Source organism: Meles meles, chromosome 18 (assembly GCF_922984935.1).
Source record: "Meles meles chromosome 18, mMelMel3.1 paternal haplotype, whole genome shotgun sequence".
In the NCBI taxonomy this organism is placed as follows: domain Eukaryota; kingdom Metazoa; phylum Chordata; class Mammalia; order Carnivora; family Mustelidae; genus Meles; species Meles meles.
Genome location: NC_060083.1, coordinates 59,589,294 through 59,715,708, shown reverse-complemented (window position 1 = coordinate 59,715,708; position 126,415 = coordinate 59,589,294). Strand labels below are relative to the sequence as shown.

Here is a 126,415-nt window from a genome sequence, read left to right as displayed (position 1 = left end):
CTGGAAGGAGAGCTGGGGGGCACCGGAATTGGGAGGTGCTCGAGGAAGGTTGAGCCCCCCTGGGTGGCAGAGTCTGCTGGGGGCTGCAGACATGAAAGCATCGGGCACGTTTCGGCTACTGGAAGTTGAGTGTCAGCAGAACAATGATGTCACGGGAAGGCATCGGGAGGGGAGGAAGGGAGCATATTAGATGATGAAGCCAGAAAGACAAGGGAGGCCAGGGACTGAAGGGCTGGCTAAGCCGTTCAATTGTCCTCCTCTGGACAATCCTCTCCAAATGTTCCTGATGACCTACCCTCCTCCTTAAATGACTGATTTTCAGTGTGCATTGTGAAATAGTGTGTGCATCCGCTTAGACATTATATACCATACAACGGGGCAAACGTAGTCCTGCACCATGAACACACATAAGACTTGTAAAGGATGAGATGAGAGTGAGCAGACATAAGATTTCTCCCGCTTGTTTTCCCAGTGGAAACCTCCGGGGCCGGTGCTTGGAAGGGCACCACACTGGCGTTGGGCGTCCTACCAGAGGGCTTCAGGGAGGTGGCCATGTGCAGAGGGCTCTGTCCTGGCCCAGGCAGCCTGGGGAGCAGAGATGGTTCTGAGCATCCATCCTCTTCCAACCCTTTCCAAAACCCGCAGAAGAAGGCACTAGATTCTCCTTCCCTCAAATGAGACGGAGGCAGCGTCAAGGGAGCCCCTGCCCAGGATTCCCCAGAGGTACATGAACCCTGAGCATCAGGGAGGGCCAGAGCTGGGGCTCCACCAGGGCTCTCTACTTGGAAATATGATTTTAACGTACCTAAACAAGCGCTCAAGAGGAGAGCCAACCTCTTCTAGTACTTGGAGTGGGACGCAAAGTCTTGAGAAGGGCGGGGTCACCAGGGAGTGTTAGGGAGAACTGGGCCCTGGCCTCCTGTTGGGGTTGGGAGTCAGAGGTGGGACCTGGCTCGGATCAGCTTATTTGCAGGGTGGGGACGCGCTGGCTCCGTGGCCCAGACGCCCCTTCGGGTCCTGTGGCGCTCCCACCTCCCAGAGCAGGACCACGGGGATGAGAATTCGTCTCCTCCATCCGCGGAATCAGCGCCTAGACGCAGCTTTGGCACCTAAGCTGTCTCCAGGGCCTGGGCCTCCCCAAGATTTCTTGACACCTTCCCCACAGTACCTCCCTGCCGGCCCGGCTACCTCTCCTGTGGACTTTCCTCCACCAGGGCTGGGATTTCGGGGTGGCGCCTGTTTTTTGCCTGCCTGGGTCATTAATAAGCCACCCAGGGGCCTTTCTTCCGACGCCCTGGGCACATACCGCGGCGGGGATGGGGGGGTGGTGCTGGCGGGAAGGAAAGGGGGCGCAGGCCTCGGCGCTGAAGTTCGACAGCTGTCCCCCATCCCGGCAGCAGGGGATTCCAACACGCAATTGGAGCAGGGAGGCGACCCCAGTCTCAAACCCTCCGGAGCCTGGGGTCCGGGGCTCCGGGAGTGGCGCCGCGGCCCCCAGTGGCTGGCTTGGGAGAAGCCGGGAGGGAACGTGAGCTCAGCTGGGACCCCCGCGCCGCCGGAGGGTCTGCGTCCGCCCCCTCGGGCGACGGCCACGCCACAAACGCCTGGGAGTGTTTGACTTTGAGTCCGTTCCCCGCCGCGTGAAGGGAGCACACACGCACACAGCCCGACACCGCCCGCGGCGTGAGCCGGGACACGGTGCCCCCCGACCCGCGCCCGCCCGGGCGCACTCCTGTACGGCCCGCGCAGCCCAGCGCCGCGTGACCGCCCCCTCCCCCGGAGGCTCCCCTGCAGTCCCACCGCCCCAGTCCACCTACGCCCCCGCCCCGCCCGGCGGTCAAGGTCCGCGGTGGCTTGGCGGGCGCGAGCCGCGTCTCCCCCACCCCGCCCAGCCTTCACCTTGCCGGAATTGGCTCACCGACGCGCGGTTTGGGGTTTGGAGCGGCTTTATTTTTTTTCACATTTTTCCAGCAGACCACATCCCCGCCCCCCGCTCGCGGTCCCCCGCCCCCCGCACATATACCCTGCACACACACTCACTCACACACACACACACACACACACACACCCGGCGAGCAGAGACAGACACGCTCCCTCCCTCCGGCGCGCTCTACCCCTCGCTCGCCAGCCCGCCCGCCCGCCGCGCACGCAGCCGGCCCCGGCTCCCCGCGCCCGGCGCCCCGCGCCCCGCTGCCTCCGAGCGAAGCCGGGCTGGGCTTGGAGCTGCTCATGGAGAAAGTGCCGGGCGAGATGGAGATTGAGCGCAGGGAGCGGAGCGAGGAGCTGTCCGAGGCGGAGAGGAAGGCGGTGCAGGCTACGTGGGCCCGGCTCTATGCCAACTGCGAGGACGTGGGGGTGGCCATCCTGGTGAGGTAGGTGTCACTCCGGCCCGGCCGAGCCGGGGGAGGGAGGGCGGCAGCGGCTCCGGGCAGGGGCGGGTTCGGCCCGGGTCCGAGCTCCGGCGCCACCTCTCTAGCTGAAATTGGGGCCGGGCCTGCCCCGGTGCAGGCAGTGTGGGGCGCCTTGGGATGGGCGAAGCGGTGTCTGAGCAGCCGGTCCTGGCTCTGGGCGGGGGGCTAGGAACTAAAGAGCCAGACGCAGAAGGAGGGCACCCTGGACCCCCTCCTCTCCCGGGCCTCAGAACTCCTGGCTCGACCAGGCATGCCTGCCTCACCAGCCTCCCCAACCACCCAGCCCAGCTGTGCCCGCACACATTTCAATTTGTGTGCTTCAACTGGGGACTCCCCATTTTAGAGGCGGGAAAACTGAGGCTCCACCAAGAAGGGGGAGCAAGAGGAGCAGACCCCCATCCAGCCCAGCCCCTTTCTGTGTTCAATGCCTCTCGGGAGGACGAAGCAAAGGGCCAGAGAATAGAGGTCAGAAGGAGCAGGCCACTAGGGTCCGGCTTTCCCAGCTGGCCCCTTCCTGCCCCTGGGGAGTGGACGGGCAGGGAGCTCCCAGGTGAGGCACCGGTGAGTGGAGAAACGAAGGTCCCTAGGGTACAACGCCTGCTGAGCCGAGGAGGGAAAGGCAGAAGGGGCAGGAGTCAGGGTTCCACCCTGGAATCACCCCTTAAAGAGGAAAGGCCGTGTGTCTTGGGCTCAGGGGTTCCTCAGGTACCACAACCCCCCAAAGTAACTTATTTGCACACCAAACGCTCGTGGACACATACCTTTGCTCTAGAGTTAATGTCCCCAACCCCCACAAGCTAGAAACTGACTACAGCACATAATGACGCTCTCTTCCCACACATGCGGGTCCCTGGGGCCCCAGACCCACACACTCACCCTCAACCCGCTGTCAGCCACAGAGGGAAGCAGCCAGATTGCGGACAGAGTAGGGCAGCCCTATTCTTTGGAGATGGGGTGAGCCCTTGCTTGTGGAAGGGAGAGGTGAAATGCATGCCTGTCTCCCAGTCCTGGCCCCTGGCTCTGGCTTCTCTGTCTCCCCGATTCTCTCTCCCTTCTGCCTCCCTCCAAACCGAGGACCAGCCCAGCTCCGTATCCATATCCCCTGATTCCAACTTGGAAACAGATTTTGGAGGAAAAAGAGCAAGAAGTACTCTTGAGGAGGAGGAGGACTCCTGGGCAGCCCCGAGACCCAGAAACATGGGGGGGGGGGGCGGGGGGTGCCAATGGTGGGGAGGTTAAGAGAGAGTTTTAGATCCCGAAGCCATCAGACATTCTGAGACACAGACCTGCAGTGGGACCACCCACACGAGCTCACGGTAGTGGAGTCCCAGATGCGCTGGCCTGCAGCCCCGGAGGGCGGCTCTCAGCCCTGTGTGTCAGCACACACGAGACCACCAGGCCTCAGGATGTACCCCCAGGGCGCAACCATGGGTCACCAAGAGGAAAGGAGGTGATGTCCTTAGGGCCTTGGAGATCTGCTGTCCCAACACCAACACCCTGCCATTTGCCAGGGAGGACGTGGAGGGGATGTGTCCAAGATCCAGCTCCTGGGGTACCGTCCAGCCTCCCCGGGAATGGGGGGTACAGAGGAAGGAACAGAACAGACGGCCAGGGCTGTTTCTGGGGTCTGACATCTCAACAAGATCTTTCTCTGTGCCCCTGCAGTTCCCCATCCCTGACTCTCAGGGAGGCTGGGCTGGGGCGGGTGGCAGGGGCCATTTCCCCATGTGCTCGGTGCTCAGTGAGAGGGCCACAGTTAACCCGAGAAGGCCTGAGATAGCGATTAGGTCTGGCCTGCCGGTCAGCCCAGGCCACACTCCACCTGACCACCTCTGGGTTGACAGGTGTTGACAGAAACTGGCTCAGCTCCTCCCTGCCAGATGCAAACCCCACCAGCCTACCCCTCCTGGGTCTCTTCCTGCTCCCTGTCCCCCGAGCCGCCAGGTTGTTGCGGGGGGCGGGGGGCTAAAAAGGGGCAAAGGAAAAGATCGATAAGCTTCTCGGGTGTCCCAAAGGACCCTCCCCAGGTCCTGCCCTCCTCAGTCCTGTCACACCCCCCTCCCCAACTTCACACACACCCACAAGCACAGACCCCAGTGAGAGCCCAAAACACTAGTCCCCTGGCCCATTGCTCTTCGGGTCCTCCCTCCCACGGGGCTAAGACCAGCTGCACCCCCCGCCCCAGCTCTACCCCAGGAGGGTGGCCAGGCAGCAGGCGATGGTGGAGAAGCCGTCTTCCAGTCTGAACCAGACCCCACACGTGCGCTCCAACCGAGAGGGAACACCCCTGCTCCGGGAAGCCTCTCTCCTCTGGGTTGTAACTCTGCCGCCGCCCCCCCTCACACTCAGACGAGCCTATTTCAGGCTCTGCTGGAAGCCCAGATGCCTCTGGGAGTGGAGAAACCCCCCAAGGCTGGCTGCTGAGGCTTCTCCCCGGCAGGCAGCACAGGCCTGGACCGGGAGGGTGGAGAGTGTCCCTGGAGGGGCCAGAGACAGAGGTCCAGGATGAAGGAGCAGAGCACAGGGCGCCTGGACTCCCCCCGGCATAGCCGTGGGGCTCCCTGGGACTGTCACTCCTCAGGACCATCACCTGGCCACGGCGTGTTGGGGCCGGACACTCCCTGGGTCCCCGGCCCCCCATCTCCCCGTCCCTACGAGGCAGGATGGGGCAAGTAGAGTCTCTCCTTCCCGACCCCGCTTCGCTGGGCAACCTTGGCCATCAATTCCTAAAACAGAACATGGGGATAAAACCAGTGCCGGCCTCAGGAGGCTCTTGCAGGATTAATGAGACAATCTAGTAAGGCTCAGTAAGTCTCCTCATCCGTAGAACAGAGACGATGCCTGCTTGGTTGTGCCAATTAAACGAAGGAGCCGGTGGAGATGTTTCCCACACGGCGACGCACCGGACGAACAGCGATCATTATTTTTACGGCAATGTGAAATGCCCAAAGCCCAAGATACTCATCTGAGTCCAGATTGGGTTTTTCACATTTGTCCTTCATACAGTGCCTCTCCAGAAAAATCCAATGTATTTTCAGACTCATTGCCTCATTTGTCTTCACCATCGTATCTGTGAACTATCGAGAGGGAGGAACTGCTCTCACACTTGAGCAGACAGGGGGTTGTGAAGTGGTTTGCCCAAGGTCGCCCTTGGTCTCCACATGGACCATGTCTCGGTCACTCCCTCCCTGCCAGCTGCAGCTGTTGCCCGGAGGGGTGGCCCCGGCCAGATGCTCTTTCTACAGCTGTTCCAGCTCTCTGGCCGAAGGGCTGATTTGGTGCATTATCAGCTTTCTCTGATCACAAAGGGGGACACTTCCGAGCTGTGACACCACCTGACAAAACAGGTTGTGTCCTGAGACATTCCGGACACGTCCTGGAGTTCGGATCCAGTCTCTCTGCGTGTACCAACCCCAACAGCCAGCTCTGTCTGGGAGAGGGAATGCAAAGGTCATCCTCGGCACCGTCGTCCTGCAGACCACAGGGCCCTGGGGCGGAGATACTGGGTTAGAGCATGTGTGAGGACCACGCCCTGCCCTTGGGTGGCAGGACCCAGTCCACCAAGGCAGAAAGGGAAGCAGCGGTAAAAGGTGGCAGGGGAACCCCTCATGGCCTGAAGGGGAAAGCAGTCTCCTGGGGAGGCAAGTTCAACCTGAGAGAGTGAGGAAGACATCCCACCCACGGTGTGGAAAGAAAGGCTGGCCGGCCCAAGGGGTGTTTTACCAGCAGTGAATGGACTGGACTGGAAGAAGGTGGCTGAGTTGGGACAGTTTGTAGGATGCCTGGAATCCCAGGTTAAGGATGTTTACTTTGGCCAGTAGGCAATAGGGAGCCACCGAATGTTTTTGAGCATGAGAGTGACATAATGAAAGTAATATCTGGGGGGAAATTAGACAATCTCAGGTAAGCTGGAGAGGGGAAGGAGAGCTAAAAAGACCTGGGGTCTGCCCCGGGATGGGCACAGACTTCTTGGAGAAGCAAGATGTGGAGATGTGAAGTAATAGGAGGGTAAGACCAGTCTGTAGTTCCAATTAAGTCAGCCAGTCAATACGTGCCCTACGGGCTGAGGAGGGGAGCATGACACGAGGAGGGAACAGAGAGCTGGCAGGAGGACTGAGTTGCATTTCTTCCCTCTTGCGCTGGGTGACCTGAGCTAGGTCATTTGGGCTTTACTTTGTTTGCAAAGAGAGCTCTAACCTGACCGTGATGAAGGCTGGCATTTGCTGAGCACCCCGTGTTCCCACTGTGCGGAGGACCCCACCCCCCGTGTCTCAGTTCATCCCCACAGCAGGCTGGGAACAACGATGCCCATTGCATGGAGGAGGACACTGAGCCTCAGAGAAGGAAAGTCCCTTGCCCAAGGTGACAAAGGCCTGAGATTCCAGAGCTAGAGCTCTTACCCTCTCTGCTGGGACTACAGCAGGCCTTCAAGGGTGTGTAGGATTTGGAAATGAGGCCAGAGCGAGAAAGGCAGAGGCCTGGGAGACACAGCTGACAGTCTACAAGCCGGAAATGGGCAGGACCTGGGCCGGGGGGCGGCTGCCTGTAAGGCAGCTCGGCCAGAGAGAGGGTCTGCGTGTGAGGGACAGCTACCCACGGTGGTGAAAACAGCTAAGGGGTCCTGCCCCTCCTACCCCGCAACCCCATCATCCTGGCCATCTCGGGGTGGGGCCGTGGCCGCCCCTGCTTCAGCAAGCCCTCCCCACCAGGTTCTTTGTGAACTTCCCGTCGGCCAAGCAATACTTCAGCCAGTTCAAGCACATGACCGAGCCCCTGGAGATGGAGCGGAGCCCCCAGCTGCGGAAACACGCCTGCCGGGTCATGGGGGCCCTCAACACTGTGGTGGAAAACCTACACGACCCCGAGAAGGTATCGTCTGTGCTCGCCCTTGTGGGCAAAGCCCACGCCCTCAAGCACAAGGTGGAGCCCGTGTACTTCAAGGTACGTGGCTGGGTGGGCGTGGTCAGTCCACCACCCACCCCTCTCCCTGGGACAACAGCGATGACCACCAGACAGCCCAGCCTCCTCCCCCAGCGTGGCGGTGACGGGGAGGGGCGCGGGATCTGGTCTCCGTGGTGCCTGGTCCCCCAAGCCGCCGGGCTGTCATGTCATCAATGATCCCCTTGGCCAGACTCTGGGTGGAGGGGTGCTGGCATCCTGGGGCTTCCGGGGATGACACAGGGCACCCAGGCGTTTACTTTTCCCTCCTCTCTTTGCTCCCAGATCCTCTCTGGGGTGATTCTGGAGGTGATCGCCGAGGAATTTGCCAATGACTTCCCAGCAGAGACGCAGAGAGCCTGGGCCAAGCTGCGTGGCCTCATCTACAGTCATGTGACCGCTGCCTACAAGGAAGTGGGCTGGGTACAGCAGGTCCCCAACGCCACCACGTGAGGAGGGGTGAGGGTGGGCTGGGTGGCTTCCCTGCCGTGTCTCCCCCCGTCCCCTCATCTCCCATCTCTCCTGGGGCACAGGAACATTTCCGGGAGCCTGGGTCCGGGGTCTGACACGTTGACAAGCAGGCACGATGGGCAAGGGCCAGGCCCCTCCTACGGGCCGCAGTGAGCCCTGAACAAATTTTCCTTCTCTAGGACAAGAGAGCACTCAGAGCCCTCAAGGCCGAGGCCACCCAGGGCAGAGAGGCTCTAAAAGGTTTCCTGCCGGGAAGGCTAGCTCATCGGGCCCGGAGGCCGGCCAGGCTAAGTCCGGCCATTTCCTCCCTGGGTACCAATCACAGGGGGCCGTTCCTCATCTCGTGCTGGCCAGTGCTCCGTCCTGCCTCTGCCTCAGTAGGGCCGGAGCCAGGAGAGTCACGAGGATGTGTGCACACGGACACACGTGCCCGGGCCCACGAGGGGCCTGTGTGGGTACCACGACCACACACACCATCAGCAGGGTCTACTTCTCAGCTGACCCTGGAGGCCAGGTTCCCGGGGTTGGGGTGAGGGCCGGGGAGATGGGCTCGAGGAGGGTGGCCGGCCTCAGGGACTCCAGCTGACTCTGAGCACGAGGGGAGGGCGGGCCCCCAGACATGGTGGCTGGGAACACTCCGGCCTGCCTGGGCCCCCAAGGGGCAGGCGGCTCTGGGAGCTCAATGGAGGGGCGGAGGCAGAGCTGGAGTAGGAAGGAGGGAGAGGAGCGTAGGCGGGAATGGGAAGCAGGGGTCAGCCAGCGGCTCAGGACACGCGTTGTAGAGAAACATTCCCAGCAGTTTCCCATGGAAAAGGCGCGTCTCCTCCCTGGGCTCCAAGCTGGCCCACGGAGCCTGCCGGAGCCTGCCGGGGCCTCCTGCTCCCAAGGCCTCGGGGCCCAGCTCTGGAGGAGGTCCCCCGAGGGCGACCTTGCGAGGCCCGGCCTCCAGGCCTTCCTGCTGCTGACCACACCGGCTCCAGCTTGCTCCGGCTCCCTTCCCCCACCGCGGCACCACCCCAGGAGAGCAGAAACCTCGGGAACTTCTGGCTGCAGCCAGGCAGGGACTCCAGATGTACACAGCTGGGTCCTGGCCGGCCCCAGATGCCCGGGTGGACGGGAAGCAGGCCGAAGATCTTTACCAGCCGGAGAAGGTGCTGGCAGAGCCCGGAGGGCTGGCGGAAGCAGACAGAGGGGCCAGGGAGGGTCAGTGGGGGGAAGGGGCTTGCCCTCCCGCGCCTCTCCCCAGGCCGGCTCAGCTCTGGCTGCCAGAGATGAGTTTGTTTACAGCCAGGAGACAAGACTTCCTGCTTCTAGAGAAAAGGGCTTTTTTACAGGGGCCTAGAGGGACTGGAGAGGGAGAAGGAGAGAGAGCTGGCCAGCACGAGTCCCAGTGAATCAGAAACACATGGACAGCGTTTCCCGACACGAAGCCCTGTCCCCTCCCCTGTCTTGCCCCAGCTGGACCCCTGGGACTTCCATCTCACCAAATCCCAAACATTAAGCAACCACCAGAACCTCAGTCTGCCCATTTCTGCTCCTCGTGGAGTGAGTGGAGGGCTACAGCGGGGCCTGGCTGAACCCTGCATCCATCCGGGCCTGGGCACCTCGAATTTGGGTTCCCCCCACCTGCCCCCAGCCATGAAGTCCTGGGGATTGTCCCCTCGTCCCTTTACACACTCAATCCCCACTCTGGTCTCCTGAGGGCGCGGGTGTGGGCCCCAAGAAGGTGTGTCTCCCTGGGCCCAGGGCCTACAGACCCAAACTCCTGCCAAGGTCCAAATAGGTTCAGATGGTGGGAGGGAGTTTCAGAACAGAGTTCTAGAAGGCCTCCATCCAGCTTCTCTTATCAGGGAAGCAGTCGCAGGCCAGATGTGACTGTTTATTGAACTGCTGAACTGCGCTGCTTAAGGGTTTATGTGCATTTTTCTTGTGGGTTGGGGAGTGGGGAGGCTGGGGGGCACGGTGGTGAGTGCAAAGAGGCTGGTGTGCAGAGAATGCCTGTGGGTCACAAGAAGGGCACACAGACAAACCAGCCAGAGAGGCGACGGGTCTCAGAATTAGTAGAAAAAGAGCTGACCTTTGAAGGGTTCTTTGCCGTGTGTGAAAGGCAAACTCCGTTGCCCACGGGAAACTCTGTTCCCATAGAGGCAGGTAAAACAGACGTTATTCACAGGTTGAAGAGAAAAACCTAGGGTTCAGGTGGGCCCCTTGATTTGTCTGAGGTCACGCAGCGAGTTCCTGGCCAGAGGGGGCCGGAACTTGGGTCTGGTGGGCTGCTTTGGGCTGCAGCTGGCTGTGTCTCCGGGCAGGTCGCGTCCCGCCTTGCCATCATCCCCTGACCCCCACGCTCCCCGGCCCCACTCCGTGCCCCTTGTAACCTCTTAACTCCATCTCCTATCTCGTCCACAGCCCGCCGGCCACGCTGCCCTCTTCGGGGCCGTAGGACCCCCTCTCTCCTCCCCCCTCCCAGACAGCACCTTGAGCAGAAGGCCGAGTTCTGAAGACCCTCCTTGACCCTCCATTTCTGGGTGCCAAGGAAGCTGGAGGAAACCCTGACTCGTCTTCCCAGAAAGAGGCAGCCTCTGCTGTGGCCACAGTCACCACCGGAGCGGCCGGCAGGTGGCGCTGGCTGCCTGTCTGCCGACCCCAGCTCAGGGGCCTGTGGGGGTGGGGACGCTTCCTCCTTCAAGAGCGGGGCCCACTCTGCTTAGCTTTTGTACTCTCTGGCAGAGACCTAGCTGGGCAGCTGGCAGGAGTCCGGGGCAGGTGCGAGTCTCTCCAGGAGTAAGCCAGCCCCATTTCTCTCTGCCCAACCAGCATGCAGGCCCCCCATCACCTATCTAGAGCATCACGCACACTCATCAACCTTACAGATATATTCTATATACGATCTATATATATAAAAATATATATATATACATACATATCTATACTGTGTATCTACGGGGCCCAGAGGCACACGGGAAGCCTTGGTTGTGCCCATCTGCGTGTGGGGCAGGGAGGGGTCCTGGTCATGCTTCTGGGCAGAGGACAGAATGTTCTGGCTGAGATGGGGCTCCCACCTCAGCACAGAGAGAATCTACGGCTGTGGCCAGGGTGGCGGGGGGCCCAAGGGTCTGGGTGGGCAGGGCAGGTGGGGAGGGTGGACCCAGCTTGCCCGCAGAGTCCAGCCCATTCTCTGAGCAGCTCTGCACATTCCTGCTTTCCACTTCCAGGTAAAAAGGATCTGGCCTTTCCCACCTCTCCCCGCCAAAAGGATGAGACTCCCTGACTTGCTGCAGCCTGGGCAAGGGCAGACAGAGGGGCCAGCCGTGTGGGACAGGAGGACCGCACTGGGGGAGGGGCCCTGGTACAGAAACCCTGAATGCCAGCCCCATCTGCCTTTGCTGCTAGGAGCCCAGCGGGAGTGGGGCTCCACGCGGCTGTCAGCGATGACAGGCCAGATGCCTCCCTCCCATCCTGGAGCTCTGTGGGCCGAAGGCCCAGGGCCTTCCGTCCCTGACCCCGGGCTGCTGGCTAGCGGTCGGGTCCTGTCCACCCATCTGGGTCAGAGTCGCTGGGGACCCCGCCCCCCATGTGTGCCCCTTGGTCACGTGTGCCATCCTCAAGGATGTCTGGCTACTGTGGCTTCTGTGCCTGTGACCCCTCCTGTCCCATCCTCGTGCAGCCATGCGTGTAACTGCCTGTCCTTTCGTAGTCTCTGATGTTTGTAGCCAGACCCGCCGTGTCATTAAACAGACTCGCTCTTCCCGCGCCTGTGCCACTCGCTCTGTCTCTCCCTGCCAGCTGCCACTCGCCTCTGCCTCCCCCCTTAGCTCAGGGCCCAGGCCTTCTTGAGAACCACCCAAGGGCCCCTCACCTGTGCCTCAGCCACGGCCGGCGGTGGCTCCTTGGAGCTGGGGCTTACAAGTGGAGCAGACGCCTGACCTGGGAAGCCCGGGCTGGAGACCAGAAGCAGGGCTGTGGAGGGCCCCGGGAAGGGCCTTTGTGCCGTTTAAAGTCGAGGGGCTTTCAGTCTTTTGTCCTGGAAATCTCATCCCTGGGGAGCATAGGATGAGTCCGGGAGGAATCCGGGAGAGGTGTTCAGGAAAATGGGAGAGAGTCAAGGATTGCCCACCAGCCCCCTACCCCCCTCTGCTAGACATGAGCACTGGCCATCCCACTCGGGGAGGAGGGTGGGGAGTTCCCGGAAGTGTCTGGCAGAGGATGTTTGAGAAAGGAAGTCTGTTTGCGTATACCACCTAAAACTTCTAGCACCTTCCCTGAGCTCTCAGCTCCCAGACCCCCTTCCCAAGCCCTGGATCTCACACCCCACGGCCTCAGGCCAGCCTGCCCCACCCCCACGCACGATGGAGGCAACAGCCAGAGCAACAGCTCCCTAAGGAGGGACCAGAAGGTCTCTAGCCCCCGGGTGGGTTGCAGGAGAAGCAGGAAGCAGCCTCTGCGCTTGGGAGGGCTCCCGGCTGCCTAGGAAGATTCAGCTGACGCGCAGGACGAGTCTTGTCTCTCAGACCATGAACTCCTCGAATGCAGCGCACACCTTCGTCTCCGGGGCCTGGCACAGCCGAGGTGCTGGAAAAGAAATCCAAAGAATGAATGAACACCGCTCATAGAAAGCAAGACCAGCGCATGGGGCCAAGAGGGAGCCGTGTGAACGAGGCATGAGTGCAGAGCGGAGAGGACAGGCAAGGCCTTTCCAGGGAGGCGGTGCTGCGGGACAGAGAGCTGGACTCTGGAGACAGACTGCCTCCTAATGCTGTGTGACTTTGGGCAAGTTACTTAGCCTTTCTGAGCTGCATAGTCACCTCTAATTTAAAATAGGAGTAAGACATAATTAAAATAAAATAAAATAGGAGTGAACCAGGCAGGTACCTGGAGGAGGAGGAGGAGTTTGGAAGCCAGCCACAGTACCGGGGACATGGGCATGCTCTGGACAGGTGACTTGACCATCAGGCCGTCGGAAGCAGCAAGTGGAGGGAGGGGAGAGGGTGGGCGGCCAAGACCAGTCTTGAGGAGCAGAGATGGGAAGAGGAAGGCAGTGAATGAAGGAGGAAGATCGCAGGAAGCAGGGCAAAGGACAGGGACATGGAGGCGGGCAGGGAGGGGGTGGGAGCTCCCATCCTGGGCCTGATGGCCCCTGGTGAGCACAGGCTGAGCGGGAGCCAGAAGGCTGTGAGAGGAAAGGGGGCATCCGTGGGCAGGGTGGGGAGAGCCTCTGGGAAGAGAGACACCCCCCCCCTTCACTTCAGTGGACTCAAGTAGGGAAGGAGCCTCTTGACTGGCAAAACTGGAATCATTCTGGAACATGGCCCTTGAGAGTTTATCTCTGCTCCCCACCCCCTAGGCAAAGGACATGGGTCATTAGCGACTCCCCCCAGACCTGGGCTAGAGATGCTGCTGGGTAGGGGTGGGGTGGGGGAGGGACAAGCCCACGCCTCCACTGCTGGGCAGGGCCCAGGTGTCCCCAGGGGGCTGGCTCCAGGGTCGGGGAGCAAGGGGTGGGCTTTTGTGCTCTACACTCAGGAATAGCCTTGTCGCCAAAGAGCTAACCAACTGGGCCAGCTCCCCCTGGCTTGCTCAGGCTGTGAGTGATGGGGTGTCTGGAAAGTGGGGGGTACCCAGGCTGCCGCTCCTTCTCGGCCGCGCAGCCCCACAGCGCCCCCTGCTGGCCACTGGCCCGGGCCCTCCCCGGGGAGGCCCTGGACCGTGCTTTGAGCCTCCTTCCTTTCCCCCTTCCCTTACCCTGTGGGTCCACCTTCCTCCCTCGCTTGAAAGGACGTATCCTGAGGCAAAAAGGAAAGATGTGAGCCCCCATACCTACTTCTGAAGGTGTCCTCCCATAATCTGAACCACGTGGAAAAAGTTAATAAAATCTCTATTTAAAAAACAGACGGTAGATAAAACACCATGGTGTTTTATCCATTCCGTGGGTGGCCAGTAGGTTGGGTCTACTCTGTCAACGCTTACAGACTCACTCAGTTCTGGTGGCTCTGGGTGTCCCTCAATTTGTGGCCACACGGCCTTCTGTGTGTCAGCCTAAACCCAAGACGATCTCGTCTCGAGATCTTTAACAAAGGCCCTTTCTTCAGTAATGCAGGTGGGTGAGAATTTGGGGGCCTCCACTTAGCCAGCTACGTCCATAAGAGGAGGAAAGAGCAAGGGAGCAAGCAGGGACCCCCCCCTCCCCCCGCTCCTCCTCCTTTAAGCCAGACACTTGCAGGGCCCTGCTGGTCTGGCCAGGCCCTGCTCCAAGAATTGTCCAGATGGCCCTCTGGGGTCCAGAAGGCCCTATACAAGGAGCAGCTGATAATGGGGGAGGTTAATGAAGTCGAGGCGGGACCTGGGATCTGAGACTGTGGGGGGAAGCGGGAAGGCCCCCCAGAGCTTCAGAGAGAGAGCGTGTCCTCACACCTAATATTTGGTTTCTCATTCCTGACCCGACATCTGGGCCGATGGTGGGGGCCCAGGTGTTCCGAGCTCGGGAGGGGCGGGGGGATCCAGACTATGCACTCACTTCTACATCCCCTTGGGTCGTGGACCCTGAGGGAGCAAAGCTCCTCCCAAGACCTTTTGGGGGGCGCCTGGGGGGCTCAGTCGGTGAAGTGTCTGCCTTCAGCTGAGGTCATGTTCCCGGGGTCTTGGGACAGAGCCCCGAGTCGGCAGGGTCCCTGCTCGGTGGGGAGCCTGCTTCTCACTCTCCTTCTGCTCCTGACTCATACTCTCTCTCCCGCTCTCCCCCAAATAAATAAACAAAATCTTAAGAGAAAAGGAAAAAGAAAAGAAGAGAAAAGGGAAAGACCAGCTTTTGTGTTTCTCAGGGCGGGGGGGGGGGGGGGGGGGGCACTGATGAAGTTCTAGAACAGAGGTGAGGTCAGTGGGGCGCGGTCCAGAGCCGATGACCAAGAAAGAATTCTTGAGCCGTCTTTGGTGCAAAATGGTGGTTTTCTAAAGCACGGGGACAGGACCCGTGGGCAGGAAGAGCTGCTGCCCCGGGGATGTGAGGGGTGGTCTATTGTATACTTGTAAGTTGGGAAGGGGGTTAGGGATGGCGTAAGTCTCTAAGGAATTTTGGAAGAAGGTTGCTAAGACCTTGAGAGGTAGCTGTTGTCTGGGGAAAAGGTTATTCATTAATAAAACCTTTCCTGAGACCCTTCAGATGTCTATCCGTTGGCCATCTGCTTGGGAACGATTGTCGACACTATCTTGGAGGTTTAGAGATAAAGTTTCCAAAGAAATTGTTAAAGTAGACTTACAGGATCCTGGCTGGGGGTAAGGGGTGGGTCAGGCTCGGATTGTCCTTTGCCCTGAGCAAAGCTTTAAGGTGGGGGTAGTTGAGTCCCTAGAGGACAGTCACTCTGCCTGTTTTAAGGGCTTGTCAGTAGGTAAGGAAATTTAATAATTTTTCTCCTGCCTCTGTGTCCCACATCAGCACCACGTCAGACTGGCATCAAGAGACCCGCGCTGGTCCAGATCCACACCGCCTTACTCTGCGACCCAGGGCTAACCCCGGTTACAGGGGCCCAAGACGGGGGGTCAGGTTACCGCTGGGGCCCATGGGCTCTTGAATGGTTCCTTTTTCTGCTTAGCCCAGAATCTCCCCACCCTGGGAGCTACTTCCAGGGGCCCCGAGGAACTGAAAGCCTTGAGGTGACCACCCCCGCACAATGCTGCCAAGGTCAGGGCCGCAAGCCACAGTCGGGGCACGGGGAGGGCAAGGACCAGGCTCCAGGAGGAAGAAGAACACAGACCAAGGATTTCCCTTTTTTTCTTTTTCAATTTTATAAGTATACATTTATATATTCCTATTTTTTTAAAAAGATTTTTTATGTATTTGTCAGAGAGAGAGAAAACACAAGCACAGGCAAGGGGGACGCAGGCAGAGGGAGGCAGAGGGAGGCGGAGGGAGGCAGAGGGAGGCGGACTCCCGGAGGAGCAGAGAGCCCGAAGCAGGGCTCGAGCGCAGGACCTGAGCCAAGGCAGATGCTTGACCAACTGAGCCACTCAGGCTTCCCAACATTTATATATTCTTGTCGTTAAAGATTCCTGAAATACCTACCTGTGAATTTAAAGTAAAATATGACAGGGGCGCCTGGGTGGCTCAGTGGGTTAAAGCCTCTGCCTTCGGCTCAGGTCATGATCTCAGGGTCCTGGGATAGAGCCCCGCATCGGGCTCTCTGCTCAGCAGGGAGCCTGCTTCCTCCTCTCTCTCTGCCTGCCTCTCTGCCTACTTGTGATCTCTCTCTCTCTGTCAAATAAATAAATAAAATATTTTAAAAAAAAAAATAAATAAAATAAAGTAAAATATGTCAGGGGCACCTGGGCGGCTCAAGAGTCAGTTGAGTCAGTTGAAAAGCTGCCTCTTGATCTCATCTCAGGTCTTGATCTCAGGGTTGTGAGCACAAGCCCCACACTGGGCTCCATGGTGGGCAAGAAGCCTACTTTAAAAAGGAGGAAGGAAGGAAGGAAGGAAGGAAGGAAGGAATGAACGAACGAACAGAGAGAGAGGGGAGGAAGGAAGGAAGGAAGAGAGGAAGGGAGGGTAGAAGGGAGGGAGGAGGGAGAGAAGAAGGGAGGGAGGGAAGGAGGAAAAAAGAAAGAAAGAAATGGGGGCGCCTGGGTGGCTCAGTGGGTTAAAGCCTCTGCCTTCGGCTCGGGTCATGATCCCAGGATCCTGGGATCGAGCCCCGCGTCGGGCTCTCTGCTCAGCGGGGAGCCTGCTTCCTCCTCTCTCTCTCTGCCTGCCTCTCTGCCTACTTGTGATTTCTGTCTGTCAAATAAATAAATAAAATCTTTAAAAAGAAAAAAAAGAAAGAAAGAAATGACAGTCTTTCTCTAGGGTCTCTCTAGAATATACTCTGCCCCAAGAATGCATGCCCCACTCCCCAGCTGCAAGGCCATGAACAAATGACTTGAATTTACTGGGTCTCAGTTACTCATCTGTACAATGGGCTGTTGGGAGGATGAAATGAATTCAGACATTTACAGCAAGCATTCGGACCATGCCTGGTGTTCATGGGCCATCTTGAACAACACATGCAAAGGGAGCCACAGGGAATGATGGCGGACACATAGGAAGCATATCTCCTCAGCTCACGTACTCACTCCATTGTCCCATTGGTTCGTTTACGAAACACAAGTTCAAAGATAAAAGTATTAGACAAATAGACAACAGAGCATAAGTCTAGTACAGAGCTCTTCTCGGGCACCTGGCTGGCTCCATTGGTAGAACACGCGACTCTTGGTCTCAGGGTTGTAAGTTCGAGTCCCATGCTGGGTGTAGAGATGGCTTAAAAATAAAAAATAAAATAAACAAAATAAAAAGAGCCCTTCTGAGCACGGGGCTCTGTGCGACTGTCCAGGTCACATGCCCATGAAGCTGGCCCTGCCTCTGGACAAGTCACTGGGGAACTGAACCTACCAACGAGCTTGGAAGTGGATCGTCCCCTAGCCAGGCTTGAGATGCCCACAGGCTCAGCTAACACTTCCATGATAGCCTCGCAAGATACCCAGAGCCCAAGAACCCAGCTAAGCCGCACATGGATCCCCGAGCCTCAGAAACTATGAGGTCATAGTGTGCGTTGTTTTAAGTGCCTAAGTTTGGGGAAACTTTCTAGATATTGATCCTTCGTCAGTTACAACCGTCGGGACTGCTTTCTCCCATTTGCTTGGTTTCTCACTTTGTGGAGGGCATCTGTGCGGGTCAGAAGTCTACAGCTTCTATGCCATCAGATCTGTCCATCTTTTTGTTTACGGCTTCTGGGTGGAGCTTCTAGGCTGCGGTGTCGTCCTGGGGAACCCTCAGCTACTCAAGGTTAGCTGTAACTCATCAGACAGCTAGTTAGCGGGTATGCTGGTGTATTTGCCACCAAAGCCGGTGCCCCCCCCACCTCCCACCCCTGCCCCCCACGGTCGTCCCAGGGTGACTGCAGCCTCCATGGTGAGGGAGGGAAGATGCAGCAGTGATCGGGGGTCTGTAGGATGATCCCAGCCAGGATCTGGGAGGTAATGCGGGCTCCGGAATAATATTCAAAGTCCGGTCCCAAAGGCCGGTCAGAATGACCAAGTCTGGGATGAGACTAGGATGCCCCAGAGGAGGACTGATAAAGGTTGGAGAACAGCACGTGCAAGGAGCAGACTGGTGGGAGAGAGGCAGAGAGTTCAAGGTCACCCTGGGGGAGGAGAGAGCACCAGGAAGAGGAGCTGAAAAGCATCTCAGGGCCCAAGAGTCGGACCGCATCAGCCTCTGGCCACTGGATGCCCCAGCCTTTCACCTGGGTGGCAGGCAGCTCTTAGGGTACCTGGGGTCTTGTAGCTCATGAGCACCCAAATAGAGAGAGGTCCCTGGTGCCCCTTCCTGGGCATGACCTTCTGAAAGGAGGGCAGGATGGCAAAGACAAGTTATATAGGCTTTTGCAGCTTACTAACGCCGATAAGCCCTTTACGGGAGAGCCTGTGACTTTAATGCCTGTCGTATTTAGGTGGGCTGCCAGGTGTTCTGCTGAGAAAGCAGGTAGAGGGGGCAAAGATGAATCACAGCTTCCCTGGGGTTCTCTAGACCACGTGGGGGTGGTGCAGTACCCCATATTACCACTAGGTGGAGACTCTGCACCACCAATGCTAGCGTTCACGGTCCACGGAGATACCGGCTCCCTTCTCTGAAAAAGCCCTCAACTTCAGCTGGCCCAAGCTCTCTTCCTCCACTTTGCGCCGCTAGAGTCCCTGAGTAGGGAGGTAAACCCAGAACATAAATGGAGAGGACCTCTGAGGTCCTGGGTCAGCCAAATTCTGGACAGAAGGGATGCCTTTCTGACCCCTCTTCTCTGCTCAGGTCCCCCAGCCTCTTTCCCCAACCCTTTGACCTGGACCTTTGCAGTAGCTTCTTCACCCACCTTGCTAACTTTGCCAAACGTGTCTGTCCTAAGCACAGCCAGAATGGCCCTTCTGGAATGCGGGTGTGGTCCATGATGCTGGAAAGAACATGGGTCTAGGGTAGAGTACCCCTGCTCTGCTCCCCACCAGCTGTGTGGCCTTGGGCACAGCCCTAAACCTCTCTGAACCTTGACAAGAAAGTGAGCTTCATTCCACAGAGCTTCCTTATGTGTTCTACATTTCTTTGAATCTCAGCTAATAAAGAGATTCCTAATATTTTTACTCTCTTGGACAAACACAGGGACATCCTTCAAAGGTATATTATCAGAACTTTCAAAAAAGTTTTATTTATTTATGAGAAAGAGAGAGAATGAGCACAAACAGGGGCAGCGGCAGGCAGAGGAAGAAGCAGACTCCCTGCTGAGCAGGGACCCCCCCCCCCCCATGTGGGACTCGATCCCACGACCCTCGGATCATGAACCTGAGTTGAAGACAGACCCTCAACCGACTGAGCCACCCAGGCATCCCTTAGAACCTTCCTGAGTTCGCTAACTTATGACTTCAGGAACCTCTTGCCCTTTCTTCTGGGGGTCACGATGTCTCACCTTCTTGATCTGAATGTTGGCGGAGGTCTCGGGATTGCTCAGACATGAAAGAAAGCCGATCACGCTCGTGTGTTGGGGGGGGCTGGCGGTGGCTGCTCCCTCCCCCAGTCTTCCTGCAAAGCAGTGCTTACAAAGGACAAAGGGTTCTCATTTTAAAACTCCGAGGGTGTGCTCTTTATTCCACAAAGCCTGTTTCCTCATCTATAAAGCTTGGCTTGCCTACCCTGCAGGACTCCCGTCAAGATGAAAAACGTAACCATGTCTATGAAAGCACTTTTCAAAGAGTGAAATATTAGGTGCAATTTTCCAGTTTAAAAACTCCCCGCTGCTTACAGCAAAATAAAAACGCCTCTCCAACCCTAGCAGAATCTCCCTTACACACATCCTGCCTCCCCATCTTTGTCGCCCATCGGCCTCTCCAGCACATCCTGGGATGCAGCCAGACCAGGGGCCAGAAGCTTCCTGAGCATAACCAGGGATCCCGCACTCCTGGGTCTTTGTTTTTCTTCTTCCCACCAGCAATTCCTTTCTTCACCCCTCCCTGTCGAGACCCTCCTGATACCTTTAGGCTAATTTTATTTAAAGGTTTTATTTATTTATGAGAGAGAGAGAGCACGAGGGGGGTGCCCAGGGAGAAGCAGACTCCCCACTGGGCAGGGAGCCCAACGCAGATGTGGGGCTCGATCCCAACACCCAGAGATCATGAACTAAGCCGAAGGCAAACACTTCACTGACTTGAGCCACCCAGGCTCCCCCCTTAGGCTAATTCTGGAAAAAGTTTAGACCGTGTTTTCTGAACGTGATAAAAGTAATACACGCACATGGTGTATTGAAAAGCATGTGTCTGTCCTGCTCGTCTCCACTACCTCCCACGCAGGGTCACCCCACACATGGGACTCCCGGACTGTGTTTGTGGGTCTACCAGCAAATCCACCGGTATGTTCTCTAAACACAGGCAAACGGAGTTATGTCAAACATGCGCCGGGCTGCCGGCTGCTTTCCACTTCATGTATCCTGGATGTTCTTCTCATCAGCACACAGAGTTGCCTAACTGCTTTTAACGGCTGTGTAACACGACTGCAAACTATACCCCTGGTCTGTTGGACGCCCTTCTGCCCTCCGGCTGCACGGGTGTCTGGGGTTGAAGCCAAGGCCACGGTCAGCATCCCGGCGCCTACGTCGCTGGGCGCTGGGCGGTGTGCTCTGTTTCCAGGGGACGAATCCCTGACATCAATCACCACCATGAGCCCCTCTCCTCCTGCGGGCTCCTACAGTTTTCCTGGGCGTTCCAGGACTGCCCCCTTGGCTCCGGTATCTGGAGCATTTGCCAGAGTCTTAAGTCAGATTGTGACTCGCCTCCCACTGCAACTGCTCTTCATCTCCTGCCTCAGTCTTATCATCCCTAACACGGAGAGGGTCATAGCGGTACCGCTTCTGAGTTGTCCCAAGAGTTGGGATAACGCATTACAGCCCTCCGATCAGGCCGTCCTCAGCCTTCCTCTAGCCCCTGTGACCTTCCGCCTTCGCACTGAGCCCCGGCGCTTCCCACACAGGCCCGGATCTCGTTCCTCTCTGTCTCCACGGCCCCCAGGGATGTGGCGGGTACACAGTAATGGGTCCTTGCATGTGCCACTGGGAAGCAACCCTCCAGCATTGGGCCCTTCTGCTTCTTTTTTTTTTTTTTTTTTACTTTTTTTTTTTAAAGATTTTATTGATTTATTTGATAGACTGAGATCACAAGTAGGCAGACAGGCAGGCAGAGAGAGAGAGGAGGAAGAGGAAGCAGACTCCCTGCAGAGCAGAGAGCCCGATGTGGGACTCCATCCCAGGACCCTGAGATCATGACCCGAGCTGAAGGCAGAGGCTTAACCCACTGAGCCACCCAGGCGCCCTGGCCCTTCTGCTTCTTAACCTCCCATCCCCATCCCACTCAGGAGCTCCGTTAAGGGGTCAGGGCCTTGGCTGTCCCCTGAGACCAACAGTACGGCCTGATTTTGGTCCCACGGGTCCAGCCCCTCCCCACCAGCAGAGTCTCGGTTCAAACTCTGCTCCTTCAGGCAAACGTGGAAGGGGGAGATAAGAGCCTCCAGGGCTGAGAAAAGGGCATGCTGACCTTGGAGTTCCTCCCAGCTCCCCTGGCCACAGTTTTGTCTAGGCCGAAGGGGGAGTCTAGGGCCAAGTCGTCTTGCTGCTGAGGAGGAAGAAAGTCCACCTGGGTAGCCAGACTCGGGTCAAGGGGCCAGGAGGGCAGAAGGACAGAGTGGCCCAGTGCCAGCAGGGGCCGGCTAGCACACCACACCCAGCTCCCACCCAGCCCACGCCCAGGCCCACGCCCACCCTGGAGGGAATTGGGTGGGTCCTACCAATGCCTTTAGGAGTAGGGAGGTTCCCCAATTTTGGTCCTGGCCACAGGGCTGTTAAAGGTGGGACCCCAGGGGGCCGCTGAGCTAGGGAGAGGCGGGGACCCAGGAAGATCAGGAATCAGAGGCCAGCTTCTCTGGACTGAGAGGGAGCAGGAATTGGTTCAGAATTGATGAGAAATGGGGTCCTAGTGTGACAACAGGAACAGTAGAAACCATAGCAGCTGCCAGAAGCTGCCAGCACAGGCCAGGTGCCCCGCCCCCGCCCCGGGGCTTCTTACACGACCCCAATTTACAGAGGAGGAAGCGGAGGCTTGGGGAGGTGGCAGGATTTGTCCAAGGCCATGAAGAGAGCAGGTGGCAGGGTCGGGATCTGAGCTTAGGTCCTCTGGCTGTGGGCATCCCCCTTATAATAATAACAACCCCATGAGTTAACACTTGATGGTGCAACCTTTCGCAGGTTCTGTTCTCTGCATCCCCACTGCCAACCACATGAGAAAGCCAGGCAGGCTTTGCAACTTTGCAAATTAAGAACGGGCTCGAAGGGGCTAGGGCCTGGGCCGAGGCCACCCTGCCTCGAGGCTGCGCACCCCCTCCCCAGGGGGCGTGAATCTCCAGATCCTGAGGGCTTTCCCCTCCCACTGCAGGTGTCCCTGTGAGCCAAGGTTTTGCGTCATCAGGAAGGTTGTGTGTCGCCGGGCCAGAGACAACGTCGAGTTTTCACTGGGTGGCCCTAAAGGAGAGTGCTGGGACTCCTCCAGAGAACCCGGGCACCCACGCAGGCACCCAGCGCGGGCTTCCCCCAGGGACCCGCTCTGCGGTCCCAGGTGGCGGGCGGATGGGGGCGGGGGAAGTTGAGCGAGCAAGCCCGGGCCTAGGAGGGCACCTCCGCCCCCAGGACGAAGAGGACTGAGATGAGAGGCTTCCCCGAGGCGGGAGACTCAGCAGGACTTGGAGTCATTGAGATGCTCCAAATACGTTTCAACGAAAGGGTGAAGGGCACCAGGAACAGGCCCACTTGGCCTTAGAATGAGGGAGCTGGCGGGAGCGGATGGGAGGTGGTCAGCAATGGAGTGACTTCTCGGGGGCGTGGGGGTGACGTGATGGCAGTGCAGACCTAGATCATCCGCTTTGTCGGGGAAGGAGAGGACGGCGCCCGGAAGAGACCGGCTCCGGCGGAAGAGACCGGCTCGGGTTCTGCCCAGGCGGGGACGCCCCCCACCCCTCGAGGGGGCGGAGCACCCAGCGACCCTCGAAATTCCGGGGCTCCGCGGCGGCCGGCTGCAGCGTCCCGCACCGACCTGAGCTCCGGCCACGCCTCCCGGCCGCCAGTCCCCGCCCCGGCCCCGCCCACCCGGCCCGGCTCCGCCCCCACCGCCCGCGCGCAGGTAGGGAAGAGGCGGAGCGCCGGGGCCCCGCCCCCAGGAGCCACCGCCCAGCCGCTGACCCGCGCCGCTCGGAGCTGCGTCCAGGGGACGTGGGGCCGCAGGGAGGTGAGCGCGGGGCGAAGGGCGGAGCCGGCGCGCGGCGGCCGGGCGGCAGGCGCCGTAGGGGTCCGCGGGGTCCGGCCCGAACCTCGCCTGGGGCGACGGTGCGCGGCCGGCGAGGGTGCCCGCCCTGCCGGAGAGCTCGGGCCCCACGTGGGCCGCGCTGGAGGCCAGAGGTCGGGGCTGGACTCGGACGGAGGTGCTGGACCGGGTCTGCCGGTCCCCGGGGCTCGGCTGGGACAAGACGCCGAAGGGGGTCCCTTGGCTACGGGTCACCAGAGTGGGGAGGGCACGACGACTGGGCCGAAGTTTAAGGCCGCGGAAGGAAGGGGACAGGACCGCGCGGTCCCGCCTTCCTCCCAGAAGCGCCTGGAACTCCGATCCTTCCCTCCCCTTTAAACTCCGAAGCAGAGTCTGTGCTCTCAGCCTCGCGGGGGTGGAAACAGGTGCAGGGGAGCGGAGTCACAGCGAGGCTAGATCGAAGCTCAGAAATTGGACCCAGAAGTCCTGACTGCTGGACTGAGGGCCTTGGGGAAGGTTGGCCCCCTCTGATAGTCCTCCAGGGCCTTGGGTTAGGTTAGGGTTGGAAAGGGTTACGGCTGCTAGAGGCACCCTCCCATCCCAGGGCAGAGGGGAAACCGAGGTCTCAGCCCCTGCCTAACCCGAGAAGGCTGAAGGGTTGGAGCTCCTGAGAGGGTGTCAGAGCTGGGAAGGGCCGCCAAAGACACCACAGGTGCGCTGGCGCCTGGTTCCCAAGTGGCTAGATTTAGGACCCCGTGTGGGTGACATTGGCTGGTAAAAAGATGTGTTCCTGTCCACTCTGTAGGTAGGGCGGAGGGAAGAGTGGGGAGTGAAGCTTGTTCTAGAGCAGTGAGGTGTCAAGCCGGGGACTGATTATTGGTGCCGGAAGATACCCGACAGTGGAGACATTGCGGTTATCACAGCTCAGGAGAAGGAGGGGAATGCTGTTGTTACTGGCGTCTAGTGCGTCCGGGCCAGAGATTCTGCTAGAACATCTTAACTGCGCACTGGACAATTCCCCCCCGCAAAGAATCACTCTGCTCAAAATGTCAGTGCGGTGCTAAGGTTCAGAGACCCTGGTGCCACACCTGTTTCATCAGGTTACTTCTCACAGACTTCCCCTGCTTGCCTCAGTTTCCCCAGGGGCTAGGGGAGGAACAAAATAAACTTGAATGAGATAGATGTGAGGGCAGTTATTGCCCTAGCAATAGGCTCCCTTCGGTGCCATAAACCTTCCTCTTCCCTGCTCAAACCACAGTCTCTGCGCAAAGCAGGTCTGGGTGCTATGGGACAGGAGGTGAGTCCCAGGGGCTGGGAACAGGGCCTTCTCAGAGCTCAGTCCTGGAGTGCCTCACCCCTAAGGCAGCCTTCCATGCAAGGTGAGCCAGGGCAGCCCTCGAGCTCAAATATCCCCCTGGGGGAGGGAACAGAGGGGGAGGAGAGGAAGGGGGGGGCTCTCTGTTCTCATAGATTGTTCCCAAAGCTGGATTGCTAAGACAGGCATGGACTCCTGGCGCCATGTGACGGGCTGGAATTTTCCCTTCTAAACTGACCCCTAACTCTTCCAGTAGGTACACCAGGAAAATAACATCCAAGGACTAACAGGCTTCTAATTCCCTGTGGCTCCCCCGGTCTGCTTCCCTCCTACAACAAAAAAAGGGCCCCTGTGGCTGTGGGAACCCTGAGTTAGAGAAGAGGCCCTACGGTGGGCCCCCCTGCTGGCAGAGCGAGGCACACCCGTTCCTGGTGTTAGCCAAGCGCCAGGCCAGGGGGACCCCAGTAGGGACGACTCTGGTTTGAGTTGGGCTCAGGAACACTGGCCCAGGTCTTGGAGGATGGGGTGGGGGGGCTGTTCTAGAGGGGTGGGATGGAGTGAAGCAGCTGTCTGTCCCCAGGAGCCCAGGCCACCCGCTGCCCTCCCTTCCTGTTTTCTGACAGTGTCCGTTGCCCCCTTCCTGTTCACTTCTGGACCCTGGCCTCCAGGCCCGGGAGCTCCGGCGGGACAAAAGGAGCAGGTGGCAGTTTCTGGTTGGTTTGTTTTTGTTTTTGTTTCTGTTTGCTTTTAACTTTAAAGGGCTGGAGGGACACTCCCATCTTTTTGTTGAACCAGAAACTGTAACAGTGGCCTCTGCTTTTAATGTGTCCCTCGCGGCACAAGGCAGCACTTGGGACTAGTGCAGAGCTGTTAAGGAATCCAGTGGCAGAGCCTGACCCTGAACCTGGGCCGTGGCTCAGCCCCCAACCCTGTGCCTATCTGCTGCTAAGCCGCCGGCTGACTCCTGTCTGGTTCAATCCTGTGCGAGCTACAGCTGTACGTGGTGTAAGACACACGCGGGAGGCCCAGGAGGGGACATCCGTTCCTCTCGGGGGAGGAATTAGTCACATCCCAAATACATCATCCTGGAGGCTGCCGGGGCCTCCGTCTGGCTGTTCCTCCGTGGTGGTGCTTTTCCTGGTGGCCAGAGCTCTTACAGTGTTCCCCTCGACTTGCCAGAAACCGTGCTAGATGGGAGAGCAGATAAGAGCAGGAAGCTGTCGAGGGGGTGTGTCCGTGCGTGCACGGACCTGTTCGGGTGTCCAGGTGACTTGAACGAGGGCACTTGGCTGGCTCAGGAGGGCCTGCGACTTGATCTTGGGGTCATAACTTTGAGCCCCGTATTGGGTATACAGATTACTTAAATAAATAAGAATTTTTTTTAAAAAATCCTGAAACAAAAACAGGTGACTTGAATGGGCCACCTGGTACTTCTCTTTGGTTCAGAATGAGTGGTGGCAGGATCGGCGCGTCCCCAGCCCCCCGCACCCCCCCAGGGGGAAGCATCTGGGGAGAGGAACTCTGGGCTGCCTCCCCCTCTCCACACGTCCCCTCGGGTCTGTACCACCCACTTTGGAACAGTCTTCAGTGTTGTCCCGGCTGCCTGTGGGGATTTCCAGAGTGAGCTCACAGCTTTGCTCCGCATTTCCTACCCAGCTGGACCTGGCTGAGGGAGCACTGGCGGGATCATCCGCGCCCGCTGCGGGTGCAGGCTAACCTCTGCGCCGTGGAGAGGTTGGGGTGGTGCCCGGGCGAGGCCAGCTCGCAGGATAGGGGCTGGGAGGGTTTTGCCCCATCCCTGGGGCAAAACAAGGGCTTTCCCCTACAGCCCATAAAGTTCCTGTTGCTTCCCTATGGGAGTCAGATCTGAGTGTAAAGAAAAATTCAGCCTGTCGTCTTCAGGGAGGTACCAGAGCCCAGCGCTCACATTCCGTCATTGCGTAAACTTATCCAGCGACCCAGACACAAGTCATTTGTTTGTAGTTTGAAAGCTGCCAGAGGCCTGTTTGGGGCGGGGTGCCAGTGGTTGGAGCTAAGTGGGCAGTGCCAGTCAGGGATGCTGGCCGGGAGGCTGGGAGGACGGTAGGAGGGTGATTCCCAGCGTGGGGAGCCAAGGAGCGAGGCCCAGGAGCTGGCCGGCATGGTGGCCCATGAGGCAGTGGTCAGTAGAAGGGAGGGCCGCTTGGGGTCCGTGCCTCAGTCTCCGCAGCTGTACTCTGGGGCAGCGGTAGCCCACCGGGACGGCTTGCTGTGAGGATTCCAGGGGTGACCCATGGCAAGTCTTGGGCCCGGGGTCTGAGGTGGGAGCCGCGAGGATAAGGGCATCGTGCCTGCTGTCAGGGGTGTGTCTCTGTGCCTTTGGCACAGGCTCGTGGCGATGACGGGCCTTGCCCCGTGGGCTGTCGGGAGGGCTGGCTGAGAGCCTGTGGAAGAGCGGCGGTGCGGCCCGGTCTGGGGTGGGGACCCCCGCTGCACCGAGGCCGAGGGGACTGAGGGTGGGCTTGGACGTGGGAGGGGAGCCTCAGGCCAGGGCGTGCTGGCTCCTCCAGCAGGGGCTTCTCCCTGTCTGCCTGCACCTGCGTCAGGATGAGGGGTGAGGGGCTCGTGGGGGCGGTGGCCCTCAGCCTCCGCGCCCTCTGGCTGGGCTTGGGGGGCCAGGAACAAGGTAAGCCGTTCAGAGCCTTTGCTTTTCTCGGCTGCCTCCTCCCCCGCGGGGCCCCGGGCACCGAGCCGGGAGCACCGTCAGGTGGTCATATGCCCCTGACGTCCAGCGAGAAGCGGCTCTTCCCTCTCCAGGGGGCCCTCCCCAGGTCAGGCCTCCAGGGCAGCCTGCAGGAGGCCTGTGGGATGGGCCAGGAGCAGGACTTGACACGGAAATATGGCCCGAGTCTTGGCTCTCACCTTGTCAGCCACTGGTGATCCTGACAGAGGGACAGACAGCGTGAGAGAAGGTTTGAGAAGGCCGTTTGATAAGCCCAGCGCTGCCTAAGCTCCGGGTGACGTCATTTCTGCCTGGGGCACTGGGAGGAGCTCCGGAGTGTCCCAGGCCCACACCTGAACTCACCCCCAGCCCCTCGCTCACCACCCCAGGCCCCTATTTTGGCCACTTTGCCTCACCAGTTCCAGGGTGGCAAGACCTTCCCCCCACCCTCGCCCCGCCCAACAATGGGACCTGGGACAGGGGATGTGTCTGAGCCTCAATTTCCCCACCTGTCACATAGAGGTCTGTTACCTCCGGGGCTCTCGGCTCAGCTAGAGAGACGAAGTGGGCAGCGGTGAGCCAGGAATAAAAGCAGCCACCAATTAGTGGCCCTTGATTGTGTGCCAGGCCCCATCCGTTCATCATCTGATGTCATCTCTGCTGCATCGGCGGGTTTGGAGGGACCTTAGCCCATTTCACAGCAGAGGAAACCGAGGCTCCAAAGTGGTAACTTGCCCGAGATCTCCTGGCAGGTAAGTGGCCATGCCAGGGTTTGAGTCCTGTCTTTGTCCCGCCCGGCCCCACAGCCCTCCTCATTCCGCAGCCAGAGAATCCGTGCTGCTCCAGAGTGAGGCAGGGGGCTGCGGTGAGGCGGGGTTTACAAAGCCTTACACCCCCAGCCTTAATGGCCTGCCTGGGCCCACGTCCAAGTGCCCTGAAGCTCGGTCGTCACAGGGGCTGGGGCCAACCTCTTTTGGGGAAGCCGCAAGCTCCGGGGCAGGGTTCTGGGAAGTCAGGTTTATTAGCTCCTTAATGACTGTTTACAAGCTGAAAATTGTTTGCCTGGCATGCTCCCTCCCAGCTGTGGGGCCAGCCTGGGCCTCCAGAAGTGAGGGGCACCCAGAGCCGCAGCCTGAGTGGATCAAGATGAGGGGACCCAGGACAGCCCAGGGCCTGACTTCTGGCTCAATGACCCTGGGCCGGGTGCTGACCTCTCTGTAAGCTATGGTAAGTCAGCCTTTGTCCCTCTGCGGCGCCCGCACCCAAGGTGAGCCCCAGCTAATGGGGACAGAGCTGCCCAGATTTCAGACTCCTGGGGGGCTGCTTAGCATCTTTTAGCATAAACAGACTGGGGTCAGAGATGTTAAGTGGCTTGTCTAAGACTACCCAGCATTGAGGGTTGGACCTGAGACCCGTTTGCCTCAGCTAGACAGTGTTTGCACTGTCTAGAGCCAGGCCACAAGGAGCTGGGTGGAAATTAGGTGGACCCCACCCTTGCAAGCCCAAGACAGAGCCCTGGTCTGTGTACTGAGTGTGCTCATGTCTGGAAACAGCCTGTCACCTCTAGGTGTCGGGGAGCTTCTAGCAAGAGTGAAGCGGGCCTCCCCTGCTCCCCAACCCACGTTGCACCCCATCCTTCCCCTAACCTCGGAGCAGCGTCTAGGCCTCTGCCTGTGCCAAGGACCAGTGAAAACCCGGTTCCCAGGGGCACCCGGCTGGCTCAGTGGGTGGAGCTTGCGGCTCTGAATCTCAGGGTTGTGAGTTCTAGCCCCACGCTGGGTGCGGAGATGACCAAAAAAATAAACTTCAAAACAAAACAAAAAAACAATTTCTAGTACCTCGAGATCCTGAGAGAGGCAAATCCTCTTCGATGTTTGGAGCAAAGCCAGCTGGCATCAAGCTCAGGCTGACATGGTGTCCCTCTCCAGGAGCCATCCTGTGCCCTGGTATCAGACCCAGAAAGGACCAGGGCCTTCTGGACACCCCCCCCCCCGACTCCTCCCCTTCACGGCGATGCTCCGGGAGCAGCAGGACTAGAACAGGTCACCTTCCCAGAGGAGGCTGGGCTGTTGGGCAGGGCCCCCCGGGACCAGCCCCTGTGCTCCCTTCCCTCTGTTGTCCCCAGGCTGCAGTTGGCCCCCAGGCTCTGGGAGCTGCTGTGGGAGGGCACCTGCGTCCCTGCTCAGCCTCCATCCCCTTGTGTGCTGCGACAGGCAGCTTGTGGAGTCCAGAAAGTTCCAGAGGGCTCTCTGGGAGGCCACTTAGGAGGGCAGGGTCCAGCACTGTGTCCAGCTGGGGACACCTGGTGGCATTTAGTGCTGCCTGCCCCTGCATCCCAGCTCAGCTGGCTTCCCGTACGCAGGGCCCCCTGCAGAGGTTGGGACATTCACGTCTCTGCCCTCCTCACTGGCGCGTGGTCCCGAGAAAGCCTGGTGGGTGGGACAAAGGGGTGTTGGGGTGCGCCCCACTCTAAGAACTTGGCACCCCCTCCAACGTCCATGTATTCCTGCTCTGGGCCTAGAGCCCAGCACCCACTTCCCGTGTCTGTGGTTGGCTGTGCCACCCAAGCCACGGTAACTGGGTCACAGGGAGTCCAGAACCTGGGGTGTGATGGGGCAAAGCCAGTGGGTCACCAAGCCCTTGAACCTGCTGCCCCTCCCCCCTTCTTTATCTTCCGAACTGAGTTTGAGCAAAGGCTTTTTTTTTTTTTTTAAGATTTTTTAAAAAATTTATTTGACAGACAGAGATCACAAGTGGGCAGAGAGGCAGGCAGAGAGAGAGGAAGGGAAGCAGGCTTCCCGCTGAACAGAGAGCATGACCTTGAGATCATGACCTGAGCCGAAGGCAGAGGCTTTAACTCGCTGAGCCACTCAGGCGCCCCTGAGCAAAGGCTTTTTTTTTTTTTTTTTTTTTAAATTTTATTTTACTTATTTGACAGTGAGAGAGAGAGATCACAAGTAGGCAGAGAGGCAGGCAGAGAGAGAGGAGGAAGCAGGCTCCCTGCAGAGCAGAGAGCCCGATGCGGGGCTCGATCCCAGGAACCTGAGATCATGACCTGAGCCGAAGGCAGTGGCTTAATCCACTGAGCCACCCAGGCGCCCCTGAGCAAAGGCTTTTAAGGTGTGTGTGGGGAGGGTAGAGACATCGGGGCTCCCCCTGTGGGAGGGGCGCAAACCCGCAGGTGCTTTCAGTTCTCCTCTGCACCGGGCCACACAGCCTCCCAGCCCCGCAGTGCAGTCGATTCCGTGGACTTGCACCTCTGGGGAAGCGGGTGCTCGCTGGGAGGGAAGGAGAGGGACGGGGCAACCCGCTGGCTTCTCTAACTGACCAGCAAGTGACTTAGAGTTTGTAGCCTCTGACAGGGACCCTGTGTCCGCTTCCCTTTCCGCCTCTGCATTCTCTCTTCCTAAGTCCTGTCCCCAGACCCTCAGCGTCCGCTGGGCACTTCCCTGCCCTTTGCTCCAGCCCGCTCTTGGCAGCGCAGGGAGGTGTGGGGTGAGTCACGGGTCATCGGGACGCCTTTTGGGAGACAGGGTTAGATGACAGCCTTTACATAAGCTGTCCTTTCCGGGTCTCAAGGGGAGCTGGAGCCACGTCCCCTGAGGTCAGCAGAACTCAGGGTTTGGCTGGGGGTTGCACAGTGGGCGAGGGCCAGCTTCCTCTCCTCTCTGCAGCTTTCTAAAAACGCCCTGGTTCCCAGAAGGCTGTGGGGAGGGACCAGCCAGTTTCAGTTTCTGTGGCAGGGAAGCAGGGGAGAGAGGCCACTTCCTTGCTCCTGGCTGTCAACCCTGTCATTCTGTGATTCATCAGGGGACAGGCAGGTTCCCAGCAGCCCGGGGCCGTCTTCCTTCCCTCCGCACTGCCACTCACCCACAGCTCCAAGCCCGGGCCGGGGGCCAGTTTCCTTCCTTGGTTCAGGGGACCTGGGTGCCCCCCACCCCCACCCCCACCCCAGGAGGTCCCCTTAACTTCCTGATTGAGCCTAGTAGCTAGTAGTGGTCTGCCTCTTCGCTGGAGGGGATGCTTGTTACCCCTTGTCCAAGGGCCCCTTTCTTCCCTTTGTCCCCAGTTCGGGCCACACAGGCCAGGCCTCGGTGTCGGTAGCCTCCTGTTTGCGTCCGAAGCTGCAGCTGCTGACTCCCCATCCTGGTTCTGGAGGGCCTCAGAGCCTGGGATTGCTCGGACCCCTTGCCATTAGCCAGCTGGTGTGCCTGGGTGGCCGGCAGGTGGGGAGGGAGAGAAGGGACCAGAGTCAGAGCTGGCGAGGGGACAGTGGGGCCCCACGGGCTCGAGGAGAGGGGATGCTCACCCAGCACCCTGCCTGAGCCCGCCCAGGAAGAGCCCTGTGGGGAGACCGCTCCGGCCGAGGCCTTGCTCACTGTGGCTGTGTCTGCCGGGACACGGCTTAGCCAGCAATGCCCAGCCCCACCCTTTGTGGGGAAACCAGATTCTCCAGATGCATCAGTGAGCGCTTTCTGAGTCTGCATTTCTGTCCTGTGCGCCTGATCTGGGCTGCTCTTAGCCGGGTTCCAGCACTGGTTGTAGGAGGTCGGGGGCGGGGGGTACAAAAGTACCAACCCGTGGGCACCTCCAGATGATTCGAACTCTGCACTTGGCTTTTTCTTTGAATCTGCCCCACCCGCACCCTATGATGGACCTACCCGAAGTCACCGCCCTCTACCCAGGCCCTGCTGTTCTGGGCTGGGGTGGAAGGCCCCATTGAGGCCAGCACCCAGCATTGGCCTTGCTGGGTGGGGCAGGCTCCCAGACCTTCCGCACAAGCCCCCCACCCCTCCCTAGCCCACAGGCTGGGTGCTGCGGCAGCCCTGGGGTCTTAGAGCTGCGGATGTGACTGGGCCAGGAGGAAGCCCTGTCCCAGGATGTCACAATTTCCTCTGCAGTGAGCAAGCATTTCTGGGGCGTGGGAGATATGTGTCGGGCGGGGTGCTCCCAAAGCTCCGGCACTTTTTCCATCTGGGTTCGTCCGTGCCCAAGACTTGGGTTCTGTGGCCCCCCGTACTGCCAGCCCTACCCTCTGCCCCCCGCCACCCCAAGGAAGGCACTGGGCTTCTGGTACACCTGCCCACCATTTTTCCACAAGTTGGGGGAAGTCTCAGGAGTAGGCCCTCCCGTCCGTGGTGGAGAGGGGCTGTAGGAAAGCGGGGTTCGTACTAAGCTGTGGGCTTGGTGGGTGTCAGAGCTGGGCCGCCACCTCGTCCGAGTCTCTTGCCTTTTTTCTTTTTTAAAAGAGTTTATTTATTTATTTGACAGACAGAGATCACAAGTAGGGGGAGAGGAGGAGGAAGCAGGCTCCCTGCTAAGAAGAGAGCCCAATGGAAGGCTCGATCCCAGGACCCTGGGATCATGACCTGAGCCGAAGGCAGCGGCTTGAACCCACTGAGCCACCCAGGCGCCCCCGAGTCCCTTGCTTAACAGAGAAGGAAACTGAGGCCAAGGAGTAAAGCTGGCTCGAGGCCAGGACTCGGCACTGCCCTTGAAGACGGTGAAAATGGCTCTCTTAGATTCCCCATTCTTCCCCAGGGAGGTGTGCCCCCAGAACTGCCGCTGCTCTCCGGGCACAGCCACTTCTCCCTATGGCCTCCAGAAGTGTCCTGGGGCCAGTGCGGTCTCCCCAGCGTCAGGACATTGCCACAGATGCCCGCAGTGCAGCGGAGGCCCGGCCGGAGGCCCCAACCAGGCTGCTATGGCTTTGGGATGGGAGGGCAGGCCGGGGAGTCCGGGCTGTGCTGGGAGACGGGAACGGGAGGTCCAGTGGGGGCTCATCCTGGGACTGCATCTGCCGTCCTCAGCCCACAGTGGTCCCCGAGCCCTAGCAGGGCAGAGAGTCCCTCCTGGAGACTTCCAGAGTGGGCCACTCCCTTCCTGGGCTGAGTGTAGGACGGGGAAGGGATGGTTTTAGTCTGGGGTCCATGTGGACTGCCAGTCTGCAACGGTGCATATGCCCCCCCCCCCATCCCGTTAGCCATTAGTGGAAGCCAGCTTCCGGATTTGGTGCTTCTGGGGGAGGGGGACACCTGCACACAGCCGGGTGTCTGCAGTCTGCTAGCGGAGGCAGGTGGGAAAGTGGTTGATTCTGCCTGGTGGGGACAGGGCGGACTTCCTGGAGGAGGTGACATTACAAGGGGGGGGGGCGGAGCCTGCTGTGCCAGGTGCAGGGCCTCAGGTGAGGAAGTAGGGGCCAGGGACCTGCAGGGCATGTGTGTCTGCTGGGGGTGGAGACAGGTTCTGAAGGGCACTGGATGCTTACTCTGGGACAGTGTGATCAGCATGGAGTTCCAGAGGGAGCCTGCGTGCTTGATGACCTCACCCAAGCTCCCACTCAGCAGCTCGTCCTAACCTTTCTCCCAGCCTTCCTCCACTGTCTGCCTCCTTCCTTCCTTGGGGCAGAACAGCGCCTGCCTGGTGCCCTCTTGCTGCCCCCTGATCCCAAAGGAGACCGAACCAGAGAACTTTCCATGCAGTGGCCCCAGGGGAGGCTGTTGTCCTGGAGCTGCCCCCAGAGTAGAGGTAAAGTAGCATCCGAGGAGCCAGCTGGCCTGGCACTGAGGCCCATCTGCCCGTCATCTGTCAGGGGCCTTCTCGCCCGCTGCCAGCCTGCCCTGAGGTGTGGAGTCAGGACTGCCAGCACTTTGGGATAGAAGTGAGGATGCCCAGTCTATTGGGCAAACCCTGAAGCAGAAAGCATCCTGAGCCCCCAGCTCTGCCTCACATCCCCCCTCGGGCGCCCCCGCACACCCAGAGTTCCTCTGTCTTATAGCTGGAACGCTTTGCCGCCCCGTGAAATCGGAGGGAGGGCACAGACTGGTGCCAGCCGGTTTGCCCCACGTACCCCTCTGGGTAACCCCAGGCCGCTGAGGAACAGAGTTTGCAAAGTGCTGTTGAGTAAAACTAAGTTTCCTTCCCGACTGGACTGGACTGGGTCACCCTGATAGGGATCTGTCCAGCCCCCAGTGTGCCCTAAGCTTTGGTGGCGGTGGAGGGGGGGGGGGGGGGGGGGGGGGGGCTTCTGTTTCCCGAAGAGACCCAGCTGTTCCCCTTCCTGGCTGTGTGAGCATGGGCAAGTTACTTAACCCCTCTGAGCCTCCCTCTATGCCCATCCACGAAATGGGAACAATGGGAGATGTCCACCTTCAAAGGTTTTTTGAGGACAAAGTGGGATAATGGATGTGAGGGGCCAAGCCTGGCGCTCCTGAGGACTGACCTGCCCACCCCCAGCAGCCTGCGAGGTTCTGCTAAGGGAGGGTCTGCCGCAAAGCTCCTCTGCGAGCTCCCTGCTGAGCTGAGAGCCCGACGCGGGGCTCGATCCTAGGACCCCGGGATTATGAACTGAGCCGAAGGCAGAGGCTTTAACCCGCTGAGCCACCCAGGCGCCCCCAAAGAAAGACTTGTAACTCATTTGAACGCGCCTTCAACATCCATCTTACTCCATTCGAAAGGAAGTCTTAATCAGAAGAAGCCAACACGTTTCTCATGACGTTACATTGACGCACACAAAAAATAGGGACTGCCCTGATTTGGGATTCCCAGCCCAGAGTGGAGGTCCTTACTGCAGGAGAACAGATGTCTTAATCCCTCACCCATGAGGCCTGTGGGATTATCCCCATTTCATAGGTGCAGAGACTGAGGTCAAGAAGATTGAAAGATGCATTGTTCCAGCACGCCTGCTTGAACCTGCCCTTCCCTCTCTATAGGCTGTGTGCACCAAGTGAGCGGCCCTGTTTGGCCTGGAAGCCTCTTATCTTGGCATCTGTCCACCTTTACTCGGAGCTGAAGCTGGACGGACACCAGAGCATCTGCATGGAGTGAGGGAAGGACTAGAACATGCTCTGAAGACCCCTGCAACAAGACCCGGGAAGCACTGAGCTCAGTCCAAACCCCGAAGGTAGGACGCCGGGTAGCCACGCGGGCTGGACCCAAGGCACCCGCCGCTTTGCTTGCTTTTTTATTTTTCAGCCAATACGTACGGATACTACCTGTGGGCCAGTACTCTGCTGGATGGGGTGGTACCGCAGGGAATATGGCAGAGAGAGGAAGGTGACCAGGGTAAAGTCATGGAGAGGCTTGAAGCAGGAGCGGGAGAGCTGCTTTGGGCAGTCAGGAAGGGCTCCTTGGAGGCGGTGGCACCCAAGCTGGAACCAGAATGATAGGAAGGAGCCACCTGCTCTATTGTGTGATGATCTGATATGAGGATAGAAAGATGAACACAGGCAGAGGCCGAATGTTCATGGAGTACCTGCCTGAGACTTTTTCAACACCGTCATTGAGCTATAATTCACATTTAGTCCATTTAATCCACATAAACTACATCCATTTAAAGTGTATAATTCAGGGATGCCTGGGTGACTCAGTCGTTAAGCATCTGCCTTCAGCTCAGTCATGATTCCAGGATCCTGGGATCGAGCCCCGCATGGGGCTGCCTGCTCAGCAGGAAGCCTGCTTCTCCCTCTCCCACTCCCCCTGCTTCTGTTCCCTCTCTCGCTATCTCTCTCTCTCTGTCAAATAAATAAATTAAATCTTAAAAAAAAAGAAAGTGTACGATTCAATGGTTTCTGGTATATTCACAGGTCTGTGCCACCTTCCATCGCTTGAGAATGAGACCCACCCTTTAGCTGCTGTCCCCCTACCCCTGGCCTGTCCAGACTTTCATATGAATGGACTCCCAGAGCATGTGGTCTTTGTCCGGCTTCTCTCACTTCACATAACATCCTTAGGTTCAGCCGTGCTGGACCCCGTGTCGGTGTTGCTCTCCTGTTTCTGGCTGACTCAAAATCCCATTATGTGCATGGAACACCCTTTGTTTCTCTGTTGGTCTGTCGTTGGGCCTCTGGGCTGTTTGCACCTTTTGGCTCTGATGACCATGCTGCTGTGAACATTCTAGAACAAGTTTCTGTGTGCATACACTGCCCAGGTGTGCGTCATGCATTCTCTCATTTGATGCTCAGGGCGCCTCTCCTGGGGGAGGTCTTTTCCTCCTTACAAAGTGAGGATGCGGGTGACTCATGGTCGAGATCAGGTCAAGGCCAGACCACCCAGTGAGTGGCAGTATGCTTTTTTTCTTTTTTTTTTTTTTTTAAGATTTTATTTATTTGGCAGAGAGGGAGAGAGGGAGCACAAGCAGGGGGAGCAGGAGGCAGAGGGAGAGGGAGAGGCAGGCTCTTCGCTGAGCAGGGAGCCGGATGCGGGACCCACACCCAGGACCCTGGGATCATGACTCAAGCCAAAGGCAGATGCTCAACCAACAGCCACTGAGAGGTCCCATGCTTTTGACCGTGACCCCTCGGCGCCTCCTAGCAGAACTCAGCAGGTGCTAGACAGGGAGGGGCTCAGAGTGGCGGGTTCAAGGGCGAGGAGGACGCAGAGCCACTCGGGGCCCAGAAACCCCAGTGAGAAGCGTGGACTTGAGGTGAGAACGGGAAATCCTGGGACGGTGTTGAGCAGAGAGAGACGTGGTGTGATTGGTGGTTTTAAAAGGTGATGTCCGTTGCTGCATGGAGGATGGTCATGAGGCTGGGGACGCGAGGGGCAGCAGGTGGAGGGGTCAGGAGGCTGCTGTGACTCTGCCGTGGAGAGAAGATGCTGGCTCTGGGGGGCTGCGTAGAGATGGAGGGGACTGACGGACTCAGGCCACACGTGGTTGCTGCGTCACCTTTCGGTCACACGTCGGTCCCACGAGCCCTTACCTAGAGGGCTCCCATGTGACTCTCCCCGGGTCTCCGCACACCCGGGGTCAGCACTGTGTCGGCAGGTGGATGTGGAGTCCCTGGTCTTGTGCTGGGAGAAGGGAAACAAGGTCAGCTCCAGCAGCTTCGGGAAGTGGGGAGAGGAGAAAGCGAAGGGTTTCAGCCAGAGAAAGAGCAAAGTGAATGAGGAAGGGAGGAGGAAAGCACGGGCAGAGCGGCGATTCTGGTGGAATCGGAGGGGAGGTGGGAGTGGGGGCCACGAGCGAGTATGGACAAGCCCCAGATCTAGGCGGGGGCAGGGAAGAGGGGTAAACTGCCCCCTCCTCTTGGCAGGGCCATTTCCCAGGATCCACTGAAATTCAGGCTGAACTTACTCTCCAACCCAGCAGTTCCACTTCTAGAAGTTCGTTTTGGGGCAGCACTGGGACAGGTGCACGGTCTAGGCAAGGGCTTTGGTTAACACTGGACAGGAGTCCCAAATGCCAAACACACACCAAACAGCCATCAGTCTGGTTAAATCTTGGTGCATTCCACTCAGCGAAGTCTTTTCAGCAGTCAAGAAAGGTAAGGTAGGGGCGCCTGGGGGGGCTCCGTTGGCCGGGCATCCCAGTCTTGATCTTGGCTCAGGTCTCCCTCTCAGGGTCGTGAGCTCAGACTCCCTGTGGGCCTCCACGCTGGGTGTGGAGCCTGCTTTAAAAATAAAAAAAAGGTAGATCTGTCTGTATGCATTGATGTGCAGCCGACGGAAGAAAGGATATGGTGTGAGCGTGTAAAATTCTAAGTACGTGTATCCTTCTCCGGGTGCAAAGAGGCTCTTTCTTGGAAGACGGGGTGACGGGCAGACCCTGAGTTCACTTGCTGCTTTATAATCATCGGAGTCATTTTTGTGTTTTGTTTCTGCAATAAGCATATGCCACCTTTATCGCTGGGATTAACGTTTTTCCTCCACGGAAAGATCAAAGTACAAACAGGTGGCAGTTTCAGTTACCTTTGAAAAAGGAACCAGGCAGCCCAGGGGACAGGAACCAGCACAGTGGCTTTCCCGTCTGTCTGGTAATGAGGCTGAACTACCACTTCCTCGCTAGGAACCCAGGGACGGCTCCTCGGAGAACCGCCTGCTCCCCGTACAGCTGTGGACCTCTTGTTTGCGGGTAGGGCACTGGGTTACCCTGGAGCCTTCTTGTCCTCCCCCAAGCCCTGCCCTAAAGTCAAGGAAGCTGCCCTCTGGCCCCTGGCCTATGTTGACCAGGGTGACCAGGCGGCCAAGGTCACTGTAGCTTTGTCCTTTGCCCTCGGCTCCTTTCTGGGTGTGGTTCTTGCCCGAAGCAGAGAGACCACCAAGGGAAGGAGGTGGAAAGGTGGGGATTCCCCAGACCCCTCCGGGCGTGGAATGCAAACAAAGGATGGAAATAGACCTACATCGGACCCCACCCAGTTCAGAGTCGGCCTCTGCCCAGGCAGCGGTTTGGACCCCAGAGTTAGGCAATTCTGCAGGTGGTTCTCAGCCTGGGCCACCCACCTGGCACCGGGGCCCCCAGGTCCCTTCCTGTCTTGCCACCTGTTGACACGCTCATACCCCCTCTCCCTGTTTCCATCCCAGTCGCCCTGCCCCAGCCCACCATGGCCTCCGCTGACAAGAATGGCGAGAGCGTGTCCTCTGTGTCCAGCAGCCGCCTGCAGAGCCGGAAGCCGCCCAACCTGTCCATCACCATCCCACCTCCCGAGAACCCGGCGCCGGGCGAGCAGGCCAGCATGCTGCCCCAGGTAAGGGGGCAGCCTGGAGGCTCACTGGGGAGCCACAGCTGTGCCCATGCGATACCACTGGGCCGGAGGCGGCCCCTTCTGCCTGAGCCTCAGTGACTTAGGCCTGCGCCCCCTCCCTCCCCGCCCGTGTCACTGGAATGAGCCCTGTGCCCAGGAGCTGCGTGTCCCGGTGGTCGTGGACGGGGAGACCGGGACCACAGTCCTTGAGGAAGGCTCCTGGTTCTACCAGTCCCGGCGGTTTCCATTTCCTACCCCCCCACCCAGGGGCTGGCAGACCCGGGGGTCAGGGCATCAGCAGCTGGCCCCGCAGCGCCCAGCTCCCGTGGAGAATGGAAATGAAGACGGGCTGGACCAGCGCTCCATAAAGGGCTTATTGAGAGCAGCCTCGAAGCAGTGTCCTGGGCATAAAAGGGGTCCTGTGTTGGTGGCGCCCACTCACCCCGGGGGCTGTTTTGCATACGGGGAGCCAAGGGGGAGCCCTGGTCAGGGAGTTGGGCAATCACGTTAGGGTTCCTTGAAGAGTGGAGAGAAAGTGACTTTACAGTCGGAAGGACAGCAGCTCAGGCGTGTACCTTAGGAGCGAGGTGTGTTCTCAGGGTTCTGGTGTAGGGGACGGAAGAAGTGCCAGCCCAGGGTCTGGGCTCCACCGAGTCCCAGCCTGACCTCTTGCCCTGCCTCCCACAGAGGCCCAGGAACCCAGCCTACGTGAAGAGTGTCAGCCTCCAGGAGCCGCGGGGACGATGGCAGGAGGGCAGCTCGGAGAAGCGCCCTGGCTTCCGCCGCCAGGCCTCCCTGTCCCAGAGCATTCGCAAGTGAGCACCTTCCTGCCCCCAGCAGCCCTGGGGACCTCTGCTGGGCCGGCCCCTGTGTCCCCTTCTGAGAAGAAGGAATAGGGCAGGGCTGGAACCTGCATATTTGCAGGAGGTCAGGGGGTGGGCAGGGGAAGGAAGCTGGAGCCCAAGGTGTCTTGTAGAAAGTTACAGTCTGGAGGCTGTGGGTTCAAGGAGCCAGGGCTGCAGGGGAGGCTCTGACCCTCAGGAGGGCCCCCAAAGCCTGCCCAGCCCAGCTTGGCCCCGGACTCTCTTTACCCCTCTCCGTCTGGTCATCGGGTACCAACCCAGGAGCCAGAGGGGGAGCCAGTCTGCCCCTTGCACGGCAGGCACACGTGCCCGTCCCCCGGCCCCCCAGCACACACCTCCCCCAGCCCCTCCCGCCTCACCTGCCCTGCCCACCCCTCCCGGGACCCCCGCCAGCGCGCACTCCCCGTCCGGCCGTGGGCGTCGTGGAGGCCCGGTGGCCACGGCTCCGTGTGCTCCCGCAGGGGCACGGCCCAGTGGTTCGGGGTCAGCGGCGACTGGGAGGCCAAGCGGCAGCACTGGCAGCGCCGGAGCCTCCACCACTGCAGCGTGCGCTACGGCCGGCTCAAGCCCTCGTGCCAGCGCGACCTGGAGCTCCCCAGCCAGGAGGTGCCCTCCTTCCAGGGCGCCGAGTCGCCCAAGCCCTGCAGGATGCCCAAGGTGGGCTCCCCTGGCGGCGGTGGGGGCGGGGCGGGGGGGTGGGGAGTGGCAGGTGCCTCGGCCCCGGGAGCCCTGGCTCTGCTCACCCCTGCCCTCCCTTCCAGATTGTGGACCCCCTGGCCCGAGGACGGGCGTTCCGTCACCCCGACGAGGTGGACAGGCCCCATGCCCCGCACCCGCCACTGACCCCAGGGGTCCTGTCCCTCACCTCCTTCAGCAGCGTCCGCTCCGGCTGTTCCCACCTGCCCCGCCGCAAGAGGACGTCTGTGGCCCACATGAGCTTTCAGGCTGCCGCCGCCCTCCTCAAGGTAAGGGTGCCTCCCCGCCTCTGCCCGGCGCCCCCTTCCCCCCCTCTTCCCAGAACACCCCTCCCAACCCCGCCAGACTGTGCCGAGGGCAGAGGGAGGGGCCCTGCAGCCCAGGAGCCCCGCCCATGTCCTCCCAGCCCCAGCTCTCCACAGTTCTAGAAGCCGGTTTCTGCACCCACCCGAGCTGGGAAAGTAGGAAGTGACCTGTGTAGGGACCACCCTTCACCCAAGTTCACTCGGCGCCTGTGATGTGCTGGGCGCGGGGACTGTGGGGCGGACCGAGCCAGTGGCGCACCCTGGAAGGGCTCCCAGCCGCGAGGGGGCCGGTATCACTACTCAGCGTGATGAGAGGGGCGCCTGCGTAGGAGAGGGGCTGACGTTGGGACAGGCACTTGGGCTGGAGTCCGGAAAAATAAGGGAAAGCTCCCCAGGGAAGGAAGGAAAGGAACCATATTCTCAGGGGAGGGAAGGGCCCATGCAAAGGCCTGGAGGTGGAGGGGGCCCCGCCCATGAGGGGAGCAGCGCTGGTTTGATCGGATTTTAGTGGGTGGGGGTTTATGGGAGGAGAAGCCACCGACTGGAGTCCCAGAGGCAGACGTGGGCCCGCAGTGCGGTGCCAGGAAGCTGCAGCGGGGGCAGATGGCTTGAGTGTGGGGGGCGAGGGTGCAGAATGAGTGCGCGGGAGGGAGCCGCCCCAGCCAGAGGTAAGGAGGTCAGCAGGGTGAGAATAACTGAACATCTTGGAGAGAGCGGTGGGTTCGGGGCTATGGAAGCTTCGCTCCATGCTCTGGGCAGGGTCCAGGGTCCCATCTCCCAGGGTACTGCCCCGGGAGGACGGGCTTCACAGTTCCTTTGGAGGGGGCAGGGGTAGTGGCCCCTGATCTGGGCCTGATGGCCGGGCCTCTGCCCCATCACAGGGCCGCTCCGTGCTGGATGCCGCGGGTCAGCGGTGCCGCGTGGTCAAACGCAGCTTCGCCTACCCCAGCTTCCTGGAGGAGGACGTGGTGGATGGCGCAGACACATTTGACTCCTCATTTTTTAGTAAGGCAAGCATGGGGTGTGGGTCTCGGGCACAGGGCATGGGGTGGCCTGGCCTTGATTGTGCTCTGCGGGGAGCCCCTGAGGGATCCAAAGGCCCATGGGTGGGATGGGATGGGCCACCTTGTGGAACTCCTGGGCCCTGTCTTCCTGTGGAGGACCTGGCAGGGTGGGGGGCCAGCCTGGAAAGCCACGGTCAGGGTGGATGGGCACGAGCCTTCCGCTTCCCTCCCAAAGAGCCCATCTATCTAGCTTTGTCCTGTCCTTGAACTGAGGTCCTGTCTTTTTCTGTGTCCCCCACCACAGGAGGAAATGAGCTCCATGCCCGATGACGTGTTTGAGTCTCCCCCACTCTCGGCCAGCTACTTCCGGGGCATCCCTCGCTCGGCCTCCCCAGTCTCCCCCGATGGGGTGCAGACGCCTCTGTGAGTCTGGGCATCCTTCCTCCGGGGCACAGGGAGAAGGCGCAGCTCGGGAGGGCTCCCCAGACCCCCAGTGCCTCCCCCCCGAGCCCCCTTCTGGGACATGGGGGGTGGGGGCAGCAGGCTGAGAGCCGTCCCCACCCCCAGGAAGAAGGAGCACGGCCGAGGCCCGGTGGACGGGGCCAGGCGCGGCAAGCGCATCGCCTCCAAGGTGAAGCACTTCGCCTTCGACCGCAAGAAGCGGCACTACGGGCTGGGCGTGGTGGGCAACTGGCTGAACCGGAGCTACCGCCGCAGCATCAGCAGCACCGTGCAGCGCCAGCTGGAGAGCTTCGACAGCCACCGGTGAGCGGCCCGCAGGCCCGGGGCTGCCTGCTCGGGGCTGCCCGCTGAGCGCCCCGCCCTCCGGAGTCCCTCCGCGGTAGGCGGACGGGAAGCGCGGACAACCGCCCCATCCCCCCGAGGGTCCCTCACCTACGGCACCCCGTATTCAGCAGGTGTGGGAGAGGAGAGTGGGGACAGGCCCTCAGGGTGTCCCCACGAGCACTCGAGTCGCCTGGGAAGGCTTCTTGGGCCCTTTGCTGCCTCTTCACCCTCCTGGCTCACTTGGCCTGTGTCCTTAGTCCCGCCCCCAACAGCCATCGAGGATTCATTGAGCCCTGGAACAGCTCTGGCAGGAGGGACGGGGGTGCAGCGGGGGCCAGAGGGACAGTTAGAAGCTCTATGAGTGAGGGGACGGTCGGGGGGAAACCAGAGGTTTGGGGAGGGGCAGTTCTCACCGTGTACCACCGGTGGTGACCCCATCGACATCAAACCCAAAACCAAAATAATGAGTAACAAGTGTAGCAAGTGTCCCAGGAGGACAGGGCATGAGTGGACGGCCGGCAGGGAGGGCTGCAGCCAGCATGTAGCCGGGTAGAGAGAGATGTGAAGAGCATCCCTGGCAAAGGAAATGCCAGGTGCAAAGGCCCTGGGGCTGCAGGGATCACGGTTTGTTGCAGGAGCTGTTAAGGGAAAGCGGGCAGGTGCAGTAAGGCCCTGCAGCCAGCAGGAGGCGGTGATGTCAGACTTTACTCCAGGGGGAGCGGGAAGCCATCTAAGGGTTTAAGCTGGGAGAGAGACCTGGGGTGCCTTTTCAAAGTCACCGTGGTGAAGGATGAGTTGGAGGGGAACAGAAGGGGAAGGGAGAGAGCAACTGAGAGCTGACGGGGGCTGAGCTTAGCAGGCTGAGGTTGGGATGTGGGTTTGGCTCTGCTGACCCAGGGCCTCTGTCCCCAGGCCCTACTTCACCTACTGGCTGACCTTCGTCCACATCATCATCACACTGCTGGTGATCTGCACGTACGGCATTGCTCCTGTGGGCTTTGCCCAGCACGTCACCACCCAGCTGGTGAGTCAGGCTAAGGAAGGGGGCTCCCCTCAGGGGGTCCTGAGACCCCCGAGAGACATCAGCGTCATCGGCCCTGGAGTCCCTCCCGTGGTCACAGCCTGGCCCATGCAGGAGGGTGCTCTGGGCTCAGCATGGCTTTACCTCTCAGCCCCACGCTGGGGTCCCTACCCTGGCATGCGGAAACCCCTGACCGCCCCCCCTCGCCCCTGCACCAGGTGCTCAGGAACAAAGGTGTGTATGAGAGCGTGAAGTACATCCAGCAGGAGAACTTCTGGATTGGCCCCAGCTCGGTGAGGAGCCCAGAGGGATGGGCAGCTTCTCAGCAGGGAACCCTGGGGCCCTGTCGCCCGCCCAGGAGCCCCTCTCATCTGGGGACCTGCAGGGGAGACTAGCGAGTGGCCAGCTCTGGGCCCAGGCTCACTCTTTGCCCTCCCCCAGATTGATCTGATCCACCTGGGAGCCAAGTTCTCCCCCTGCATCCGGAAGGACCAGCAGATCGAGCAGCTGGTGCTTCGGGAGCGAGACCTAGAGCGGGACTCGGGCTGCTGTGTTCAGAACGACCACTCGGGCTGCATTCAGACCCAGCGGAAGGACTGCTCGGTGGGGCCAGGCCCTCCAGCCCCTGCCAGCCCGACTCTGGCCCTGCACACCACCGTCCCTTGCCCCTGGCATAGCGGAGGGGCCCTCACGGACAGTGACCACGTCCCCCTCTCCTTCCAGGCCCCATACACCCCCGTACATGGCCCAGCGCAGGGAGAGTGCCGACCTCCCCAGCCCCGGAGAAGTGAAGGAAGTGATGTTCCCAGGTCCTAGGAACATCAGCGAGGGGTGGAGGTCCTGGGAGATGGGCCTGAGCCCTGGGGACCAGGGGAAGAGCCCCCATCCAGAGGGTCCCTTGCTCACTTTAACAGATATGATGTGATCCTAGACGTAACCAACCTTCCTTCATCCTCCAGGAGACCTTAGCCACTTTTGTCAAGTGGCAGGATGATACGGGGCCCCCCATGGATAAGTCTGATCTGGGCCAGAAGCGGACATCAGGGGCAGTGTGCCACCAAGACCCCAGGTACCGTCCCAGGGCGGCCCAGCTGGGCTGTGAGAAGACAGGGTTGAGTGTGCTATATGCCTTCCCCCGGGGATGTTAGCGGGTGGGTGTGACAGGCTGGGGGGACGTCCACAGCTCCTCATTTTGCCCCCTCTGACCTCTGCCTCCAGAACCTGCGAGGAGCCAGCCTCGAGCGGCGCCCACATCTGGCCCGATGACATCACCAAGTGGCCAGTGAGTGTCTGGGGTGGAGAATGGTCTAGGAAGGGCCGGGGGTAGGGTGCCTGCCGCCGCAGGGGCCCAACCCAGTGTGGGCGTCCCCCCTCGCCCCCTGCAGATCTGCACCGAGCAGGCCCGGAGTAACCGCACCGGCTTCCTACACATGGATTGCCAGATCAAGGGCCGCCCCTGCTGCATTGGCACCAAGGGCAGGTCAGCCCGCCCCGTGCCCCTCGGTCACCCCCCACCCCCCGGGCTAGTATCCTCCCTCCTCAACTCAGGGGTCGCCCATGGTGTGAGCGGGATGAAGGGGAGCCTGCCCCAGAGCTAGGGTCCCCGCAGAGGGGCACCCCTTCCTGCCAGTGGGCGGGGGCCCTCGGGGCTGTGACGGATCCCCTTGCCTCCCTGGCCCGCAGCTGTGAGATCACCACCCGGGAGTACTGTGAGTTCATGCACGGCTATTTCCACGAAGAGGCAACACTCTGCTCCCAGGTAAGGTGGGGCCTGCCGGGGCCCCAGGCGTGAGGAGGTGAGCACGGTGGCCATGTGTCCCCCCACCGCCTGCAGATCTGTGCCCCCCCCCACCCCCACATCGGGGCCAGCGAGGCCACAGGCACTGACTGCCCTGTGCTTGCCGTCAGGTGCACTGCTTGGACAAGGTGTGCGGGCTGCTGCCCTTCCTCAACCCCGAGGTCCCCGATCAGTTCTACAGGCTCTGGCTGTCTCTGTTCCTCCACGCAGGGTAAAAGGCTCCTCACTGCCCTCCCCTCCCCCCACACCCCTGTGCCCCCTGCACTGCCCGCGTGCCCCCCCCTTCCCCCCTCCCCCGCTCTGGCCCGTGGATGAGGACTCCTGGCTGGCAGCGGGGGGCAGATAGGGGGCAGCTGACGCCTGCTGTGCCCCACTCCCCAGCGTGGTGCACTGCCTCGTGTCTGTGGTCTTCCAAATGACCATCCTGCGGGACCTGGAGAAGCTGGCCGGCTGGCACCGCATTGCCGTCATCTTTATCCTCAGTGGCATCACCGGCAACCTCGCCAGTGCTATCTTCCTCCCATACCGGGCGGAGGTAGGGACGGGGACAGGGCGGGGAGGGCCAGCTCTGCTGCTTCCGCCCTTCCCCCCCGGAGCCGCCAGAGGGATGCGCGGCCCCTCCTGGGCCAGACAGCAGATGGACAGCTAAGCTGTGGGCTTATTGGCTGATCCCCTAGTCCCCGGGGGCAGCGGACAGCGATGCCTTTGCATCACGCTCAGGCATCACCTCCAGAAAGACCTTCCCAGCCCTTGTCCCCCGCTTTGCTCTCTTTCTCTACTTCATTTCTCTTCGTGACCGTAACCCTTGCCTTGCCGTATGTCATGTGTCTGTGGGTTGAGCAGTATGAAATCTGCAACGTGCAACAGTTCGTGACCCACAGAAACAGGGACAGGTTTCCGATCGGTTCAACCCCATGCCCTTGGCTTGTTCGGTGTCTGTCCATCCCGCCGTCTGCTGCCTGCTGTAGGCCTGTCTGTCCTGCTTACAGCACAGGCCACGCACTGGGCACGCGGCCAGTCCTCGGTGTTGGCAGAAAGGGTGGGTGCAGCAAGGCCGGCTCTGGTCTGGGAGCCTCAGCTGTCGGGTCCCCTGCCCTGGGAGGAGCCGGGTCCTGGTGCTCCCACCGCCCGGCTGCACCCCGACTTTGCGCCGGGCCCCTGGGATTGACGCCGCTCCCCTCCCCGCCCTGCCCCAGGTGGGCCCGGCGGGTTCGCAGTTTGGCCTCCTCGCCTGCCTCTTCGTGGAGCTCTTCCAGAGCTGGCAGCTGCTGGAGCGGCCCTGGAAGGCCTTCCTCAACCTGTCGGCCATCGTGCTCTTCCTGTTCATCTGTGGCCTCCTGCCCTGGATCGACAACATCGCCCACATCTTCGGCTTCCTCAGCGGCCTGCTGCTGGCCTTCGCCTTCCTGCCCTACATCACCTTCGGCACCAGCGACAAGTACCGCAAACGTGCCCTTATCCTAGTGTCGCTGCTGGTCTTTGCCGGCCTCTTCACCTCCCTCGTCATCTGGCTCTACGTCTACCCCATCCACTGGCCCTGGATCGAGTACCTCACCTGCCTGCCCTTCACCAGCCGCTTCTGCGAGAAGTACGAGCTGGACCAGGTGCTGCACTGACCCCCGAGGGATGGGCTGCCTGTCTGTGGAGCGCCCCAGCCCGTGCCCTGGACACCCGCCGTCGGGGGGCCCCGGCCCTCCCTCCGCCAGCCACGCCGACTGCACAGGGACAGTCACAGAGGCTGGTTCCTCCGGGGAGGGAGGCCCCCCTTCCTCAGTCTGGGGGACCCCCTGATCACGTGCTCCTCTGCTGCTCCCCTGCCGGCAGGACCCTTGCGGCGACATGGGCTTCTCTCCTTCCCAAGGTCCTGGGCTTTGCCGATCTCCTCCCTCCGCCCCTGCTGGTGCCGGCCCCCCCCCCCCCCCCGCCACACGCACACACCATTACCGTGCATGCGCCCTCACTGGGACGTGGCCAGGGTTCCCACCAAGTTCTCGCCCCTGCCCTATGAGCCTGTGCCCCTCATTCAGCAGTGGCCCAGCGAGCCCGCCCTTCATGCTCCTGGACCGGCCATGTGGGACGGGCTCTGCCATGGTCTGGGGCAGAGGCCGGAGCACAGAGACACAGCGAGGCTGGGAAGCTGAGAGCCTCTGCTTGCTGGTGGCAAAGTGAGGCCGCCTTCTCTCTGTCCTGGGCCTCCGTTCGAGTCAGTGTTCTGCCCTGTGGGCTGGCTCTGAGAAGGCCAGCCCTACCCCTCTCTGCCTCCCTCCTGCTCAGGTCGGGGCGGGGGCGGGCCGCCTCAAGGACCTGCTCCCAGGGTTGCCCGAGGCTCAGTCAGGCCTTTTTCTACTGGTTTATATTATGGTTCTAATTTTTAAAAGTAACGCTAACTTTATATGGATGAAGACTCAAATGTAGTAAATGGTAGTCTCTAGAAGTATCATTTTGTGAGTTGAGGGGTCCTGGCAGAGTGAAAGCTGGGACTCTGTTGATGGGGGCGGTCAGCCATGAGCTCAGGGGCAGGGCTTGCTTGGGCCCAAAAGGATGGTGGAAAACCTCGGGGGGGAGGGTTGGTTGGACCAGAAATCAGGTTTGGGGTCCCATGGAAAGCCTCGGGGGGGTCCCTTGAGAGGGCCGGTCAGAGTCTTGGATCCCAGGGGCATGGAGGGGCTGGCTGCCCCGGCAGAGACGGGGTGGGGGGGGCGGGGGGAGGCCAGCCCTGGTCGGTTCACTGTACCTCACCTGCAGCCCTCACCCCACGCAGGAAGCCACCTGGGAGGTTATGCAACACAACTCTTTATTAGAAGAGGATCCGGGGTGTCTGAGGCGAGGGGTGGGGGCTCATGGGGGGAGCTGGAGATAACCCCCGCACTGCCCTGCGCCCAGCTCCCCCCTGTTCCGGGGCCGAGGACGAGAAGGGGAACCCCTGAGGCTAGGGAGAAGGGTCTTCTGAGCACCAGGCACCTCGCACGAGGATGAGGAGGCTGTCTGCCCAGAGGGTCCCCCATTGGTTCCTGCGAATGGGGGAGTCACCAAGGCGGTCCGGGGACACCTACTGTCCCCAGTTCCCAACCCAGCCCCACCTCCGGCACCGTTCTGCAGGCAGCCTGGGCTGGGGAGAGAAGGGGACCCTGGGGCCGGGTGGCAGCCGGGAGGGCAGGGCGCCGGGCTCAGCAGCCGCTGTTGCGACGCCGGGACGCGTGGCCTCGCATGGAGCAGTGGAGCTCCGTGAAGGCGAGCGAGCCCAGGGTGACGGCGCACGGGCCCACGGGGCTGAAGCCGAACCCCTGGTAGAAGGGCACCAGTCTGTCCTCGCACATGAGCGCGGCCCGGCTCACCGCCGGCTGGCCGCCCAGGTGCTGCAGGTAGCGCCACATCAGTGTGGAGCCCTTGCCCTGCCGCCGGCAAGCGTGGTGCACGGCCAGCACGTGCAGGTGGGCAGTGTGGCCCCCGGGCCGGTGCAGCATCAGCGACTCCTGGGAATGAGCAGGGATGTGAGTCCGGCTCCATCTCCGCCCACCCCTGCCTCCCAGCTACCCCCGCCGGGCCAGGAGCAAGTTGCCTCCCGAGTGCCTCCGAACGGGGCTCCCTCCCCACCCGTGGAGGGCCCCCAGTGGGTACCCTACCCTCCGCCCCTTGGAGGACCCTTCATGAAGGCCTGTGAGCCCCAAAGTCCTTCGACCCGGGAGAAGACCAGAGGGAGACATTCCAGCCCCGGGCTCCTCTGCCTCCCGAGCAAGAGAAGCCAGGGCCCCGGGCGGCAGCCTCCCTTCCAGAGGTTTCCAGCAGCTGGGCGTCCCAGCCCCAGCCTGCCCTCACCTGAGTGAGTCTCTCCTGGTCCCAAAGCGAGCCGATGATGAAGGCTACGAGGCACCCCTCCTGGAACCAGCCCAGGGACAGCTCTGGACACAGGGTCAGGAAATGCTTGACCTCGTCCAGATACAAGGGGCAGGTGCCCAAGACGGAGATGAAGGCTGCAGGGGGAGGCGCGGCGGGTGACTGAGTGGCAGCAAGCATCTGCTCAGCAGCCCCGGTTGGGGTCTCCCCGCCCCCACCCTCTCCCGCAAGAAAACGGGATCCAGGGCGGTTCCCATCCCCGCCTTCTTGAACACCCACGCAGGCACGCACACACAGAAATGCACGGCCAATCTGCTCCTCCGGGGGCCCAGCCACCGAGGACAGGGGCTCCTCCGAAGGGGCAGCCGTGGCAGAGTATGTCGGCATTCAGACCCCCCCCCCCCCCCCCCCCCCCCCCCCCCCCCCGGCGGGGCCGCTCACCTTCGCGCTCGATCTCAAACACGCGGGCGGCATCTTCCGCAGTGAGGCAGCGGAACTCACTGGCGGGAAGCGTGTGGCGCCGCTGGCGGCTGGGGGCCTCTGGGGTCCCAGGCTGCAGGTCCAAGGCCTCGGGCTCCGGGTCGTGTGTGCTCTGTGTGGACATCTTGGCTGCTGGTGTCTCCTGGGGATGCCCCAACTTCAGAAGTGGCCTTCTCACCTACAAGGGTCCTCTGGCACCTGTTGCCGGAGAGCAGTGAGGGTCACGGGCGCGGTCTTCAACTCCAACAGGAGCAGGCCAGGGTGCGGGTACACCTCGCCTCTTGCCTCTTTGTTAGCCGGACCTGGGTTTGGGCGAGTCCCAGCGCGGATTCTGGGAGCTGTAAATGTTGGTGCCCTGTCCCCATCTTTCCCTCTCGGCCAGAAGTTCCCACGGAGCAGCCCTTCCAAACCTCCAGATCCTCGCCTCATTGACCTCCGGGTATATCTAAGTCTCAGGAGGCGGTGGGAGGGGTGGCCAGTGACCGCGTCTACCGCAACGATGAGAGGCGTGGGTCGGTCCGTCTCACCTGCCCAGGAAGGGGCTTCCCCGTCCTTCGCCTGTAAGATGGGGTGGGTCCGGCTTCTTAGGCTGCTTCAGTCGTCGGCCCCGGAGAAAAAGACCCTTAGTCGAAGTGGGTCCTCAAGGAGCCTTCGTGTTGACTCAGAGGGCCTCAGACTGGACCACGCACACATGAGGGCATCGGGAGGATCAGGGGCGTCTGGGGAGGTAGGCAGGAGCAGGCCTGGAGGGCATCTGACTGTCCCTACGGCGCCTTGGACCTGTCTCCCATGATGGTCTCGCCCTCCCTCCTCCACATGCCCGGAAGCCCCAAGCAGAGCAGCTCCTGTTCCTCAAGCCTGGGAGCCCAGGGTTGGGGGAGGAGTGGGAGGTGGGGGGGCCCTTACCAGGACTCTGAGCAGGGGCCCAATGTTTCCACCGCAGAGCCACTCACCCTGGAGGTCGTCAGCAGTCACGGGAGGCAGGGAAATCTGGGACTCCGGCCCGCTTGGCTGCTGTGGCAGGTGTCACTGGGGAACATGGGATGTCCTCTCCGATTTATAATCCCCGCCCCGCCTCTGTGTTACACCAGCAGGATGGAACCTGCACGGCTGTGCCGCTGCCCGCCCTGTCCCCGCCTGCTGAGGGTCAAACATCAGAGTGACACATTGCACGCGGGGGATTACAGTGACTGATTGAGGGCCCGGAATCTGGGGGACGTACACAGGGCTAAACCTCAGGGGTCCGGCTCTAATCCCCGTTCTGGCTCTGCCTGGCTGGGCGCAGGCGTTCACCCTTTGTGCTCTGGAGGATCGGACACCACCACCTCGGAGGGTCCTTCCAGCTCCTGCCACCCGAGAGCGCTGCCGTTTGTAGCCCCTGCTGTGTGCTGAAGAGTATCTTAATCCACATGAGAGCCCCGCCCAGTGAGTATGAACCCCATTTTACAGAGGACACTGAGGCTCAGAGAGGCTGAACTACCTGCTTAGAGCCTCCCAGCAAGTCGTGGGGGGCAGGAGAGGCAACCAACCGCTGGTGGGGGCAGAGAGCCAGTGAGTGACCCAGGGGCCTCAGGAGAGATGCCCAAATCTGGCTCCAGGATGGGCAGTTAGCAGAGCCAGTGAGACGGGAGAGGCAAGCACTATTCAGACCTCACTGTGCAGACAGAGGCAAGCCACTGACCCAGGGAAACCCCTCTACAACCTGCCCTCGAGAATGACCTCCTCCACAGACCTAACCAAGCACACCTCTTTCCAGAGTGCTCTGGACAAAACCCCCAGATCCAGACGTGAGAGTCAAGTCCTTCTGCGTTCCAGCTGGTCACCTGTAGCAAAAACCAACCCAGACAAGCAAGAGATCCTTCTCGACGCGCGCCGTCCTCCCATCCCCCTGGTACCCTGCCTAGTCTCCCGCACCTGCCATTACCCTGGGGTACCTAAAGAACCCCGAGGGGGTGCGGCCGCCACTTTGGAAGACCTTGCAGTACCTGCTACAGTGGGGCTCACGCCCTGGGACCCACTAGAACACCGATAGAGCTAGAAGCTTCCCCAACTGGGAACAGCCCAAATAACCATCAGCAGTAAGGGACTAGGGAATTAGTTTCCTAGTTCCTTGGGGAACTCGTCCAGCTGGGAGAGCAAAGGACCCTGAGGACACACGGCGTCACGGAGACCCTCACCAGTGTTAACAGGGAAGGAAAGAAGCCCCCAACAAGAGGGGTTCTGAGTCGCTGGAGTCTGTTCCAATCTGTGTCTGGGAGGCAGCGGCCGCCCAAGGGGGGGCTTCTGGGGTGCTGGTGACATAACATCCAGTTGTTTGTTTGTTTGTTTTTAAGATTTTGTTTATTTGAGAGACAGAGAGACCTCAAGTGGGGCGAGGGGCAGAGAGAGGGGGAGAGGCAGATTCCCCGCTGAGCAGGGAGCCCAATGCCGGGCTCGATCCCAGGACCCCGGGATCATGACCTGAGCTGAAGGCAGACGCCTCACCGACTGAGCCGCCCAGGCGCCCCCAACATTCAGCTCCTCAGCTGAAGGAGGAAGGTGGTGGGAACTCAGCAGGCTGCCCATGTGTGCTCTTTGTGTGTGTCTGCTCTACTTGAAGTTTACTGAAATATCCCAGACATTGTTCCACCCAAATTCCCTGATTACCAATGACCTTGGCTCTGCCGCATGGCCCAGGCTGCCCCAGGGTCGCATCAGCCGCTGGTGTGAGTTCCCCCTTGGGAGCCTTGAGCCCCAGGCGACTGCCTCCAGCTCTTCCTTCTTACCCCCTCCAGGCCCTCAGACCCGCAGGCAGCCCTGGCTTCTCTGCTTTCCCTCCGGCCCACCCCCCTCCCACAGTCCTGACCCCCTCCCTGACCAGCACCCACCCCTGCACTCCTGCCACACGCACTGCGCCCGCTGCCAGGGCCCAGCTTCTACACCCGCACAGCCCGGCCAGCGCCCACTCCTGACCATGATTCCGGGGTCGCCTACGTGGCTCTGACACTGGGGTGACCCCAGGCCAGCCCAGACGCCCACCGCACCCACACTTCTGTCTGTGGGGTCCCCCCCCCCAGGGCCTCTCTGCTGTCTGAGGCCCAGCAAAACCCACAGAGCTTACCACACCCCCCACCCCAACTGCTACCAAGCTGCTTCCCGTCTTTCCCCTTCCCGGAACCTACGACTGAGCTCTCAGGCTTGGCTCTGGGGGCTTGGTCAGGACCTGCGCTGGGCACCCCCGCCTCCAACCTCAAGGTCTAAGAAAAGGCCTGCTCGGTCCTTGGAAGACCTGTGGCTCCACTGCGCCCCCTCACGGCCCGCCGGAGAAGAGCAGGTTACGGATCGGCCCTGCTGGCCCTACTCTTCCGGAAAACATCCCAGACACGTGGAACCTCAGAAAGGAAGACAAGACACTGCACTAAACATGACTAGACCGGGGGATCCGAACCCCCGTGGGGGGCAGGGGAGGGCGAGCGAAGGCGATCTATCCTGGTCTGCTGGAATAACAGGACAAGGCGCCTGGGAGGGAAAGAAAGAGACGAGGGGCGTGTGGCGTTGGCGAGCACGGAGAGAAGGACGCCCTCTACAGGGAAGTTGGGAGAACCGACCCGGGGCGCCCGGCGGACGCAGTCTGTGGAGCACGTGACTCTTCATCTTCCGGCTGTAAATTCAAATCTCGCATTGAGTGCAGAGACTGCTTAAAATTAAAAAAAAAAAAAAAATTTTAAAGATTTTATTTATTCATTTGACAGAGAGACACAGCAAAAGAGGGAGCACAAGCAGGGGGAGTGGGAGAGGAAGAAGCAGGCTTCCCACTGAGCAGGGAGCTCCATCCCAGGACCTTGGTTGGGATCCTGACCTGAGCAGAAGGCAAATGTCTAACGACTGAGCTACCCAAGCGCCCCCCAAATAAAATCTTTTTAAAAAATGTTTTATTTAGGGGCGCCTGGGTGGCTCAGTGGGTTAAAGCCTCTGCCTTCGGCTCAGGTCATGATCTCAGGGTCCTGGGTTGGAGCCCCGCATCGGGCGCTCTGCTTGTCAGGGAGCCTGCTTCCTCCTCTCTCTGCCTGCCTCTCTGCCTACTGGTGATCTCTCTGTCAAATAAATAAATAAAATCTTTAAAAATATATATTTTATTTTTTTATTTGACAGAGAGAGAGATCACCAGTAGGCAGAGAGGCGGGGGAGGGGGAGGGAGAAGCAGGCTCCCTGCTGACCAGAGAGACGGATGGTGGGGCTCCATCCCAGGACCCTGAGATCATGACCTGACGTGAAGGCAGAGGCTTAACCCATTGAGCCACCCAGGTGCCCCTAAAAATCCTTTTTTTAAAAAGATTGATTTATTTATTTTAGAGCGAGGAAAGGGCACAAGGTGGGGGAGGGGCAGAGAGAAAGGGAGACAAGCAGACTCCTGCTGAGCAGGGAGCCTGGTTTTGGCTCAGGTCATGACCCAACAACCTGAACCAAAACCAAGAGTCAGATGTTTAACCGACTGAGCCACCCAGGTGCCCCAAAAATACACTCCTAGAAAAAAAATGTCGAACACCAAGATGGAGAGTGACTTCATGTGTTTCTAGTCCCAGCCTTGCTGAGTGATAATCTGCTAAAGCATTTCAGAATGCTAACTGGGTCCTGACTCCAGAGCACCCTCCCCCAGGGGCTATCATCAAATTCATCCAGCCAGTGGAGTAGCCTTAGGAGATGTACCTACCAAGGAGGTCGCCAGATTTAGCAAATAAAAATGCAGGAAGCCCTGTTGAAATTCAAATTTTAGGTAAACAACCTTTTTTAAGATTTTATTTTTAAGGGGCACCTGGGTGGCTCAGTAGGTTAAGCCTTTGCCTTCAGCTCAGGTCATGATCCCAGGGTCCTGGGATTGAGCCCCACATCAGTTTCTCTGCTGGTTGGGGAGCCTGCTTCACCGCCCCTCCCCCCGCCCCCTGCCTGCTTGTGATCTCTCTCTGTCAAATAAATAAATAAAATCTTTTAAAAAAAAAAGATTTTATTTTAAGTAATCTCTGCACCCAACGTGGGGCTCAAACTCACCACCCCGAGATCAAGAGCTGCACGCTCTGCAGACTGAGCCAAACAGGTGCCCCACAAGTAATTTTTTAAGTATAAGTCTGTCCCATGTGATATTTGGGACATACTTTTACTAAAAAATTGTTTATCCAAAATTCTGATTTCCACCTCACACTAATGCAACTTTATATATCAACTCTATTCAAATTAGAAAAGAAGTTTTTCGGGGCATCTGGCTGGCTCAGTCAGTAGAGCATGTGACTCTTGATCTCTGGGTCATGAGTTCGAGCCCCACTTTGGTGTGGAGTTTATTTTTTCAAAAAAAGTGCGCATTAGGGGCGCCTGGGTGGCTCAGTGGGTTAAAGCCTCTGCCTTCAGCTCAGGTCATGATCCCAGGGTCCTGGGATCGAGCCCCACATTGGGCTCTCTGCTCAGCGGGGAGCCTGCTTCCTTCTCTCTCTCTCTGCCTGCCTCTCTGACTACTTGTTATTTCTGTCTGTCAAATAAATAAATAAAATCTTAAAAAAAAATAAAAGTGCGCATTCTCGGAGCTGTAATTTGGTATCCTATTGGTCTTCCTTGTGGGGAAAGAATTTGCCCAGCTAGCCGTGTGCACAGAGCAGGGCTTCAAACCTTGTACCATTTGGCAACTGCAGTCTTTGGCAGAGCACTAACACCTAAAACAGACCAAGAGCCCCGACCTCCACCCCGGACTGGATGTCCCATGAAGCTGGGACAATATGGGTCCCACCAGGGGCCCCTGGAGAGAAATGGACAGCCCTCAGAGGCACAGACTCACCTCAGAGCGTCCTGTGCCCCTGGCCCTTGAAACACCGCCCCCACTGGCAGGTTCTGAGGCTCTGTCCAGACTCAGGGGCAAGAGAAGATGCCATCTATCTGAGAGGCATCACAGGGGACATCACGGGCACTCCCACGGCAGAACCACAGATGAGCTGTGTATCTGATATACAGTCCGTGTAACCCAATGTCCCTCGTAGGGACCATTGGCTCGGGGTGCTTCAAGTGAGACCCCCTACTGATACAGTTTTGCTTTTTATGCCAGTCTTCTCCTTCCAGAACCAGCTCCCTGGAGAGGGTCCTGTCATAACCACTGCTCCCCAGCTCTGCTTCTGCCTATTGGCCTCCACACCACACTTCTTCTCCCAGCAGCGCTCCCCTTAGTGGTGCTGCCCCCACTCCCTCCCTTCTGGCCTCCCAGTCCACCAGACAGGTCCACGCACGACTGAATGACAGCTGTGGGCTGGGTTCCAGTTCTCTCCCACAAGGCTTTGTGGTCCCACGCGAACCACGGGCTGTGGCTTGGCTCCTGCTTCAAGGCTCCAGAACATTCTATGGGTTTGGAGTCAGGTTGTGCAAGGCACACAGAGATCTCCCCACCACCAGCACCAGAGGCCCGTGTTACCAAACTCCCCACCTGTCCCCACACAGCCTCACCTCTGACCCAGCTGAGTCCCTATCCCACCGACAACCTGCAGCAGCAAGGTTCACAGGCACGGAGGTGGCCGTCCGCATGATCGAGTAGACAACGGAGGTCTCCGTATAGGAAGAGTGTTGATAGGGGCTGCATGGTGCTACGGGAAAGCTAAGGGACTTCTGCTCTCCAGGGCGGGGGAGGGGGGGGGAAACAGCAGCAGGAAGAAAGGTGAGGCTCAAGACATGTCCCAGAATCCAAGGGATGGGGGTCAACAGCGTCAAACGCAGACAAAAAGGAGAAAAGATCTCAGATGCTCTTAACAAGGAGGCCCCTGCTGGCCTCTAAGTCCTTCGGGAGAGAGGGGTGGGGAGGGAGGCCAGATGCAGGGGAGCCGACTCACAGTGACAGAGCAGAGGTCACAGGGCAGAGGCTGTCTGTGAAAGATGCACTGACCCACTGGTATGGCTGGGGCCAGCAGGGGAAGTGGGGGAGGGAGAAGCAGGCTTCCTGCTGACCAGGGAGCCCGATGCGGGCTCGATCCCAGGACCCCGGGATCATGACCCCAGCCGAAGGCAGAGCTTAACGACTGAGCCACCCAGGCGCCCCAGTGTTTGGTGGTTTCGAGGGTGGTTTCTTTCTCTCAACTCCTTCCCCGGCCCTAAGGTCTGCCCTGCACACCTGCACTAAGCACCTTTTGCCTAATTGTATTTACCTTCCCAACCTTCATCTGTGATAAGCAGGTTCCCCAGGAAACACAAACTGGGATGGAGGACTGCGTGCAGGAGGTTTGCGGGGAGCGCTCTCAGCAGCAGCCCCTGTCAGGGTCGGGGGTCAGGGGAAGCAGCCGTGGGCAGAGGGAGAAGGTAGCCACGAAGATGCCATGATGGGGTTGCCACAGAGGCCTCAGCCCCTGTTGGGGAGCTCAGGAGCCAGGAAGCCCTGCAGAGACACCCAGCCCACGGCAGGGGGCAGACCTTCTGCAATGCATTGACCTTGGTGGAGGCCGCTTCCTGCGCAGAGAGCAGTCTTGCCAGCCAACGGGTGGGAGCTCGGGATCACTTCCATCAAGCTGCCAAGAGCTGCCCCAGCAGAGTGCTAGCTAGCACCGACTTCCGGGGGCCTTGCCAGGGAGATAATCTTGCGGCAGGGATGAGTGTTCCCAGAACAACACTCTCGCCTTGCCCAACTTCATGTTCTGCCTCTCCAGACCCAGTGCCCTTGACTGCAGTCCCACATTCTCCCAGCTCCTGTCGGCACCATTGGCTGGGACCTGCAGCCCCTTCCGGGGACAGCTTTTTTCTCCATTTCAGTGGCCCAGCGAACTACCAGCCGAGCTGAGTTGTGATTTAGACCAAGCCATTGATCTGGGACAAAGAGGGGAGCTGGAGTAGATCCTCAGGTCAGGGGAGGGTTGGCATCTGTCTCATAGGGAGGAGTTCCGTCTTGAGGCAAGGAGAAAGCACTAACCTGTGCCAGGCAGGAGGGGGTCACACAGGAGGGGACCACAGCTGTGAGGGTCCAGAAGGCTCAAGGAGAACCTGGCACTTTGAGATTTTTGAGTCCAGAGACCCAGATCTCCCCAGATGTCTCAGAGTCCCCCCTCTTTGGACAGCTGGCTCACTAAGGTTGGGAACTCAACCTCCTCTAGGGGCCTGAGTAAGACTTATTGAGTAAGTCTGGAACCTGCTTCTCTAGTTTTCTCTGTTCCCTAACTTCAGGAGTTTCACTACATGCTGCCAAGAAGACCCTCTGGCTTTTTTTTTTTTTTTCCAAGAGTTTATTTATTTGACAGACAGAGATCACAAGTAGGCAGAGCAGCAGGCAGAGAGACAGAAAGAGGAGGAAGTAGGTTCCCTGCTAAGTAGAGAGCCTGATGCGGGGCTCGATCCTAGGACCCTGAGATCGTGACCTGATCCAAATGCAGAGGCTTAACCCACAGAGCCACTCAGGCACCCCGAGACTCTCCAGCTTTAATACTGAGCCTTCGATTGATGACGCGTCACCCACAGCTTTTCGCCGTCTTTCTCCAGGGCGACTGCCCCCAACAATAGTCGTGAGGTCCCATCGTCCTTATAAGGACTGCTCTCCCATACGGGGCGGTGCCTGACACTGTTCGCTTCCCCCACCCACAGTTCCTTCCACTGGGTCACTGTCCACCGAAGCTGTAATGACTGTACCACTGTAGCGTGCTAGGGCCCAGAATACTACACCTCCACCACGGTGGGCATCCTCATTAACAGGCAAGTGAGCCGGCTGTAGAACCCACGTTAGAGTCTGTTCCCTCCCACCACACTCGGCACCAATGCTTATGGGTCAGACTCCCCAGGAAATAGACTTAGAGGCTCAGATTTGCATGAAAACACCTACTGGAAGTGCCATCAGGGAGTAAGGTCAGCACAGGTGGGCAGAGGGCATTTAACCGTGAAGACCCATTTCCCATGGAGACCTCAGCTGATCCCAGGAGAAGCTCGGAAGCTGGGGTGCCCCTTTCGAGGGATCCTGAATGGAGGTGAGAGGGCTGGGCTTTGTTCCTCCTTAAGGACAGTCATTGGATGGGTGAGGCACCTTCTTGCAGCCAAGGGCAATCCCTGGAGAGGTACCAAAGCCTTCAGTTTCAGCAGCCAGTGCCTGGCAGCTGGGGGAAGGGTTCCTGGGATCAGAAGGTGGACCTTGCCCATCTCCCCGACAGGCTTTATTTATTTATTTTTTGTAAGATTTTTATTTACTTACTTGACAGAGAGAGAGATCACAAGTAGGCAGAGCAGCAGGCAGTGAGAGAGGGAAGCAGGCTCCCCTGCTGAGCAGAGAGCCCGATGCGGGGCTCGATCCCAGGACCCTGAGATCATGACCTGAGCTGAAGGCATTGGCATAACCCACTGAGCCACCCAGGCACAAACACACACACACACACACCCCGCCCCCTGCACAGGCTTTATAAACCTCTGGGAAACAGAGATCAGGTTGAAAGTGAGGCCATGTGCCCCTCCCACCCAGAGTAGGTGTCTGTCAACGAGGTCTTGATTCTTCTGTTGAGAAGGATGGCATTTAGCTTCTTGACTTCCTGTGGATTTATTTTGAAGCCTAATTTGCATAAATAGGTTGGCTTCAGCGCATGGTTGAGCGGAGCCCCATCCTTATTCGGGGTTCGATATCTGAAAGATGACACAGGCTGTTTCCTCAGGAACCTTCCAGACTTTTCTGGAATGAAGGTGTTAAAGGCAGGGAGGGATCGCCACCTCCTGGAGAAAGAAGGGACCTACGGCTCCCTAAGCATCTGGAGCCTGGCAGGCCAACACAGAGGTCATGTGAGCCCCATACTGTGATTTTCAATTTTATAGTAGCCGCATGAAAAAGATCCAAAAGAAAGCAGGTGAACTTGATTTTAATAATATATTTCATTTAACCTAATACATATAAAGTATTGACATTTCAACAAGTAATCATTATAAAATTAAGAAGATTATTTTAGATTCTTTTTTTTTCCTCCCCCAACAAGTCCCCAAAATTCAGTGTATATTTTACACTTACAACACATGTCAATTCAGACGAGCTGCATTTTAAGGGCTCAAGGGCTACATGTGGTTAGGGGTTGCCGCAACAGACAGCATAGACCTAGAGGCTGAAGACTGAGGAGAGAGCAAGTGTGTGCGTGCGTGCGTGCATGTGTGTGTGTGGGGGTGGGCATATGTGTTTGTTCCTCCCCATATCTAGCAAACATGGAGAGCAGTGGACTTGAGGAAAGACAGAGGTGTCCCAGAGACTTGCTGACACATTTTGAACCGCTGGGAAAGTTTGGTTGGCTGGTTTTGTTCACTCAACAAAAATCTTTGGAGCTCGCGCTATGGGTCAGATCTGTGCTGGATGCTGGGGTACAGAGATGAAGAGGGGAATAAATACAGCCACATAGGAGGTACCAGGCAAGTGGGGGGAATAATCAGGGAACGAGGTGCTTGGAGGACGTCACAGATAAGAAGGCCCGCTCTGGGTTTTGTGAGATGAAAAGGAATTCTTTCGGTAAAAACAGGGGTTGAAACTTCCTGGCAGATGGTGAGCAAGGGAAAAGGCACCAGGCAGCAAAAATTGGGGTCCTGAGGGGCGCAGCTGGGGCTGGAGTATGGCGCATGTGTGCAGGGCGTAGAAGGGTAGGTGGAGGGGACCGATTCTAAAAGGGGCTACCTGTGTCATTCTCTGCTGGACCAGGAGAGCCACAGAGAGATGGCAGGCCAGGAAGCTGGAGAATCCTGTTTGCATTTTCAGTGTCCCTGGAAACAAGGTGGTGGATGGATTAGGTGGCAGGAGTAGGGGAAGGAGGCTCCAGTCGCGGTGCACTCGAGAGATGGGGATGAACTCATACCGGCAGGTCACGTTTATCAGTTCCCACTAACTGAACAGGCCCTACGCAAACCACCGTATACTGACCACGCCAGTTACGCTGCCAACAGCCCTGAGAAATAGGCACTATTGTAACTCCTATTTCGCAGAAAGGAAGCTGAGTCTCAGAGCATGAACTAGCTTGTCCAAGGTCACATAGTGAGTCGGTGACATCACAGGGCTCTCAAACCCAAGTCCGTGGGTTCTGGAATCCCACTCCTAGCCACGACACCATGGTGCCACCCTACCTCCCCATGGAGCAGCGCACAGGGGAGCTGCTCTGGACCTGGGGGGGGGGGGAGCCTGGAAAGAGGGTAGAGGGGTCATGACCTGAGCTTTGATCGCCTGTGGAGCTTCAGATCAAGAGTTAACCCTCGATGGCCACTTGGTACCCAGGTAAGTGACGCTGCGGTCCACTTGGAAGAGGAGTCTGGGAGAAGGCATGGGTTTAGGGGAAATGGGTTTGGGACATCTGGCTGGTTATCCAGGAGGTACCCATGGGACTTGGTGGTGAAGAGGGTGGATGGTGGAGTGACCGCGGCCCCATTGACCTTCAAGCTGCTTCCGTGGACGTGCTGTCCTTGGCCCCAGTGGCCGAAGAAAGGAGGGAAACAGGGTGCGCCTGCCAAACCTGCCTGGGTTCTCACTTGTTGCTCAACTGTCTGGTGCCCCCAGCACAAAGTAGGGTGCCCCATGGACTGCAACCGTTCCCGAGTCGGGAGTGAGAATGGCCCAGGGCCAGCCCCTCTGGGCCCTAATCCTGACTGTACTGCAGGGTGAACTTGGGCAAATCTCACAGATCTCCCACGGCATCCGCACAAAAAGGGGTAAGGCTCTAGGGGCAAGAAGGACCCCTTTGATTCCAAAAGCCCATGATTCTTGAGCAGTTGCCAGCTGGAGCCGCAGGCATGGGCATTTCTCCGGCTAGGCCAGAGATGGGGGTGTGGGACGGGTCCCCAGGGGAGCTCCCCTCCCACTCCACCTTCCTAGCTGAAGATCCCGGTGCTGAAGGCACCCTAGAGCCTCCAAATACGCGCTCCAGGGTAGAAGGAGTTCTCTGGGCCCATCTGGATTCTCTCGGAGGGGGAAGCTTGGAGAGGCCAAGCAGCTGGGGCTCCCGCATAGGCCAGTGGGAAGTGCACACTTCTCGACCCAGTGGCTGTTTGAGATAGGGATAAGACAGGGCCTGCTTCCCAGAGATCAGCTCCTGGCGTTGCCTCCTCACCCCGCCAGCCCCTTAGCAAGGGGAGTGGCCAGACCGGCTCAGTTTCTTGCAGGCATATTTGTAAATAAGCAAAATTCCCCTGAGAAGAATCTCTATCCTCCAAAGAGGGCTGGGTGTTTGGGGCCATGAGAGGAGGGGTTTCTCCGCTGCGGAATGAAGGGGTTTTCTTTGTTGTTTGTTTTCATTCGGCAATTATGAAAATAAGAACTAGGCCAATGCTCCCATCCCAGTTCACCCCACTCACCAGCTTGGCCGTGCAGCCTGTGGTTGGGGGTTCGGGGACTGGGGAGGACTCAAGCCCCCAACTTTGGGGCGCCTGGGTGGCTCAGTGGGTTAAGCCTCTGCCTTCGGCTCAGGTCATGATCTCAGGGTCCTGGGATTGAGCCCCACATCGGGTTCTCTGCTCAGTGGGGAGCCTGCTTCCCCTTCTCTCTCTCTGCCTGCCTCTCTGCCTGTCAAATAAATAAATAAAATCTTTTAAAAAAAAAAGCCTCCAACTTTGACTGGAGCATCTTAGACCTGAGTGAGGTGGAGAATGTAGGGGAGGAATGTACTGACCCTCTTCTAGAAGGACTCTGATGCAGCTCCAACTGGGGTGACAAAAGGGCTGAGAGATAGCGCGGGGCAGCTCCTTGGGTGTATGGGGGAGGATGGGAAATGGACCAGACGGAGGGACAGGAATCTCAGGCCTTTGACAACCCCTGATATGGCACATCGCTGAGCACTAGGACTGTGCCAGGGGCTGTACTAGGCACTGGGGTGACACGCATACCTAGGATATGACCCACGTGCTCAAAAGGGGGTTAGTTAGTGAGGGAGAGATCAGCATTCGAAACCAAGGGATCTTACCTACAACCTAGCAGTTTCCTGGGGGAGGGCAGGCAGCAAAGCGTGCTTCACAAAAGGGGGCTCATGCTTGCTCTCTCACCGAGGACTAATCTATGTAAAGGTGGATAATCTATGCAAAACACTTAGTACAGTACCTGGTATTAAGTTACAGCAAAATAACCAGGAGCTATTATTAGCCATTATTACAAGAAGCCGGAGAATAAACATGGCATGTCTTCCTGGAGTGCCAATTTTACTCAACGATTAGGGAAGAAGGACGTTCTTTTTATATTAAAATGAGCACAGGCATGTGCAAAACTCACTTAGATTTTTGACATCAAGGATTTGGGGCCCGCATTGCCCTGCCCCTTCACCCCACTTGCTCGCCCCCTCCCCCAACCCTTGCTAGACAGAGGAACTAGAAAAGCCCCTGCACTTGGAGTCAGGAACACTGGATTCCAACTTGGCCCGGCATGTTACTATGTTGTGACCTTAGACGCTGAATTCCTGGACCCTGTTTCCTCATGGATAAAATGGGGTTACGTACACCTATATCCAGGGGCACCTGGCTGGCTCAGTCGGTGTAGCCTCCAACTCTTGATCTTGGGGTCATGAGTTCAAGCCCCAGGTAGGGCCTAGAGCTTACTTAAAAACAAAACAGCAAAAAACAAACAAACTAAAAAACTTCCCCAAAACAAAAAACGTACACCTATATCGACAATTGTCGTAATAAGATAATATATGTGAATGTGTCTGGTCAATTAGAGGTCTTAGGTTACGGGGCTAAGGAGACAGGGGCATGGTAAGTGGAAGTGAAGCTGCTACATGATTGCTGTTTGGCCTGGCAGGTCTTTATGGGGGACAGAGTGGGGAACGGAGTCCTCCCAGCAGCGGTGATTCCAGATGGCCACTCCGCACAGTGGTCTGGGATGGAAAGGCTGTGGGTTGTGAGCCAAGCCTTGCCCCCAAATTGTATCCTAATTCCCCTTCAGCTCATTTAGCCACTGTTTTTTCTATACCTTAGTATGTGAGTTTTCTAAGATCTGGGTCCATTGACAACCACCCCAACCCCAATATTCCATCAATATCCTCGAAGTGCTTGGCTTGGGACCCATCACATACTCAGGCTGCCATGTGCGCTTCATGTATGTTCTTGAGACTTTTCCAGGAGTGTGGCCTATAGCCTTGGCAGTCCGTCAACTACTCAAAGAACAGGGATCCCGCCTTTGAAAAAGAACCCAAATACCGTAATATTGAACCATCGCTACCAATGTATCTTTGATGGTCTTACAGAAAAATGTGGAAAAAAATGATTTTGACTGAGAAAGATGAGGGCCATCACCTGAGCATTCTCAATTTCCTTCTAACAACCCATTATGAATCTGTTCTCTGAGAATGTTATCTAAATCTTTGGGAACTTACTTAAGGGACACATGAGTATAATTACTTTTTATATTTTAAAATGGCAATATGGAGCAAACCGTAAGTATAACAGTTCTGCCTGTCTAGAATTTTGGTCTAGGAAGGAGGGTTGACATGTTCCAGCAATGGTTAAGCTTCATGGAGGGAACTACGTCTTGCACGGTTCTGTTTCCTTCGGTTCTTCCAGCTGCCCGAAGAGCGAGTTTGGTATTATCACCCCTCTTCTACCGATGAGAAAATTCAGGTGAAAAGAAGTTTATCAGCTTACCTACCTTTATAAGATTATAAGTGGCAGCAGCAAGGATTGGAATCCACAGCCCCTACTCCTACCTACCTCACTATCCCACCTCTCGCCATGTATACTAAGCCTCATAGACCTTTGAGTCCCTCTGAAACCCAAACCAGAGAGGCCACTAATGCTTGCTTATCTTTCTGATCCTTCGGGGTCATGACCTTCCCAAACTTTGCGTGTAATTTCCTAATACAATACACTCCAGATAGGCGCTCTCTCTAAATCTTTTATAGCTTTGCTTACAAGCTGCCCTGGAGTTGGTTTTAGCTATTTAATATGCCTCTGTGTCGTCTCTCCAGCTAGGATGTAAACACCTAGAGGACAGGGACGGTGTCTGGCTCTTCCTCACCCCTCCCAGTGCGTAGGACTGGGCTGGAGACGCCGAGGAGGCTCATTAAAGGTTGTTGACAGTCTCGGGACCAACCTCCGCCCCACCTCGGCCACTCCCCTTTCCCTTGAGCCCACTGGCTTCCTCCTCCCGGGTGCCCCACCCAGTCTTGCTCCCCTAACTTTTACCCCCACCGGCCCCGCCCCTCCCTCGCGGTGTCCACTCTTCCCCCGCCCCCGGCAGCATCTCCAGCGTCCCCTAGCGACGAGGCAGGAGCTCCTAGCAACCGCATCTCGGTTCCCTGACGACGGCGGCACGCAGGGCCACGTCAGCGCGCCGCGGCCCCGCCCCCGCGCCGGCTGGCCCCGCCTCCCCGTGCCGCGTTCGCCGCCGCCGCCACCGCCAGCAGCGCCGCCGCCGCCTCCCGAGACTCGCGCAGAGCAGTTATGGCGGATCCCGCAGCGCCCGCGCCCGCAGCTCCGGCTCCCGTCCAGGCCCCGGACGCGCCCCCGACCCCGGACGCGGCCCCCGCCGCGGCGCCCGCCCCGGACTCGGCCTCCGGGCCGTCCTCGGACTCCGGCCCCGAAGCCGGCTCGCAGCGGCTGCTGTTCTCTCACGACCTGGTGTCGGGCCGTTACCGCGGCTCGGTGCACTTCGGGCTGGTGCGCCTCATCCACGGCGAGGACTCGGACTCGGAGGGCGAGGAGGAGGGCCGCGGGAGCTCGGGCTGCTCCGAGGCGGGGGGCGCGGGCCACGAGGAGGGCCGGGCCAGCCCTCTGCGCCGCGGCTACGTGCGCGTCCAGTGGTACCCGGAGGGCGTCAAGCAGCACGTGAAGGAGACCAAGGTGCGGCGGGCCGGGCCGGGCCGGGGCGGGGCCGGGGGTCGGGGACCGGGGGCCAGGGACCGACGGCCGACGCAGGGACGGAGTTGCTGCAGGAGCCCTAGGCCGGGGAGGGGAGGCGCGCGTGGCGCTGGCCGGAATGGTGCAACTGCAGTGGGCCGAGGCGGGAGGACGAGCCTCCGCGGAGGGGACGCCCCGGTGCAAAGTCATTGCACCAGCCGCGGGCCACCGGGCCCCGGGCTTCCCCACGCGAAGGGACGCCCAAGCCTTGCGGTGCCGGGGTGTCGGCCTCAAGATCCTGTACGTGGACCCACTACGGTGGGGAACTCCTTTGGCGCTGAGGCACGCTCGGCATAACACCAGTGCGGCGTTTTGCTAACCCTAACTGCATTGTGCATCCAGAAAGGAAGGCCGGACCGGGTCCGTGCGGGGCAGGGCTGTGGGCGTTCCAAAACAAAGATAGAGGGGGCAATCTCGGGCGGTATAAAAGCCCAAGAAGTTCCATAGATGGCAGAATGCCTTATTATGGGTAAAGAAACCCACCCCCTGCCCCCCCTTTTTTTTTTACCTTGTTGCCTCGTTTTAATTGCTGCGGGGAACTTTGTGAGTAAAATCATTAACAGTCAGAGCCGTGATATTAATAGTACAGGGTGGGGGAGATGGGACAGCTGCGACTAGGACTGAGGACTCCCAAGTGCAGTGGGACTTCTTGAAAAAAAAAAAAAAAAAAAAATACTATGGAACCATGGATGGAGAAGAGCCACCCATCTGGAAACCCAAGGTTTTTTCCTGACCTGGGCTGTCATGCAAACAGCAGACTCCCTTAAGGTATTGGGGTAAGAATGGTGAATATTGCAGCCCTATAGACAAAGGGGTTTATCATCTTAAACCTAAAACCTTGAACCGGGGTTGGTTTGGTGGCTGCTGCTTCTGTCTTGTTTTCCTGAGTGCGAATTCCTATCAGTGATTCACACTCGCAGGCACACACCCCTGTATCTCTCACCCCTTCTTCATCTGCTCCTCTTTCGCCCCTTGAGGAAAACATTTCTAAGCAGGAATCAGGCCTGAGCTGTTGACAGGTCTGATTTCAGGGGAGGGCACTTGAGAAGTTAATCTGGGTTTCTCACACCCTGGGAGACAAAGGCCACATAGGAATAGGGCTTCTTGCCATGCTACAAAGGGGGTCCGTGATGATGGCTCTTGGCAGGGGAAAGGCCCCACTCCTGGGAAGAGCCTGTGATCTACTTCCTAGTGGCAGAAGTGACTTGATACCAGCAGGGTCTTTCTTTTCGTTTCTTTTAAGATTTTTATTTATTTGACACAGAGAGAGAAGGATCACAAGTAGGCAGAGAAGGATCACAAGTAGGCCGAGAAGCAGACAGAGAGAGAGAGGGAAAGCAGGTTCCCGGCTGAGTAGAGAGCCTGATGTGGGGCTCGATCCTAGGACCCCGAGATCATGACCTGAGCCAAAGGCAGAGGCTTTAACCCACTGAGCCACCCAGGTGCCCCCAGCAGGGCCTTTCTCCTTGCCAGTGTGCAGGCATCCACAGACACAGAAATCCGCATACAGGACCCCTGGCTTCCCCTCAGAAAAATGCATATCAGGCATTAGCTGCTCTGACTCGGGAAAGAAGATTACAAGTTCCTGTGCAAAAGTATGTGGAAAGTCGTCCTTTTTATAGCGGAATGCTTGTTAAAAATTACCACGTGTCATTACATCGGAAGGAGAAGATTTTTGCTCTTTATATAGTGTTTCTGCATTGTCTGAACTAACGAATGGCTGCTGATGTCTTTCTGTGGGTTTTTGGAAACTGTTTTTCCCTAACCATCTTCTCCAAAGGTTGGTGACTTCTGGAATGCCGCTCATTTCCCTGTGTCATGGCCTCCCTGCCCGGGGACTCAGCAGGCCGGCCCAGCTGCACTGCCGGGAGCTGCCATGTTTATCCGTTGTCGTTCCTGTTCATCTTGACTTCGGGGGTTAACTGTATTTACAGTGGTGTTCCGTCTGCCTCCTCCCACCGTGTGCACTTATACCAAGTTTGACTTCAAATACTTGTCTAGGAATTCAGTAGAAAATCATCGTAAGGCACCGGCGTGAACACACTCGGAAGCTGCCCTCTTGTGATTTGCTTCGAATTTGTTGAACTCTCCTCTTTGCCACTGGAGTGTCTGTAGCTTCTGAGCTTAGCCAAGGCTAAGGGGCGCAGGAGCTCTAGGAAGTGGTTGCGTGTAGTGTCCGTGTGTGGATGGCAAGACCCGGTTCTTTTAGGAATTAAGAGTAAGTTTGGGGGTGTATATCTGATAGGTAGCTGTAGGTCACCCTGAACCCTAGGCATAGATGACCCCGACTAGGGTGCTGAGTGGGACCTTGCAGTTTAGGAAGACTTCTTTTCTTCCCACCTCTCACCCCTTATAAATCCGAGGCGGTGATGTTGTGCGGTAAAGGAAAGGCCACTAGGGCGCCTGGGTGGCTCAGTAGTTTAAGCCACTGCCTTCGGTTCAGGTCATGATCTCAGGGTCCTGGGATTGAGTCCCGCATCGAGCTCTCTGCTTGGCAGGGAGCCTGCCTCCCTCTCACTCTCTCTGCCCGCCTCTCTGCCTACTTGTGATCTCTCTCTCTCTGTGTCAATTAAATAAATAAATAAAATCTTAAAAAAAAAAAAAGAAAGGAAAGGCCACTAGACCAAGGCTGCACATTTAGGTTTTGATTGCTACTCCATCACTAATTTGGTTATGAGATTGGAGAACCCAGTTACTGATAATGTAATGTGGGGACGGTATCGAGAAACATAATTCTTCTTAAAGCTGCCACCTCTTGGATTTTTTTTGTTTTTTTTTTTTTTGTTTTTTTTAAATAGTACCCTTTGAATGTGGAGTGTTTAGTAGGCTGTGGGCTGTCTTTGTAGTTTTCAGGTCAATTTGTTGGGCAATGAGTAAAGGCCTAATACTAGTCTCAAGTTTTTAATGAACAAATTCAGAAAGAGAGATGAAGAGGCTGGCCAACAAGGTCTACCCCCTCCTGGCCACTTCCGTGAAAATTATCAACAGAATCGAAATAAGTAGGGGCGCCTGGGTGGCTCAGTTGTGAAGCGTCTGCCTTTGGCTCAGGTCATGATCTCTGGGTCCTGGGATCGAGTCCATATCAGGCTCCCTGCTCAATTGGGAGCCTGCTTCTCTCTCTGCCTGCTGCTCCCCCTACTTGTGCTCGTTCTCTCTCTCTCTCTCTCTCTCTCTCTCAAATAAATAAAATCTTAAAAAGAGAGAAAGAGAAAAAAAGTAGCTCTTACTTGAAACTGCAGAATTTATGGTCCAGTTCCTGAGGCTTCCAGCAGCCACAGTTAAGCTTTCTTAGGACTTAAAACAAGCACGTGCCTTGTGCTCCTTCCTTTCCTCAGTCTTTTGTCCCCTTCAGCGTGGCAGCTGACCTCCCCACTTGCAACTTTTCCCGTTTGGCCGCCGATCTTCTGAGACCTGCCCCTTCCCCATCAGTGGCCATCCTTGAGTAGCATTTTGGAATAAAACCAAACGCCAGCAGTCTCTTTGCCTTCTTGAGCACTGGCTAGACATGGTGGGTCCTTCCGGTCTCCACCTGTCATGGTTGGACAGAAGGCCCCTGTTCGGAAGAGAAAAGACGCTGTCCGTCAGGCCAAGTTCGGGGGCTTCCTGTTCATGCTTTAGTTTTCCCATCGCGCGTGCGCTGTCTTTTGCTTCACATTGCCACAACATCCAGAGCTGCTCCCGATTTGAGGTTTAATGTCTCTAAATCAAAGCTGTGTGGGGGTCAGTCTGCTTTTCTAAGGCTGTGTGTGTGTGTGCGTGTGTGTGTGTGTGTGTGTGTGTGTGTGTGTGGCATCCCTCATGACAGGTCCCTTAGGAATGGGCTTTTCGGTTTATTTTTGGCTTCTACTCAAGCCAGCGTTTCCTTGGGGAAAACTTCAGCTCCAGCATCATAGCATGTGAAGGGTGTTTGCCTCACTTGTCCAGGTGCCGGACCCATTAAAAACAATTGTTCTCAGTGATGTCATAGGAAGGAGTTCCGTAAGGTGAACCGAGATGCAGGACTGAGTGCGTCTAATTGCATTTTATTCAGATAGGATCACAGCACTTGCAGACTCACGCTGCTGTTGTGTGATTTTATTCTTTGTCCTTTGGTTCCCCCTTCGAACTCTGGGAACTCAGTGCCTTGAAGGCGTCTCCATCTGAATTGCTCCTTCGCTCAAGGGCACTTTCACTAGATGAGGGACGTGTGTTTGTGTCCTGTGATTGGAAGTCAGAAGCCTTGGGTGCTCTTCCCCGGCACCTACTCTGAATGACCTTGGCCTAGTCACTGCCTCATTTCCTTCTGCGATAAAAGACAAGGTCTGTCTTTCTAGCCCCTGGAACGAGCCTGAACAGAAGCGAAGCTGGGCGGTCCGGCCGCTGGGCTGTTGGCAGCCCCATCCCAATGGCCGTCACGCGGAGCCAGCCCGGTCCCTTCGGGACATCACTTCTGTGCATCACAGAGTGCTGTGTCTCCAGAGGCCAGAGGTGCTCCAGAGGGTTTTGTTTCAGTGCTGGAGGAGTCCTACTGACCGATCATGCTGTTGCTCATGACCTGGTGGATTATAGATATTTCTTATTGAGCCTCTTCTGTGAACACTCATGAACTTCCCCCCTCTGTTACTTATACGCGTTTAAAGAAACACCTGTCTTGGGGCACCTGGGTGGCTCAGTGGGTTAAGCCTCTGCTTTCGGCTCAGGTCATGATCTCAGGGTCCTGGGATGGAGCCCTACATCGGGCTCTCTGCTCAGCGAGGGGCCTGCTTCCCCCTCTCTCTCTGCCTGCCTCTCTGTCTACTTGTGCTCTCTGTCAAATGAATGAATAAAATCTTTAAAAAAAGAAAGAAACACCTGCCAAAGTCCACTAACCTCCGGGGTAGAGGGGGACGTGGAATGAATATATATGTGTATATGTTTTCCAGAATTTGGAAGACATCTTTTGAAATATTCAAAAGAATGAATTACAAGGATGGGTAGAGTATTGCTTTTGTGTTTTAAAATAATAATAGTAATAAGGACGAGCATTATGTAGTGTTACTGTGTGACAGGCACTGAGTGCTTTATGGGTATTACTCGGTGCTCCTAGCAACCCTGCGAATTAGGGACTACTGTTCCCCTTGTATTTCAGAGGAGGAGCACTGCTAATAAGTGGAGGAACCTGCCTACAGATTGAAGTAGATGTAGTTCGCTCTCACCTGAGAATGTTTAAGTTCAGGATTCATAGATCATTACCGTATCAAGCACCCTGATTAAACATGAATCACAGACCCTGTGCCTGGCATTAATCATCCAGTCTTCAAACACTTGAAAGTCTTAGTAGGAGAGGTTGTAACCACAGGTGAGGAGAGAGGAAGGAGCAGGGTGTCGGGATGGGTGGAAGGAGAGAGGGAGATCGCACTGGGGAGCCAGCGGGGGAGACACCAGATTGACCCTGGCCGTGAACTTCTGTTCTGCACCTTTCATTCCATAGCCCCGCAGTCATTCTCAAAATAATTGTCAAAAAGTGCATTTTATTTCTAGAGAACCTGTGAGTACCCCTAGATGTTGAATGAAAGCAGTCTCTGTAAGTGTGATTCATTCCAGCTCTGGTTCATCCCCCCTCTCAACACCCCCACCCCCGACCAAAAGTCCGAGGAACTGGGATTTCCGTGTTGTCTCAGAAAGGGTCAGTGTTAGGAAATCCCGCTTCACCTCCTGCCCCCAAAGACCTGTCCCCTCTCTTGCTGCTGTTGTCGCCCTCCCGCGGGGAGTGCTGAGTCATGAGACAGGTTCTGAAGGACTATTTGGAGAGAGGCTGAGTGCCACTCGGTTCCTTCCCCTTTAGTTGCCCCGAACTTGACCGAGCTCTCCACCTTGGTTCTGTTGCAGGGCGTTAAAGGCCCTTTTGCGCCCTCCCCATCCCCACTTCATTGTTATCCGTGCTTTTCTTTCTTTCTTCCTTTCATTCTTTTTTTAAATTTTCCCGTTCCATCTAGAGAAATTTCGCTTTTTTACTCTTTGATCCCGGGGCCTCATGTTGTCCAGTGGAACCTCGGCGGGGCCAGGGTTTTGCGAGAGGGGCGTGGTTGTAGTGTGTGACCTGAATCACCGTCCCAACAGTGCTGGGCCCTGGCGGGGCTTCAGGTGCCCCGGCGGTCCCCGGTCCCCTCGGAGTTGGCTGTGGGCTGATCTCTTTTAAGAGCCATCCTGGAGTTCTCGCAGGGAGGACTGATCTGAGCTGCTGTGCGACTGTGACTGTGACTGCCTCGCCGGCAGTTTTCCGTTTCCCTGCCCAGAGCTTAGCCTGCGTGGGGGGAGGGAGGGTGTGCTGATTCAGATGGATGCTGGAGAGAGGGAGATGTGCCTTTTCATTTTCAAGATGCTCTCACTTCCAGTTACTGGGGTTTGGGTGTGTTTAGCCGCAGCTCCTTCCGCGGCCCCACCTGCCCAGTGGCCGGGCGCCAGGCCACAGAGGGTCGCGCTTTCCAGCGCTCGCAGCTCCGGTGAGCGGGGCGCACGGTCGGAACCGCTCCTGTGTCTAACATCTCTGCCGGCCCCGGGGGTGCCGTATTAGGAACCCCCTGACATACTGTCTGTGGTTGCAGACAGGGAGGAGCAGAGCGCTTTCTGGAAATTTTTGTAGTTCAGAATAAAATGGAATCCTGTTAGGGGATAGCCCTCTGAACTCACACACTCCAAGGCTGTTTGCCCTCGTTTTGCTCTTCTGCTGCGCTCTGAGGCTGAGGGGTGATGGCCTGCCCTCTGTCCGGGCTCACCGAGTTGGATGGGTCCTTTGGTCACTTCTGCCCACAGTTGATATACTCTGTTCTTCTGAAGCATGGTTGGGAAAAGCAAGTTTTCTATTTAAACATTTTGCAGGGGCACGTGGGTGGCTCAGTCAGTCAGGCATGTGCCTTAGGCTCAGGTCACGATCCCTGGGTCCTTTGGGGCTCCCTACTTGGTGGGGAGTCTGCTTCTCCCTCTCCCCCTCCCCCTGCTGACACGCTTACGCTCACTGGCACACCCTCTCATAAATAAAATCTTTTTTTTTTTTTTTAAGATTGTATTTGTTTATTTGACAGAGAGAGACCCAGCAAGAGAGGGAAACAATAGGGGGAGTAGGAGTGGGAGGAGCCGGCTTCCTTCGTAGCAGGGAGCCCAACGAGGGGCTTGATCCCAGGACCCTGGGATCACAACCTGAGCCGACGGCAGATGCTTAACGACTGAGGCACCCAAGCGCCCCTAAGTAAAATCCTTTTAAAGAATAAAAATAAACATTAAGGCAAATGATACACTCACTGTCCGGAAGTATTCAGCTTGGCGGTATGTACTGGAATGAATGGCCTTTTGGGGTGAAAGCTGGTTGACTGGTCGAGGGCTTTGTGTATTCCAAGACTGACACATTAAATTTTTTGTAGTTGGATCAAAGGAATAAGACTAGATCACTTTTGGCTTAAATCAGTAACAAAGCTGTATCTGGTGAAGATTCATTCTAGCCATGGCAATTTAAAAATCTTTAAATTTAAGGTACTGAGTGGTCTTTCAAAAAAAAAAAAAAAAGGAAAAGAATAAGTCGTCAATCCTATCCAGTAATGAAATGAAAGCCCCAGCCAGCAGGAGAGATTTCCTGCAGTCTTAAAAAGAGTTCTTCATTTGCATCCTGCAAGTGAGAGCTGGTTTTGCCCACTCCGCAGCTCTGATGAGGCTCTTCCCCCTTGCTTGAATTTTGATCCTTTTTTGCGGGAGCTGCTGCTGTGGCGATGGTCGCTGATGCCCGTTGTGACTGGCGTGTTCGCAGGACGACTTGCTGGCCCTCGTAGGTGCAGGTGGGAAGAAGCGGACACACACTTCTGTGTCTTGCGTGGCTTCCGGAAGCGTCGGGAGCAGACGTACTCGTACTCTGTGCCGAAAGCATCCCCTTATTCGTCTGCTCTGCCTGTTTAGTTACTTAAGGGAGCTTAGGGCCCTGAAGGTTGATGATATCCTCAAGCCCAGGAAGAAAGAGCGACTCTCCCTACACGCAGCTTGCTTTGGGGCCACCCCAGTCCTCTGCTGGTCGCCAGCGGTGTCTGCCCCATTTCCTCACGACCCACAAGCCCCTTAAGCCTCTCCCTGGCCACTCTCCCCACTGGTGCCAGGGGCTCTCCTGAAGGTCACAGAGGACCGGTGGAGTTCCGGTTACTGCTTTACCCACCTTTCCCTTGTCCTTGTCCTTTGTTGATTGTGGTCAGTCCTGCCCTCGTACCAGAAACTTCCTTCCGTTGGGTTCCTTCTACGAGACTCTTCTGAATTTTCCTCCTTAGCCTTTTGTCTCTCTCCTCTTCTCTCCGTGAGCCTTCTTCCCGTATCACGTTCTCGCTCCCCTCACCGCCTTGCTGTCTTGTCTTCAGCGCTCTGGTTCACCCGCGTGGCCGCCGCCAGTCCAGCGGCTTCCACCGGCACCACATCCCCGCCCCTGACCTGACGGCTCCCTCCTGTCCTCTCCCAACTGAGGACCTTCTGGCTGCGAAGTCTCATGAGTGTAACTGTCCTTCCCACCCCCAGATGTGTGGCATTTAAAAAATTCCTTTTTCCAGCTTTGGATCATGGAAAATCTTCACACATACAGAGAAGTTGAAAGACTGGGCCAGTGAGTACTGGTTACCAACCGTCGTGAGTCAGCGGTTAGCATTCTGTCATCTGTGCTCTCCCCGTACGCGTGAGCGCGTGTAAATACATCTTCTCCCGAGCCATTTACAAAGTTAGAAGCAGGCACGATGGCAGACGCCTCTAAATACTTAAGCTCGCATCTTCTGAAATTCAGGATATTTGGGATCGTTTTAAACGTGCGTTCTTGGGCTCCCATGCTGATGTAAGTGTGCGGTTCAGCAGCGGTAACGTAGTCATGACGGGCAGCCAGCCCCGTCCCCTGTCTCCAGACCGACACTTGTCGTCTTGTAAAACTGCACCTTGATGCCCGCTGAACAATAGCACCCCGTCTCCCCCCACGCCAGCCGCTGGCCACCACCATTCTCCTTTCTGACGTGAGATATTACTTCATTTAGTGTAACAGCCTTAAGGTTCACCCATGCGATAGTATAGGTCAGAATGGCTCTTGTTTTAAAGGCCTAAAGCTGGATGTACAACTTTCGGCGGATCCTTCCGTCTGGACACTTGGGGAGCTCTCCCGCCTCAGCTGTCGGCCCAGCTTGTGTACGTGGTGTACAGGATCTCTTCGGGGTCCTGCTTTCGGTTCTCTTGGGTGTATCCCCAGAAGTGGAATCACCGGATCATATGGTAAATTTATTTGTTCTTTCTTTTATTTGAAGAACTGCTATCCTCTTTTCCACAGCAGCTGCACCCTGTGCCCGTCCCCCCCACCCCCAGCAGTGTGCAAGGATCCCAGTTTCTCCACATTCTGGCCGACATCTGTTATTTCCCGATTGGTTTGTGGTAGTCATCCTAATGGTGACTGTCGTATCTCACCGAGGTCTTGATTTCTGTTTCCTTAAGGACTGGTGACGTTGGGCATCTTTTCATGGTCTGCTTCATAGTTTAAATATTTAAGTCCTGGGGGCACCCGGGTGGCTCAGTTGTTAAGCGCCTGCCTTCGGCTCAGGTCACGATTCCGGGGTCCTGCGATGGAGCACCGCGTCGGGCTCCCTGCTCGGCGGGAAGCCGGCTTCTCCCTCTCCCACTGCCCCTGCTTGTGTTCCCTCTCTCGCTGCCTCCCTCCCTCTCTCCCTCTCTCCCTCTGTCAAATAAATAAATAAAATCTTAAAAAAAAGAAAGAAATGTTTAAGTCCTTTGCCCATTTCTGAATCGGGTTGTCCCAGGGTGGTTGTTGCTGAGCTGCAGGCACTGTCTCTGTGCCGGACAGCAGTCCCGTGTCAGACACGCGATTTGCGGGTGTTCTCTCCCGCTCTGTGGGTTTCCATGAGTCCAGTTTGTTTCTTCCTTTGTTGCCTGTGCCTTTGGCTCCCCGCTCCCATTCTGTTCAGAATGCCTCTCACGTCCTCTGCATTGCCGTCCTGCAGCACAGCTCGGGCTCGCTCTCCGGCAGTCTCGTGCCTGGGCTGACCTTGCCCGGCCTCGCTGCCTCTGGGCCCTCCCTTAGCTCAGCCCGCGTCGCCACAGGCTGACCTTCCAGAAGACCGCTTGGACTGTGTTAAGACCCGGCCTCCTGACGTGCCTTAGCTCGTCACTCCAGGCTCCTCGCCCACATTGCGCGATCGGTCTCCTGCCCCTCGGGCCGCCTGCATCTCATGGGCTCCCCCCACCCACGGGCGCTCTTCTCTGCCTCTCACGCCCCACGACACACGCGAGTTCTCTCTCCCTGGCTTGGAAGCTTCTTGAGAAACCAAGACAGTGTGTCCTTCCGTTCGGTGAAAGCTTATATTCTGAATGGCTCACGTGTAGTTTCATGGGAGCTGTTGGAGCTAACTCGCCTCCCAAGAGTGTTCTGCACCTTTTCCCAGGCATTTTGTGGCGGGTGCAGAGCCGTGTGGGCACCTGGCCGGCTGACACTTCCCCTTAGGGTTCTGGTAAGTGGACCGTGTCATTTATTGTCCAAGCTGGGCTCTTCTGAGAGCACTGTGAGTAGCTGCTCCAGGACTGAGACATGTGGGTGTCCAGACACTAGGAAGGCAGATTTATCAACAGTAGTTGACTGTTCCAGCAGCTTCCATCACGAAGCTCTCCAGGTAGAGTAGGAGCCCAGTAGGCGGGGGTAAAGTTGGTCAGAGCCCGGTGTCAGCTGTGGCCAAAATGTTGCTGTGTCTGGGGCTAAAACCAACAGAAATTGAGCCGCAGGCTCTCCAGGAACCTGAGCCGGGAGAGCTAAGGCTGTGTCTCGTGAAGCCGGTGAAAAGGCCCCCTGGTTGGTGCCATTCTGGGTTTCCTTCCAGTCCTCAGAGCAAGCTCTGAATGATCTGGAAGAAAAACACCAGTCTAACGTTTAAGAGCCGTCCGAGTTCTCGTGTCCATGGAGCTTTAAGACCTTGGTGGAAGCACCCAGTCTCTCTGAGCCTCAGTTTCTCAGCTTCTAAAATGGGCGTCGTCCCCATCACTCAAGGCTGTCATGAGGAGCAGCTCTGACCACCCAGGTGGGAGCACTGGCCAGACCCGCGTTCGTTCACACATGTGAGCTCGGGGGTGGAGCTGCCGGCGTCTTGGGCGCGAGGCCCCCCTGCTGGAGACGGGGGGCCGCCCCAGCTGTGCCGTAACGGGGCACGCACTCGCGGCTTCGTGCTCTGCCGGCCTCAGCGCTCTGGGGGGGCGTCCTGCCCACCCAGCCTGGTGTTGGCAGTGCGTATGCCCGGCCTGCTTCTCCGAAGGAGTCGAGCACCATCGACTCAACACTGCTCACCAGTGGCAGCAGGAGGGTGGGGAGAGCACAGAGACGTGGAATCCAGACCAGAACTTTGAAAGGCTGATGTGTGTGGCGCCATCTGGGGCTCTTGCCAAAAGAGCTGGGGTGGGCCTGAGACTCTGCATGTCTTACGAGCTTCCGGGGAGGCCAACTCGCTGGCTGGGACTGACCTGTAGGTCCTTCAAAAACCCCACTGATGTCAGTAGCTTCTGTTTGTGTGCCCCCGCCCCAGTTTTATTGGGTGTAACTGGTTTGAGGTTTTAGTCTCCCCTCTGCCGTAGTCTTCTGGTAGCAGTGTTAATGCCAGAAATGATCAAAAGAGGGGGCGACAGGAGGGAAGGGACATGAAGTGCTCCTAATAACCGGGTAGTGCTTTCAGATCATAGTGTTCCCATTAGAAAGACCTGCTTCCCGCCCGCCCCCCATGGCCTGCGGACCGGCATTAATACACAGTCGCTGCTGAGACTTCCATGGGCTTTCATGTCTTCTAGGAGGAAAATACGGGGGTTGTTATGAGTGTAGTGCAGCCGGTCCAAGAGGAAAATGATTGAAATTTGCTATTTTTTATCCATCCGCCATCAGCGGATTCCTGCTGTGTGCCAGGCGGTGTAACACATGCTTTACATTACCATCTTGCGTCTTCCCTAGAGCGGCCTGTGTCCCCATTTAAGAGCGGGAGAGCCTGCAACCTGGAGAACGCCTGTAACCCGCCCAGAGCCGCACGGCCGGCCGGCGAGGGCCAGAGCCTGCTGTCTGTGCTGCCCACGCGCACGCTCGCCCCCCAGGCTGCACCGCCGCCCCAGGCCCCCGGCGGGGCGCTGTGGGCCTCCAGAGAGCACCCTCGATCCGGGCCAGCATTCTTTCTGGAAAGGGCCAGAAAGTAAATAGTGGAGGCTTAGCAGGCTGTACTGTCTCCTTCACAACCAATCAGCTCTGCCGTTGTAGCGTGAAAATATTCAGAGACAACAAGTGGACGAACGGGTGTTTCCAGTAAAATCTTGTTTCAAACAGGCAGCAGGCTGGGTCTGGCCTGCAGGCCATAGTTTGCCGATCTCTGCTCTAGATGAGTCCTGCTCAGTGCAAATAGGAGGTGAGCCGCATCTCTAATTTCAGACTTGACAGGAGCCACATTTGAAAAAGGAAAAACAGGGCACCTGGGTGGCCCAGTGGGTTGGGCCTCTGCCTCCGGCTCAGGTCATGATCTCAGGGTCCTGGGATGGAGCCCCACATCGGGCTCTCTGCTCAGCAGGGAGCCTGCTTCCCTTCCTCTCTCTCTGCCTGCCTCTCTGCCTGTCTCTCTGCCTACTTGTGACCTCTGTCAAATAAATAAATAAAATCTTGAAAAGGAAAAACAGGTGAAGTTACATTTACTAAGTTGGCCTTGACCCATTACATCCAAGATGCAGGATGCCGTGTCTGCATGTCATCACTGTAAAAGTCATTGTTGTGTTTTACAGATTCTGTTTATTTAGTTTTGTTTATTTTTAAAGTAGGCCCCATGCCCAGCGTGGGGCTCGAACTTAAAACCCCGAGATCAGGAGTTGCACATTCTCCCGACTAAGCCAGCCAGGCGCCCCTAAAACTTGCGAATGAAATATTCTACAGTCTTCTTTCTGTAGTGGCTCATGTATTAGCAAGCGCTGCTTCAGAAACTTAGTCTGGTGGGAGAGAGAACCCTCTCTCCAGTCCCTCACTCAGCTTCGTTTTCTTCAGAGCAGCGTTATTCGAGATCTAATTGCTTCCTGTCCTTGTTTATGGTCTCCCTGACCAGAAGGTAAGGGGGCAGAACGAACTGTTCACTGCTCTCCATGCCTGAACAGAGCCCGGCCCAGAGCTGGTGCCCAGGGCTCCCTGTTTGATGAGCTAATGGGGTCTTCATGAGGCAGAAAGTGCTGAGTCCTGTCTGGGAGGCACAGACCACATTTCTGAGGGGGTTCGTGGGAGAGGATTAGGAAAAGTTTCTATGCAGGTAGCTTCTGAGCTAGGCCTGGAAAGGGAGAAGGATTTGGAACAACAGTGGCCGGACAGAAGGGTGTCCTGAGCCGGGGGAACAGCAAAGCCCCACGCAGGAGGTTTGCATGACATTTGGGAGAAATAGTTCCCTGAGGCCTTAGAGCTCCCTTACACTCACACATAATCGATGGCCCTGGTGAGCTTTTATTATGTGTATCAGTGTTTACAGGTAAGAAATTGAAACGAAACTTAAAACCCAGGAACAAGCAGGCAGGCGCTCTAGCTCTCAGAGCAACGACTGCACTAACCCAGGGAGCCTCTGGGAAGATCCAGGGGAGACTCCGGAGAGGATGGGAGCAGGAAAGGCCATTCCAGCCAGTAGGACTGTGGAAAGGTTTGGCTTTGAACCTCCCGACAGGCAGGGCGTGAGGAGAAGGCGGGCGAGAGAGGGGACCCGTTGGCCGGCCTGGATCTGGGTGCGTGGGAAGCATTTCACCAGGGGGGCTCCTCAGCCCTCTCTGGGAGAGCCCTGTGGGGTAGGTGTTGCTATTTAGTGTGTCTTACAGATGAGGCTGCCCAAGGTCACGTCCTAAGGGAAGAGTGTGGGTGAAACCCCGGCGGCCGCCCCCACAGCCGCCCGGTCTTCCGCCCCTGCAGAGACTTCGCATCACGCTGGTTCTGTGGCGTAAAGGAGTTTGGGTTGGTGGTGTTTTCCCCGTAATGAGGAGCCACCTTGAAGCTGGCGGTGACTGACCTGGCAGCAGTTCATACACTGGAGGAGGTGGGGGTGCTGGAAAGCCTGGGGCCAGTTAGGAGGCTTTTTCGGGGCAGGTGAGTTGTATTTTTGTGCATCTAATTTGTGTGACACCACACACACACACACACACACACACACACGGCGCAAGAGTGTTGGAAGTGCTCTGTTTTCATACAAAATGGCCCCTTCGTGTGGCACCTGGGTGACTCAGTTGGTTAAGCGTCTGCCTTTGGCTCAGGTCACAATCCCAGGGTTCTGAGATCGAGTCCCGTGTCGGGCTCCCTGATGAGCGGTGAGTCTGCTTCTCCCTCTGCCTCTGTGATCCCTCTCGCTCTCGCTCTCTCTCAAATAAATAGTCTTTAATAAAAGAAAACAGCGGCCCCTGCCTGTGAACGGACAGCTCCGCCAGTATGCAGTGGACAAAGCAGCAACGAATTCCAGTCGGGGGAAGATGGGCGTGTTGGACTTCGTGAGGGCTTTAGGGGCCTTTTTAAGGATAATTTTGATGATGCTCCATTTGCCCCTGGGACCAGACTCCCAAGTAGAGCTGGGACTGTTGAATCAGAGCAGTGCTGGTGCTTCCTTGAGTTGGAGCAGTAGGGGTGGAGGGTGGTCGTGGATGGTTTCTCAGACTGGGTGGCAGGCACAAGCCTTGAGGGCCGTCTGGAGGGAGCAGGGAAAGCGGGTGTAACATTGACGGGGCTGGAGCCGTGGGTGTCTGCACACCCAGAGTGCTCGGACGATCGGGAGGGTGTGAGAGCCAGTATGTTTGTTCGTTTGTTGTTTTTTTTTTTAAGATTTTATTTATTTATTTTGACAGACAGAAATCACAAGTAGGCAGAGAAGCAGGCAGAGACAGGAAGGGGGAAGCAGGCTCTCCACTGAGCAGAGAGCCTGATGGCGGGGCTCGATCCCAGGACCCTGGGATCATGACCTGAGCTGAAGGCAGAGGCTTTAATCCACTGAGCCACCCAGGAGCCCCTGGTATGTTTGTTTTGTGACGGTGGTAAACTAGAACACAATTCACCATTTTGAAGTGTGCAGTTCAGTGGCACGAAGCGCCTTCACACTCTTTTTTTTTTTTTTATTCATTTTTTATTTATTTGCAGCATAACAGTGTTCATTGTTTTGGCATCACACCCAGTGCTCCATGCAGTACGTGCCCTCCCTATTACCCACCACCTGGTTCCCCAACCTCCCACCCCCCCCACCCCTTCAAAACCCTCTGGTTGTTTTTCAGAGTCCATAGTCTCTCATGGTTCATCTCCCCTTCCAGTTTCCCTCAACTCACTCTCCTCTCCATCTCCCCATGTCCTTCATGTTATTTGTTATGCTCCACAAATAAGTGAGACCATATGATACTTGACTCTCTCTGCTTGACTTATTTCGCTCAGCATAATTTCTTCCAGTCCCGTCCATGTTGCTACAAAAGTTGGGTATTCATCCTTTCTGATGGAGGCATAATACTCCATTGTGTATATGGACCACATCTTCCTTATCCATTCATCTGTTGAAGGGCATCTTGGTTCTTTCCACAGTTTGGCGACCGTGGCCATTGCTGCAATAAACATTGGGGTACAGATGGCCCCTCTTTTCACTACATCTGTATCTTTGGGGTAGATACCCAGCAGTGCAATTGCAGGGTCATAGGGAAGCTCTATTCTTAATTTCTTCAGGAGTCTCCACACTGTTCTCCAAAGTGGCTGCACTAACTTGCATTCCCACCAACAATGTAAGAGGGTTCCCCTTTCTCCACATCCTCTCCAACACACGTTGTTTCCTGTCTTGCTAATTTTGGCCATTCTAACTGGTGTCAGGTGGTATCTCAATGTTTTCATTTGAATCTCCCTGATGCGCCTTCACACTCTTAGCGACCTTCCCCACCATCCGTCTCCAGAACGATTTCGTCTTTCCTAACTGAGGCTCTGTCCCTATTAAACAATAACCTTTTAGGCAAGTAACCAATGTTCACTGCAGACATGGGGTCTCCCGACGTCCCGGGAGTGGGGGCGGGGAAGTGGGCAGGGACTGAGGCTTCTGGAGTGCACGCCCAGGTGACAGTCCGGCCCGTTGCAGCGCGGACAGGGACGTGTGAGGGAGATTCAGTTTTGGAAGCGCAGAGTCTTAAATGGCCGGCAGCATCCATGGGAGGAGAGAGGCCTACCTTGGAAACGTGTGCGCAGTCTGTCTGCCATCTTTCTTCTATTCTTATTGTTGTCCTAGTTCATGCCCTCATCATTACATTTTTAAAATAAGCACTTTTGAGATTTACAGAAAAGTTGCAAAGATCCTAGTATACCCTTCACCGGCTTCCTCTAATGTTTTTTATTTAATAGAGGTTTTATTTGAGAGAGAGCACAAGCAGAGGAGAAGGGGGAGAGGGAGAAGCAGGCTCCCCAGTAAGCAGGGAGCCCGATGCGGGACACGATCCCAGGACCCTGAGATCATGATCTGAGCCGAAGGTGGACGCTTAACTGAGTGGGCCACCCAGGTGCCCCAGATTCCTCTAATGTTAGCCTCTTACGTAACACGGTATGTTTGTCAGAAGTGAGAAATTAACATTGGTTTTACTCGATAAACTCTGCTGCACACTTTCATTTAGATTAGTTTTCCTCTAAAGTCCTTTTTCTGTTTCAGTCTCCAATTCATGATGCTACATTGCATTTCGCATAATTGCCTTTGAATGTTGGGAAAACCCTTCTAATTGAGCTCTCACTTGATGTAATCCTCGGTTCATCCTCTGCCCTATGAGTTATCTTTCTGAGAATTTTATTAACAGCTTTTGATGCCAGAGAGTGGAGGTCAAGCAAGGTGCCCTCTAACATGAGGCAGTCTGGAAGTGACCCGTCACCACGGACACGTCCGAGTAGAGGGACGGCGGCTGGCAGCCGGAGCTGCAGGTGGACGTGTGACTGTGGGGAGTGGGGGGCGCGGGAGCGCGGGCGCGTAGGTCAGGGAAGTAGGGAAAGTCTGCAGGCTTGCGGAAGCCTCTTTAGTCCCGGATGATCTCACGCTGAGGAGAAGTGATGGGATTATTTTCTTACTTGTCTTAGCTTTATAGGTATGTTTTCCTGATTGCAACTTACCAGATCTGTTGCTGTGCGGGTGACCCTTCCTTGACAACCTTTGCAGGTGTTCTAGGAAACTACTTCTTCTTTTTCATTTTTTTTTTTTTCTAAATATTTTATTTATTTGACAGAGAGAAATCACAACTAGGCAGAGAGGCAGGCAGAGAGAGAGGAGGAAGCAGGCTCCCTGCGGAGCAGAGAGCCCGATGCGGGGCTTGATCCGAGGACCCTAAGATCATGACCCGAGCCGAAGGCAGAGGCCCCAACCCACTGAGCCACCCAGGCGCCCCTTCATTTTATTTTTTTTTAAGATTTTATTTATTTACTTGACAGACAGAGATCACAAGTAGGCAGAGAGAGAGGAGGAAGTAGTCTCCCTGCTGAGTTGAGAGCCTGACTGGGGACTGGATCCCAGGACCCTGGGATCATGACTGGAGCCAAAGGCAGAGGTTTAAACCCACTGAGCCACCCAGGCGCCCCTGTTCTAGGAAACTTCTTGAGCTACCAGACATTTTCCCTCACTTCAATGTAATGCTGAATCTCAAACCTAAAGAATTGTTCTCGGGTTATGTTTTATTATTTATTTATTTATTTTTGAAGATTTTGTTTATTTGACAGAGAGATCACAAGTAGGCAGAGAGGCAGGCAGAGAGTGAGGGGGAGCAGGCTCCCTGCTGAGCAGAGCCTGATGCGGGGCTCGATCCCAGGACTCTGAGATCATGACCTGAGCCGAAGGCAGAGGCTTAACCCACTAAGCCACCCAGGCGCCCCTCGGATTGTGTTTTGAGAACAGATGACGTGTGCGTGGCGTCGGTGGAGTGTCCAACCCTTGGTTTCAGCCCAGGTTGTGAAATTGAGCCCCTGTGTTGGGCCCTGGGCTCAGCAGGGAGTCTGCTTCAGATTCTCTTCCTCTCTCTACCCCCAACTCGTGCACGCGCTCTCTCGCTCGCTCTCTCTCAAATAAAGAAGCAAATTTTTAAAGAGAGAGAGAGAGAGAACACCAATAACCAGAACTTGCTTAGGGGGCACCTGGGTGGCTCGGTCAGTGATGCGTCTGCCTTGGGCTCAGGTCATGATCCCAGGATCCTGGGATCGAGCCCCACATTGGGCTCCCTGCTCAGTGGAGAGCCCGCTTCTCCCTCCTTCTGCTGCTCCCCCTGCTTGTTCTCTCTCCCTATCTCTGTCAAATAAACAAAATCTTTAAAAAAAAAAAAAAAAAAAAGAATGCCTATTTTCCCAGCGTGATGGAGTTTCTTTTGGGGACGGAGGCAGGAGTCCCAACTCCTTGGCAGCATCTGGAGGACTAGAACTCGGGTCAGTTGGCTAGGCGTTTTTCTCACTGTACTCCGCTCTTGCCAAAAAAACAAGCCCTTCTTGTGGCCATGGGGTGTCGGTGAGCTCCGCAGGACCTCCGGCCCGTCTCTTGTGTCTTAGCTCAGGCCTGCATTTGTTCCCCGAACAGAGAGCTGGGCTGGTAAGTAAGCCGGGGGCAGGGGTGGCGCAGACATGGGCTGGCAGTGGTAGAGGTCAGGCTCCCGAGGGCCTCTGTGTCTCTTTCACGTGGTTCCACTGAGGCATTTCTGATGACATAGCTCGTAGCGGGACGATGACGTGTCCTGTTCGGCGATACCTGAGGGATGTTGGGGTCTCCCTCCTTTCTGTATCTCCTGTAGATCCCGGCACCTCAAGCTCTCCTCTCCTGTGCTGGTGCCATCAGGAGTTTCCAGTTATCAGGTGCCCAGTGAAGGCAGGGTCTCCAGGAGCCTCCGAGATGATGGGCGTCGGCCGTATACTGGGTTTGAGGGTGTGTCTGGGCCCACGGTGCTGGAACTAGGAGGGTTTGGGTTGACTCCTTTATAGTCTGGGACCTGAGGCCCCAGGAAGGGGAAGGTGTGCCTGGAGTGGGACCACATGGGGGCGTGGTGGGCGTCTCCCTGACGACCGGTGACCTTGAGAGGCTTCTCACGTGCCTCGTAGCCATTTGTAAATCTGCTCTGGAGAAATGTCTTTTCCAGAAAATCATCTGCCCACTTTTTAATTGACTTACTTTTTGGCTTGCCTAGTAGATGGTGCTTTTGGGTCTGCTCTCTGTCCGGAGTTGGGCAGGTGGGCCGCTTGCCGTGGGAGGTGCGTCTGTGTCACTGGGGTCTCTGCCAGGCTTCTCGCATTACATTGGGATCTAACTTTCGTTCCTATTTAAATACACTCCAGAGGATTTGATATCCTTTGAAACTGAAAGGGCTCTTAATTCTAGGGGCGCCTGGGTGGCTCAGTGGGTTAAGCCTCTGCCTTTGGCTCAGGTCATGATCTCAGGGTCCTGGGATCAAGCCCCGCATCGGGCTCTCTGCTCAGCAGGGAGCCTGCTTCCCTCTCTCTCTGCCTGTCTCTCTGCCTACTTGTGATCTCTCTGTCATATAAATAAATAAAATCTTTAAAAAAAAAAAAAAGAAAGAAAGAAAAAGAAAGGGCTCTTAATTCTAAAACTTTCTAGAACTAAGTTTCATTGTTTTACATCTGCGGCTCCTCTACCCCCCGGGAATAAGAAAGGGGCTGCTCAGTAGGGCTTCGTGGCAGTGGGGTAAGCTCTCAGGTGTTCACCGGTCTCGGGAATCCTGCCCCGGCTGCCAGCCACAGCTGGTCTGCAAGGCAGAGCCTGGACCGTCTAGCCTCCCCTGCTGCCCTCCGGTAGCTCGAGTGCAGTCCTTCTCGTGCAGCAGCTGACGGCGTGCCCCTTGCTTGACATGAATGCGCCTTGGTAATTGCGTCGTGTCTGTGGCCATGTGGCAGGTCCGAGACATGGCTTTGCGGAGCCACGTGAGAGGGTGCCGTGCAGGTGACATGTGGCACCGGGTAACAGGCCGGCGGCTGGCCGAGTGCATCTCCGCTGTCTGCCGAGGGGCACACGTGCTGTTTATGTTCGGTGACTTTCTCAGTGATTGTTTCTGGTTTGGCATTTAAGAATCTAATTTAATTCTGTAAGTGTGTGAAGTGTCGATTCCCCAGGCCTGTCGTATAACACTGGCAGTCTCTTCCACCCAGATCCCAGCAGTCTGTGCACTTGAAAGTTTCTTTGACGTTTGCCGCAGAAAGCCACATGTCTGCGCAGATGGGGGGCCCCTGCGGCCGACTGGGGGGTTTCTGACGGAGTTGAGCTTTCTTTCCGTCCCCATCATTTTGCATTTTAGAACAGCAGGACCGGGAGAGCCCCTCAGAAATGAACTGGTCTCTGAGTTAAATAGGTGAATGTCAGAACTAAGGATTTCTAATTGTTTAAATTACCTTTCATTTTATTTTTTTTGAAAGAGAGACAGTGTGCCAGAGCGCGACAGTGGGGTCCGGGGGGAGGGGAACAGGGAGAGGGAGAGAGGATCTCAAGCAGACTCTGCGTTGAGCAAGGAGCCCGTCATGGGACTCGCGCTCTCGACCCGGAGATCATGACCGGAGCCGAAATCAAGAGTCAGATGCTCAACTGACTGAGTCCCCCAGACACCCCGGATTTCTAATTTTTGAATTTGTGATTTCTTGTTTTTGTAACCTTACCATTTTTCCATCTTCAAATATGTCCCATGGTTGTAGGTAAGTATTTTGCAAAATTAAGGTCAAAGATCTCTGGTTGGCATCCTTCAGGTGAAAATGGTAGATTGAACATATTCATTTATTTCCACTTCCTCCAGAAACCCTCCTAAAATGATGTAAATGAATTTTTAAATTTCTTTACTTAAGTAATCTCCATACCCAACGTGGGCCTCGAACTCACAACTGAACTGAGTCAGCCAGGCAGCCCAGTAAATGAATTTTTTAAATGTGTAAACCTGTGAGGACGGAGAATGGGAGGGAAGACAGTAGACAAAGATTTCAAGTTTTAGAAGATGGAAGGGGGACGAAGACTGCGCAGAGCAGAGGAAGCTAAGAAGTTGGTGCCCTTTGTAGTGACAAAGGAGCAGCCCTGCTGAAGGTCTTGGGGATGGAGGCAGCTGGTGGGGGCCCAGGCACAAGTGAGCTGCGGGCCCAAAGACAGAGGGAGGAGTTGGGAGATAAGCCTCTGCGCCTGCGTGAGCCCTGCCCCAGCGAGCGGAGGTTTGTGCCCTGGAGACGTGAGCTGGAGACCTCGCTGGAGTGAGAGCTCAGACGGAGCAAAGGGCAGTGTCATGCAGAGATGAAACAGGGACACAGGAAAGTCTGTGCACTGAAAGGGGAAGTCTCAGCTGAGTTCCCTGCCTGCTCTCTGAGTGCTGCAACCAGGCATGAGGCGTGGGATTGGAGGATTCCTCTCTGGGAAAAAATGAACAGTGTGGGAGACAGACCTGCCGTTGGTAGGGTTTGGCAGTCCCTCAGAACAGAAGCTAGATAACGTGATCCGTACCAATCCAGAGCCTCGCTTGTGTTTGCAAAGCTTCCATCATCTTCTTATTGACACAACTTTTTTTATTTTCACTTTTTATCTTGAGATAATTAGAGGTTCATAGGAAGTTGCAAAACAGTATGGAGAGATCCCCTGCACCTTTCATCCAGTTTCCCCCGTGGTTACAGCTTACACAACCACAGCATCAGAGTCAGGAAATCGACTTCTGTGCACACACGATGCGTGTGCAGTTCTCTGCCATTCTGTCACCTGCCACAGCAGTCAGGATACAGGACTGTTGGGGGGACATGGGGGGCTCAGTCGGTTAAGCGTCTGCCTTCGGCTCAGGTCATGATCCCAGGGTCCTGGAATCGGGCCTCCCATTGGGCTCCCTGCTCAGCGGGGGAGTCTGGTTCTCCATCTCCTCCCTGCTCATTCTCTCTCTCTCATAAATAAATAATATATTTTTTAAAAAGATGCAGAGCTGTTCCCTCACCATAAAGATCTGTTGACTCATTTCAAATAGGAGTGGACAGCCAGGGGTCACTGAATGGATTAAAAACCCTCCCTTGGGGCGCCTGGGTGGCTCAGTGAGTTAAAGCCTCTGCCTTTCACTCAGGTCATGATCCCAGAGTCCTGGGATCGAGCCCCGCATCGGGCTCTCTGCTTGGCAGGGAGCCTGCTTCCTCCTCTCTCTCTCTCTCTGCCTGCCTCTCTCCCTACTTGTGATCTCTATCTGTCAAATAAATAAATAAAATCTAAAAAAAAAAAAAAAAACAAAAAACCTCCCAACACGAAGGGTAGAGGATAGACCAAGCAAAGAGAAAGGTGGAGCGGAAGAAACCCTCAGAACGCCATGAACATCTTCCCAGAAATAAGGGCTGGCATTTTGTTAATGAAATAAAACAGAATGCTATAAATCTCAGAACAAGGAAGAGTTCTTGGTGTTAAAACATAACGTTCGGAGAGAGAAAAGCATTGACAAAGACTCACGGGAAATAGAATGGAAATATCTGCCGTCTACAAGGTCTGTAAACAAAGGAAAAATGAAGGACAGAAATGTAGCAAAGAACTCAGGAATGTTTCCAGAATTGATGATCACAAGGTTCCAGGATGGTGAATTGGAAAAGTTCTAGTTGGCACATTGTGTTATTCCAGAATACTGAGTATGAAGCTTCCACAGAGAGAAAACAGGTCACACACACAAAAAAGATTGGCAATGAAGATACATCCCGATTTTTCAGTGTCATGGGAAGCTGGAAGGCGGTGGAGAGGATTTCTAATCTCACATGGTAGTTGGAGCTCATGTAGAACCGCTCCTGCTCGCTCACTCAGTAACGCCATAGCAAATACAATAAAGACTGCAGATCTGGAACTAAGCTTAGAAGAAAGAAAAGTGGTAGCAAGAAACCAGAATCAACAAGGGAATTTAAAACCAGAGGAGAGGAGCCTGCTGAGTTGTGGCATCTCTGGGGGCTGTTCATTGGCCCTTAAAACAGACCGTCACAATCATCGAGGTTTGGATTTTAATGATCGTGTTAGAATTGAAATAGAAATCCCCTCAAAGGGCTATTCCCTGGTAGGAGGAATAAAAGGAATTCAAGAAGATCTCCCCTGTGGGGCTGAGAAGTGTAGAGGAAGTTTATTCATTCATTCATTCATTCATTCATTTTTAATTTTTCAAAGTTTTATTTATTTAATTGCTATATGCATTGTGAGCCTCGAACTCATGACCCCAACATCAAGAGTCACAGTCTCTTCAACCAAGCCAGCCAGGCGCCCAGCAAGGAGGTTTAGCATGGCCTCACACTCTGAGGTGTTGGGGGAGGTCTCCCATGAGCAGTTGAAACATCCAGGTTTGAATTCTGTATGTATAATTCCGCTGTGTCTGAGGAATCCCCACGCTAGCACAGGCCTGGCACTAGACTGTTGATGCTGTTGGAGCTCTTTGCAGAAGGAGGAGCAAAACTTGAGCTGAATGACCGTCCATCCTACCACCTCCGCAAATGATGAGCTCATGCCAGGAACTTACTAAATATACAGAAATTATAGGCAGGGTGAGCTGCCACAACAACAGGATTTCCAACATTTTCAAACTCCAGGTAACAGGAGATGTTACGATACACATGTTTATAAAGTGCGTGAAGGGCTGAAGGAAAGCATAAGACAATACATTTAAATGGGATTTTTTTTTTTTTTAAAGAACCCCCAAAGCCTCCAGAATGAAAAATCGTAATTGAATTTAAAACCCAGTGGAAGTAGACACACCCCGAGAGAGAATCACATGAACTGGGAAAGAGATCTGAAGAAATGAAGTGAATTTCACTGAGAGACAGGAAGAGGGCAGCCCACAAGGAAGAGAAGTAACCAGTGAGAGCACAGGGAGAGACCTGTGTGTAATGGGAGTTCCCCTGGGGAAAAGGAGCATCTGAAAAGGGAAAAATACAGATTACTCCAGGGCTCAACAGTGAGGTCCAGCAGAGGTCTAAAAGTAGCAGCTTAGCGGCCAGACTGGAAGGAAATAACCTCTCTAGCTTGCTAAGGAAAATACGTTGGTAACTTAGTTTTCAGTAACCCCCTTTTATTCAATAGTGAAAACCAAATAAAGGCATTTTCACAGAAAGAAAAAAATGGAGTTTATTCCCTAGCAGACCTTTGCTGTGCTTCAGGAAGAGGGAAACTAAACCCAGGAGAGAGGAAGGAGACAAAAAAGAAAGGTGTTGGGCGCCTGGGTGGCTCAGTGGGTTAAAGCCTCTGCCTTTGGCACAGGTCATGATCTCAGGGTCCTGGGATCGAGCCCCAGGGAGCCCGCTTCCTCCTCTCTCTCTCTCTCTCTCTCTCTGCCTGCCTCTCTGCCTACTTGTGATCTGTTAAATAAATAAATAAAATCTTTAAAAAAAAAGAAAAGAAAGAAAGAAAGGTGTACCAGGCTGTTGGGGAATGCGTGGGCGGATCTAAATAAGCATGAACTTGGGAAACAGCATTAATGAACACATCCTGAAATCTTCGACCTGTTTGGAAAGAGTAGGAGGGGTGCGGATGTGCTTCAGCCGCTCTGACTCAAGCGGAGGTATTAAGATATTAAGGGTAACCATTAAAAAAGTAGAAATAGGCCTGCAAGCTTTCAAACCAATAGAGGCAAAATACTCAGAATTATAAGAACTAGGTCATTCCTCTAGAAAACAGAGAGCAAAGAAAAAATACTGTAGGTGGAAGGCCCTAAAGGTATTAGAAATAAATCCACATGATCACAGTGAGTATAAACAGAGTAAACACGTCAGGACATGTGGGAGGACAGTAGAGGGAAGCCCTCAACTTTCTGAGGGCATTCTGAGTCTAGGCAGATCATCCAGCAAGGAGTTTTTTTTTTTCAGGCAAAAGAGGACTGGGGGAGAAAAGTGCTTCCCATGGACCCTTTCTCCAGAAGCTGGTGGAGGTGTGCTTCACCCAGACAAGGGGTTTTCTGCGATCTGGGAGACGAGAGATCCCTTGTTTTCTTGCTGCAAAGGGAAGTCCGCGTTGGCGAGGCAGCGTGGAACTCCACTCCAAGAGAGGCGAAACCCAGAAAACACCTGACAGGTTCCTTGAGTGTGTTTGGAGACGTTAGGGATAGGTTTTTGGCAGAATCACCAGCAGACGCGCGGGTTGTATGTGTTGGCAGAGCGCGCCTTGGGTCAGCTCCGCCCTGTGCCCTCTGCTGGCACGTCTGTGTGGTTTCCGTCAGAGCGGCAGAACTGTCGAAGGACGGGGCTCGGGGTCCGGGGCTGGCGGAGGGAGGGGGCACGGTCTGCAGGTAAGGTCTGCTGTTAACGAGGTGGGAATTAGAGTCGCAGACATACTGTTCATAGATGGGGCTGAATATTCTACCCACTGAGACCGTAGAAAGTGGTTGCCTTAGGGGCACACTGTTGGAGCAGTAAAAAGTGCTCTTCCGTGTTACGCCTTTAGTACGCTGCTGTTGCTTTTCAGAATTTACTGGTTTAAACCAACACTGTTCGGTAGCGATACAGTACAAGCCGGGGGGCCTGGGGGGCTCCGTGAGTGAAGCGCCCGACGCTTGATTTTGGCTCAGGTCATGATCTCAGGGTCGTGAGATCAAGTCCCACATCCGGCTCTGTGCTGGGCGTGGAGCCTTCTTGGGATTCTCTCCCCCTCCCTCTGCTCCTTCCCCCTTCTCTAAAAAAAAAGGAGGAGAAGTACAGTATAAGCCTACATTTGTCATTTGAGATTGTTTTCAGTGGCCACATCAGAAAAAGCAGAAAAGGAGCGGGTGTAATTAATCTCGATGTTTTGTTCAAGCTCGTGTCGATCCAGGATGTCATCTCCGCGCGGACAGGATGGAACCTATTCCCCAGGGGGTTTGCATTCTTCGTACTCCCTCTCTGACTCCGGTCTGTGCCCTAGCACACCTTCTCCCACGCTGGGTCCCATGTCAGGTGCTCTGTAGCCAGAGGTGGCCAGTGGCTTGCCCGTGGGACAGTGCAGGTCTGACCCAGGAACAGTGCAGGACCCCATCCGGCAGGTAGCTCCTGAGGCCGGGGTCGGTCTTCGGCACGACCTTCCCTCCTCCAGTTTCTCCGCAGACATTTGGAGTCGTCATGCGTCATGGAAGCTCTAGACTCGGAGACAGAAACAGTCCTGGGCTTCTCTTGCCTGTCCTAGAATTTATTTCCCTCTTTCCTCATAGATCCTGTTTCTAGGGCCACTCTGAGTCTTCTCAAAATTCTGTACCTTCCCTGAGCGTAATAATCAAAACTGGGCTTAAAATGTGGTTGACAGGCTGCCTCTTTGCCTGCGGCTCCGGCCTGTTGAGCGCGGGTGCTGCTTCTCAGGTTGCAGTCACCTGTGTCATGGTTCTTCGGGTGTGGACACCCGTCGGGCCGGTCGCTGGTGTTGGGGGTGGGGAGCTGAGCCACTGGGCCAGGCTCAGGAGCACAGGTGCGGACCCTTCTGCAGTGGCCGCCACCAAGAGAAGGCGGCGGGGGGCCCCAGGAAATGGACTCAGGCTTGCTGTTTGGGAAGCCCAGCCTTCCAGAGCTAGCAGGGTGCCCGAGCAGAGCCTCGGCTGTGCGGGGCTCCGGGCTCTCCGGCCTTTGTAGGCGCTGTGCTGCGGGCGGGCTGCCCCGGGGGCTCCCCTCTCGGGCCTGAATCTTCAGATTCTCCCTCCTCCGCTGCTCCTTGGGTGCACCCTGTCATCCTGTGGGCGTTCCTGGAGCTGCGCTGGGGGTGCGGTGGGGAGCCCTGCCTGCCCTCGTGGGGTTCCCGTTCTGGCGAGGCGGACGGATCGTGGCAGATGCAGGGACTGGCGAGTGCCGTGGAGAGCGGGTCGGGGGTGTGGACAGCGTAGGACGCGAGCAGGAGCCCGTCCGGACCGGTGGCCAGAGGAGGCGGTTCTGAGTAGGTGACGAGCGCAGCCATCCGGGTGAACATAAACGCCGCGACCGTTGCCCGGGGCAGCTCCTCGGGCCCCCAGCCTGGCACGCGTCACGGTGTACGTGCTTGTGGCACTCCCCGTGCGCCCCGCGCTTCTCCTGGCTCTGCCCGCGCCGAGTCTCTTTTGCTTCGGGGACGGGTGATCCTGGCTGTGGTCGGGAGACGCACTTCTCCACGGCGCAGCCTCTGGCCCTCCCCGCCCGCCCCGCCCCTGCGAGAGGAGAGACAGGACTGGAGCCGCCGCCCGGCCCGAGGAAAGCGGGTCAACGTGAGACGCCCCCGTCGCGCCTCTCCCTGTGTAGCTCGCCAGCAGCTCTGTGCGCTGTCTGCTGTTGGGGGACAGCTCAGCTCCTGATCACTGACGTAAACTCAGAAACGGCAGGGAAAGCCCGGGCAGGGACGCCAGAGGGAACTCGTTTTTGCTTACTTACTACTTGCCGCCCGTGTCCTGTGCCTCCCGTGGCTGACTCCACGTGGGACCTTAGAGCCGCCGCCGCAGGCCTGCCTCTACCCTCACGTGGCATCGTTGGCCAATGCAGGGCCGTAGCCGGGCCCTGAGATGCCTTCGTCTACCTGTCCCTGTCTTCCTCCACGTAGAACTGGTGGTCCTTGAGAAGGCCTGCGTACAGCCTGCTAGAGCGAAGGATTCTTCTGAGGCCAGCCTGGCCTTGCCTTCTGGTTCTTCTTCAGACTCCCAGTCCCGCAAGCAGCCTGTTGGCCAGCGGCCAGGACCCGGGGACTGAGGGAGACAGGCAGCCCAGGTAGGGGAGTAGGAGAGCTGAGATGTTTGTTCCATAGAAGCTGTAACGCGTACCCCGGCATGTCTCTAGCGCATGTGGACCCTTGGGCGTGGCGGCGGGGCACGTGTGGCTGTGACTCTTCCCGTTTCCCGGTGGAGGGTGGAAGGGCGTGTTAGAAAGACGCTTACAGTACCAGCGGGTGTTTCCCTCGGCGCCTTCCTCCTGTGCGGGCTGGAGAGGGCTTCCCCCTCTCCCAGCCATGCCAGTGGACGATGAATTCTGCCCAGAACCCAGCTGCTCAGTATTTGTGCTCAATTTTGTTAGACATCCTTGCTCAGGGGCAGGCTGCCTGCTTCTCTCCTAATTCTGGTAACGTGGGGAGCTGAGGAAGGGAAGGCTCGGTTGTCGTGGTTGGCCCTGCCGCGACGAGGCCGTGTCTGCAGACTCCCAGCAGCGGAGTCTGCCTGTCTGTGGGGCCGTCTGTGGCCGTGGCATGCACGGTGTGCATCAGGTCGGAAGGCGGCCCATGGTTCGGGGCCATCCGGCTGTCGGGACCATCGCTGACCGATGCAAGAGCCAGCTTGCTTTCCAGCCCAGGGTCCTGTGTGTCTTCCTCCTTGGCTTGCTGCGCCTTTACCAAGCTCCTGCTTTCCTGGGTGCGTGGGGTTGTTTGCAACACCCCACCCCAGTTTGTCGTTTTAGAATTGAGGAAAGCGGGGAGGCATCAGTGTTTGGCGTAGTCATTCTGGGAAGGACCGAGAAGCCTGCCTGCCCCTCCTGCCAGCTCACCTGCTGTGGGGTGGCTCAGCTGTGTGTCTGGGGAGAGACGGGTGGGGGAAGGGGGAGTCCGTGTGGTCTTCTCGGCTCTGCGCTCACAGGTGCAATAAAAAACAAAGCTCCGTGGGAAGATCAGCCACCCTGAGCCCCACACGCTCCACCCCTACTTCGTGAGAACCTGGCCCCTCAGCGAAAAAGCAGCCTTGGACCAGGGCCCTGATGTGTTATTTTTACCGCCTCTCCTACCGTATTTGCATTTTTTAAAATAGCAGTGCTGAGTGGATCCCTTTCAGTCGGAGTCTGCTTCAGAAGGTGGGGTGCATTTTGCAGAGTGCGGCTGTTCTCGGTGTTCGGGAGCGTGGCCCGAAGGGGATGCAGTGTCGTGGGTGGAGGTGAAGGTGGGTGTCGCGGCCGCCGTGGAAGTGAGGTCGGCTCTTTGCTGACTGCAGATTACATCATCTTGACGATGACGTCATGTTCCTGTGGGCTCGCGGAAGGGAAGGTGAAGAAAGGGAGCGGGGGCATCTGTAAGCTGAGGTCCTGGTGGCCGTCTTGGAGGATTTGCACCGGACAGCGACGCGCCCTTCACGCCAGGGCCGTTCTTTCTCAGATTTGGGGCTCTTACATGTGGACAGAGCCATGTTTTCTGTACCAGCTCGTGCCATCCGGAAGTGTGGCCTAAAAATCAGGTTATCTTGGCTTCCTTCCTGCCTGAAAGTCCTTAAGGAGGCAAAACTGTGTCCCCCAGGTGTCGGAGGGTGCGTTGGCAGAATCTGCTTTCGCCGCCGTGGTAGCCGCTGGCCTGGGTCAGGTCCCTTGTCTCTGGTCCGTGGGGGATCTCGTGCTAATCGCTGTCACAGAGCCTAGGGCTTTGTTCTTGGCATCTGTCTGGTAACCGGCCTAGACCACCTGAGCAGAGGTCACCTGCGCTTTGATGACTTGGTAACTCAGTCTGTTCAAGGCCTGAACCACGGGTGTGTCAGGGAAAGCCAGGGGGAGGAGCCGCCCCCAGGCGAACTCGCTTTGTTAATTGTTTTAATCACCGTGTTCTTGCATCCTCAGATTTGTATGTTTCAAATACTGTTTTAATTAAAAACAAACGTCTGAGTCATTGGGGTTCTGTTTTGTTGTAGGAGAAAGGGAAACTTATTGGTTGGAGCAGAACTCTTTTAACCACGCTGATTATCAGACTTAACCAAGGGAATGTTAAGTACATTTCTGGCTTCACTCAGAGATTTATCCGGTAGGTTTTGGGTTAAAAAAAAAAAAATTAAGTCTGGTGTGTGTGTGTGTTTATTTGGATGAGGGGAGAGGCAGAGGGAAAGGGAGAGAATTCCAAGCAGTGTCCACGCCCAGCACAGCCCAACTCAGGCCTCCATCTCACACCCCCAAGATCATGACCTGAGCCAAAATCAAGAATTGGACGCTTAACCGACTGAGCCCCCCCCCCCAGGCACCCTAGAGTCTATTTTACAGAGCACTGAGGAGTTACCTGCCTTAGGACTTAGTCTCCCTCCCATGAGACCTGCTGAGGCCGCCTCTGTCTTTTCTCATAATCTTTTGCGATTTCAACACAGCTAAATTAAGTATCTAGACTTCTTCTACTCTATTTTTATGGGGCCATTTGTTGGTTTCCACCAGTGGCCCTTCAAAGACCAGCACGGTGGAGTGTGGTCAGTCAGAACACCACCTTGCACCTGCTGATGGTAAGGCCTGGGGTCTAAAAGTGGGTGTCCCGTAGCGCAAATAAATTGTGGTCTCTTGCTGTCAGGGTCTGTGATGTTATGAATTATTCTGAGAGGTCCTTCCTCCATGAAACCTAGAGGGGTCCAGAGGAGGGAAAGAAGTTTTCATGCCTGCTTGTACAGAAAAGATCACTGGGAGGCCTAGGTTCTGTGTGCTGGTGTCTGCCCACTAGTTACCCTTCCCTGACCCCGCAGGGGCGCCCTGGAGCAGCGTGGGGTGGGGAGGCTCTTCTGTCCCGGAGATGGGACGGCTCTGTGGCTGTCCCTGCACATTTCCTGAAGTGGGGTGAGGCCCTTCCCCCTGAGGCTGCGATGGGGGGGATGTGAATGAGGTCTGTGAAGCACCTAGACACGCCCCCCCCCCCATGCCCTGTCCCCGTTCCCCACCCTACACACACACCCGGTCCCCAGGCCTGAGATGACCTGCCTGCTGGACCCGTGTGCTCGGTCCCAGCTGTTTGCCTGCTGCGCGCCAGAGCCCGCGAGGCACAAGCTGGCGGTGTTAGCGCGGTCCCTCCGGACCCAGCTGAGAGCACGCCGGCCCACACTCTGGTTCACGTTCAGTGGGATCTCTCATCGCTGTGGGTGGGTGTGTCTGCACGCATTAAAAGGTGGGGAGAATTTTGGGGCGCCTGGGTGGCTCAGTGGGTTAAGCCGCTGCCTTCGGCTCAGGTCATGATCTCGGGATCCTGGGATCGAGTCCCGCATCGGGCTCTCTGCTCAGCGGAGAGCCTGCTTCCCTTCCTCTCTCTCTGCCTGCCTCTCTTGTGATTTCTCTCTGTCAAATAAATAAAATCTTTAAAAAAAAAAAAAAAAGGTGGGGAGAATTTTGACCATGTGAACAAGAACATGGTTATTCGCGTACTGTAAGATTTCCTGTCGGTTTTCTTGAAATAGCTCCCCCGGTGTACCTAAAATCCCTTCAATTTATAAAAGACTTTTTAGTAATGGCATCTAAATCAAGATGCACCCTTATGGTAATTTTTGCATCGTTTTAGTCTTGGTAAACACCATGTGATTGCTTTTTCCAGCTGAGCCCTAAGTTTCTCAGAGGAGAAACTGTCAGGAGCCTGGTTCTGGCTGTGCCCTGGTGCGCCCGGCACGGGCTTCCTCAGACACTGGGTGGATTGGGGACGTCTTTTTGTTCAGCCTGCCTCCTCGGGGGTCCAGGGAGATGCACACTCCAGACAGGCCACCAGTGCTGCCCCTCAGTGGTGGTGGCCGGGCCCCCAGAGATGGTGCTGGGAACGCACTCACCAGACCTTGTCCAGCCCAGGGCTACCTCCTGGGTGAGGCGTCTCAGGCCCAGGGAGGCAGGAGCGTGTCCTCAGGGCATCATGGACTGGGGCACGCTCCCCCGCTGTGACAGTAGGGTGGCTCGGGATTCTCCTGTCCACTCAGGCGCATTCGCAGTCCCAGCCCGGTGAGCATCCCATCCCCACCCGAGTTGCTGTGGGTGAGCTCTGGGTAGTTGGTATCAGAGGGGTGGGCAGTCAGTGTTCTTGCGGCCAACGACCGAACCCAGAGGTAGCATCAGCCCCCAGGAGCCCTCCGTCTGTGCCACAGTCGCCGGGCCATTGGTGCCCAGGGGATGTGCAGTAGCCCAGGATGTGTTTTCGTGTCGTCTGCCTTGAGAGAGTGACCGCAGGTGTTGGAGAAACGAGCGGAGCTGCTGTGGGCTCAAGGAGGTTGTGTTTCTCCTGCGTGGGGTCCCTTGTAGTTGAGGGCGGGCCTGGCCTGCAGCCACAGGACTCAGAGCCCGTCCCTTTGAGCTGCTTCTCCCTTGTTGCGTTCTCAGAGGACAGTTAGAATAGCCAGGGTTGGGGTCGTCTTTTCGGAATGACCTCCTAGGGACTGCACGGGGACAGGGCCCTCCCATCCACGATCCTGATAACCTCTCTGTTAAGACCCTCTGTTACACGTACAAGGGACCGTGCAAACGGGTCCCCCTGAGACCGGAGACTTTGTCCCCGTATGGATTCCCAGGCCGCAGGGCCGGGGTGGGGCCCGAGAGTCTGCATTTCAGGGAGCTCTGGGAAGATGGTGGGACTGCCGTCAGGCCACCCTGTGAGTGTCCGCGCGGCTCTCATCGCTCCAGAGCTGTGCCCGCGGGCCATGCCGTGGGCTGTGCGTGCCCAGTGAGGAAGGACAGACTAGCAGAGCCAGACCTGTGGAGCGATATGGCCGGGGTGGCCTTGGTCTGCGAGCCCCCGGACCCCTGTGTGGAGTGAGAGCACGGGGAGTGGGGCCCCTGCGGAGGCCGCGAGGCGTGAGATGCGGAGGAGGCAGAGCACGGCGGCTCCTCCCGTCCCGTGCGAGCGCCCTGAAGCTCTCTCATCGCTCCCTGAGCTCACCTGACGCCAGGTCATGTAAGTGGGTTGAAGGGCTAGAAGGCGGTGAGGCCCGGAGCCCTCTCTGCGCCTGGACAGTTGGCCTGCTGCCTGCTTCCTCCCAGGCATGCCCGGCAGCCCCAGGACAGTGTCCCGGCCCCGAGAACAGAGCACAGGTCCACACAGTCATGCTTACTGTTTACTTTTCTACCTTCTAGTCATACTTCTTGAGGAGGGAGCTTTCCTCCTACAGCTTCCCATTTGTACCCTCCCTTCCAATCCAGGAGGCCCTGGGCTGTTTTGTCTTTTTGAAAGTCAAGTCGAAAAGCCTGGGGCCAGCACGAGGGGGACAGTGTCCTTCTCCAGGCCGCTTGGCCGCCGAATGCACGAACCGCCCCCGAACATCGTGGCATCTGCTGAGATCCAGTTCTGCTGGCCAGGCGCCTGCTGACCTGCCGCCAGCCGCAGCACCCCGGGCCTGCCCCCCCACTTGGCAGCAGTGGGACTCGGGCCCCTTGTTCTGTCCCCTGGGGCCGGCTGTGCCTCCAGGCTGTTCCAGCGAGCGGGCAGGCTGCAGCTGAGTTTTCCAGGCAATGATGCTGCATTGCCCAGCCCCATCGCAACTTCTGGTCTAGGATGTGTGATCAGAGAGGGGGTCGCTGGGGACAGGGCTGCCCCTGGGGGCGGAGAGTACAGAGGCCTGGCCAGTTTTCATCTGAAGCCGAGGAGGTGGTGGACATCCCTTGCCCATAGTTCCTGTGCAGCCTGGCCCTTCCCGCCGTCCCCCACCGACCATCCAGAAGCAGGAACTTCTGTCTCCCCACCCAGCTAAGCAGTACACGTACTCGTGTATAAATGTTTTCATTTTGTCCCCCCACCTAAGTGTATATTCCTTAAATACAAGGCACATTCCTACAGATTTTTTTAATTCTTGTTTTCATTTGAATCTATAGGAAACACTAAAAAATTATGGAATTAATTGACCTGAGTCTACGGTTTTAGCAGAACTTCTGGTGAATGGTTTCTGTAGCACATGATTGACAGAATTTTCTAGTTCGGGGCACTGCCCTTTGTCTTTCTTCCATACTGCCCAGACATTTCCAGCTGTCCTCTCTCCTCCCCAGGCATGTGAGGCCCTCTGGTCATTTGTGTTTTGCTGGTAAAACCTTCTGTCCTCAGGTGGGCAGCTCGCTGATTGTTGTCAGGCGTTGTCAGGGGCTGGCCACGTGACGGTCAGCTGCTCTGAGACAGTCCTTGCCCTGGTATACGCTGGAACCGCTGACCAGGCGTACCCCCGGACCCAGTGTGAACTGGGAACTCGGGCTTAGGAAGGAGCCAGAAGAGGAGCCTGGCTTTACCTACACTGCCACTTCCTGCCCCTCCAGCTTTCCTGTTCTGGAAGCCCCCACACTGATGTCTGGAAACGATGTGGAAAGAGTTCAAGGTGGCCCACCCCCACGGTGTCTATGTGTGAACATATAGATCCTGGGATTTTTGTTTTGTTTGCTAACTTTTGGCTCCAGACCAACTTTTGATGGGAAGAGGAGTCTCTCTCCCCTTGATGTAGCTGGCCCCAACCCGAGCCAGAGAACCGGCCGAGCCGGCCACCGGGACTGGGCAGATAGGTTGGTGGGGTGGGACTCTCGGGCTTCTCGAAAGTGAGCGGCCGTAGGATGTACGTTTCACATCGTGACCGAGGACACGCGTGTCAGCTGGACGCAGCTGGAAAGGTTTTCTCTGAATGGTACCATGCCACTTTGTGTCATGTCATAGATTCTTTCCTTTTCTCCCCCTCCCCAGTATTGGCCATGAACCCCTAAATTGATTTCGTAACCCACTAATGAGTCACAGCCACAGTTTGAAAAACACTGCTCGAGGGAGTGTTCCACTCTAGGACTTCCAAAGCTTCTCCAGAATTCCTCACTGACAGCATATTCCACTCGGACCTGCGTGGCCTCTCTGCCCCCCGGGTGCATTGGCCCTGGAGGGGAAAGGGTTAAGGTCTCTGTACCAGGGCCGCCTAAATTCTTTAAAGGCAGTGTGTACTCCTTGTTTTGTATTTGTATGTTCCTCGCTAGCCCTCAGTCTGCAGGAAGCGCTAGAGCTGACCTGGGGGTGCCATGGGACTGCCTGGCCCCGCTGCCAGGTCGCCTTTTCCCTTTGCCTTTATTGCTTCCCGATGGTGAGGCGCCTCAGGAGCTCTGCCTTCCGAGCACATCCCGGGCGATCCTTTTCCCCGCTGCTCCGGTCCCCGCACCACCACTCTGGGGCCGGCCTCAGGGCTTGTGGCCTCAAGACTGCTGATGCTTTGGGCTGGATGGTTCTTTGTCGTGGCACCAGGGGCAGGGTGGGGGGCCGTCCTGTGCCCCGTTGGAGGGTTAGCGGCATCCACACCTGCCACCTCCCAGAAGCCCCCTTCCCCAGTGGCTGATGGCCACAAACTGTCCAGACGCTCCAGATGCTTTCTGGGAGGCAAGGTTGCCCGCCACCCCCCACCCCCGCCCCAAGAACCGCCGGGCTCATTGGTCTCCCTACGCATCCCTACAGGGTGTTCTCCACCCAACAGCCAGAGGGTCCTTTCAATATCGTTGTCCTGCGTGCTCGCTGCTCTGAGCCTGCCTGGGGCATCCATCTCCGTGAGGATGGAACCTCAGGTCCTTCCTGCCCTTCGTACCAGCCTCGCCTCTGCTGCCCTCCTCTCCGGCCGTCCAGCACGCCGGGCACACGGGTCTCTAAGGCAGCCCTCTCTCTGCTTGGAAAGCTCACTCCCCTCTTGGACCCAGATCTCTGGTCAGATGTCACCTCGGAGTGGCCTTTCCTCACCAGCTGTGTAAAATAGCTCACCCTTGCTTCCTCCCGTTCTGCCTCTCACCCCGGCCCTCGCACTGCCTTGTTTTTCTGAATGGCACTTAGCACCACCTGACCTGTGCGTGCGTGTGTTCCGCACGCGTGTGTGTACGCGCATGCGCGCGCGTGCAGACGTGCGTTGTGTGCGTCTCCTCCTCTGCCACGCTAGAACGCAAGCTTTGTGAGGGCAGGCACACAGGAGGTGCCAGTCATCGTTGCTCAGAGGAGTCACCGCCTCCAGAGCTGTGCCAGCGTCCCCGTCCCTGGGGCAGAGGTGCCGTCGGACACTTGTTTCCAGAACAGACAGGAGCAGCAAAGGAGGTCCCGTAGTTCTGTCCCCAAACTCTCTGAAGTAACGCATGCCCCCTTTAAAGATTTTATTTATCTGTTTGACTGAGAGAGACACAGCCAGAGAGGGAACACATGCGAGGGGAGTGGGGGAGGGGGAAGCAGGCTCCCCGCTGAGCAGGGAGCTCGATGCGGGACTCGATCCCAGGACCCTGAGATCGTGACCTGAGCCGAAGGCAGGCGCTTAGGGACTAAGCCCCCCAGGTGCCCCCACGCATGCCCCCTTTAAAAGCCAGCCATGGTTCCTTCTCACTGAGAGACACGTGAATGCTTTGTTTTGGTATCTTGTTTTTTTCTATTTAGAATCCTCGGACAGCTACCCGCTGCCTCCAGAAATGTTGATGGTCACTGCCTCAGAGGTGGTTCATTGTTGTAGAGCCAGTAATGACCCTTGAAATCTGCCCATCGCCACCTCAGATCCCACCCTGGTAACCGTTTTTTTTTGTTTTGTTTTCGTTTGTTTTGTTCTGTTTTTTTAACTGCCGTCAGGGTGCACGTAACAGAAACACGTGGCTTTGTTTGAAGTCACTCACTTCATTTATTTTATTTTTTAATTATTTTTATTAACATGTAACGTATTATTAGCCCCAGGGGTACAGGTCTGCAGATCGTCATGCCTGCCCCAATGTCCATCACCCAGACACCCCATCCCTACCCCACCTCCCCCCAGCAGCCCTCAGTTTGTTTTGTGAGATTAAGAGTCTCTTATGGTTTGTCTCCCTCCCAATCCCAACTTGTTTCATTTTTTTCCTTCTCTATCCCCCCAGTCTCCCTCCCTGCCCTGCCTCTCAAATTTCTCATATCAGAGAGATATGATAATTGTCTTTCTCTGATTGACTTATTTCGCTCAGCATAATACCCTCTAGTTCCATCCACTTCATTATAAATGGCAGGATTTTGGGGTTTTGATGGCTACATAGTATTCCATTGTATATTCCACATCTTCCTTATCCATTCATCTGTTGATGGACATCTGGGCTCTTTCCATAGGTTGGCTATTGTGGACATTGCTGCTATAAACATTCGGGTGCACGTGCCCCTTCGGATCACTGCATTTGTATCTTTAGGGTAAACACTCAGTAGTGCAATTGCTGGGTCATAGGGTAGCTTTATTTTCAACTTTTTTTTTTTTTAAAGATTTTATATATTTATTTATTTGACAGAGAGAGGGAGAGAGATCACAAGTAGGCACAGAGGCAGGTAGAGAGAGGGGGAAGCAGGCTCCCTGCTGAGCAGAGAGCCAGATGCAGGGCTTGATCTCGGGACCCTGAGATCATGACCTGAGCTGAAGGCAGAGGCTTAACCCATTGAGCCACCCAGGCGCCCCTGTTTTCAACTTTTAAAGGAACCTCCATGCTGCTTTCCAGAGTGGTTGCCCCAGCTTGCATTCCCACCAGCAGTGTAGGAGGGTTTTCCTTTCTCCGCATCCTTGCCAGCATCTGTCATTTCCTGACTGGTTAATTTTAGCCATTCTGACTGGTGTGAGGTGGTATCTCACTGTGGTTTTCATTTGTATTTCCCTGATGCCGAGTGACGTAGAGCACTTTTTCATGTGTCTCTTGGCCATCTGGATGTCTTCTTTGCAGAAATGTCTGTTCATGTCTTCTGCCCATTTCTTTTCTTTTTTTTTTTTTAAAGATTTTATTTATTTATTTGACAGAGATCACAAGTAGGCAGAGAGAGGCAGGCAGAGAGAGAGGAGGAAGCACGCTCCCTGCTGAGCAGAGAGCCCGGTGCGGGGCTCAATCCCAGGACCCTGAGATCATGACCTGAGCTAAAGGCAGAGACTCAACCCACTGAGCCACCCAAGCGCCCCATCTTCTGCCCATTTCTTGATTGTATTATCTGTTCTTTGGGTGTTGAGTTTGATAAGTTCTTTAAAGATTTTGGATACTAGCTCTTCATCTGATCCATCATTTGCGAATACCTTCTTCCATTCTGTCAGTTGTCTTTTGGTTTTGTTGACCGTTTCCTTTGCTGTGCGAAAGCTTCGAACTTGATGAAGTCCATAGTTCATGTTTGCCCTTGCTTCCCTTGCCTTTGGCCATGAGACGCACATGGCTTTTGTATGTGGACTAGTCGAGCTCCAAAGTCTGGCGAGTTCCGCAAGCAGGCACAGCGCCCTCTAGGGGTAGCCTCCAGCCTCTGGCACCTGCCGTCTGGGTGCCTGATGTCTTCCTCTTCAGCACCAGAAAGGAATAGGGCGTTGAATGCCTGTATAATCAGGAGAAGAATCACGGTCTGTTACAGGAATTCCCGCCAGGAATAGGTTTTACTCTGCCCTCCTCTCTGCAGCTTGGGGACGGATGAGCTTGTCGTGTGGTTAAGAGAATGGCTTCTGGAGCCAGTCAGGAGTTCAAGTCAAGGTCCACATGTGGAGCTATGTGACCAGGAACAAGTTTCTCATTTTCTCTCCATGTCAGTTCACTCATCTGTAAAATGGGGACGACAGTAATAGTGTGTACTTCACAGCACTGTGGGTAAAACACAGCAAGCGCAAGAGACCTGTTTGAGACGTAGTCAGCGCCAGTTGCTGTAGGCAGAGGACACCGAGCTCCCGAGCCCCCAGGAGCGCAGCGGTGCTCTCCGAGTGGGGACACGGGGAGCCTTTGTGATGTGGGCAGCACATGGTGGGAGCAGGGAGAGGAAGGGGGCGTTTGGAAGGAACGGTGCAGCGGAGAGGCACACAGATGGGAGAGGACTGGCTTGTTTGGATGAAGGTAGTGCCCTGCGTGGGTGGGACACAGGGAGTTGGGAAGGAAAGTGTTGAAAGAGAAGGGAGACCCTTGCACGTTGTCCAAAGCCCTTCTAGATGCTCTTCTGATTTTTCTGGAATTCCCAGGGGAATTCATCAGATGAATGGCCGCCACGCCCCTCTCTCCTCCTTGTTGCTTCACTCTGCTCCACTTGGCATTGTCAGGGCTTTGGAGAAATGTCCCTCCTTGTCACGGAAGGTTGTTAGAAGAGCCTGGAGACCAGGCCTCACACTGGAGTGGACCCTGGCAAAAGGCCAGGCACAGGTGCAGAGGGCCACGTCTGGAGGACAGTGTTTGCCAACCAGGCCCCCTCACCCTGCCTCTGGCCTTGTGGTGATGCCAGCCTTCACTTCTGCCTTGTTCCCGCATCAGCCTCCAGGCGGGAGCCTCAGTTTCCCCCGTGCACTCAGGAGCAGTGTCCCACGGCCACGGTGCTGTCCCTTCGGGATCTCTGCCTGTGCTGCTCCCCTCCCTGCTGCTCTGTCAGGGACCCACGCAGACCCCCAGGTGGGGACACGATCTGCGGGCTCAACTTGGGGGCTTTTCTCAGGGATGCCTGAGCAGACGAGGCAGCCTGTGCCCGAGGCTGCAGCTCCCAGCAAGGATGGCGCCCCCATGCCCTGCACAGCAGTCCTTCTCCCCCTGGATTTCCTGGCACTGCAACTTTGGTTTCTATGGCAACTTGGGAAGACTTGCAGTTGTGGCTTTTTAAAGTCTAAACTGGGAGCAGAGGTTTGAGGTAGGTTGGGATAGCACTGAAAATACCATGTCCCAGACCAGCGCTGTGGGCACAGAGGGTCACGGGACAGGAAGTTCTTTGAGTCAGAAAAGTGGCACCATCATCCCAGCAGAGCCTGAGCAGAGTTCCCTGTGCCCCCCGCCCCCGACTCATGGCATCTTTGCGCAGAGTGGAGAAGAGCCTGAATTCAGAGGGTCTCCACCTGTGGCTTGGGGGCCAGTGGAGTCGGGAGGAGTGGTCACACCTGGCATTTGCTGAGTGCTCACTGTGTGCCAGCAGCCCCGGGCCCGTCTGTGCTTTCGTTGCCTTGTTAATCCCCGACTCGCTGTGAGATGGCTGCCCCCACCCCACTCTGCATAGGGGGGCGCAAGCGATCTGCCCGAGGTTTTGGAGCGGGCACATCTCCGTGTCTGGCTCAGGGACCCTGGAGTTTAACACCTGGGCTCACTCTTGTCTGGCTCGTTGGCTATATTCCCACGTAGGAAAAACCTCTATCGCCTGTTGATGGCGGAGCCCATTGCTTCCCCCTTTACTTTTTGGGGTTTTTTAAAAAGATTTACTTAATTCGCCTCTACACCCAGCATGGGGCTTGAGCTCATGACCCCGAGACCCCGAGATCAAAAGTCCCACGCTTTTCTGACTGAGCCAAGCAGGCACCCCTCCCCTTTAGTTTTTGAAAGTTCTATCCTCCTGATAGCAGGGTTGTCTTAGCCGTCATCCCCACAGTTTCGGGGACCTTGAGCCAGGGTCATATTTTTAATGTCTCCATTCTCGTTCCAGGGTGGTCACCTTTCCATGCTCCAGGCCTTGGAGTAGGGGCAGTGACCTTAGGGGTCTTGGGTTGGGCGTTGTTTAAGAGAACAGCTCTCGCTTCCCTGTGGTTTGGGGTGTTGGAGGTGCCCGTCCCGAAGAGATGGGTAGTCGCAGAGCCTCACCCACGGCTCCATGAAGAACTCTGGAGCAGCGCCCCGGGTTAGCGGAGCCAGCAAGCGAGACACGCTGGCCTGGTGGAGGACCGTCTTCTGCCTGCCTGTTGCCAGGCCCTGGGCCTGGCAGAGGGAAGGGAGGGCTCTCGAGGGGCCCAGCTGTCCTCAGAGGCCGCTGCTGCGGGGTGTTTGCAGCAGGATGGGTCAGGTGCTCGCCGTGCACGTGGCCGGGCCCGGAGCCGGCCGTCCTGAGTTAGCCCACACCCGCGGGCCTCCACAGCGCACGAGATACGGACTGGGCTGCGGCTGGCCACAGAGGATAGCCCAGATTAGAAGGTCGTGTCGAGTGATAGCAGGCCTCGGGGTGACCCGTGTCACACTCACCTTCCGCCCTCTCTGCTCAGCGCTCAGCAGCAGGGGCCGGGCAGGCGCTTGGAGAAAGGAGAAAAAGGATTTCACTCCCAGCAAAGTGCTTTGCCGGGTGAGGGGCTGCCGAACCCTTCATGAGGGCGAGGCCCTTCTGCCATCTGCCACTTCGCACTACTGCCCCATACGGTCGCAGTGACTGTCCATCCCCATTGTGCTTGCCTCTGCCGGGTGGGGAGGCAGCGTTTGAGGGTCGGCCTCTCGGTCTGGGTGCGATCAGAGCGGGCTGCGGCACGTGCCGAAGCTGCCCCCGGGCTCTGTGCGGCCAGCTGGACGCGTGTGAACACGTGGGTGAGAAGTTGGGAGAAAGATGCAGCTTCCGCGGACATCAGAGGCCATGGTGTCACACTGTGCTCTCCTCCTCAGCTGAAGCTCGAGGACCGCTCCGTGGTGCCGCGGGACGTGGTCCGGCACATGCGATCCACCGTGAGTCTTGGTGCGGGGGTGGCCTGGGTATGGTCTGGGCCGGGTCTGCCCTGGTGGCAGGGACCGTGCGCCTCCTCGCGCCTGGATGCCTTCTCCTCCCCAGGACAGTCAGTGCGGCACCGTGATCGACGTCAGCATCGACTGTGCGGTCAAGCTCATCGGCACCAACTGCATCGTCTACCCCGTTAACAGCAAGGACCTCCAGCACATCTGGGTGAGAGGCCCTGCCTGACAGCCCCCCTCCCGCGGCCCCCGCACCCCTGCTGCACCCGCCCGGCACTCAGGCAGGGGGACAGCCTGCTTGTGTGTGCCCAGGGCAGTGCCTGGGGCTGCTGGGGCGTGAGGTCGGGCACATCCCTGTGCCTCCAGCGTCGCTGGCTGCTGTGACTCTCATTACCTCGCTTCCTTTCCTCTCTGTCGCTTCCTTTTTGAAAAACAAATTTCTTCGTTCATTTCTTTTCTAAGTGATTTCAAACTCGGGAGAAGCTGTGAGTTCCTGTGCTCCCTGCGTCCTCGGGCTCCTTGGCTGTGAGCCTTTCCCTCCATTTGCCCCATCATGACCTTCTTTCTCCCGTCCCCCCATTTCCTTCTCGCTGCCGCTCTTCTCTCTGAAGCCTTGGGAAGCCGGCTACGGATAGAATGCCCCGTGGCCCCTGGCCCCCAGTTTAGGAAGTCAGCGCTGGGGCGCAGCTGTCCCCCCGTACCCTTTCTCCCCCTCCGGTCCAGGATTCCATTCAGGAGCACAGTCTGCCTGGAGCTGTCAGCGCTTGGATTCCTCATCTGGAACCACTCCCCAGTCTTGCTTTTCATCCACCCCCTGGCACCTTCCACGGGCCGACCCTCAGCGTGGAGCTCTGTGCGGTCGCCTCCTGACCAGACCCAGGCACTTGCATCCTCAGCAGGGCCGCGCAGTGACCCCTGAGCTCTGCCTGGCCCCCTGTGTCCGGAGGCCACTGCCCGGGGCGGGGGTGGGGTTTGACTCTGATCCTAGCCGTGTCTGCCACACCTCCCCACGAAGTCCCCTCGCACGCCTTTGCGACAGATTCTGCTTTGTGAGGAGGTGCTCTGAGATGGCGGCAATAACCTGTCGCTTGTGAAACCCCAGTCTGCTGGCCCTGGCCTCTGTGAGCCTCCCCCTGCCCCCGCCCCCACAGCCAGGGCTCCGACAGCCTCTGACGGTCTCTGGGGGCTGTAGTACAAAGCCCGTGTTCTTCCTTATGTTGAGAAGTCGGCATTCTGTGTGGAAGGGCTGAGGCTTCAGCCTCATTTGTGAATTTATTCATTTGTTTTTTACATCTGGGTGGACTCAGATTCCTGTTTTGTCCAATCGGTTGTAATCCGTGACTACCATTATTTGTTTTGTTGCTTGAATTATCCCCGATTTGGCCAGTAAGAGCCCCTTTGAGCTGACATCGGTGTCCTTTATACCTTATCTCTCTCCTTTTTTTTTTTCTTTGCTTTTTAAGCACTTTCTGACTTTCTACCTTTCCTGATCCAGCCCTGGATCATTTGTCCAAAGAGCCTTGGTTCCTTTCAGAGGAGAATGGTATTCTGGTTTTGTCTCCTTGCCACGAGGCAGCTGCCCGCCACGGCCTCCTCCACCCTGGGAAGGGGAGCTGGGCTGTGGCCCAGAACTCCCCAGGGGTGGGGAAGGCCAGCTCCTTAGGCCATGGCCAGTTGGCCCAGGCGGGAAGCGCTCTGGCTCCCTCCTCCTGTGTCTCAGGGTACAGAGAGGGACGGGTGTGCTGCGTACCAGTGCACCTGCCGCCTCTCAGCCCCCGTTCCCTCCGTCTGCAGCCTTTCATGTATGGCGACTACATTGCCTATGACTGCTGGTTGGGGAAGGTCTATGACTTAAAGAACCAGATCATCCTGAAGCTGTCCAACGGTGCCAGGTACGCAGTTCGCCATACGGGGCGGCGCAGGGGCCGCCCGGGGACAAGGAGCCAAGGGTGTTTTCTCCCGGGGCCCGTGAAGACATGTACTGCAGGCACTCGGGGCCCGACCATGGACTGGTCTCCTGTCGCCCTGGCCTCGTTTAGAGTATCCGCTAGGGGCTGATGCTCTATTTTAGACACTCTTTAATGGTCGCGAGCTCTCCCGTATGGGTTAGGGTCTGGTTTGTTTTGAGGGAGTTACTTGTGCAAATGTGGAGGCCGAGCTGTGGGTAGGAGTGAATCCCGCCATCGCAGGGCCTGCCAGCATTATCGATGCCTCCGGGTAACTCCTTGTGATACTGGTCGGCACCGCTGTGTGTCCTGCGGCCTCGCCTCCCCTGGGGCTCTGTCACTGTGCCCCATGGACCGAACCCCTGTTCGCCGTTTCAGGTGCTCCATGAACACAGAAGATGGCGCCAAGCTCTACGATGTCTGCCCCCACGTCAGCGACTCTGTACGTGTGCCCCCCCCCATGCAGGCTTCTTAGGGGGCGGGCTTGGGGGGGGCAGGATTCATGTTCCTTTGCCCCCTGGGCTGCACGGGAAGGAGGACTGCCTAGCAGCCAGCTTGGGGGTAGCCCAGGCTAAGCAGGTGTGCCTCTGGGCCGAGTGGTTTCCAACAAAAGGGGCGCGTGCGTACCAGAACGTCCAGAAGTCTGGGTGTGGGCAGGAGGTGTTGGAACTTTTCTTTGCATTTTGTTAACTCGAGCTCATTCTTTAAAAAAATATCTACGGCAGTAGAGTCTGTACACTTGTTGTTATGCTGTGATACTCTAGAACAGTCGTGTATGACCGTGCTTTATAAGTAAGTATGGCGGTGTGGAGGTTACAAGAGCAAACAGGTTTGGGGACTGCTGCCCTCGAGAGTCCTCGAAGTGTCTCCTGACCAACAACGTGGACATGGCCTCGAGAGTGTGTTAGAATGAGTCAGATGTGCCTTCTCAAAAGCTCGCCGGCTGACTCATACGCACTTTGGTTTGAGAGCTTCTGCTCTGGAGCTCGAGGCTCTGTTCCAGCTTGGGGGTGGGGGGCAGCATGCAGGGGTGAGGCGAGGGAAGGGGTGGATGCGGAGAGCTCCGGCCCTCGAGGAGGTCCCACTCACAAGGACTTTTCCTCTGGCCCCAAACCCCGCAGGGTCTCTTCTTTGATGACTCCTATGGCTTCTACCCGGGCCAGGTGCTCATTGGCCCTGCCAAGATCTTCTCTAGCGTCCAGTGGCTGTCGGGGGTCAAGCCTGTGCTCAGCACCAAGAGCAAATTCCGAGTGGTAGTGGAAGAGGTAGGGGCCTCTTCCTGGGGTGGGGGGGGCACCTCCTCAGCCTCCTGCCCCAGAGCTGAGCTGCAGCCCGCTCCCGCCTTGTCTGCTCCGAGGCCTAAGCCCTACTCCTTAGCCCTTTGATGGGAAAGGGCTCTAAGTAAAGGGAAGCCAGGGTGTGCTCATGGGGTGACGGCGAGGCACATGACCCCCAGCCTGACCGACCCCGCCAGAGCAAGGTGGCGAGTGGCAGGGGCCCCCGGGGTGAGGCTGTGGTGGTTACAAGTGGAGCCGCTGTGGGGGTGTCCTGCTTGGGGCGCTGTACTGTGATGACCCGCTTCTTGCTCTGGAGGGCAGGTGGGCTCTGGGCAGCTGCTGGACTGAGAGCTGTTAGCTGCTGACCAGGGCCCTGTCCCCCCCACCATCCCCAGGTGCAGGTTGTAGAGCTGAAAGTCACGTGGATTACCAAGAGTTTCTGTCCAGGGGGCACGGACAGCGTCAGCCCCCCGCCCTCTGTCATTACTCAGGAAAACCTAGGCAGGTGAGCGGCCCCAGCGTGCCCACTCCAGCCCCAATGGCACGCCTGAGCAGGTCTCCGGGCCAGAGTCGTAGGGGAGCCGAGGTTGAGGGTGGTGTGCGGGGCGCTGTCATCAGCCGTGGCCCAGTCCCCGCTTCTCTCCCTCCCAGGGTGAAGCGTCTCGGATGCTTTGACCATGCTCAGCGGCAGCTGGGGGAGCGCTGTCTGTATGTCTTCCCAGCCAAGGTAGAGCCGGCCAAGATTGCCTGTGAATGTCCAGAAAAACACTGCGCCCAGGGGGAGGGCTCTATGGCCAAGAAGGTATGTCCTTGGGGTTGGGATCGGTGGGCATTTGAGGAACTGGCCTTGAGCTATTTCCACAGCCAGGAAGGACAGTCTGTGCTTTAGGCCTTGGGGGGCAGCCCTGATCACCCTTGCAGGCCACCTAGGTGTGTATAGCTGCCCCCCCGCAAGCCGCCTGGGTGTCCCCCATGCCCAGGGTGGGGCCGTGCTGGCCCTGCGGCTCCACAGCGCCCGTCCTCCTTGCTCTGCCCTCCCAGGTGAAGCGTCTGTTGAAGAAGCAGGTCGTGAGGATCATGTCCTGCCCCCCGGATGCGCAGTGCCCCAGAGACCATTCCATGGAGGACCCAGGGAAGAAAGGAGGGGCCAAAGCCAAGAGCGAAGCAGGGTCCGTCAGCCCCGAGGAGACGCCTGACGGATCCGCCAGCCCGGTGGAGATGCAGGACGAGGGCTCGGAGGAGGCCCAGGATGCGGGTGAGCAGCTGCCCCCCTTCCTGCTGAAGGAGGGCGGGGACGACAGGCTGCACTCGGCCGAGCAGGACGCAGATGACGAGGCTGCTGACGACACGGATGACACCAGCTCGGTGACCTCCTCGGCCAGCTCCACCACCTCCTCCCAGAGCGGCAGCGGCACGAGCAGGAAGAAGAGCATCCCCTTGTCGATCAAGAACTTAAAGCGAAAACACAAGCGGAAGAAGAATAAAATCACTCGTGACTTCAAGCCAGGGGACAGGTAAACCCGGAGGGCAACTTCTCCCTCCTGGCCGAGGGTCCAGCCTCACGCCGTCCCTTTGGCACCTATACACACACACACACACACACACACACACACGGGCTGTGAGCCCTCTGCAGGCTCGGGGGTGCCCAGCTGAGGCGACATCGGTGCCCAGGGTTGGCCTGGGTGGAAAGGAGAGATCTGGGAGTGGGGGTGGCAGGTAGCGTAGTGGCCCTGGCCCTGAGTCTGGCCTCTGGGACCACATTCGCTGAGCTCTCCCAAGTGAGACCTTTCTCAGAGGAGGGCGCAGGGCGCAGGAGGTGTAGGCGAGCACATAGGGACCTGTTTGTCTTCCTTCCCGCTCATTTTGTGCGGCCTGGCTGGCTGGTTGTGCCGCGCCCGCAGGGTGGCCGTGGAGGTGGTGACCACCATGACCTCGGCAGACGTCATGTGGCAGGACGGCTCCGTGGAGTGCAACATTCGCTCCAACGACCTCTTTCCTGTGCACCACCTGGACAACAACGAGTTCTGCCCCGGAGACTTCGTGGTGGATAAACGAGGTAGTGCCGGCTCTAGACGGCCGCCTGGCCAAGGGCCTGGGCCGGGCTTGGGAAGGGTGGGCGGGAGGTCTCGGGCAGGGAGGAGACTCCCTCTTGGAAGGTGACTCGCTTTTTCAAGGACTGGGACAGCCTTTTCCGGCCTCCCCCGGCCTAGCCAGGGAGCCTCGGGGCTGTGTGCCCTGCCATGGTTGGGATGTCGGGGGTGGTGGGCGGCGCCACCACAGCTCCTGAGACGTTCTCTGCTCTGGTTCCCCAGTCCAGAGCTGTCCGGACCCCGCTGTCTATGGTGTGGTGCAGTCTGGGGACCACGTGGGCCGGACCTGCATGGTGAAGTGGTTCAAGCTGCGGCCAAGTGGGGATGACGTGGAGGTGGGTGTGTGCAGGCCACCCTGCTGCTTCGGGGTGCGCTGGGTGTGCGGCCCCTGCGCTCGTGACAACCCGTCCTGTCCTCCAGCTGATCGGAGAAGAGGAGGACGTGAGCGTCTACGACATTGCCGACCACCCCGACTTCCGGTTCCGCACCACCGACATCGTCATCCGCATTGGCAATACCGAGGACGGAGCTCCTCATAAGGAGGATGAGGTAGGGCTCCCCGCCAGTTCAGGGTGGGGGGCTGTCTCTCTGCATCCCGTCCAGCATCTGCAGGCCCTGGAGGTGCCGCCAGGGGGCCCCACGAGACCAGATCTGGAAGACCTCTGGGCTCCCCATCCGCCTCCTGTGTCTTCCCCAGAAGGGCCGCTGCCTGATGGCCTCCCCAGGGCTTCTCCTGCCAGTCAGGGTCAGGGTCCGACTTCATGTAGCTGCTCCCTGAGCCCTGGTGGCTCCAGCTCCTGGTCCTGAGTGCCGTACGGGCGCGGGAGCGGCTGGAGGAGGGGCTGTGATGGCCTCACCATGGGCCTTGGTGAGGAGGTAGGAGCATCGCCTGGGGCCAAGCAGAGGAAGAGTGGAAACAAAAGTCCTGTGGCAGGAAGCCCATCCCGAGAGTATCAGGAAGACCTGGTGAGAGCAGATGCTACGAGTAGGAAGGGCGTTAGCAGGGGTCTGTGCCCGTGACTGCCTGTGTTGGAACCAGAGGGTCCCATGCTTGAGCTGCTCACCGCGTGTGGCCTCTGGCGGGCACCCGTGTCCCTTCCCTTCTCATCGTCTCACCCTTGTTACCCATTGCCAGAGCTCCCTTTTAGAGGTGCTCTGGCCCTCCCTGTCCCCTCAGAGAGCTCCTCCCTTGACCCTGTCCCATTTGCCCCGCAGCCATCGGTTGGCCAAGTGGCCCGCGTGGACGTCAGCAGCAAGGTGGAAGTGGTGTGGGCCGACAACTCAAAGACCATCATCCTGCCCCAGGTGAGCCCCGGCCCCAACCAGTTGGCTCACAGCCGTGGCCGCTGGGCTGGGAGCCCTGGCCTGTCCCCTGTCCCTTCTCAAGGAACAGGACAGGCTCGCAGAGCTTCCCGGTGAGGGTCTCTTCTTTTGGGTGTGTGGGTCTCAGGGAGAGCCTGGGAAGAAGGGGGCATCACCTGCCGCGTGCTGGGATGGGGGGCGGGACGCAGGAGAGCAGGGGGGAGGCGCCCACAACTGGCCCGAGTCTTGCCCCACCTGGAAGGCTCCCAGGTTGCCGGGTGTGTGCAGATTGTCACAAGCCTTCTGGGTTTGCTGCGTCCCCCTCTCCCCATGCTAAGAAGTGCAGCTTTGCTTGCTCTAGGACAGAGTCTTTCCCACCAACATTTCTAGGAAAACGTCCCCGATCAGGCAGAGAGAGGAACAGCGGTGGCGTCCCCGTCCCAGCTCAGCTGTTCTCTGTACTGGTTATTTGCCCCTTGGAGCGGATCCTCCCTTCCCAGCCCCCCTCTCCTGGCCCCTTTATGGGGTGCGGGAGGGAGTGGCTCACCCCTTGGTCTGGGCGGCTGTTCCAGGAACACGGGAACAGGATGTGACACAGTCCAGCTCTGCTGAACCTCCCACTCCTAGTGCATGTTCGTAGCCACAGAGGGGGCTGCCCGAATCCTCCGGGGGCGGGGTTGGATTTGCCACCGACGGCTAATGGTGGCCAGTTGACACGGGGGCAGAGGAGCCCAGAACAGCCCTTGGCTGCGGACTGGGGCTTCAAGCCCTGCGGGCGGGTGTGGGGCAGGCAGAGGCCCCTCCCAGAGACCCAGGGACACGGAGAGGCCCAACAGCAGAGTCCAGAGCGGGAAGTGGGGAGAGGCTGGAGGGGGCGCACTGAGGCCTCAACCGCCAGCTCAGGGTTGGGGGTCTGCCCCGGAGCCCGGCAGAGCCTCTCTGAGCTGCCTGGTGCCCGTCTGCCCCCAGCACTTGTACAACATCGAGTCTGAGATTGAGGAGTCGGACTATGACTCCGTGGAAGGCAGCAGCAGCGGGGCGTCCTCGGATGAGTGGGAAGACGACAGCGACAGCTGGGAGACTGACAACGGGCTGGTGGAGGACGAGCACCCCAAGATCGAGGAGCCCCCCATCCCACCCGCTGAGCCGCCGGCAGCGCCCGAGGAGGACAAGGGGGTGGTGATCAGCGAAGAGGCCGCCACAGCCGCCATCCAGGGGGCTGTGGCCATGGCTGCCCCCGTGGCGGGGCTGATGGAGAAGGCTGGCAAGGACGGGCCGCCAAAGAGCTTCCGGGAGCTGAAAGAGGCCATCAAGATCCTGGAGAGCCTCAAGAACATGACCGTGGAGCAGCTTCTGACGGGCTCCCCCACCTCCCCCACGGTGGAGCCCGAGAAACCCACTCGGGAGAAGAAGTTTCTAGATGACATCAAGAAACTGCAGGAAAATCTCAAGAAGACGCTGGACAACGTGGCCATCGCAGAGGAGGAGAAGATGGAGGCAGTGCCGGACACGGAGCGCAAGGAGGAGCGACCCGAAGGGCAGTCACCCGCGAAGGCCGAGTGGCCCAGCGAGACCCCCGTGCTCTGCCAGCAGTGCGGCGGCAAGCCCGGCGTCACCTTCACCAGTGCTAAGGGCGAGGTCTTCTCCGTGCTGGAGTTCGCGCCCTGTGAGTTCACCTTCTCTGCGCCGCTCCCCTCCCTGCTCCCAGCTGCCGCCCGAGCGAGGAAACCATTTCCCTGGTGTGGTCACTGGTTCCCTGGTGTGGTCACTGGTTCTCTGGTGTGGTCACTGGTGCGGATGCCAGGCTAGTGGGTGCGAAGCCTGGGGGCTTATATTCGCCGTCTGGGGAGCACACCCAGCAGCTGCTCCGTCGGGGCCCACAGGGGCGGCGGCCAGGTAGAGCGCTCAGGGCTTGCCGTTACGGGCTGACCCCTCTTTGTTCCCCTTCTAGCAAATCACTCTTTTAAGAAAATTGAGTTCCAGCCTCCGGAAGCCAAGAAGTTCTTCAGCACAGTACGGAAGGAGATGGCCCTGCTGGCTACCTCGCTGCCTGACGGCATCATGGTCAAGACCTTTGAGGATAGAATGGCAAGTAGCCTGGAGCGCGCTCGGTGCAGGCTGGTGCGGGCCTGCTTGCGTGGGTGCTTGGTGCCGCGGAGGCGGCCGGCTCTGGACACCTGGAGCCCCGGGACTGAGCAGCCCGGGAGGCCGCCCACACCCCTTACAGGGCAGGGAACCCGACTCAGTCGGGGTGGGGGCAGCGGGGAGGACTCCCAGGCCCGTGTCTCGACCACACGGTATGTTCTTTTCCCCCTCCTTTTACAAGTTAGTTTGAAAGTACAGTTATTACCTGAGTACTGTTCTTTTGAATTACTGGAACATCACAGAAAAAGCTGACGTTGCCTTTGACCAGTCCTCGCCCAGCCCCTCGCTGTCCTGACTTCAGGAGTCTTGTGGGTCTCCTGCAGAAGACCTTTTATGTGTTCACGTTGTCCTGTGCCACCAGAAACATCGTTCTGTGACTTGTCTCACGTGAACGGTCCGGCACCGTGCGCATCGTCTGCGGTTTGCTTTTCTTGCTCAGTGGGCTCGTGTTTGAGACCTACTGATGTGGGTGCTCGTGACCTGGTTCCTTCTCTTTTGGCTACAGGCTAGTCCTCCCCCACGTGGCCATGTCCCACTGCCTTCTCCGCCCCTCTTCCTGCGGCCCGGCCCAGGGTTGTGTTGTGCCGCCGGAGGCGGTGTGAGCGCTTCCCCGTTCCAGGCACAGGCAAGCCCGGTCCGGCACCTCATTCAGTCCACACCTCCACTGGGCCCCTGCTGGGTGCTGCGCGGTGTGCGAGACACTGAGCTTGAGTCTGACCCCGGCCCTGGCTGCAGCGCAGCCCTGGTCAGAGGGGCCACAGAATGGAAGAGAGGCACCGCTTGGCCCTGCCTGCGGCAGGCTGGAGACCCCAGAGTGGGACTGCTCAGGGTTCTTTTTTCTTTTTTCCCTTCATTTTAGGTTCTGGTTTTTGTTTTTGTGTTTTTTTTAATATTTTATTTGACAGAAAGTAACACAAGCAGGGTGAGTGGGAGAGGAAGAAGCAGGTTTCTTGCTGAGCAGGGAGTCCAATGTGGGGCTCTATCGCAGGACCCTGGGATCATGACATGAGCCGAGGGCAGACGCTTAATGACTGAGCCACCCAGGTGCCCCCTCTTGATTTTATTTAAATTGAGTTAACAGCGCCTGGGTGGCTCAGTGGGGTAAAGCCTCTGCCTTTGGCTCAGGTCATGATCCCGGGGTCCTGGGATCGAGCTCCACATCGGGCTCTCTGCTCGACGGGCAGCCTGCTTCCCCCTCTCTCTCTGCCTGCCTCTCTGCCTACTTGGGATCTCCGTCTGTCAAATAAATAAAATCTTCAAAAAATAAGTGAATGAATGAGTAAATTCAGTTAACATAGGCTGCGCTATGAGTTTCGGAGGTGGAGGTCAGTGACTCATCAGTTGTATGTAACCCAGTGCTCACCCACCACGGGCCCTCCTGAATGCCGGGCACCCAGGCACCCCATCCCCCCACACCCCCCACCCTGGCTGCTCAGGGTTCTTAATGACACTTTCGCTTTTTCTTGAGTTTTAGTAAAACTTTGGAAAAGTCCAGCCTGTCTCAGCTCTGCTGAGAGAAGGGAATGGCATTTTTTCCGAGTCTCACTCGGAGGGACAGGAACGTAGTGCATTGTCTTGAGGCCCGCAGGGTGACCCCCATAACAACGTGCGGGAGCGGATTCTGTCCTTGCCGTCGGTCCTCCGCCTTCGCTGTCTGTGCGTCCCGCGTTGTCACGGGCCTCGCTGCTTGCCGTTGGCGCCACCACCCGCACCTGACGCAGACACACAGCGTCTGCGGGGCGTCTCCCCGAGGACTAATGACCTTGAGTCTCCTTGGGGTCTGCCAGCATTGCGGCGGGGTTCCGGACCCCCTGCTCCCTCTGGTTCCCTAAAAGCAGGTGTAGCCTCGCCCCCCTGCACCGTTCTTTCATCTTCTAACTAGTTGTGATTGTCGCTGGCCTGGGTCGGGGTGGGCTTGGGGCAGGGCTTTTAAGGAGCAAGATTTAAAGTAATGACTTGCGATGAAAAACACCTGGTGAAGTAAAAACAGGTTGGGATAATCCCATTAATATCAGAGTGGACAGATGCTGCGTAGGCCCACACAGGGATGTTTCCATTTAGCTCCTCCGTAGCGGGTGGTGTCTGGAGTCCCTGGGTGCTGCCCCCACCCCCCGCGCACACACCCCTGCCCCCCGATCCAAGCAGGCACCATGTGCAGAAGCGCCCACCAACCTCCGCCTTCCCTCCCTATAGGACCTCTTCTCGGCCCTAATCAAGGGCCCCACTCGCACCCCCTACGAGGATGGCCTCTACTTGTTCGACATCCAGCTCCCCAACATCTACCCAGCCGTGCCCCCCCACTTCTGCTACCTCTCCCAGTGCAGTGGCCGCCTGAACCCCAACCTGTATGACAACGGGAAGGTGTGCGTCAGCCTCCTGGGCACGTGGATCGGAAAGGTGAGTGCAACGCCAGCCAGCCAGGGCGAAGGACACCTGGCCAGGGGTGGGCGTCTGGGCAGAGGTGATCGTGCTGTGTGTGTGTGTTTCAGGGGACAGAGAGGTGGACGAGCAAGTCCAGCCTTCTCCAGGTGCTCATCTCCATCCAAGGTACAGTGGGCAGGATGGGGGTGGTTGTGGGGAAGCTGCTGGAGGGCCCAGTGACTCTGGCCTTCGTGTCCCCCACCTTCCGCCTGCAGCTCCGGCCGCCCTCGGGGGATCCTCAGGCCAGCTCTGATGGGCTCCCCACCCCCCACCCCCACAGGTCTGATCCTGGTGAATGAACCGTACTACAATGAAGCGGGCTTCGACAGCGACCGGGGCCTGCAGGAGGGGTACGAGAACAGCCGTTGCTACAACGAAATGGCGCTCATCCGCGTGGTGCAGTCCATGACCCAGCTGGTGCGGCGGCCCCCGGAGGTGTTCGAGCAGGAGATCCGGCAGCACTTCCGCACTGGCGGCTGGCGGCTGGTGAACCGCATCGAGTCCTGGCTGGAGACCCACGCCCTGCTGGAGAGGGCCCAGGCACTGCCCAACGGAATCCCCAAGGACAGCAGCTCCCCAGAGCCGCCGGCCGTGGCCGAGCTTTCCGACTACGGCCGAGAAGAACCTGAGGACGGAGGGCTGGCCCCCGGAGAGGCCTCCCAGGGCTCAGACTCGGAGGGCGGCGCCCAGGGCCTGGCCTCAGCTAGCAGGGACCGCACAGACCAGACTTCGGAGGCAGCGCCTGACGCCTCGGTGCCACCCAGCGTCAAACCAAAGAAGCGGAGAAAGAGCTACCGGAGCTTCTTGCCCGAGAAGAGCGGCTACCCCGACATCGGCTTCCCGCTCTTCCCGCTTTCCAAGGGTTTCATCAAGAGCATCCGGGGTGTCCTGACACAGTTCCGGGCCGCTCTGCTAGAGGCGGGCATGCCTGAGAGCACAGAGGACAAGTAGCCGCTTGCCTCCAGCAAGGAACGTCTCGTGGGGAGAGGTCAGCTGCTGCCCGCTCACTCCCTCCCCTGGAATCGCCCGTCTTCCCAGTTTTCCTTTGTCCCCAATGCAGAAGCCCCTCGTTGCCCTCTCCCCAAGGTGAGTTTGATGCTGAAGTGCAAGAAGTTTCTTGAGATGCTGCCGTTTCTTTCCCGAAGCAATCTTTCAACGGGCCGGCCCCCAGTGGCAAAGAGGATCTGAAACCTGTTGCTGATTTTCCACTTGCCGCCCGGGCAGAGGGTCCCGGCACTAGCTCCCTTGCTGACCTTCTCGGGCCTGACACGAGGGCTCCGTGGGGGTCCACGTGTCGGGCAGCCCGGCAGCAGGACGAGTGGCCGTGCCTTGCATGAAGTGTGGGTTGCGCCAGAAGTTCCTCCCCCCCCCACCCCTGTCAACCTCTCCCGTGCCCCTGTAGCTTCCCTGTTCCCAGGCCCCCCTGCTGCCACCGCCACCGGCCCTCCCTTGTCCCCCTAGCTGGGGAGCTGTAGCTGCTGTCCCTGACTCCTGGCTCTGCTCTGGACCATTTAGACCCCAGGATAACTCTCAGGCCTGTTGAACTTGCTCTCTAAGAGAGGTTGGGACCAGGCTGGGTTCAGGGGGCTACCCAGGAAAGGCAGCGCCCCTCACAGGTGACACGGAGTGAGGACCGGGGAGCTGCTGGAAAAACAGCAGCGGGTGCCTTGCTCTGGCATTCCGGCCTCCGCCGCACCCCAGGGCCCCAGGAGGCGGAGCAGCAGCGCCGACGAGGTGGGGCCGGTGCGGGGCCTCTCCCGCACACTCTGCCCCCGCACTGTCAAATGCTAACCCTGGGAGGCGGCCGTAGCTCACTGAACACAGAAGGAAGGAGCCAGCCCCACGCGGCCTCTGGTCGCTTACGAACTGCAGGCTGGATCCGAGGGGAGGGCGGCGGCTCGCAGGGGTTCTCTTTTCCTCGCAGACAGGCCCAGAGGTTTACAGGTTTTCTAAGCTTTTGATAATGTGAAGCTCCAGGTTAAGAGGTTGCTGTTGAGCACACCGCAGCTATGTACTTTTTGGTGTATGTATGTAATATTTAAGGTTGAAAGAAGATCTCGAAAGCAAAGATATTAACTCTTATTAGAAAAAAAGACAAAAAAAAAAAAAAGCCAAAGCATGATGCGTCTTGTCCGCCTTAAGCCGGCTCCGTGCCCGCGCTGGGCCCTAACCGCCCGGCGCGCAAGGACGGAGCCGCGCCACGGGCCGCGGCGTTTGGAGCCCCGAGTCGGTATCTTGTTTGAGAAACATCCGGAGTGACTGGTAGGGCTGTGCTTCCCAGTGCGTTGTTCATGTGGAGATGTGAATGCCTACTGCTTAAGACGTCTGTATAAAGTGCTGTGTGATTACACTTTTTTTTTTTTACTTGCATTTTTTTTTTTTTGTTTGGCTCATTACAATGTACAAAAAAAGACTAGGTGGCACCATTAAACCTGCCTCTGCCATTCATCTGGGCTCCGTCGCCTTTCTTCCCCTCTGGGGCACCCCATACATTCCTCCCCGGGGGTGGCAAGACCCGTGGCCAAGAAGGTTCACGCCACCAACACCTTCCACCTTGCCCGGTCTGCGCACGCACCTTCCGCCTTAGCAGTTGTGGGTGTCCCGGGGCTTGGGAGACCGGGGTCTCGTTCACTGGGTCAGCGCTCTTGTCTGTGGGGACGGCTTGTGTTCCATCTTTCCAGCGCTGGTTTCCAGCCTTATCTGCCAGCAGCGGCTGTGGTCCCTGGGGCTTTCCAGACGCTGGGGGAGCCCGCATCGAAGCACCTGGCCTGGCCTTTAAGCCAAAATGGTTTCCAGTTTGGGGACCTGGTATCGGCCCCTCCCTGCTTTCTCCTTTTAACTCCCCCTACCCCGCCCCGCCAAGGACCTGGCAGGGTCGGGTAGAGGAGGCTGGGGGAGCCCTAGAGCCCTCACTGGAGGGACAACAGACTCCTTTGAGGAGGGAACAACTGCCTCCATTGTGGCTTTGTTGCTCATTTCCCTAATGCCCCAGAAATCAGACCTTTTCCCCCTTCACGGAGGCCAGCTGGCTGTGCGGCCCCAGGTAAGTCGTGCTGACTCTGAGTCTGTCTTCCACATGGGGTAGGCCGTTGGCTGAGCTCCCCGGCTTCTCCCAGGCCACTGGTGGTTTAATCATTGGGGCAGGACCCCAACCCCTGCTAAAACAGACGACGACGACAACAACAAACGCAGCCCTGGTCCCGTGGCCACCGCCAGAAGTGACACCAGGAGTTAGTGCCCCGCATTGGCCAGTCCACTGCCCACCACTGGGCATTGCTAATGGGAAGTTGTAGGGCCTGGCAGGAGCGAGACCCCACTCCCTCCCCAACGCCTAGGGTAAGACCAGTACGCTGGGAATGTCACTTTATTTGGATCTGATTCATGGGGTTGGGCTCCCAGAAACAAAATGGGAGTGGCTTCCACAGGCAGGGAGGGCCAGCCAGCCAGGCTTCTGGCCCAGAGCCTTATTCTGGCCTTGGGTAGGCAGAGCCTGTCCTTCCAAAGCACAGCCTCCACCTTCCCACCGTCTTCAGGGGCCCTCCTGCCCACCACACGAGCTGTGGACAGGCCCTCCAGGCGTGGGAGAAGGTGCAGCGCTCCGAGCCCCGAGGTGACCAGGAGGCTAAGGCACGGCGAGGCCCACAGTCACGAGTGCTCTCTTTGAGGAGCTCCCTGCTGGGGCTTCTGGCTGGGTGGGGGCTCCACGCAGCCGCTGACCATCCAGATGTAGTCTGGGTGCACCTGGCCCTGCACCGCCTCGCTGACCATCAACTCGCCATCCACGGCAAACACACCCTTCCCGTCCTTGGGCTCCAGGCGGAAGGCAACCACAGGCACGTACACCAAGTAGGGACAGTCGTAGTCCATGTGCCTCCCCTTCTCCATGGCCAGGAAGAGGCGCAGCAGCATGGCCCGAGACACGCCCGCCCGCACGTAGAACAGGTGCATGGTGCCGGCCGGACACCGGCCCATGGGGGCCGCGAACATCTCGCTGCTCAGGTGCGTGTGCAGCAGCGCCAGCACCAGCACGAAGTCCTGCTCCGGGACCACAGTCCAGTGCGGGGGCACTGGCTCCTGCAGGGGCACGAGGTGGGCATCCGCGGGCCCCTGCTGCTTCTGCCGCCCCACAGCCGCGGGGGCGGGCCCCTGGGAGACCACCCGTTCCGCGGGGAGGTAGGCTAGCGTGCCCTTGTAGACGCGCAGGGCTGCCAGGCGCAGGAAGGTGCCCAGGGTGAAGCGCATCTCCCCTAGACGCCGAAACTTCTCGCTCTCCAGATCCACGTCGGCGATGAAGCCCCACGCCAGGCTCAGCACAGAGAAGAGCCGAAGCCCCGAGGCCGTCTGCAGCGACAGCAGGTTCATGGGCGCCAGCAGCCGGCGGCACAGCAGCAGCGTGCAGTTGGTCAAGAGGTCCTCGTTTGTCACCTGTTCATAGCTGCAGGGGAGAGAGGTCAGAGGGAGCTGGGCAGGAGGCCTCACCTGCCCTCCCCTTCCTCTGCCTGGGGACTTGAGGCGTGCAGGGGAACACTGGGTCCCTAGATGGAGAGGTGGAGGCAGCCAGCTGGAGTCACCCGGAGAGGACCCTAGGACCGACGGGGAAGGGTGCGCCGGTACCTGGTGACTTAGAAAACCTGGCAGGAGAGTGGCGCTGAGGGGAAACCGAGGCCCACTCTGACCCTGGGCTCTCACCCGGCATAATGGTTCAGAGAAGCCGCCAGGGCATTGCCGGAGCCAGCAGGGAGGCTACACAGGGGCTTGCGGACGGCGGTCTCCCAGTCCGGCCGCTCCATGAGCCCGTTCACCACCTGTTGGAACACGGGGAGGGGTTGTGAGGGGCAGGGGGCCAGCCTGGGTAGCGACCCCCACACACCCAGCCCCAAGGGGGGGGTGCCTCACCTCATGCATCAGCCCGTCCCCCGACATGACCACCAGCGCATCCCAGCGCCCCAGCTCCTCAACCCGCACCAGCTCCCGGGCGTGGTTCCGATGCTCTGCGGAGAGACAGGGTGGCCACGGGGCATCTGAGGGGCCCTGGCAGGGAATGCTCCCCGCAACCCCTCGGGGAGGCACTCACCAGTGAGCATCAGCCTGAAGGAGACATCGGTCTGAGCCAGCAGGGGCTGCACGTGGCTGCGGAAGAGCTGCAGCGCCTTGCCCTTGCCCCCGCGCGGGTTTAACAGGACCAGCACGCGGCAGGGCCGGGGCAGGCTCCAGGCGCCGCACGCTGGAAAAACAAGCCCCAGAAGGCCACGTCCCCAAACGGCCGCTAGGGGGCCGCGGATCACAACAGGGGTACCGGGGTGGAAACGTGGGGCCTGAAGTCCCCTGGTGAGCGAGCCAACCGAGCGGGGCAGGCGGCAGCGGCCTCCAGTGGGGAGCTCCGGGAGGGAGCACCGTGCCCTTGACGCCCCAGTCCCTGGCCGGGCCGGGCCCGCTTCTGGCCTTCTCGGGAAAAGTGATTCTACTGTCCCAGTCCCTCTTCTGCCCAGCTGACTCCGGCCATTCTTCCTGGCAAGGGAGGAAGGGGACCCCCCCCACCACCACCCAGACCTTCCCCACCGGGACCCCACAAACCTGGATTCATAACCTCGACCCGCGGCTCCCGCTGCCAGGGCGGCCCCGGCGCTGTCGGGGAGCAGCCCGTGGCGGCGGCTCCTGCCTTCAGCTCCTTATCGGTGCTGCCCAGGCGGGCGTCGCGGTGCCGGCGGAGGGGCTCGCCCTCCCCGCCCGGAGCCGGGGCCGTGGAGGCGTCCGCGCCATCCCCTGCGGCTGCGGGATCTGAGGGAGAGGAGACAGCGCTGGCGGAGTCCGGAGCAGCCCCCTGAGCTGGGGAGCGCCCAGCTAGATCCTCGGACCACGCTCGGGGAGCCGCGCGCTCCGGCATCGCCTAGTCCTCTGAGGGGTCCCGAGAGCCGAGGTCTGGTGCCACCAAGGGCGCTCCCGTCCTAGAACTGAGCCCCCACCCGCAGGGCCGAGAGGTCTCTTCCTGGGGGCTCTCCTCTCAGGGGCGTCGGGCTCCGGCCCCACGATGAGTCAGAGCCCCGTGGCGCTCTCGGTCGCACCAGCTCCTCACCCGGCCCGGGACTGCCGGGGGCGGGGGGGGGGGGTGTCCAGTGGCGTAAAAATGCCAGAACTGGAGCGGACATCGCGGGGCACAAAGTTCGGCGCGAAGCGATCGCCGCCCCGAGCCGGCCGGGTGGCTGGGGCCACCACCACCCCGGGCTCCAGAGCGGCGGGGGTCCCAAGCCCGGCAGCGCCGCGGGGACGCGCGCTTCGCTCGTGGGAGCAGCGCCGGGGTCGCGCGGGGCCTGAGCCCGAGCCCGGCCGCCGGTCGCCGCCTCCCTCAGCCGAGCGCCGAGTGGGCGCCCAGGAGCCGCGAGCGGCGAGAAGGCAGGGCGGGCGGCCCTACCCAGTCGGTCCGGTTTGCCGGGGAGGCGGCACCTCCGTTCCTACAGCGGCCTAGGGCGGAACTCGGCTCGCCCGGCGCTCGGCCCCACGTCTGAGCGACAGCCGGGGCGCCGGACGGATGCTGGCTGCGCGGCCTCTCCGCCTCTGGCCTCAAACTTTCAGCTTAACTTCGCCGCCAGGCGCCGCGGTGCGGGGAGGGCGCTGTGCCTCGGCCCCGGCCTGGCCACACCCCGCGCTCCCTGCGCTCGCGAGGGTGGAACCGGCGCCTGGCGCGGCCTGGGCCCGCCCGCCCCCGGCATCACCGCGCCGCCTCCCGCACGCTCAGCGCCCGCGGCTCGGCCACGCGCAGACGCTCGGCGGGGTCCCGGGACGCGGCCACGCGCGCCCACCGCTCGGACTGGGCGACCCGCGAGGGGGAGGCGGCGCCGCCGCGGGGCGGGAGTCGGCGAGGCGCGGGGCCCCGGGTCCGGCCGCGAGCGGCGCGCCGCGAGCTCAGCGTCCCGGGCGCGCGATGGCGAACTCGCCGCGGCGCCCAGAGCCGGAGCTGCACGCTCGGGGCGGACCCCAGGTTGCCCCCGGGCGCCGCGACCTCCCGCCTCGGGGCCTTCCCCCTTGGCGCGCCCCAGCCCCAGTCCGCCGGAACCCGAGGCCCGGGCCCGCCTGGGTACCCCTCCTCTGCGCCGCGCCCGTTCTCCCCTGAAGGGTTATTTTGGCTTCGTGGAGCCGCAGCTCGGCCGCGCAGCCACCGCGCGCGAGGCAGCCAGGCGCCCCCTCCCCACCCTACCCCGGGAAGGCAGGTGACCCGCCGGGGGACTGCGGTCCGGAGGAGGGGGCCTTGTCAAGAACCTTAAAAGTTGGATCTTTTCCCCAGAGGGGACCATCGAGGCTCACCTGGGCGAGAGAAGCTGCCCCGCAGCGGGCGACCCAGGCCCACGCCCCTCACCCGGGGGAGAGCCTGGCGGTGTCAACAAGGTGTAGAGGGTCCCTGGCGGGACTGGAGAGCCACACCACCGGCGAGCGGCCCCCGCCGCTTCCACTGGCTCAGCGGGAGGAGGCAGGGGCCCCGGGAGTCTTCACCCCGACGCAGGCAAACGGGGACGCGTGTGTCTGAGTGTGAGTGAGTGTGTGTGAGAGAGAGAGAGATAAACGTGTCGTGGGCAAGGGTCTGACCTGAATGTGTCCGCGACCAACTCGAGTTAAGTCCCTGGGGGGTTGGTCGCGGAGACCCGGAGGAGGGAGTTGCCCAAGCCGACTGGGTGACCTGACCAGGTGGGGCCCAAGCGAGAAAAGGCCGAACCGCCTGCAGGGGCGGGGGTGGTCCGGGCCCAGCCCGCCGCGTGCTCGCGCGCCCACGCCTGCCGCCACCAGCCCCCCCACGCCTCGCCCTTCCCAACGCCCCCGAAAATCGACAGGAGGCAGGCCCCGCGGCGCGCGCGGCTCGGGCACGCCTCCGTGGGGTCTCTTCCGGGGGGCGCAGGCAGTGCGGCGCGGTTACCCAGCACCTGGGGGCGGAGCCCGAGGTCCCCCGCCAGCGGGGCGGCGCGGGCTGGGACGCGCGGACGCGGGGCCCCGGGGCTCGGCGCGCGTCACAGTGGTGCGCGCTTCCGTCTGGCGCGGCCCCGGGGCGGCCCAGGCTGGGTCCTGAGCGTCCCGAGCGCGTTCCGGAAAGGTGACTCAGCGACGCGCTCCAGGGTCGAGAAACTCCGCAAAACTAAGAACGAGGTGGGAAGGAGCTGGGGCGTCATCACCCTCTCGCAGCGCCGCGGCCGCGGTCTCGAACCTCCGGGCCCCCAGCCCCCACTCCCCAGGAATCCGGCACGGGGAGGGGAGGGCCCCGCGGCAGCCGCAGTGCGGTGGTCACGCGATGCGGGGACGCGAGCGGCTGCGGGAGGAGGAGGCTCCGTGCGGGAGCGGGAGGGCCAGATCCAGCCCACCCTCCCCTCCTCCTCCCCCCTTCCCTGTTCCCCTCCAGCGAAGGCTGCGGTCGAAGCCTGGATTAGGCGCCTGGAAAACGCGGGACGCGGGGCGGTGCTCCCCGAGAGCTCAACCTTGGAGGGAGGTGGCTGCGGAGAAAGCCAGGGCAGCCTCCCCTGTCCCCCGCTCGGGAGGGCGCTTCAATCAGGCCCGAAGAGCCGCCGCTTTAAACCTTGGAGTCTGGTGGGAAACTGAGGCACAGGGAAGGGAAGACCTGGCCGTGCAGGAGTGCGTGGTGAGAAATCTCGCCTGCTCCAGGGTCCCTCTCTTTCTCCCAGCGCCCCAGGCTGGAGCCGCTGGAGGCGCAGGGCCCGGCGGGGGCGGGATTGACCAGAAAGCCTGGGGGCGAGGGGAGGGGGGGGCAGCCTGCTGGGTTCTTTATCCTGCCTCCGGGGGCCCAGTGGGAGGGAGGTGAAGGGCAAAGCCCTCTGGCCTCGGTTCCAGTGCACACAATGGTTCCTCTGTGCTCCTTGCCGCCTCTTCCCCTGCCCCCCTCACCTCCACGGTCACTGCTCTGCCCCCCCTCATTCTTGTCATTCGCCTCCTGGTTCCCAGGCTCGCTCTCTCCAGGCAGGCACGGACCTCCAGCCTCTGTGTCTAAAGAACCGTATCTCTCCAGCAAGTCATCCATCAGTATGGAAGGCCCAAGAGAGGGAACTGGGCAAGAGCAGGACGTTTGTGGCCCTTTGACAGTTGG

At 58.0% G+C, this 126,415-nt stretch overlaps 5 protein-coding genes across 11 annotated transcripts; 3 read left to right on the top strand and 2 right to left on the bottom strand.

Annotated features, from left to right (window-relative positions):
* Positions 1-2,062: 2,062 nt before the first annotated feature.
* CYGB (cytoglobin) lies at positions 2,063-12,674 on the top strand. Its single transcript, XM_045986652.1, has 4 exons — positions 2,063-2,372; positions 7,121-7,352; positions 7,635-7,798; positions 10,230-12,674. Exons 1-4 carry the CDS (start codon positions 2,230-2,232, stop codon positions 10,261-10,263), a joined length of 573 nt encoding a protein of 190 aa, XP_045842608.1. The 5' UTR covers positions 2,063-2,229; the 3' UTR covers positions 10,264-12,674.
* A 10,404-nt stretch (positions 12,675-23,078) lies between these two features.
* On the top strand, positions 23,079-47,537 carry RHBDF2 (rhomboid 5 homolog 2). 3 transcript variants are annotated; one of them, XM_045985971.1, is made up of 21 exons: positions 23,079-23,147; positions 27,806-27,930; positions 34,891-35,081; positions 37,965-38,030; positions 38,480-38,643; positions 39,328-39,455; positions 39,965-40,160; positions 40,265-40,468; positions 41,386-41,514; positions 41,813-41,931; positions 42,076-42,273; positions 43,207-43,318; positions 43,534-43,608; positions 43,757-43,918; positions 44,275-44,384; positions 44,534-44,597; positions 44,701-44,795; positions 44,999-45,074; positions 45,224-45,324; positions 45,495-45,648; positions 46,310-47,537. In XM_045985971.1, the coding sequence occupies exons 5-21, from the start codon at positions 38,500-38,502 to the stop codon at positions 46,727-46,729; spliced, it is 2,487 nt and encodes an 828-aa protein (XP_045841927.1). In that variant the 5' UTR covers positions 23,079-23,147; positions 27,806-27,930; positions 34,891-35,081; positions 37,965-38,030; positions 38,480-38,499; the 3' UTR covers positions 46,730-47,537. The 3 variants fall into 3 exon arrangements, with proteins under 3 accessions (XP_045841927.1, XP_045841928.1, XP_045841926.1); XM_045985972.1 differs by lacking the exon at positions 27,806-27,930 and having other exon boundaries at positions 23,083-23,147; XM_045985970.1 differs by lacking the exon at positions 23,079-23,147 and having other exon boundaries at positions 26,500-27,930.
* Positions 47,538-47,822: 285 nt separating this feature from the next.
* On the bottom strand, positions 47,823-52,700 carry AANAT (aralkylamine N-acetyltransferase). Of its 2 annotated transcripts, XM_045986031.1 has the most exons (5): positions 50,381-50,394; positions 49,955-49,985; positions 49,389-49,625; positions 48,930-49,084; positions 47,823-48,586 (listed from the first exon to the last, which is right to left on the bottom strand). In XM_045986031.1, exons 3-5 carry the CDS (start codon positions 49,549-49,551, stop codon positions 48,281-48,283), a joined length of 624 nt encoding a protein of 207 aa, XP_045841987.1. In that variant the 5' UTR covers positions 49,552-49,625; positions 49,955-49,985; positions 50,381-50,394; the 3' UTR covers positions 47,823-48,280. The 2 variants fall into 2 exon arrangements, 1 of the variants encoding a protein (XP_045841987.1); XR_006815983.1 differs by lacking the exons at positions 47,823-48,586; positions 48,930-49,084; positions 49,389-49,625 and adding exons at positions 51,174-51,250; positions 52,589-52,700 and having other exon boundaries at positions 49,914-49,985; positions 50,381-50,564.
* A 12,017-nt stretch (positions 52,701-64,717) lies between these two features.
* Positions 64,718-119,784, top strand: UBE2O (ubiquitin conjugating enzyme E2 O). Of its 2 annotated transcripts, none has more exons than XM_045985062.1 (18): positions 64,718-65,174; positions 106,093-106,152; positions 106,256-106,366; positions 107,950-108,047; positions 108,480-108,543; positions 109,223-109,366; positions 109,774-109,883; positions 110,030-110,105; positions 110,420-110,892; positions 111,280-111,434; positions 111,691-111,803; positions 111,889-112,017; positions 112,684-112,773; positions 113,740-114,436; positions 114,722-114,858; positions 117,109-117,312; positions 117,405-117,462; positions 117,617-119,784. In XM_045985062.1, the coding sequence occupies exons 1-18, from the start codon at positions 64,776-64,778 to the stop codon at positions 118,285-118,287; spliced, it is 3,789 nt and encodes a 1,262-aa protein (XP_045841018.1). In that variant the 5' UTR covers positions 64,718-64,775; the 3' UTR covers positions 118,288-119,784. The 2 variants fall into 2 exon arrangements, with proteins under 2 accessions (XP_045841018.1, XP_045841017.1); XM_045985061.1 differs by having other exon boundaries at positions 64,719-65,174; positions 110,030-110,180.
* Positions 119,785-120,682: 898 nt separating this feature from the next.
* Positions 120,683-124,889, bottom strand: SPHK1 (sphingosine kinase 1). Of its 3 annotated transcripts, none has more exons than XM_045986506.1 (6): positions 124,636-124,889; positions 122,911-123,114; positions 122,411-122,560; positions 122,233-122,327; positions 122,026-122,141; positions 120,683-121,771 (listed from the first exon to the last, which is right to left on the bottom strand). In XM_045986506.1, exons 2-6 carry the CDS (start codon positions 122,918-122,920, stop codon positions 120,982-120,984), a joined length of 1,161 nt encoding a protein of 386 aa, XP_045842462.1. In that variant the 5' UTR covers positions 122,921-123,114; positions 124,636-124,889; the 3' UTR covers positions 120,683-120,981. The 3 variants fall into 3 exon arrangements, with proteins under 3 accessions (XP_045842462.1, XP_045842461.1, XP_045842463.1); XM_045986505.1 differs by lacking the exon at positions 124,636-124,889 and adding an exon at positions 123,746-123,975; XM_045986507.1 differs by lacking the exon at positions 124,636-124,889 and adding an exon at positions 123,422-123,738.
* Positions 124,890-126,415: the final 1,526 nt, after the last annotated feature.

What these genes read in the sequence shown, in the direction of transcription:
- CYGB (XM_045986652.1), top strand. Translation starts at nt 2,230, where the DNA reads ATGGAGAAAGTGCCGGGCGAGATGGAGATTGAGCGCAGGGAGCGGAGC. An exon ending in TGGAGCCCGTGTACTTCAAG is followed by an intron (nt 7,353 to 7,634) that starts GTACGTGGCTGG and finishes CTTTGCTCCCAG; the next exon opens with ATCCTCTCTGGGGTGATTCT. An exon ending in CAGGTCCCCAACGCCACCAC is followed by an intron (nt 7,799 to 10,229) that starts GTGAGGAGGGGT and finishes TCTCGTCCACAG; the next exon opens with CCCGCCGGCCACGCTGCCCT.
- RHBDF2 (XM_045985971.1), top strand. Translation starts at nt 38,500, where the DNA reads ATGGCCTCCGCTGACAAGAATGGCGAGAGCGTGTCCTCTGTGTCCAGC. An exon ending in CTGTCCCAGAGCATTCGCAA is followed by an intron (nt 39,456 to 39,964) that starts GTGAGCACCTTC and finishes GTGCTCCCGCAG; the next exon opens with GGGCACGGCCCAGTGGTTCG. An exon ending in AGGCAACACTCTGCTCCCAG is followed by an intron (nt 45,075 to 45,223) that starts GTAAGGTGGGGC and finishes GCTTGCCGTCAG; the next exon opens with GTGCACTGCTTGGACAAGGT.
- SPHK1 (XM_045986507.1), bottom strand. Translation starts at nt 123,482, where the DNA reads ATGTCCGCTCCAGTTCTGGCATTTTTACGCCACTGGACACCCCCCCCC. An exon ending in CCCCCCCCCCGCCCCCGGCA is followed by an intron (nt 123,115 to 123,421) that starts GTCCCGGGCCGG and finishes CCTCTCCCTCAG; the next exon opens with ATCCCGCAGCCGCAGGGGAT. An exon ending in GGTCGAGGTTATGAATCCAG is followed by an intron (nt 122,561 to 122,910) that starts GTTTGTGGGGTC and finishes TTGTTTTTCCAG; the next exon opens with CGTGCGGCGCCTGGAGCCTG.
- AANAT (XM_045986031.1), bottom strand. Translation starts at nt 49,551, where the DNA reads ATGTCCACACAGAGCACACACGACCCGGAGCCCGAGGCCTTGGACCTG. An exon ending in GTTTGAGATCGAGCGCGAAG is followed by an intron (nt 49,085 to 49,388) that starts GTGAGCGGCCCC and finishes CTCCCCCTGCAG; the next exon opens with CCTTCATCTCCGTCTTGGGC. An exon ending in ACCAGGAGAGACTCACTCAG is followed by an intron (nt 48,587 to 48,929) that starts GTGAGGGCAGGC and finishes GCTCATTCCCAG; the next exon opens with GAGTCGCTGATGCTGCACCG.
- UBE2O (XM_045985061.1), top strand. Translation starts at nt 64,776, where the DNA reads ATGGCGGATCCCGCAGCGCCCGCGCCCGCAGCTCCGGCTCCCGTCCAG. An exon ending in AGACCATCATCCTGCCCCAG is followed by an intron (nt 112,774 to 113,739) that starts GTGAGCCCCGGC and finishes GTCTGCCCCCAG; the next exon opens with CACTTGTACAACATCGAGTC. An exon ending in GGTGCTCATCTCCATCCAAG is followed by an intron (nt 117,463 to 117,616) that starts GTACAGTGGGCA and finishes CCACCCCCACAG; the next exon opens with GTCTGATCCTGGTGAATGAA.